The sequence below is a fragment of the Polistes dominula genome, unplaced genomic scaffold (assembly GCF_049000335.1).
Source record: "Polistes dominula isolate Pdom_NZ unplaced genomic scaffold, Pdom_raw_medaka contig_15, whole genome shotgun sequence".
In the NCBI taxonomy this organism is placed as follows: Eukaryota; Metazoa; Arthropoda; class Insecta; order Hymenoptera; family Vespidae; genus Polistes; species Polistes dominula.
Window position 1 is genome coordinate 6,753,333 of NW_028300915.1, and position 118,524 is coordinate 6,871,856.

Consider the following 118,524-nt stretch of genomic DNA (forward strand, 5'->3'; position numbering starts at 1 on the left):
TTTTTCTCCTCATTTTTCTTATTTCTTTTTTTTTTTACTTTCAAAAAGCGTCTTTGAAACATTTGAATTTTAAATACTCTCACATATTTAATTATATATTAATACTAGGGGTGCCCCGGCAACGCGTTGCTGTGGCTAATAAATATATAGATAGATCTGAATCTACGCACATAATATTTGTCTTCTTTTTCTCTTTTTTCTTAATATCGAACCAATTGCGCATGAGCGGTAACATAAGATCACCACTTACTTTACATCATATAATTTTACATTGTCTGAATATAGGCACATAACATTTGTCTTTATTTTCTCTTTTTTCTTAATATCCTTTTAAAGGAAAAATAATTATGGTGGGTCACCCTTATCACTCAGGGGTATAAGAAATATACGAAAAACTATTCTCATACCTACCGAATATACACAAAAAATTTCATATAAATCGGTCAAGTCGTTTCGGAGAATAAGAATAACAAACACTGTGACAGGGGAATTTTATAGAGATAAGATTAATTAATATAAAGAAAATGTAGATAATATATTATAGCTTTTTTCTCGTATTATTAAAAAAAAAAACGATTAAAATTATATTATACTTTCATTTCATTTATCGAAATTGCGACAAATTTGAATTGAAAATAATGTTAGATGTAGCAATTAATTCAGTGCCTTCATATTAAATTCATTGCATAAAAATTGGAATGCTTTTTTCGTTGAGGAATTTTATGAAAATAATGGAGACTGTTTCAAAGTACAATAGATGATACGATTAGTTTATAAATAAATATTAAACTTGTTAAAAAGAGTATGGATTAATTATTACTCTAAATAATATTTAAATGTAAACGGATAAGTGTAAGCTCACTTTTTCGGGAATTTTTAGTTCACGTACATTTAATTAAGCAAAAATCTTTTACCAAGAATCACTAGAGAGATTTCTTTTACCTAACGAATTCTATTTTCTGAAAAAAAAAATATAATTACAGAGAAATAAATCGATAACACACACACACGATAATAAAATAATAATTCAAATTAAGAATTTTTCAAATATTTTATTAAATATCCACCATAAGATATTTAAATGACGCAAGAAGGAATCAAATGTAGACAATTTACAATTAGTTGCAGTATTAACGTTTCGTTTTAAATTACGATGTAGCTCGTTCGTTCGCTCGTCACGCTCACGAATAAAGAAAATTGATGGTGTTAGTCGGTGTAAGCCATTAAAACAGAAAAACGACTTTGAACAACGTTGTACTCGTAAGCGAAGGTCTTGTTTCAAATTCACAGAAATACGTTTCTCTTGATCTCATCGTATTAATTGCGGTTGAAACTTCGACACGTATTTCCATTGGATATTCTCTAACAGAGACAACGTATACAGATAGTAGATATAGATAATATATACACAGTTGTCTTTTATTAATGGTATCATGACATAGATGTTAGTAATTATTATCGTTCACGAAAACGAGACTCTTTTTTATTCAAGGTAAACCGTCGTATTACATTGTGTACCTATTACGTCAATAGATACACACAACCGTATCAATGTGTATAGAAATTTGTCCTATATTTTGTCTACCCATTTTTTCGAAATAAATTTTTGTAACACCCTACGTCTCCTTATGTCTATGATGCATTTATGTATATGTACTATGCAATTTTATTATTGTTCATCATTTTTCACCTCATAGATAATATTGAATAAAAGTGTACTATATCTTATGGGAATTAAAATTCTTACTATCAAATCTTTAATTTGAAACTAATAATAATTCCAAACTACTGTAAAACCTGTTTTTGTGCGGTCCTTTTGTATGCGATTTTATTTTTGTACGATTTTTGTGCGATCTTTTTTTTATGCAATTGTTTTCGTGCGATTTTTATTATGCGGTATATAAATCTCAGCGGCGTTGGCACCAGTTTAATGTTTCCTATCAGTGTACGTATACATGTATGCACAAACCCTGAATACGTGGACTCCTTGACGATAATGGAAACAATCACTGGATCAGGGCATAATCACAAATTTTAAGAAATATTATCTCAAATTAACTCTTAGCTACATTCTGAAAAAACTAGAGAACGATGAATTAGGCCTGACTGAAGTTTGGAAAAAATTCTCAATTTTAAACTGCATAAACCAGCAGCAATTACTGCAGCAATTGGTCAAATAAAATAATACACATTAAATTCGTGCTGGAAAGCGATCTTACCTGAATGAGTAATTAATCGAAATGTAACCGAAAACGTGTCCATGTTATTATCTGAAATTACTGCGCTCGCACATATGGTAAGATCAGCGGAGAGGGCTTTGATACTTTCGGCGAAAATGATCTGGACGAAATAATTGAGGACGAAACTGTCAACGATAGTGACATTATCAATAATTTGATAGATTACAAAGATAGGCAAGAAGAACTGGAATCTATTACAACCGATAAAATATATGAAGGGATCCGGATTTCTAAAATTGGAAACGCATTTTCTTAAAATAGATACTAATTCTTAAAAAAGCTTGAAATTCCCCAAAAAGCTAAGATCATGCATTTCTTGCTATCGTGACGTGTACAAGCAACTGACCAATCGACTGACGTTACAAAAATTGATCACTGACTTTCTGGTGCCAAAATCAATTGAAATCGTACCTTCAAGCGATGAAAGCGATTAAACCAATTCATCACAAGAAAATGCGCGTTTTGGATTACGAGTAGCAGTGAATTATTTAATGTTTATTTTGAAAATTTCTACATGTATACAATGAAAAATTAAGTGTTTTTAAAATATTTCCAGGTCTAATTTACTTATTTAATTTGTTGGAAAGCATTCTCTTCTTTATTTCGTAAATAATTGATGTATTTTCTAAGTGTGACTTTTATATGTGGTCTCTGTCCGCCGCATAAAAAAAATTTTATTTAATATATCGTACAAAGTTGTTTATTATATGTAAGTATTTATAAAATTTCCAAATATTTTTTTGTACGACTTTTTTTATTCGGTCCCTATCCTCCGCACAAAAACAGGTTTTACTGTATTTTTATTAGATTTAAAAGTAAACTTTACAACAAGGTAGAATTTAGGAAGGAATCTGTTTAACAATTAATTCACAGATGAATAAAGATCCGTTTAAAAATTGAGATTACGTCAATGTCAATGATGGGTCTAAACGTTTTAAAAATAAAAATCGATATTACATTAAAGTAACAATGTAATATCTTCGTCGAAGAGAAAGAGGTGACGTATTTAAAACATCATTAATTATATTGATCTAATTGTATTGATTTCTAAAAAGCAATTAAATCAAACGCAATTTATTCGCGCTGATTATAAGTTAAGTATATTCATGAAAATCTACGTTACTTTGATCGTCGATTATAAAATCTCTATAGATAGAATAAAATACAAATATATAAATTGCTCTTGGAATATTTATGTAAGCAATTCCAAATTATCACGGAACACATCTCCTCCGTTTGTGATAGATATTTATCATTAAAATTATATACTTTTCATATAATTATCTTTGATTTAATAATATCCAATCTTGATAAACAATAATTTAAACATAGATTTTGTCTGATGAAAATTTCGATAATCTACAACTAATGGAAAATAGTTTTATTGAAAGTTTTAGTACTCACCGACGACAGCCCGATGACCTTTGACTCTTCTACCGATACCCGGTGATGCCAAACTGAGCCTGTCACTTCTAGTACCCAACAACGGACTTGGACTTCTTCTCGGTGGAGGCTGTTCGACAAAAAGTCCATAGCTGCTGGCAGCACGAATTCCGTTACTACCACTGACGGTACCAACACCCCCTGTCAAGCCCCATTCAGCTACACTGTCGATGGAACTGCTTCTAGGCAGGCACGAACCCGTCGCACTGCACTCTCGTCTGTGTCAATCGAAACGAATTAAAATAAAGAATAGTTACTTTTTTTCTTTTTTTCTTTTTTTACAACCTATCGCTCCAAGTATCTTCTTTCTCTCAGTCCTTTTGTTACATTTTCTTTCCTTCATTCTTTATTATTTTTTCTTTTTAATTTGAAGTAGAACTCGTCGAACACAGCCAATTAATGAATCTTTCAACTTTATAATATTATATAATTTTGTAAGTTTTTCTTTCTCGTCAATTTGCATACGATTTCAAAGAATGTCAAACCTTTATGTTTGAAATTGTTCAAGTTGAAATACCATCAAAATGTGCTAGAATTTTTTTTTTCCTTTGGAATACTAAATTTATATAGGTGAGTATAAAAGTAGAAATTTTATTCTTCTTACAAGCTTGAAAAACGATTAAAAGTTTTCTTTCAATCGACTTTTGTTATTGTATCAATTGCGTTGTTATATAATTTTTTTATCTTAATTTTTTGATAAATTTTTACTGCTACATGAAACCATACGAAATATTTCGTATTTTACATGTATAGTAATCGTAGAGAAAAGCAATTCTTTTGAAATATAGATAAAAAGAAAAAATATTACGCTAACTCTGACTGTAATTAATTAAATTTAATGCGTGAAATATTATCAGATGAAAAATAAATCGACGATGATACCGAATATCTTTGTTTTCATTTTTTGTTTCAATGTTGTGGTCAAAATTATAAAAATGACAATAATAGAGAAAAAATGGATGCATTTTATTCATTTGAGTTCACGAAGAACGTGATGTACTAGGAGCATCATTCACACGCCCAAAACGTAATTAAATTTAATATAAAATAAATATTAAAAACCGAGAAACATTTATTTTTTTATTTCAATAAATATTCATTTTTTGTAATAAAAATAAAGTATTTGTTGTTTGCTCTATTAATTATCTAGGTGATAGTTAAATAACTATTATATTTTCCACTTGCAACTATTGACTATTTTACAATTTTATATAACAATTACAAGATGCTTGAAAATAATTAATGAATAAATAAATTATTAAAAAGAATGTGACATCTTTATTTTCGTCAATTTTGAAAAATTAAATCTTTCATATTAAGAACAGTTATTTCAGTGATTTTATATGAAAAGTAGGTCGACGATAAAGTAGTCAAAATTTTTTATTTGAACAAATATTTTTTATCTCTGAACAAATCTTATTTAAAAATTCTATACCATACACCTACGCTAAACTAACTTCCAATTTGAATTCTTAATAATAAAATATAAAAATATCTGTATTATTTTTTTGTATGAATGGCGATAATTTGCAAATCGTTGCGTATTACACTAAGTTGTTGTTGTGTCTCGCTATACTCACAGTTCGACCGATAGATACAAACTGAGCGTAAGTGGAATGAATCATGCGTCTGAAGACATAATGTAAACATTGCAGAGGACGACGAATACGAAAACGCAAACGAAAGATCATGGGATCATGAAAATAAATAACCACTCACCTCTAAACAACTGTTAGACGACAAAATATACTATTCCCCTTTTTTCGACTTCTAATTATTAATTACAAACACAGAATTATCACTCAACGAATTGTACCACCAGTTCAAATTTATTCTGTATATGTGTTAATACAGAATAAATGGATTATAACGAGCCATCTCGAACGTAAACATAAAAACATAAACTTCATCACGTCAAATATTTCTTCTACGAAACAAAGTCATTAGATCGACCATTTGTTCGTATAAAAAAAACAAGCAGCAAAAAAGATAAAAAGAAAAAACAGGGTGAAAGAAAAATCTACGTCGATTTAGACGGACAAGATGAAGAATAAATATTTCGTCAATTTGCCGAAAAGGAAAAGAAAAAAAAATAAGAAAAGGCAAATAGCGTCATAGGTCTCCGAATAAATGGCTTTCAAATACGCTTCATTTTTTGTTATTTTTATAGATATAAATTATCCTTGCTAAACAGATCTCTCTCTCTTCTCTTTTTTGGTATCTTTTGATTTAATACGATTTTTATATTTTTTTGCTATTTATACCAGATTATAGTATATGTGTATATACATATATGTAGGTAGCTTTGTACCCTAAGCTTTCCTTCGAAAGAATTTAATACTGCTGACGTTGTAGAGACACATAAAATGAGGATGACTCTATGAGAGATATGCTAGACATGTATATTACCAACGCTTTCATATTCTTTCTTAGTTTTTATTTTTTTTACATATTTTCTTTTCCATGATCTTATCAACACGAGAGTTTATCAAAATAGTTGCTAAGCTACTGAAGCAACGTATACCATTATCCTTATGAAAGTCGTCGTTTATAAATTATTATATTAATATGTTCAATGAAATGTTATGATACTCAACATAATGTATTCAAAAAGTTATTATTTAAAATTGAATAAGATTAATAATGTACAACAAGTTTTACAAATATAAACTTTGTTTAAAACGAATATAATTAATAGAAGTATAAACTTAGTTTGGAATGAAGATATAAAAAACTATGTTATTAATTTAATTCTCTTTTAATTTCAATATTTCGTTTCGTTAATAATAAATTTACTGGTAATATAAGTTTCTACATTTTGAAATTGACCTAAATATACGAGTAAAATATTTAATGAAGAGGCTTAAATTATATTATGAAAATATTCGTTAAATAATATCCACATCATTTATAAGTGTATTTATTAAATATTTATTTGTAAAATACCTCTTTTGTTAATCGAAATAATGAAGATGACATTACGTTACGGCTGTTAACACAAATAAAACAAAAATCATTCGAAGAATTCTCTTAACGAAAACACCAACGAATGTGATAATAATCTCTTTGCATAATTATTATTTAATGAAAGAAAAAATACGAAAAAAATTTGTTAAAGGTTTGTTAATTTTGATTGCAAAATACGATTCTTTCTATGGGTACTTTATATGCCAAAAAATAAATATAAAATTACCAAATAATTCATAAAAATCATATCATTTTTTTTTTAATTTAAAATTAGAATAACATCGTCATAAATTTAAACGATTAGCATATAATCCAGACATCTGAAATGGTTATGCTAATTTTGGTAAGTTACATGGTAAGATAGACAAAAAAGATAGACAAACGGTTTCGAAATGTGTCAGTCACGTAGAAACGATTAGAAGCATCGTAACTCGTTTTACTATCGTTCAACTACATCTATTCAAACACGAATATACAATTTTCTTTCTAATTGTCAGGCAAAAAATAACTTTCCTTTATTTTAATCCTTTCTAATTTCTATCTCATTTCTTTAACACGAATAAAGGTTAACGAATATTAATAGAAAGTTCAACGAGATAACAGTTAACGATTGTAAGTAGTATAGGTGTATATTTGAGTAAACTACCCTCAACACGAATTCGAATTGTTATTATTCTTCAATTGTAAATAAAATTATCTTCATTTTTTTCTTCTTCTTCAAATTAAATTTAATTACAAAGTTAAATTAATTCAAAGAAAAAATCTAATTTCAATTATCAATCATAAAAAATCCTCGTCTGTTTCTTTTTTCTTATTTGCCATTTCCATCCTCGTCGTCTCTTCGTCTTCTTCAATTACATCTTTCCTATCTTATCTGTCTGAAGTTACTTTGGAAGGGAATATAATATTGTATTATTGAAAATAAGAAAAAAATTACAATTTTTCTAAATTTTCTCATAGATACGTTTCATATCAGTCTTCGCTATAAAATAACCTTATCAAAGATCATTAATCGAATTAAAGTATTTAGAGATAACAGATTATTTCATCATAAGGATCGATCTTTACATAACTTTTATTACAATATGATTTCTCAAAATCATTCTATATTTTTCCTCGACGTTATATCATGTTTAATGGAACAGGCTTGCGTTATTTTTACGTAATAGTCAAGAAATGTAACGTTCTATCGTTGAAAAAGTAGGACGATATTAAAGAAAATCAACGTCATTAGTTTAACTTTTATCCGACAATTTTATCAAACGAGCTTAAATCACTTCAAATGAAATCTAACGAGCGGAATCAACATTACTCTTATTGCTTTGTTCAAATTTTATATCAACATAGGAAACTATTACAATTAAGATTATTGTGTCGACTTACAAAAAAAAAAATTTTCAATTTTATATAGTTTTACTTTATATATCTTTTAAATTACACTAAAAACGAATTTCTCATTAACGAATTTGCTTACAATTGTGAAGAGAATCGATCATGAATAAGGAATAAGAGAAATTGAAAAGAAAATCATACTGAAATACGATTTGAAACTGAATTTCCATCTTCCTCTGTCTCTCATATACTTCTCTTTCATTTTGATCTTCCTATTGATCTGTCGTTTCTCGTTTATTTCCTCGTATCCATTTTGAAAATTGAACTTCCCGTGAAGTTTCGTGGATCGTTTCGTTAAAATGAATGCTTTCCTCTGTTTCTAAGTTTCCAAATATTTTTTCTACAAAATTATAAACAAAAAAAATAAATATAAAAGATAATGATAACCTAATGAAAGATTTTTTAAAATATTTTTCGTCTCTCATTCTCTCAGCATTTAACAAATGACACGTCAGCTAGATTTTTTTTTCTTTTTATAACACAAAGGCCTGTTAAACCAGTTCAATTTCATTTATCCTAGCTTTTTACTAGCTCTCTTTTTCTCTCTCTCTCTTTCTCTCTCTCTCTCTTTCTGTATCCGCAACCTTTGCATCAATTGTTCGAATTTTCAAGCAAATCCGTCGGATCATCGTGGTGAAAAACATCGTTCCCAACCAGGACAACGGTTTCGATCGATAAATATGGATATATAGAAATTATTTTGATTAAAAGTTAAATTGATGGGTGGGAAGATGAGAAATTTTAGTTGATCGTGAATAATGAAGAATTAGAGCATATAATTTTTTGTTTTTTCCTTTTTTTTTAATTGTAGTAAGAAACAAATTATTGATTTAATATTAAACAAATTAATTAATTCTCTTTAAGAAAATAATTATATTTTTTTATATCAAGTACTTTTCGAGATTGATAATAATTTGAACAATTTGAAAGTTCGGAAAAGTCCAAGTACAGAGATAAGTCATTTTTATGCGGGATTTAGGTCAAGTCTACAAAGGAATAAAAAAAAAGAAAAAAGGACCTTCGAATTCAATGATACGCGATACTCTTCCACCATTCAACCATTTTGAAATATTCTGTCAAAGGCAGCTTATTTTATACGCGTTGCTCTATTGAAAAGAACTATAAATCGAAAAATCGATCATAACTAACAACGCGAGTGAATTCACCAACAAATAATCAAAATTTCTTTGAAACTTTCGAACCCCGATTTTAAACTATTAACAAGCACGAACTACTCATTTAATCGTTCAATTGTGATATACTAACGAACACAATAGATCGATATATTTCTTAAATATTAGCTTACGTGTCACCGGCAGCTCTTATTCCAGATATCATCTTACGGATATCGTAGTTCTCCATGATGAAACGTGCCGGTAAAACGTATTTCGATTATCCGAAGGTATCGACTACCCGAAAAGTTGATATCGTAGCAAAAGCGGTCCATTAGCTCTAGCTAAATCGACGTTTATCTGTAAACGACTATAACGCATGAGAGGAAAAGCCTTACAAAATATATCTCTATTGAAACGAACACGAACATATTGCGAAGAGAGAGAGAGAGAGAGAGAGAGAGAAATGATACGTTTAATAAAGAAAAAAAGAAAAAAGAAATTATTTTCTATCCATATCTATAAAAGGTAACAATTAAATTAATAATTTTTATTTTTTCACATAGCATTCATAAATAAATATCTACTATGAAAATCGAGCCTTATGCGTTTCATGAATTTAATCGTTTTCTCTATATAAACCTGTAAATATTAAAAGCTTTCAATAATAATAATAATATAAAATGAATTAAAACTAATTACTCTAAATCGCCGGTGAAATATCGATTTGTTTGTTATTAATGATCCTGATTAAAGGATCAACATTTATCAAAATTTATTAACGAGGGAATTAAATTGTTTTTTTTGTTTTTTTCTTTGATTTATTCAGAATATTGTCCAGTTTGAAAGTGTGTACTAGACTCTGAATAAAATTAATAATTATATTAAGGAAGTACATATGAACACATTTTGAGATAATTTAATATGTTACTCGCATATATATGCGAATGTCTATATATATATATATATATATATATATATATATATATATAGATATGTGTATGTCATCGTATACCTTTCCCAAGAGAGACGACGTGGAATTTCATCGCTCGGCGTGAAACTCGGCCTTTGATTTAAAAGCCTGACAAGCTTGATCAAAGGTTGCGAACCGCCGATACTAGAGGTGCTCAATCTACCGGTTCTCGTTGAGTGTTCTTTTGGGAATTCTCTGCTTCCAGGACCAGAGTCGGAGACACGACGTTCTAGAATAAACGATCAAGATTTGTTCAGGTTTAAGGTAATCTGAATTTATTGGATAAATGATATAAAATATTTTTAAAGTAAATTTTTTAATGATATTAACCCAATTAAAATTAGTAAAAGCTTATAATGTATAATACAATGTAGTGATTAAAAGTAAACTTTGTTTTCTATCAACGATGCTCCATTTGTTTAAATATCAAAAATACAAATTAATGTTATAACATGAAGTATTCGCGTGAAGCTTCAAATTTATTACATTAACACATTATTTGTCGAATCGTCATTTTAATAACAACTAACTCTAATTAAATTATATCACAATTTAATTTACAATTAGACAATGCAAATTTATCGATGATTACTTATTTTCGTACATAATGTTTATCGTGATGAATAATAAAAAAAAGGATTTCTTTATATCTCGATATACGTATCATTGAAATTAATTAATTATTTTAAAATCATTTACAATTTGATAACATCCTAAAGAGAATTACGTAGAATAAGGGTTTTTAATTTACTGTCCCCGGATAAATATATTCAAAGCTATTAAAACTTAATGAATTGAGATGTAACTTTTGAATGGAAAAGCAACTTTGATTGGATGTTACCTATCGTATCGTCTGTGAATGATATCCTTGGAGTAAGGAGTTTGGTACTGTATGGTGCGGTACTTCCACGTTTTACAGAGATTGCATTATCCGTGGTTGGTGGTGTGATGGATACGCCCGTTGTCGATGCTGAAATCGAACGAATAGGTGGAACGTGCTTACTAAAATTATTACAACTGAATAGTCTTCTAATTATCTCCCGTCAAACTTTCCGAAATCTAAGAATCTTCGAATATATTTTCTTTTTTTCAAATATTTTATATTTTAGATATAAAAAAGATAACGACATTGGTAAAGATACTTCTGAGATAATACAATGACCATTTTTATATGTTTATTTGAAATGTGTTAAATATAGTTTTATAACGAACTACATGGTATATAACATTTCTATATATTCACATAAAGTAAAATTCAAGTTTTCAGTGTAAAAAATAGTGATCGTGAAGATAAACCCGATGAAATGTGATCTAGAAATAATCCTTTAAATCCGAATTCTACTACTGTTACGATTACACATGTCGTTACATATCGTGAATAACATAAAAATGGTTTAACGATCGATTTCGAATTCTATTGAATACTTTGACGGATCGTGATGGTTTTTGATAAAAAAAAAAAAGAAAAAAAAAGAAGAGTGATGTTATACAAAGGTTGAGTGGATCATCATCTGCTTTTTATACCGCGTTGATCCTTTATGATATTGTTATTTAAACATCAATATATATAATAGATTTGATTACTTTTATTGATATTAAATACTTACAATTGTATCGAGCATCAATCTGAGCTTGAAGTATACTTAAGCCTGGTGCGACTATAGCAGGTAAAGTCCTTGATCGTAAAAGAGGAGCCGGCCGACCTCCTGGACCTCTTCCTGCTCTGACATCTGGTTTGCATTCTACAACAGGTACACTGAAGCAAAAAATAACTTTAATTAGTATCCATTGTAATATACGTGTAAAGTTATATAACATTGTGATAATGATATCATTTATTTATACCCTAATATCCGCTATTGCAATAATTCAAAATAAATCATTTAAAGAAATGATATAATTTTTATTCGTAGGTATATATAAAAATTACTTTAAAAAATAAAATTATAATTTATTATAATTAAAACATGTAATCAAATTTACGTTAAACGTAAAAGTTAAATTCAAACGTGATTTAAATATTTCGCATACCTATTATATTACATTCACGGAATTCTGTAATATTAATTAATCTATATATATACGTGAGTATTCTCTATCGCTAGATTTCGACAGCTTTCAGACTGCTCTACATAATTGACTTAATTTACAAAACCATAAGCTGATTATTTAAATACCTATTTAAATGTTTTACTTCTAATTGCGCATTTACGTGATACTAATGAAATATAATACATATATGTATATAATATAATATATTATAAATATGAAAGCACAGATACCTATATCTAAATAAACCTTTCTAAATCTAACAATAAAAGTAGTTCGATAAAGTACATACAGACAATAAAGTTCACGCCTTTCTAAATTATCCGGTAAAAGGAAAATCTTACTTATAGTCCAAAGCAAAATAAAACCTGACAAAGTGATAGGACGAAGTTTTTAAAGAGTAAGAAAAGAGGAAACTGAAAGATGTCATCCAATGGCAATCGAGAACAACGTCTTTAAGCATCGTAGTGTGACGTAGTAGTCGTAGAAGAAAGACAACTAAATTCGCCGGCTGGTAACACCGTGTGGATGAACTCTCGTTTCTTTGAAGAGTGTTTGCCGGGGTCGTAGCATCGACCTGAGAGGAAGAAAGAAAAAGAGAGATAGAAGCTATGAAATAACCGGAACGAGCCATTGTCATGAAAGATAGGACCAATTCGATGGTATTTCTTCGACGGAAATTCATCTACCCAGACGACTTTCCGGTTACTCTCTTTCGACGTTAAGACCAGTAAATGGTAGTACAATTTAAAAGATGAGATTTCTTTTCCTTTCCTCCTTCAATAATTTATTATTCCTTATATGGGAATAAATAATTGTTTAAGGTGAGATAAAAGAGAAAAGAAAAAAGAAAGATCAGGGGGAAAAAAGATATTTAGTATAAAAAAGGGTCATTTGTTTCGTAAAGTATAATATAGAAGATTAATAGTAGAACTAGTATTCATTCAAGGTATATGCACTTTGACAAATACGATGAAACGTGAATTTCTTTTTTTCCTACAATTTACAAGGTATCGTTGTCAAGGGAACAATTTAAATTCTTGAACAAGTAATTCAAGTCACGATAGGCCCCATGATACTATCTGTATTTCACAACAGCTAGTCACTCGAATTTGTGTTTCTCTGGTCACTTATATGTTGTACTATCTTACGAAGAATAAATGTTAAAGGGCTACTAAGTCAGGAAAATTTGGAAAAAACTTTGAAAGAAATAAATTGTTCAAGCGTATCGTGTAATTTTTTTTTTTTTAATTGACAAGGAATATTAACCTTGTTTATATAGATATACTTTATTAATCGTGAATAACGAATCAATAATATTGGATTACAATCGTTAAAATACGATAACGAAGATTCAAATAGCGGAAGAAGAAACTTTATTGAAATTTATTTTGCTCTAAAATTGTTTGGAATCTTTATTGGAGAATTAACGATATGGTGGGATTTGTTGTAAAATAAAAAAAAGTAAAAAGTTAAAAAATGAATATACCTTTTTTCATCGACATATGTATATATATATAAAATCACATTCATCGAGAAATTTAATTAATCGTCAGTCAATTTCTCCTCCGATCCATAGCTGTCCGGTTTCTCTTCGTGTGCTTTATTGTAACGCATCGCTTTAAGTAATCGAGAAAAGTGTTTTACTGGAAATACTAAAAGCTTCTAAGGTTTAAGCATCTCGATGTTCTCATTACGTCAAATATAAAAATAAAAAATAAAAAACAAAAAGAGAGGAAAAAACTGGGAAAGTCCTTTACAAAAAATTAATAAAGTTTGCAAGAATTTCATGTTTGTGAAAAAAAGAAATAAAAATAAAAATGAAATAATAATTTGTGAAGAAAATCATATCGCGTAAATCACTTTTTGTTGCTTTTTCTCTACTACTATACATTTACCTACTATATTGTCTACAATAAAATTTAACGAAAAAAAAGAAAAAACGGAAAACTAGTAAAAAGAAAAAAGGAAGCGAATGCGTATAATTAATCTTTTTTATCGAAGAAATCTTTGGCACGCAAAAATTGAATTTAAGAAAGCAAATTTGCGCATAAGTTTTAACCGTAACATTTAAAAGTCAATAAACTTTGGAGAACAGAGATTGGAGACGTTGCAACAAAATATAACATCATGTTTCTCGTTAATTGTTGTACCTCCTTTTTCTATTCAAGATAGAAAATCGTTAAAGCCATTTACCTTTACCTATAATTTTCTTGTTAATTACAACAAACACTTTGTGTAACTATATTACTTTCATGCCAATTAAGTGAACGAACAATGCATGAGAAAAAAGTTCACTGATTTCGAGAAAAATATTTTATAGTACGATGATAAAAATATATAATTTTATATGCAATGTGAAACGAAAAAAAGTCTGTCCTATGTTTCACAAATACATGATATATACGTGGCAGAATATTTCATTGTACATTCGATAAAATTAACTTTATACTTTCATTATATATATATTTTTTTAGTTATGGGAACCAAACTAAAGTTTACCAGTATAAAATAAAATACGTATTATTTTTATATTCGCAAAAACGAATTCCGTTCAATTTTTGGTTTAATGAATTTTTAATATAACTTGTAATTAATTATTTTTCTAGTTCAACGGATCTGAACAAATTATTTACTTACGTGAAACAAATAGATGAATAATTATTTATATAATATTTATATATATGTAAAATTTGTGGAAAAAAGACTGGACAACCGGACGAACAGGACCGGTACTCGAACCCGGATCTTCCGCTTTCTGGGGGCTGCTCTTATCCATTTGAGTTACCCAGGGCCCACCGACAAATCTCTTTCCACGAATGCTTAATAAGTTTTTGGCATGGAGGCGCTCGTCCCACATATATGTCGGTTTTAAATTTAGTAAAATAATAATAAAAATCATAAATTTTACTCGAAATAACTAGAAGTTTTTGAAAACGTATAAAATGAAATATGAGATTGAAGTTTGATCCGCCTTTCAAATCTGCTTTTCTTTTCACAACAATACTCGCAGTTATCAGTTCTCATCTCTTTCTGTACTTTGAAAACCAATGTTCTGTAAATCTTGCTGTTCTATGGGATCTAATCTACTAATTAAATTTTAATTTTATATTAAATTTAAATTTTAATTACATGGCATCTTGTTAATTCTTATATTATATAGTTAAAGTATATAATTCTGCTTTGTTTCTTTTTCTCTACTACTACTTTAAATATATATATATATATATATATATATATATATATATATATATATATATATATATATATATAGGTAACCCTCCTATAACACGGTAGATAGGTTCCTAGAAAATGCCGTGTTGTTTGAGATCTAAAGCCATGAGCCAAAAACTTTTGTTTTCAGGCCATGGAGATGAAAAGAAATACTTTTCGCAACACTGTATCTTTAAGACGGCAAGCCTCGCCGTGGCTGTAAAAGTACAGTGTTGTACAAAGGTTTTTTGAAAGGAAACCGTGTTATAAGATGCCGTGTTGTAGGAAGGTTCCCGCAATTTATGAATCGTGTTATAGCGAAACCGTGTTATAAGATGCATGTTGTAGGAGGGCTATATGTATATAGTGTATTTCGATTTTCGGTTTTAGTTAATAAAGTTATACGTTAATAGTTCCGACGTCTCGTATGGGAAGTTCAGCTCGTTAGAAATCAAACCGTACGTTAAGGTGATGAGTACGACGTACTAATTTATCACGTTGAGTGCAGCTGTACGGGACGTGCACCGTTCAAGAGGTAATAAGTCACAATCGTGCCCTCGACATGACACCTTATTGTGGGTCACTGAATTTATTTGTCAGAATGAATATTTTTTCAATTGGAACCTGTTCGATTATAATAAGAAATATCGATCGTACATAACATTCTATACGACATGTTTTTCAGCGAAAATATGAATCTTTATGCATACGATTTGTTTTATTTCAAATATATAATTTAACCGTTTTATTATAAATATTTTTCAATATTATTATCGTCAATTTTTATTATATCTTTAATTTGTTAAAGATTCTATACTTATTTTAATATTACGCATAGATATTAGATGTACAATTTATGGAAAATATAAAACACAGTCGTAATGTACAATAATAATGAATAAAAGAAAAAAATATATATCATACGTTCTGTTATTTTGCATCGTATTTTAAACTCAACGCCAAAAGATTAATCACGATTATTTGCGGACGACCAAGATGGAATAGTAAAGAATAGGGGGTATTGTTCCTTAAAGGGCACAATCTACTTTCATTTAAATGCTTCTTGCATTGAATAGCGAAGCCGCGAATAAAATCGATGAAACGATTGGAACGATTGGTTGGTTGGGTTAGGGATAATTTTAGGGTCAAGTACGAGATCGAAAGACAGAAAAAAGAAGAGACGAGGGAAGGAAAAAAAGATAAAAAGAAAAAAAAAGCAGGATAGAGACTGTTCCAATTTCAGAACCCTTTACCTGCTTTTTTCCACTCTTTATCGGACAAATCCTACGTTCTGTCTGGACAATCCTCTTACGGAAGAACAATGATGCGCCTATGCGAGTGTACATACGTTTGACATTCACCACTCGCTTTTAGCTCCATTAAAAGATTTCAAGGTATACCAAATGGGGGCGTAGAGAGGAAGAATGAAAGAGAAAGAAAATAAACAGAGGGAGAAAGATGCATATAAAAATGAGTGAAAAGAATCGAACGTGTCACGCCGTCAGACAGTATCATCCATATATATATATTAAATGAAGCAAAAGAATATGCGAGTGTATTGTCTTGGAAGTTTTGCAGACGACAGTCCTTTATAAAACGTCTATGAAAATCGTTCGAATCATTTTTCCATTCATTTCATTTCCGTTCCATTTGGTACGTTCGAATTTTATCAATTTATTTGTGGTTGAGAAAAAAAATACATGGTCAAAGAAATAGATATACGATTAATTTGAAAATGTTATTTTTGTCGAAATAAATTGGGAACGTGTTTTATTAAAAGAACGTATCAGGAATGTGTTAAGTAAATTATTCCAAGAATATCTTTATTCGATTGATAAAAATAATTTCCATATATACGTCGATAATCGTTAAATATAAAACACATTCTTTTGTGATAACGAAAGGGTAACAATTATCGATAACTATAACATGAGATCTTTTTTTTCTTTTATAAAATATTTTTAAATCGGTAAAACTCATTAAAATTGTACTCGATCGATTTTCGATTCTCGTTGCGTGTTCAAGGACTCGTGGGAATCGACTAGAAATTTTTCGTATATTAGATTAACTAAATCCATTATTTTGATTATATAAAAAAAATTTGATAGTAAATCTATTTGAATTATTTATTTCATTAAAGACAATTCACTATACAAATTATAAATTAAAACACGAAGATGGATAAAAATAAAAGTCAATAAAAATGATCATAAACGAATAATGAATATAATTATTACAATTTTGACATATAATTTAATCGAAACAATGACATTAGAATTAAAGATACGATTCAGATAGAATATAAATAATTTTCATTTAATCTTCATACATCATTCATTCGATTTTCCATTCACTATTTCTTATTATTAAATTCCAAAAACCATTAATAATTAAACATCAGTTGTGATAAGAAAATAAATAATAATAATTTATTTCTTGCAAAAGAGAAAAAAAATAACTGGGATGTTATATCGTGATAGAGCGCATTTGACGTCGAGTAGCAATTAAAGAAACTCAGTAACAAAACGTTCATTAATTAAGACGAGTTTAAATGCCATAAATTTATGAAATTTCTCTAAGAAAAGTTCGTTAATTAACTTACCACTAACACTTTTTTTATATTGCTTTTTAATTTTAATCCTTTTTTTTTCTTTTTTTTACAAATTCTAAGAAAACATGCGAAGCATAAAACGATGTAACAAGTATTTTCGTTTTAAATTTATATCAATATGTTTTACAATGATTTAAATATTTTTTTTTATCTTGTCTCGAGGAAAATGTTTCTTTTAAATGAGTAACAGCACTCATTTGAAAATTGAGTTAATCGACCTTAATTTTCTTCGTTATGATCGCGAAAGCTCTACCGAGCGTTCATACTGTTCGTCACCGCATTTACGAACAATTGCTTTGTTACTGATTGTAACTAACGATCCCGCTCGGATTCACCCATATCTCATATCCATTTCAATTCGTTCATGCTTGCGAAACGACGAATTCAATCGTGGAACGAAAAATATTAGACGAATATTATTTTTAAACTATCTCGTTATCTTCAGAAGGATTTCTTGTAAGAATTTTTTATCAAAGTAACGATCTTTTGTAATAAATGATTTTCAAATTATATTCCAAAAATTCGTTCATTCAAGAAAAAAAAAACGAGAAATTACTAATCCCACCTAACAAGGAAAATCCTTTTTTCAAACTATATTTTTTTTTATTAATTTTGATAGATCAGTTTTTTCTATGAAGAAAATCGGGTTTCCGGGGTTGCGTCAGGTTTCTCTTTTTTTTTTTTTATGAAATAAAAAATAACAACACACACGTGACTAATTGTCGAGAGAAGAAAAGACAAATCGGGAAGCATTGGTCGACCCTTCCTTCGTTGTTCCTTTGTCTTTGTGTCACGAATGACGAATTCCTTTGACTTCCGTCTCCCGATCGAAAAAAGACGAGATCATAAGATAAACGAAAGATCACAAAGCAAAGTTCTCTCCCTATCCTCTATATCTCTCTCCCTTTTTTCTTTCTCCGAAACTCGATCAATAATCCTTCATATTCCTTTATAGTTAAATCTTTCATCCTTCTTATCTTATTAGCTTATTTTTGTTTTATTAACAAAATTTGGCAATTTTCTTAATTATCAATCTTAATTTATTGATATAGTTTTCACTTAAATTATTGTACAAATTTACGATTTGGTCATCAACTTTTGATAAAAGATAAGTAAGTACTACAAAAAAAACTGATGAAAAGATCCAATAAATGCGAAATAATCTTTACCTAATATAAGGTACAAAAGAAAAAGAGAAAGGGAGAGAGAGAAGAAGAAAAAGGAAAAGGGAAGGAAGGTAGAGAGTATATCAGACAAGGTAGCACTTTGTATCAATGCTGAAAACCACGTACTCATTAGCCCAAAGTATCGACTGAAAGTAAAGTGGAAGTGGTAGTAGTAGAATGTTGATATGAATATATGTATTACGTTAATTAAGGTCAGACGGAAATAGAAGACACATCTTTACTATCTTGCTCTCCCTTGTTTTTTTTTTATCCTTCGAACTTTTAGTCAATAGCTAATTCCAATTACAATCAGTTAGATCCTCCACGATTTTGAACCAATTCATTTCATTGAACTTTTATACAGGTGGTATTAATTAATAACCGTTCCGCTGTCCCTCTCGACTTTTCGTAAGAATATTTTCAACAAAAAGAAAAAAAAAACTTGAATTTTATACGCACATATATTATAATTACATTAAAATAATTCTTTTCTTTTTTTTCTTTTTTATTTTCTTTTTTTCTTGTTTACCTTTTCTTTATTCCCTTTTTTGTCTCAATCTCACGAACAACTCATCGTTAACGGATTCTTCCCTGGAGAGAAAGTTAAAAGATGGTCAAACTTTCTATACTCGAGTTGAAATTTAAACCCTCTTTTCTTTTCCTAACACTACCATCACTTTCTCAACGACTATACGTTTGTCTCTATCTTCCTCTTTTTCTGTATCTTTCCTTCTCTTTCCCTTTCATTTTATTTTTCTCTTTCTTGGTTTTTTTCTGTCTTCTTTCGCTTTTCTTGTATCGAAGAAAAGTAGCACAATAAAATTTCTCTTGGAAGGACTGGTACACCCTCAATCCTGGTTTTCTTCCACTTTTAAGATCTCACAAAGATCCCCGTAGCTTTTATCGAAAACGTATGGTAAGGAAAAAGAATGCTTCTAGTGAATTCGTTTTTTGTTAAATTGTTGGTTTTTGAAAAAAAGAAAAAAGGCAAATAGAGTAAAACTCCAGTAATAATCGTTCGTTTTAATATTGTTATAAAATTATTAAAGTTAAATATTAATTATTATTTTCTTATATTGATGAGATTATAATCAAGTATCAGTAAGAGAAAAAAAAGAAACTAAATAGAAAGTATAAATAGATATTATTGCTATTAGTTTTAAATGATTAGAAAAAAAAACATTACAAAATTAAATAATTCATCTTCGTACAAAATTGACGAAATTAAAACGAACGAAGGAATAAAATAAATATATTTTTTTAAGCGGTAATAATGCAAGTTAAAAGAAAGATAAAAGTTGAATATTACTCGTGTCAAATGCACGTTAACAAAAGTATAAAATATCGTTAAAGTATAAAACAAAAAGAGAGATAGAGAGAGAAAAAAGAGAAGAAATTTTCCAAAGTAAAACGTGTTCGACTTTGATCCGATAGAGATCGATGGAAACTATTAACCATGAGAAAGATAGATGCAACTAGAGAACAATAAAATACAATTACCCATAGACAAAGATCTCTTTAATTATAAGATAGTAGCGATCAAAGCGATCTAGAACCGTTTTCATTATTTTCTAATATAAATACAATTATCTTTTAATGAAATGATTATCTAATATTTCTTATCATTTAATCCAAATGACATTTGTTGGTAAAATTTAACCTTTCAATTTTAAAGTTTTATTGTTTTTTATTATTTGTTTAAATAAATATAGTAAATTATATCTGAAATATCAGGCGTAACAATTAATACTCGTTACCTTTTTTAAAAAATGTAGTATTTATTAATAAAGTTATCATATATATATACCATCTATTATCTTTAGAAATAATCTATGATTTCCTATTACTTTGGTTCATTTTTCAGACAACTATCGAATTCCTTGACGAAAAAAATACGACGATTTCGATTCAACGAATTTAATATCAAGACACCTAATATATGTAGGTCAATAGAATAATAATCGATATGCCATTTGTACAATCAAACGATCGGAATTCCATAATATTGTGGCTTGACTAATAAAGAAGAATACAGTGTAATGAAAAAGATAAATCATTCTTGAGAGAAAAAAAGAGAAAGAGAAAGAGAAAGAGAGAGAATTATTTTAAGTTAAGTTAAGTTATTAAAAGAGTAGAAAGTACAAGAGAAATATTTAAGAGAAGTTTTCAATCATAAATAAAAATGTTCCGTTACATCTCATCTTATTTTTGCATTCTTTTATCTGAGAATGAAGGATTATACTAAAAACATAGAAGGAAAAAAGAGAAAGAGAGAAAGAGAAAAAGAGAGAGAAAAAGAGAGAGAGATAGAGAGCTTTATAAAATTTCGACAAGTTGCAATCGATTATGAAGGTCACGAAGCTCAACGTGCATGTTGCTTTTCAATACATAAATCGAGTCACTATGTTACGATACTGGCGACATTCCAGAAACGATAAGAGTCTCTCTTACTTCCTTTCTTTTCCTTCCTCTTCGTATCTTTGTTTCTCCTCTTCTTTTCGAAATGCAAAGTATGCATATGTACGTAACGTCATGTCTCGTATTCCGCCTGTTTCTCTTCTCGAAACATAGTTTTTATCTCGATCAACCTAAGTTTTGAAAAATCATTTTCTTATTCGGTTAATATTGATCAATTTAAAAAAAAAAAAGATTAAAAAAACAAGATTAATTTAAGCGACAATGTTATATTACAAAAGAGAATACTTTACTACAGATTTAAAAAAATGGATTAAAGTCAAAATACATTTAAACGATTTTAATATCTACGATTTTTTTAATAATATAAATAAATGTAATATAATATAAATCATAAAGTTAATCATATTAATTTTTTAACTTTAATCCACTGTCATAATTAACAAATATAAATTATTTCGATCGATATTCTGAAAGTAGTTTAAATATATCGTAGTAATTATTATTATGTCATTTTTATAATCTATTATGATATATATATATTTTTTAATTATTATATACAGATAAAACGACATATTTCTTTTGAAACAAAAAAATCATTCAAGAAACAATCAGTAATAAAGATTGTCCGAAAAATCAACGATTTATACTTAATGATAATATTTAAGTAACCATTTACTTTTCCAATCTATGGAGTGAGAAACATCGAAGAAGCTGGACATGTTCGTTATTTTATCACTCTAACGTGGTGAGAAACTTTGGAAAAGATAAAAAAAAAGCAAATAAAGAAAGAGAGAGAGAAAAAAATCGTCGTATGAAACTTCGAGAATACTTTATTTGATAGCTTAGTATCGAAAGACCCTTCTAGTCTGAAATGTTCTGAACGGATAGGAAGTTCGTCGAGAAAATGAAAGGTCTCTCGAAAACGCAAACACACGTATGAGTTTGTTCACATGAACGTATTGCGTATATATACTCATGCATTTGTAGAGAAGAAACTTTACCGAGTCGAGCAAGGAAAATCCAGCAATAAGCGTCCCTAATAAAAACGATTTTGAAGCCGTTCGATTTTATTGGATGGATAGTGAAAGAACTTTGAAAAGGGCAAGGAACTCGAATAAATAATAATTAGGGGTTCCCATTACAAAATTGGACTTTTAGGATTGTATAGAAAACATATACAAGTATTATTCCGATTGGATATTGATACAAAAAAAAAGAAAAAAGAAAAAATAGCTTTCTTCGAGTATAAACATTTTTAACAGAAACACGTGATTTGACATTATAAGCTTGCAAAAAAGAAAGAAAAAATTTATCTTCTGTGGTAATATTTGTATTTTTGTTTTAATGAAAAAAAAAAGAAATAAACAAGACAAAAAATTATTCAAAAAAATAAATAAGTAAAAATAGAATGGTTATTCGTGTTTGGTTGTAGAAAGAAATCTCTCTGTATTTTTCCATAATTTCATAATTCGTTTACACGAAAATTCTATGAAAAGGAGAAAGACGAAGGTAACACATAGCTGATATTTTGCGCTTGACAGAATAATCCAACGAGCTTAAAAGGATTCAGAAATTCTTTTCCTGGAAATACGAGAAATAAGAAATTTCTCGACATAGGTATATAGTCCTAACTTTCTTCCCATGCTCATTTTCTCGTTCTTCTTCTTTATAGTCGTTATTTTTTTCATTTTTTTTTCTACTCTGTAACTTTCAATTCGTTTTTTAACACTCCATTTCATTAGTAAGATGTATTCGATACCAAAAGGAAAGATTTAAAAAATGACGCTATCCTAACTCCCCAACCCTCCCACTTGCCCGACGAAATAATTTTCAGCACGTTGATTCTTGATCGTTCCAATAGCGGAAAAAGTAGACGTCGCCAGAAGGAATTTTTGCAATTTTCTTATCCACTTGCTGTTAGACACGATTAGATTACTATTGGGAAAATTGGAGACGTCAATCGAAGCTTCTCGTTTTTTCTCATCAAATGTAAGATCTCTCCATTTGTTACAAATATTTTCAAAGATGTCTTTCTTTTTGAAAATTTTTCAATCTCGGAGTAATTGGTAACTATATTCAAATCTACATATATATATATAAACATCTACTACTTTCAAATATTAATCTTCAAAAACGCAAAGTAGAATTCACTAAATATCTAGATCAAGCATTGTTGTTTGGTTCAGTCATATACATATATATAATCTCTTATACATTAAAATAAACTTCGCATCAACGTAGAACTAAAAAAATATATCTACATCATTGCGCTCTATTTAATATTTTACAGTTCTTTTTATGTACGTATTATAATTAAAAAGAAAAAGAAAAAAAACATTTCTGTGGTCCTCTGATTATCAAGGTTACGTGTCGAATAATATAATATACGTTCATCGTAGTTATATATAATTTCAAATAAAAAAAAAACAATATTCGCGCTTAGTTGTTTATCGATGTTACGTAAGCTTTCGCTACAGAGTGTGATATCTCATGGTAGAAAAACTTGGAATCAGAATTGAAAAGTAGGAGAGTCCTCGCTAGAAATCTGACTCGTCGAATAGATTGAAACTTCGATGGTGGTCGACCCCGTACCGTTTCATTAAGCCTACGTGACGAAGTGCCCTCGTGCGAATAAAGCAGTGTAAAAGTGCGACGCGATACGTCAGGGAACTAGGTCACCCGTTAGATACATGCATATATACATACATACGTAGATTTTAAGTCAGCCCACGTATGCATATATTTATGTATATATATATATATATATATATATATATATAGACGTCTCACATTTCGATTCGTTTGCCTTTATTTTTTTTTTTGCATTCTCTCTATGTCAAGGTCAAGTGTACGAACCGAAAAAACATACAATCGAGATTTTTTCTACCGTAAAATTGTTTAATGAATATTAATTAAAAAAAAAAAGAAAACTATATAAAACAAGTCGATTATAATTCACTCCATTAATTTTTCCAAAAATTCCCTACCTCCCCCAATGAAACTAATCAGCAATCTTACGCTCGATTTCCTTCGACAAAGACTTGTTCTACCTTTTTTTTCTTTTCTCTATCAAAAAGAATTTGGTGGTTAAATTTGGTGAAGAAGTGTTAAGAAAAAAAGAAGTTTATTTTTAATGAATTCTTAATCGACGTTGAGATTAATTTTATTACTAAAATATATACTACTCGAATATTTATTATTCTTAAAAGATTATTACGAAATTTAATATTTAAATTTTATCTGCCTTTAATTATCAAGCAGAATCGTTATACAACTTTGAAGGATTTGAAGGATCAATTGAGAGATTAGTACTAAGTGATTAACGAAAACTTATCAAATTTAAAAGCGCTACATAACTATTTGAAAAAGTTTTCACTTTAAGATAACGATCATTATAAGACTATCTAGAGCTACGATTTATTATCTTCTCAAATAACTCGACATGAATTTATCTATATAACCAACTATTCCATCTTTATTTATACGATAAAATCAAAGTTTACAATTGATTCTGTAAATAGGTTGAACTTTTAAAAGACATGTTGTAACATATTTCGTAAAGTTATAAAATCGTAGAAAATTATTTTCGTACAATTTAAAGTAAAATTGATTGATTCCAAGAAAAAAGAATTCACACCATCTTATAATTATTGCAAACGAACCAGAATAACCAAATGTTTCATTAATTTCACAACGACCTTGATCTCCATCAAAAGTTTTTGTTTCCCAGACAATTTATCGTATTAAACCCTTATATAAGATTATTCTCCCCCTTTTTGAACACTTGATGGTTTCTACTTTAATACTTTAGAAAAAAGAACATAACGACTAAAGGTGAAGATAAAGGCCAAAAGATTTCGAAAGAATTTTTGGCAAATGGTGCTGCCAATCTTAATGATTCTTGAAAGTTGTTAACGATGAAATATGAGGACATTTTAAGAAGAATACGATTTCTAAATGTTCTCAGGAAATAATTTATAACTTCGCTTGTTATATAATTAAAGAGTCGTGTAATTTCATTTTACAAAAAATCGATCATTGCATCTATACCAAAAAAATGCAGTTGTACGAGTTTCTAATAATTGAAGTATGAAAAACCTTTCATTTTAATATCTAATATTTCTTTAATATACTGCTAAAAAATACGTTTTTTCATGCAAAAATTTCATACAATATAAGTTTTGCAAAACAAATTAGTAGAAAAATTAAATGTGAAACGTGACAGGAAAGTTAAAATTTTCAGATTATTCATTTTGCTTCGTGATGAATATTTGTGTTTTATGCATTGAAATTGTTACGAACAGGAAATCTATTAAATAGGACAACAAATCGTTTTAAACAATATCGTTGAAAATATTTCCAATTTTTTCGAAAGAGAATATCAATGCGAATCAAACGAGTATATAAAATATATGTTTTCATCAATATTTCATGGAGTTACGGCAATTTGAAACTTAAAAGATCCACAACCACAATTACAGTTACAGTTATAGCTAAAGTTATAACCGTAATTGCAGTCATTACAATTATAACTATAGCTGTAAATATTACTTGTAACTACATCGTGTTACTTTACCATTTAACTGTAACACTAAACTGTAACCCTACAACTGTAACTGTGGTTGTTTTTGTAGCTATGGCAATGGGTTGTGTTATACTGAGCTGTATATTTTGACACACATTATTAAATTTCAATGTGTTATAACTCGATTAAATATCAGTAAAAAAATATAAGCTTCAGCCGTTCCCTCAGTTTATATTGTTATTTTTTATAACTTTTATTTGATTTAAAATATCCATTTCCAATAAAAAGGATATTTTTATTACTTCCATATTTTAAATAACACCGCAATATATATTACGTTTCTTCTCTCAAAATTTAGGAAATTTATTTAAAACATTTGCCTATAAATATATTTCCATTTGCAACATGTAAAAGCATAAGTTTAGAAATAATAAGACATGTATGCGATGCAACAATACGAAGATTACAACTTTGCATTGGCGTTAACGGTCACCACTTCGAACATCTTCTGCAATATAAAAAAACTTTATTTTCTACCACATTTGACCTCGCATGATCTTAAATAATAGCTCGTTAAATTCGTCTCAACATTTGCCGTTCAACATTCGTCTCCTCTATGCTTTCACCCACGCAAAAAACGTTCAAGCCAAAAAATGCCCCTCATCATGCCATGTAAGTTGCGTATAAAAAATTTTTCATATTGTTATAAACAACGACAATATTCTAACTGGACAGAGATATTGCCCCATCCTGTATATATATGTGTGTAATGTGTAATTTATTATATATCGAGATAATATATAAGATATTAAAAACATAAAAATTATTTCGAAGTGATTTGCATAATTTTAATCATTTCTATCTGAAAAATAGTTTCCTTTAAAATATGTGTCAGTTAAAATTTTGTAGATGTTCGAATTTTTTAAGCAGTTCTTTAAAAGATTAACCCTCGTAAAACCTTAGTTTAATCGTAAGCTTTCTTTCAAGTCAACCTTTGTTCATTAAATTCAAAATCCAATGGGAGACCAAAATTCTCTTTGTCGATATAATATAATGACACGAGAGAATGGGATCCTTTGATAAAAACTTCAAAGTAAGACTTTTAAATGGTCGCTTACAAGCGCGTTGAACACGAGGGGATTTCTCGAACTAACATTATCAAGGAGTTGCGTGTTAAGAATAAAAATTTGATATCTTTTTCTTTCTCCAAGGCGTTAACTTATTTTTCCAGGATAATTTTCAAACAAAAAGAGGAGGATGAATCCCAATTACCTGGAAATTGCTTGCTCGAAACTTCTTTCACTTCTTTTTATACTACTGAAAATAAAATTTCTTTTTTATTCCACTTGCGAGTAAAATGATACGAATTATCTTAATTAAATGATACCATATATATGTATTTTGAAAATAATTATATTTAATGATATAACCTATGTAAATAAATTGATTAAACATGGATCTTACAACAAATTCTTATATTTAAAATGAGTAATAAGAGAAATAAGTAATCTTATGTAATGGATCTGAACGATTTTGGTCTAACATTTCGTTCGTTTTATTACTCATTTTACTACTTGTTTTATCTTTGTCACTTTACTCTCCTGACAATGATCTTCAGATCAAAGGTATCCATGTTGTATGTTCACACTGTTACCAAGGTGTTTAACGACGATCGAAGGTACGTTCTACATGAACTTTGTTACGTCAAAGGATAGAAAATGTACGCTTACTATACATATTTCAACCTACAATTTATTGTCATTAAGTACTAATGATATCTATAAATAACAAGATATCACTCATAACAAACTATCTTAAAATACTATTGCATAATAATATTTTATTTATTCTGAATTGACATTAAATGAGGACTAACAAAAATATAAATAAAAGTATATATTTTCCTAATTCATGTTATCGATAAGCAGTCATTTTGATTAATCCAATTATTATATACCATAATTGTCAACATTTCTGGTATTAAAAATCGTGCTTTAAATGAAACTTCATTAACATCTTTGTTCTATTGATTGAAAGCTTTGAGACATTAATTAATATCGATACATAATGTGTCCAATATAGTATGTCTTATTCATAGAGAAGCTTATATAAGTTTAATAACGTATCTAAGTAAACATTAAATATGTAATTACTCATAAAATGAATCAAAGAAATATCAAATAAATAAAATAAGATTATAACAAATGAATTAAATATAAATGTACAATCTTATTATAAAACGTGTTATTTTGCAAAAAATCATTTCCGATTTTCACATGATTCAATAGACACAAAAATGACTAAAATAAATATCAAAGAAAGGTAAAGGAAAATAAGCCAAGTGACACAACTAAAAATCAATTCGCGCTTGTTTGAGTATCATTCGTCAATCCATTTTCTCTTATCATGTATCCACTTCATTAAGCGTGTATTCATTTCTGAATAAACTGTAGATATATAAAAATCAAAAGATCTCCAAATCGTACCCAATCTTTCCAAAGCGATATATACTCGCATCGAAATCGATCTGTATTATAACAAGTTCGATTGAAAAATTTAATTAAAGCCTTAGCCAAAGATCCATAATAAAATTTAATTAATATTTGCATACGATGTTTTATGTCAACAAGAAAAGAAATAGGATATATGATTGAAAGTTTTTTTTTGTTTCCATTCTGATTAGATTTTCTTCACCTAAACTCGATGATCAATATAAAGGGAGACGTCTCTTTTTCCAGCTTTTGTACTCTTTTACGATAACCACGTGATCGCATTTACGACGCCCTTACGACGCCCTTAAGAATAGTGAATTCATCGTAGAAAAATACATATTACCTAGCACAACTACGATTCTGTAAATCATTCCTCCTCGCTTTGAAACATTCAATCGATGGAAGTACCTATATACGCATATATATGTATATGTAGAATATACATATAACATACATAGAACATACGCATAATACATAATGTAATATGTTTGGATAATGAGTACTACTTGGATAGGTTCAACCATCATTCGATTTTAAGAGGATTCGCATCATTTTACAATTTTACTCGCAAATAAATACTCGCTAATAATCACTTTAACACAATGTTAAATTGTTCATCATATTATCGTGCAAATATACGTATATTATACACCTATATCTTAAGAATATACCAATTTAATTCGAAATAAATATCCTTCAATCGTGATAAACTATATGTTTTATTTTCAATCAATAAGATTGATATATTTATTGGAAAAAAAAAAAGAAAAAACTGATAGAAGTCGTCAAAATTTTTCGATCTAACAACGTTGATTAAGTGGACAAAGATAGTAATAACATAACTGAGACTTGAAAGTTTAATAAATTCGATCAATGTAATATATCCAATATCATTTATCGATGTCGACACCTTACCTATATTTATTTAACTTGGAGAAAAAAAAGAATACTAATACATACACACACATAACAAAAAAATAAAAGCTTGGATGATACATCTTTTCGTAATTTACTATACCCGCCTACGATTTTTCAACTACATAGTACGTCGTATTGATCGATCATGAGTATGTATTCAATGAAAAACGTTGGTATAAGAGATTCGCTTGGATTATACACTTGTACTTTGGATCATTTTAACACCAAGAAAGCTTTCATCTATTGCTTTTTTTTCTTTTTTATATATCTGAAACTACTTCAAAGAATATTCTTCGAAATATTTTACCTTTATCTTAATCTTGTAACCTTTAGATTAGGGTTTACTCGTTATATCTATTATGAATTAGGTTCTCGTATGAACCTTCAGAATGAAATGTTCTCGTTGCATCATTAATCTGTCTAGTTTAACACTACGGATAGTTACTCTCATACCAGTTTTCAGTACGTCAATAATTAATCTATTTGTCTTCGTTATTCGCATTGCATCACACAACTCTGATTGAACTGCATCATACTGTAAACCTTTATTGACCCTTTGAGAAATCTTTATCAAACTGTACACATACAATATACAGGATGTTTCATTTGAAATTATAATACATATTTGATTATCTTCAATCCTATTGATTTCATAGAAAAGATTGAAAGAGAAATGTAATATTTCAGAAAAGGTACTTTTAAGATTTTTTAAGATATGGAAATAATAATAACTTTTTCTAATAAATACAAATCGATATTTAAAACCAAACAGAAATTTTGTTGAAAATATCAATACAAATTCCACGAACATTTGTAGAATACTTCTCTTATGTGTATAATATTTTATTGAGTTATGACGCCACGAAGTTTAACAAACTATGTAATCGAAAGAATCTGATTAATTTTCCTATAAACATTTAATAACTAACAAATTCATCAATACATTTCGTTTGTTTGTTTTTTTTTTTCATTTTTATTGATTTATATTTGTTTTCTCTTTATACATTTTCGAAATTGTAATCATTTAAAACAATCATAAAAGAATGTTATTACAATAACTCGTTCTTTCCGCATTTTATTGCGGTCTTGTTTTCAAATGAATCAATAAAGAAAAAATATACACATATATATAAAGTTAATAAATTAAATTAATTAAATAAATTATCTGCAACGCACGAGAAAATTTTATATTTGCCCTTTAATTTTTCCTACGACGATTGATATTGATCGAAAATTTTGATATGTAGAAGACTCTGAAAAAAAAGTAGTTACCCAACGTTGATTTATTAAAATATGAATTGAATATAATTGAAAATTCGAAATATTAAATGGCCTCGAGGATGAAACAAGTTCTATTATCTCAGTCGGTTCGTTAGCAACTTATTTTATTTTATAATCAACTGTGATTTTCTAAAATGTTGAAAATTAGTTCAAGCTTATTAGATAGAAACGAATTATAAACGTTCATTGAATTATAGTTCACGCAATTAATGCTAGAAAGTCGACAATGATAAACGACAGTTATTGCTTATCGTATGCAAAGCATATAACATCGAATAAGCAATTGTAGCTAATAGTAACCAACTATAACTGTAGTTTATCTTAATGATCTATATTTATTCTCCGACATATTATCAGTATTTTTAACGAGTGTCAAACGTTTCAAATAAAAAGTCAATACAATATTTTTTGTTTATACGTTTTCCGAAAAATTACATATTACGCTTGACACACAATTCACGGAATTCTCTGTTCTATGATAAAAAAAATAATTGGAAAATTTCAGTCTTGTCGAATACGATGTCAAAGAAGAAAAAACAAAAAACAAAAAATTAAACCAAAAAAAAGTTCAAATTCGGAGCTAGAAAGGTACGTGCCATTTTACTCGTTAATTGCGACTGCGGACAAATAAACCAGAGGAAAACTTTCTCTAATAAGATCTCCGATAAGTTTCTCAGCTCGTCTGAAAGGGAAGCTTGGTAAATGTTGACTTCCTTTTTTTTTGTTCTCTCATTTGTCCTTACCCTAAGCGTAATTTCATGAGGATTATAAAAGTAATCTATAAGTGAAATTTGTCTTTGCTTTCGATTATAGATTGAAAAAGGATTTTTCTGATAGGTTCTAAGGAAAACGATACAATCGTCCTTGCTATTGAGAGAGAGAGAGAGAGAGAGAGAGGATTATAAGGTCGTTTATATAATAGGAAAATCGATATCTTGGTCGAAGATGCCAAGCCAATACGGATACTGCATAGATAAGAAACGCAACGTTCTAGGAAACATTATGTCAAACGTAAAACATTTAAAATAACGACCCTAGATATTCAATGCTACCGATAATAAATTATTATCACTGACACATATCGTTTTCCACGTAATGAATCTTTTCAGACCAATAACTTGTCTCACATCTGGACATTTAAAAAAAAAAACGAAAAAGAAGTAAAGCTATTTTTTACAGTTTCAAGTTATACAAGAATAAAATACAAGAGCATACTAAAATACGAAATATACATGATCCATTCCTTACCATTATGTATATGTAACTTTAGAGTATTTTAAAGCTTTTTCCTTGTCAACCGAGAACTTGTCGAAGTATTGATACGTAAAGTGCATAGAAATATATATCATATTGTCGAGATCGAAAAGATTGAATATTTTTTAATAAATAACAATTTAACACGTATAGATTTGATAAAGTTAATATTAAGTGACTGAGAATTATTATTAATAGATAAAAAAACGAAAGAAAAGTTTTTTCTTTTTTTTATATATAATTACGTTAATATAAGTTGTACGTTTCTTTTCTATCTGGTATTATAATGAATAATAAGTATTGTAGGGGAGTTTTAAGTATCGAAGAGTAAACATAGATAAGTAGGTAGGCGACGAAAGACTAAAGGGAAAAGGATCCGATGGTCGAAATAAAGAAAGACGATGCGTGGTCTGTTCTTTGTAAGTTGAATAAGTTGTGTGTGTAAGTCTTGAAGGTTCTCGAGCGATATCGGTGATTTGTTTATTGGACCGAGTTGGACGTTGGGAAAATTCGAGAACGGTTCGGAAAATGGTTTATCCCTCAGGGATGCAGTGTGGGGGAAGAAATTCATAAGGAGAGTACAGTCACAGGTCTGCGGGCGTGAAGGAGCGTGGTGAGAACCGAGCGACGAGAGCGAGTAACAAAAGCGATACGATATGAACGATTAGAGAGTGATTAGCGAGTGAATAGCGAATGAGTAGCGAGTTGCGGTAAGATTGCGGATATTCGCAGGTTTCGTGCGTTTTGTGAAGTGGGGAGTGAGTGTGGAAAATTGTGAATTGCAATTGTATACTGATTATACTTGTCGAAATAAAGAATATCTTCTATATCTTAAATGGTACCGGCAACACGGGGAGATTAGATATCCTTAGCCAGATACATAATAATTGATTTCTCTACAGTATTATATATTTTAAATTTTCTTATTCTTATCGTCGCGTGTAATCGTGTACTTTTCCATTACCACGTCTTTGAAGTTAAATGAAAATGTTTCTTCAATGGTCTTAGAAAAAAATGCGAAGTAGTTTTCGGAATCATATATCCAAAGGAAAGACGTGAAAATAGTTTTGACGTCTACGATAAAATATTACAGAGGATTTCACGCTTTCAACGATGAATATTTATGTATCTTTTTTATCACTTTATTTTCCTTAGTTTTTCCTTGATATTCGAATCCCAATGTGATCATGATTTTTTATTACAAGTATTGTCACAGAACAAGAATAAATGTTATATTATTTCTTATGTATTTCAGATCAATCAATGATTTCATATTCTTATATAAATCTATTTTTGTGTGCATTTATAAAAACATGTATTTATTAAACTATCAATCTGTGTTATCGTACAATAATTATTTGTGAAAAATTTACAGAAATCATATAAATTGGCATTGATTTATTATAGTGATATCAAAACGAAATTATTATTTTATTTTATTACTAATCTTAATAATTGATCAATCTTTAAGAAAATTTATATTATTTCCAATTAAATGCAGAACAATAATAAATGATACAATTTATAAATAAAAAATAAAACAATATTTATAATTATAATTAAAAAAATAAAGTGAACACAACAAAATCGATAACATAGAATGCAACATTTTAATTTCAAATTTAAAAACAGTTATTTCATTTTTTCAAATTCGTTTAATTTTAATTACGTTTGGCTTATTATTTCATAGTGTTTACAACATTTATATTGTACAATATTATATTCAAATATGACTTTGGTCACGTAAATTAATTAATTTTTATTTTACTTTCCTAATGAAAAGACAATTTTTCTTTTCTCTCTCTCTCCCTCTATCATATTTTCTCTTTAATTTATAAGAACTATTAAAATGTACAAATTTCGGTTAATTGCAGAAACTCTGACTAGAACGTAGAAATTCTCTGGATCTGTGGACACATCGAATACCATATGTGTACAGACCAGAATGGTGTATCCACAGTATTCAACGAAGCGTGACAGAAACCCAGAGAGCTTATGTATATGTATGCATGTATGTATTTATGTATGTATGTATGTATGTATGTATGTATGTATGTATGTATGTATGTATGTATGTATGTATGTATGTATGTATGTATGTATGTATGTATGTATGTATGTATGTATGTATATGTATCTATATACCTGCCAGTTTCACAGTCTATACATTTTAACACATCTATACATATGCTTGCATACATATGTTGCTCTTCATTCTACATAATGCAACGCATGCGCAATCTTGACTCGTAAAGCTTCGACTGGCTTACTCGTAAGGAAGTGTAACAACCCATCGTTCGTTTCGTAAACATAACTTCAACATACAAATATAAATCGAGCGTATATAGTACATTGATGTAATTTCCTATTTCAAGATATCCCGGACTTTATTTATATTTAAATGTATTCTTTGTTATTTATACATTTTATCCTACCATCAAAATAATGCATCTGGAAATACAATAAAACATGGTGAATTTAACAAAACTAATATATTCTTTTATTTTCATTTACATTTTCTCAATCTTTGTGTGTTTTCTTTCGTATTACCTTTGAATTGATTTCCTTCACATGCGAAATTGCAAATCGATCGGAAGGAAAGTACTCATTGTCAGCGATTTTAAATTCACGCGTGGACCATTAATTCTCAAGAATTTCGAAATCATTTTCAAGATTTTCTTCTTTCCATCACTTTTTCTATTGCTGTTTTGGGGTACTTCAATCTCGGATTGCTAAATTATAAAAAGAGAAAAAGATTTAAACGATTTTACTATTCATTTGCTTTTTAAAGACTCCGTTAATTTTTATTTATTTCCATTTAATTTTAATTTCATTTTTTATTTTGATATCTGATCGATATCAATGAAATAAAGAAAAAACAAAAATATATTTCTTATTAAATACTATAAACTAAAATTGTACTATTTAATAAATAACGATGCATATAATAATAAATAATTATAAACAAAGAAAGCTTTTTATTTCGATTTGCATTTCAACTTTCTCAAATTTGTTCAATATTTTATATTTTACTATCTTAATTAAAGGTTATATATAAAATATAACGATAGAAATGTTATTCTATTTTTCAATTTATAGTTATAATCACATTTTAATAAATATAAAGTCTTACCTTCTACAATTCAAATAGAGTAATCTTTCTTTCTTTCTATTTTAGTTTTTACGATTTCAAAGAGGTCCTTTTCACTACATAATTTACTGTAGAGAGATAAATTATAAGTCTGTAAAAGGAACGAGAAGTCGACGATGAATATTCATTGAAAACGTTATATCCACGCGCAGTTTATACCTTCTTTCTCTTTATTTATGCCTTCCGACATTCTCACATATACACACATATACACATAGTTTTCACAAACCGCCCCCTTAATCCACCTCTTGTCACGTTATCAGATGACCGGAAAATTGTTTACCGTACATCATTTAAATTCTTACGCGACTTAATTGCTCGTCCATTTTCTCCGAGAAATTCGTTGACTACCCCATACCACCATTTAAAAACACACAAATATACGTAAAACGGTATATAAACTATAAAAAAACAAAAATTAGTTTTTTTTTTTAAGAAAAAAAAAGGATACCTTCTACCTGAGATTATTGCATCTGTTATAATGAGAAATATTCTATTAAGTTCTTAATTGAAATGGAAATTGAGAAACAAATAGAAAAATAGAAAAAAAAATATTTGAACTGTTACAAATAACAAAAAAGTTTATAACTACACAATTGCTTTAATGAAATATAATAAAACTTCAATTTTTAGATAAAATTATTGATTACTTCGAAGAATAATATTACTTATTAGATTCGTATGAGAACAAATTGATTAAAAATAACTTTATATTTATCTATCATATATAAAAATTCTTTTGTAGTATATAGTCCCGGTCAAATTAGCCCAAAAAATAGGGGTACCTTTGCATAAATTCACAACAAGCTGAAAATTTACAGGCAAGTAAGGGATACCACTCTAATAAAATCCTGAAAAGTCCCCATTGATCCCGTGTGTGTAAAAAATTTTATTCAAGGTCAAAGTTCGCAAAAATAGGTTTTTTGGATTTTTTGGCCAAACGGTTAGTTTTACGATAAAAATAGTTCAGACTAAAATTGTAAATCAGGTAATTATCTACTAAAATTGTTTTTATACTTTTTTCTCTAAGATTTACCATTTCTTAGAAAAAGCCATTCGAATGTTAGCTGGAGCTGTATTCTCCATAAAATGCATACGTTTCCACGCCACTTATGAGAATAAGACAATAATGATAATCATAATGATAATAATAAAGAAATAAGATAATAAATCATAATAGATCATAATGATTATCGATAAAGGGAACATACCACCAAATAATATTCTTATTACATTTTATTGAGATTTCGAGTTTTTATAGTGAACTAGGGGTACAGCACTATAGAGATGAGTACTCTCATCCGCCATATTTGCTCCTACAGAGAAGACGCTAGCAGAAGCCAGTATAGTTTTGTACAGTAAACACGTTTGTTGACATCAAGCGAGATTGAATTATTTATTGTTAATTGTATTAAATTTCATTAAAAAAATTATTTGATAGTTGATGTTAGTACTTAACCTTTCTATTTTTAACATTAAAAGATAGATTAAACTACAAAATACTATTCAGTGATTGATTTATAAACACGGATAATCTCTCTATTTAGAACGTTTCAGTAATAATTTGGTAAGTAATGTTTCAATATTACTCTGAAAAATAGATAATCTGTTTAAATTATAAAAATACTGGATTTGTTTAGTAATATATATTAAATATATTGAATAACATATTACAAGTAAAAGCTTAATAACTTTTATTTTTATTTTAAAACAGATGAAAAGAATGCCAGGAAGACAACAACAAAAGATCAGTCGCTACTAAAAGCAAAATGGTATTATATTCTTATTTTGAAACATTAATTATTTATGTTTATGTTATATAAATATGTAAATTAATTGTAAATATAAAAATAATAATTGTATCTTTTTTAGAAGTATGAAAGTGGAATAAAATCTTTAACGAAGAGACCATTATGTCTTTGCTTGCTGAAAATCTATCTATATGAAAATCTATAAGGGCCCAAATAGAGAGAATGAATGCAATTTTAAGAGAATATAAATCGTTTTCAGCAGCTTCAGAATATTTAAGCAAATACAATGTTTCATAATCATGAACTTAATTAAACATGGTAAAAATTGTATATATTTTTTAAAAAAAGTAATGAACTGCTCATAGCATAAGTGAGTAGTTAGAATTGTACATTTGAAATAAAATAAATTTGTATCATTTATATGAATATATCTATATTTATTTATTCATTTGTTCCGTTGTAAAAATATTATAAAATTATAAATAATAAAATTAACATCATTATTAACAATGCACAATGTACGATCCGAAAGGATCGTACGGTGATTAGCGGTATTCGAAACTCGCGCGCATCCGCTTCCATCGATTAGGATTCTAGATCGATACTTACTGTGAGCATCGATCAACCACCAGTAACTATCGAAGCGCTTCTCTAGCTACCCCCGCCTCTCGCATCCCCACTTCTCATAGTCCTAGTACGTACGTCCTGCTGGGACAGTACAAAGGGGCATTCTTTCTGTTCTTCACCGGACGCCTACGACTACACATCTTGAGGGATTATAGAGGCTTTAAGAATTCACAAAGGACAACGAAGAGAATCTCCTAATCTTCAAGACTCGTGAAAGTGAGCCCATTCCACATCACAACCCCTAAGGTTGTGATCGCGATATTGGCGGAGTGCGAGAGGTGAGATCTTTTCAATATATATATATTTCACATCGACGGTATTTTCCCTCGTGGTAACACCACGTGGTACCTTCTTATTGTATAATCAAGTATTCATCCAGGGTTTTTATGCCGCAAGGCTTTTCCCTGACGAGCCAATAAAAAAGGCATTGTTTCTTTGGTTGGCTCAATCACGTGTTTTATTTTACACCTTAACCTAACCCTTTATTCTCCACTTCATAGTATAAACCAATTGCCAGAGGACTCTTAGTTGAGGAATTTCGGCCATAACACACAATATATGTGCAGCAAATGCATAAATTAAATGTTTAAAATTCTTCATTTCATAGTCGCAAATCCATACACTTTGGTATGACGTTTGCAGTTCTCATAATAATTTTTCACGCAATACTAACGAACATTGAAAAAATGTTTAATTATTTTGTACTTAACACAGCAACAATTTGGAAAATCAATGTTAATTTTCTCAAATAATACTTTTACTAAATCAAATGTATTTTTCAATATGTTTTCAGAAAGATATCAATAGTTGTCTACGACTATTACACGATTTCAATAAAATTTCTTCTTCATTCATTCACAAATAATTAAAAAAATTGCAAAAAATAACGATAAAACTCACAGATTAGCACTCACTACATATGCTTTTTTAAAACTGTCCGTTCACTCGAGGAGCAAAGATGGCAGATGATAATACTCATCTCTATAGTGCTCTACTAGGGGTGCTTTGCCACGCGTTGCTGTGGCTCACAATTAGTCCGATACACACGTCTTTTTAAGTCAACGAATTACCTTATACCGCCATCTGTGAGAATTTTATCGAACTAACAGAGATAATCATGACTCTTTGTTAATAAACAAATAATTCGCAATAAAATAATATTGCGATTATAAATTGAGATATAAACTATCCTATCTTTCAAGTTGGATGAAACTGCACACAGTGTGCAAAATTTTATTAAAATCGGTTCAGTAGTTTAGGAGTCCATTGCGAACAAACAACGTGACACGTAATTTATATATATTAAGATGTATATATCGTTTGGTTCGAGGAATGAGTAAAATGACTACAAAATTTTTCAACTGATATTTTTTGTGTTTTATATTCGACGAATTATACTGCAAAGAAAAAATCGAAATTAGCATGGAAAACAATCCTATGATAAAATAACAAAAGAGCAAAAAATAAATAAGTGTGTTTTAAGCTGTCCATTTCATTTAAAAATTGTTTGTTTCTTAACAGATGTTCGATTCAAAATAGATTAAATAAAACATAAACGATATTCGACATAGTAGATGTATAAGATAAAAACAAAATAGGAGTATACAATTTCATGAGTATCGTATGAAAAATTGCAGTTCAAATAACACCAAAATTTATTTTAAAATTATAAAAATACCTAATACTTCGAATGTTAAACAATTTTAATAATATTTTATTAAATAAAAATATTCAACTCAAAGTCGTGAAATCACTGGCCAAGAACGTTAAAACAAAATGTATATTAGTTAAACAATCTTAAATATTATTAGAGTACACTACTGTAATAGATTTACTTTAATTGATTGTAATTAATCGAAAAAAAATAAACGTTAAATATAATCTAAAAGCACGAAGTATATGATCTATGTACCGTCCCCTTCGAAATTTACCTTCAGACTGGCACATTGTCCTCTATCAAAATACTTTCATTCAATATTGTTTATATGACTTTCCGAATGTTGCGTGTGTGTGCAACGGTAATAATTTTCCTAATAAAGAGTATTTGAGATTATAACGTTAACATTTTAGTTTTTTCATTCTAATGTAATTATTTAAACGCTCCTGTGTAGTGATAACTTCAAGGGTAAAAATTTGTCTCTTCCGGATGGGAGGGGAAGTTGGGAGAGGGGAAGTCGTGGAGGAAGGGAGGAGTAGAGTAGTAAGAGAGTGGTTGGTAATAGTGGTGAAGGGGAGAGGGACTATTCAAAAGTAACTATAATAGAGAACAACGTGCCAGTCTTAAAGTGAATTTCGAGGAAGACAGTGCATTAAATTTATATTCTGTGATTTAAGACTAAAATATACATTTCCTTCGATTAATTAACAATCAATTAAGATAAATTAAACACAGTACTGTAATCCACTACTATTTACGATTGTTTAATGTAATAGTCCTTGTCCAATGATGATTTTGAATTGAAAATTTTCATCTAATAAAATATTGTCGACATATTCAAAAAAAGTATATTAATAAATATATTATTTGTATTATTTTTACTTTTATAGATATTAAAATAATTCTGATATTAAAAAATATTTAAATAACTATAAAAATAAAGAATCAATTGTTACACATGAAAGTATCAAATATTCCTCCTGTTATACTATAACGTATGGGCGTTTTCTGTATATTATTTTTGCATACAGTATACGACGTTACTGTATTTATTTCAAAACTCGACAACATTCATTAAACTTTCGACAAAATTCTCACGATTTAAGTGTTTTGAAGCGTAGTTATTTTCACAGCAATTTATTGTCTGTTTATTTTAATACACATTGTGATCCACTGATATATTCTATAATTTAGTGTTTCTGTATATGTTCATATCTATATATATATAAATATTAAGAGAGATTATAGAGATCAATTTTTTTATCATTTAAATTTACAATTATATTTCTCTAACAAGAAAATATTTTTATGTAATAAAATTTATATCAATTTGAATGTTTAATAAATAATTCTAAAATATGTTACAGTATAGAAGAATTTTGAAAATTTACATTAAGACAAAAAATTAATTGTTTCAAATTTACAGTGGAAAGGGATACAAAAACTCTTGTGACTCACAGTATATGTGTATAGAGAAAAAGAAGTTAATTACTGATTTCTTCGGCAAATAATTGATTAATTTGCAACTTATGCTGGTAGCTCGTTACATCGGCAAATTTGCTGTAGAAACTTAGCCCTTAGTTCATAATTAAGTGTATCTCACCACATGTAATCGAAATTAGCAAGTTTACTAAGAGTTACCTGCAAATTCGTAACAATTTGAGTTAACAGAGCTAAAAGATCTTCATCAATTCGAGTTGGAAAAGAGAGAGAGAGAAGAGAGTGGAAGATGAGAAAAGGAAACACAAGAACGTATTCTACAGAGAATCGATTATTTGATGTGTATGATGTTCCTATAACTGGATAGATTGCTATGATTTATAGATAATTGCACGATAATTGACAAATTAGTTTTCAAACAAGAATGAACAATGCCAGATGCTTATTCGTTTATTATTTACAATACCCTTACTTTAGATCTGTCTTTAATTAGTTTAAATAAAGGAAAAAAAGAAGTACGTACAATTTTGTAGAAAATTATTTAAATATTTATCGACGTAGGAAATATTGATTAAATGGAACGCTAAACAAAAAAATGTATTCTTTCATAGAGAAAATATGTCTATGAAAACATAAAAAATATAAAAAAATATAAAAATAACAAGTATCCATTTTTGTTGTTCTAGACATTTGTTCTATAAACAAGGAAAAGATTGAATGAAAGATAAATAAAGTTCCGTGGACAATTCACGTAATTAAGAAAATATAAAGAAACACAAAAAAAGAGGAACAGAAAGACAGAGGGGATGGGTGGGGAGGTAGGGAAATGGTTTTAAAGAGAAAAATCATGTGTGCAGATCACACGTGTTAGAAGTGAAACCTTCAAAAAACTAAGTTTCGAGAGAGTGAGACGAATGCACAGTTTCCAGAGTAAGATAATTGTAGGATTTATTTATAATAATATTGTTACCATATATATCAAAGGGCACCGGTATGACTTTTTATTTCGATTGTCGGTTCGTTCGTACCTTATTCTTTTGTCGCCTGTCTACACGCTTATCTCTGTTTATTCTTCTACCCTTCTATCGCTCCTACCTACCAACAGGTTTAGTATCGAAATTATGAATCCACGCTTCGTAGTATGCAGTCGCACACAACACACACACATATACAAAGCTAAGTAGCCAGGAGTGGGGACTACGAATCAAAGAACGAAAATAGGAAAAACTGTATAGCTATATTCTGTCTCATTCTCTCGCAGGCTCAAACCGATATGTTTGTCTCTTTTTCTCTTTTTCCCCACTACATCGTCCGTTTCTTTTTCCTACTACATCATCCGTTTCCTTTCCCCACTAAATCCCGGTTTCGTTTCCCCACTACATTACCGCGTTTCATTTTTTCAAATCACACCCATTCTAAGGAAGTATTCACTTCAAAAAGTGAGTAAATGAGAAAAAATAATTGCTAATTCAAATAAAACGTAAAGAAATGAGAGAAACTCGATATGGAATTCAAGTTTATAGCACGTCGTTTACGTTAATAAACTCTTACGAGCGTAACAAGAATTGCTCCATCAGGAACGAGCTAAGCTGCATTGAATTTATCGTGCATTCCATAGTACTTGAATTCTTTTTTTTTTCTTTATTTTTTATCTATATATATATATATATCTTCCCCTCTCTCACTCTTTCTCTTTCTCTTCTTTCTTTTTTATCTTTTTCTGCTAAAAAGGTGAATTCCCAAAGGCAAAACTCCAGTATAAAATAAAATGTCTTCGTACGAATTTTCTTTTCTCTCTCGGTTCGTCGATTTTAACACAATTCGACCCGATTCGGATTTGAGACACCGAAGCGAGTAGACGTGTCACGCGCGAGTTAGAACGCGAGTGTAAACAAACCGTGATTATAGTGAATGGTTCAAGGTATTAATTTAAAGTTCCACTGTAAAATTTAACTGCTATCTTATAAGTGAATAAATAACGCATTCAAACTGCTTTTGCAGTTTGAAATGCAAGAACAATCCAACAACATGGCTTCTGACAACAGGGGTCAATTATATAAAACTGCACTACAAAAAAATACAGCATCATACGCCAATGTTACCTCTCAATACACCAGTCCAAAGAAAGAACAAGCAATAATACTTGACTCAATCGAAGGTTTTTCTAATGATGATTATATTGATGGTTTAGAGAATATTATAAATCCTCTGGAAATACGCTACATTTCTAAAATATCTGGCGCTCGTGTATGTATATTTCTATCCAGTGAAGCTTTAGTTGATACTCTTATAAATAAAACTGTGCAAGTTAAAAACATGAAATTAAAAGTAAGACCGTTAATTGAAAAAAATAAAAGAGTAGTAATATCTAACGTTAATCCAGTCATTCCGAATTCAGTGTTACTTGAAGAACTTAAACATGCAGGCATCAATCCAGTATCAAACATACATAGCTTAAGAGCAGGATTAATAAAACCAGGCAGGGCACACATTCTTTCCTTTAGACGACAATGTTACATAAGAGAAGAAGAAGAAAGTTTATTACCAGAGTCGCTTCAAATCAGCTTTGACAACGTTACGTATTGGATTTTCTTAAGCACAGATACAACACATTGTTTTCTTTGTAAACAAAGCGGCCATATAGCTAAGACGTGTAATAAATACACTGAAGACGTAAGTTTGAATACGAATAACAACAACGATACGTTAACAGCAGATAACTTAACGGACACTTTGAAACCAAATAAACTTGTAAACACATTGAAAAGGCCACCTTCTTCTACTGTATCAGAAGTAACTACAGAAAATCAAGTATTGTATGAAACAGCTAAAAAACTCTTAGAGAAACCATCTGAGGAATGGTGCTTACCTAAGCCTAAGTCCAAAAAAACAAAAATAGTTCATGATAATTCGAATGACTCTCAGTCAGATATGTCAGATGTGGAAAGTAATATAAATCATCAAGAGGCACTTTTACCAGCAAAATTAGCACTGGAAAATTCAAGAGAAAAATGTATTATTCCCTTTACAGAATTTGAAGAATTTTTCGCTGCTTCATATGGCGTTCATGACGTTATAGACTTAGCTAAAAAGTACACTGAAAACTCAAGACGCTTAGCTGATATGATTGATAAAATTTATCCTCACGTTATACATCGAAGTGCTAAATCAAGGCTTAGTAGAATTAAAAAAACTTTTAAGAATGTAAGTGCTGCCTTATACAATTTTAATACTTATTAAAATGGCTAAGTTGTGTGATAAAAATTTAAAAATACTATACTGGAACTGTCACTCTATTTCTGAAAAAGAAGAAGAAGTACGTCACTTGCTAACTGACTTAGACATTCTAATATGTGTCGAAACATGGCTCACCAAAAACATCGAATTTCCTGGATTTAGAACATTCCAAAAAAATAGGCTACATTCAAGAGGAGGAGGTATTCTAATTTTAGTACGCAAAAACCTGATATGCTATGAAATTAAAAATTTAAGAGTGCCGGACATAAGTGTTGAATTAATGGGAATAAGTATTCAAAATGTTAAACCTGCCATTGATATATTTGCGTGTTATAGAGCCCCAGGTGGAATCTTATCTGAGTCACAGTGGGATACGGTTATTAATAATATAGATAATACTAAATTTACTCTCTTCGCGGGAGATTTTAATTCACACCATACAATCTGGAATTGTCCAAAAAATGATTCTAATGGTGAAAATTTACTAGAAAGTATTAATAAATCTAATCTTTTATTACACAATACAGATACTATAACATACATTCGCGAACCAATTAACTATACATCCAATTTAGACCTCATTTTTTCTAGTATTAATCTAGCTGATAAATTACATGTACAGGTCAAAGATGAAACTTGTGGCTCCGATCACTTTCCTGTTAATATAGACGTAAATATTCAAAAATCGGTTTATAATAAAAGAAGTTTCAGACTTAAATCTATGAAAACTAATTGGACCCTATTTCTAGAAGTATTGGAATTAAATTATGTAAAATTATTTACTGTAGAGTATGAAAGCTCTAACGCAAGCTCAAAATATTCAATTCTCACTGATTTAATAGTTAATGCACTTCAAAAAAGCACTCCAGAGAAAAAACTTGTCAATAATAATATACACAGAAATCCTGTTTCTTGGTGGGATCCAGAGTGTGAAAAAGCCTTAAGACTCAGAAAAGCTTCTTTTAAAAAATGGCGGTTTTCCAAAAGTATGAATGATCTTATAGATTATAAAAAGAACTGTGCTATTGTAAGACGTTTATTCAAAACAAAACGTAGAGAAAATTATAAAAAATTTGCAGAAAAAATCAATATACATACTAGTCAAAGCTACGTTTGGAATACCTGTAAAATAATGAAAAATAAATACACAAGAATAAGGCCTTGTCACACAACAGAAAACCATCAAACCGATGATTGTTTATTAGGCACAGCCCTAAATAAAATTAGTCCATCTTGGTGCCATACTGATCCTAATTTTTTACCAAATTGTGAAAAGAATGAAATGCTTAGTAAATCATTTAATTTCTCAGAATTTAATATTGCCTTAGATAGTAGAAACATACATTCTAGTCCGGGTATGGATGGAATAGACTACGAAGTGCTAAAAAAACTACCTGTTAAATATAAACTTATCCTATTAGACATATTCAATGAAATGTATAGTACTAATAACTACCCTGTTTCTTGGACAGACGTATATGTACATTTTGTCAAAAAACCAGATGGTACAAGCATGAGACCAATAAGTCTAACGCAGTGTCTATGTAAACTCTTTGAAACGTTAATAAAAAATCGTTTGCAATGGTGGGTTGAGAAAAAAAATTCTTCCAAAAAGCCAAATCGGATTTAGAAAAGGGCAATCAACATCAGATAATCTATTAAGTCTAGCCCTTCAGGTAGAAGAATCATTTATTAACAAAAAAGACACTTTAGCTGCTTTTCTTGATGTCAGTGGAGCATTTGACAATGTCAACATTGAAATTCTATTACTTAAAATCGCACAAATAGGCTGTCCACAAGAATTGACTAAATTTATAAAATTTATTACATTCGAAAGATCAATATACACTGATAAAACAGGTAATAAAGCTAGAAAAGTTTATAAAGGAGTGCCTCAAGGTGGTGTGCTTAGTCCCCTACTATACTGTATATATGTTTCTAACGTTATTGATAGGATTCCAAAAAGTGTAAAGATATCACAATTTGCAGATGACATTGCACTTTACTGCAATAGAGGTTCTTTTGAAACAAGTAAAAGACTGCTTGAAAAAGCGTTAAAACAAATGTTCGAAAATCTTTGTGAACTGGGGCTCTCTTTAAACGAGTCAAAAACAATTTTTATACATTTTAACAATCGCAACATTAAGCCTGGCGAAACTAAAATAAATATTAACAATACGATCATAAAATCTAGTAACCACGCACGATTTCTTGGAGTTTTATTTGACTATAAATTAACATTTAAAGAACATGTAAATAAAGTATTGAACAAATGTACAAAAGCAATAAATATCATTAAATTCTTGCGAGGTACTAAATGGGGTGCAGATCCTGAAACTCTAATTATTATGTATAAAAGTTTTGTACGATCAATCATTGATTACGCTAGCTTTGTCTACTTTCCCATACAAAAAACTCAAATAGAGAAACTAGAAAAATTACAATATATGGCTATAAGACTAGCCTTAGGATACAGAATCAGCACCCCAACTAATATTCTTATCTCCGAATCAAAACTAACCTTTATACAAGAACGTACTATATATTTATGCAATAGTTACTTGTACAAGATTGCCTCAAATACTAGTTTAAACATATATGAAAATGTTTTTGATTTTAAAAAACAGATAGAATGTAAGGAACATTTGTTTGTAAATAATAAACGTATTTTTGTGAATTGCATAAAAAATATCAATCAAGTAGACTCTCTTATATTCAAAAGCGATTACTATATCTGTTACAAGCATGCATATGATATAATAATAGGTGATATAAATATCGATTTCGAATTTGGTAAAAAATTAAAAAGTTCTAATGATCCTAACTTGCTGGTGGACGAACTTACTAAAGATAGAAATACGTATGCAATATATACTGATGGGAGTAAATCAGAAAATTCTAACTCTGTTGGTAGCGCTTGCATCTGTCCGAAATTAAATATAAGTATTCTGACTAGCTCCAACAAACATGCTTCAATATTTACTGCTGAATGCATAGCCTTATCGAATGCAATCGACATTACTTTGAATCGTCCACACTGTAACTTTTTAATTTTTACTGATTCTTTAAGCACTTTAGTTTCATTAAAAAATTGTAAAAATAGTGTACATACAAACCCTTATATATACGAAATCAAAAAGAAAATCCTTGCATCAAACAAAAAGCGCAATGAAAATTGTAAAATTAAGCTTGTCTGGGTACCGTCCCATATAGGTATCAAAGGTAATGAAGAAGCTGATGCTAAAGCTAAATTAGTATCTGGAAAACCCTTCTCAACTCATGTTAAAATTCCGTATACTGACTTCAAAGAACTAGCAAAAAAAGCTTTTACGGCCACTAATAACATAATTATTGAAGAAGGTCGTACAAAAGGTTCTGAATTCTTCCAAAAGTATCATAACACTAAAGCTAAACTTTGGTTCAAAAATAAAAAATTACCACGTAAATTTATAGCTACAATTAACAGATGTAGATCTGGCCATTATAGTTTAAATGCATCGTTAATAAAAATCAATGTCACTAATGATCCGTCTTGTAATTGCGGTTACCAACAACAAACTCTTGACCACATACTTTGGCAGTGTCCTCTGTATGAGGAACAACGAAAAAAGTTTAAAAAGAGGCTTCACAAAGTCAAACTAGCCCAACCTCTAGCATCTTTTGTTTTGCTCCATTCTCCTACAAGGTATATTTGTAATAGTTTCTGTAATTACCTCGAAGACTGTAATCTTAACTTGTAGGCATGCGATTATAAAGTAATGTATTTGTATATCTTCTTTTTTCAATAAACTACACAAAATAATCTCTCTTAGAGATTAAAATTGTTTATATAAAAAAAAAAAAAAACACAATTCGACCCCATCTTTTCGTCTGAAGTTGTCCCTTTTTGAAGAGCAAGAAATTTACAATGTTTTCGTTTCTTTTTTTTTCTTTTTTTCTTTTTTTTTCTTTTTTATCAAAAACGAAAATGAAAAAAAAAGAATAAAATGTTTGTAACATAATAGAACTAGATTTAAAATTACTATCAGCTTTGTCTTTAAAATGTTATCGTATTTTGGTCACTTCGTTTTAAAAAGTAGTTTTCTTTTTTTTTTTTCACTTTTCCGATAGACATCAACGATACAAGAAAAAAAGTAGTACAAAAAAATCGTAAGTGACAATCACTCTCGTTATTTACGAAGATACTCTTTTACAAGGATACTTTATCATTGTTCACGTGACAAGGTTGTAAAACGAAGACAACTTAAAAGAAAGAAATAAACGCAAGAAGAAATAGTGCTAGACTTTTTCATGGGAAAAAGAAAATAAAACTCATCTTCGAAAATGAATTTTATACGACTATAAGTCAAAATGACCGATGACACAGAACTATGTTTTTCATACTAATCTGATTAAAAGATAAAAATTTTAAATTTGTGCATATGAATGGTGGAATATTTTTATCCACTATTATGTTAGACGTAAAAAATTTTACTACTTTTAAGATCGGATTAATTTACTCTCACGTTCGTAGTTATTTAAATGTAAATGCATATCGTGATTTATCATAAAATGTTTAAATTATTTTCATACATTTTATAAAATATAATAAAATACATATTATCAAGTTTATATTCAAAAATTAAAGATTTGATTTTGATTTACGTGAAATTAAATTTGAGGTTAAAAGGTTCTGTTATATTTCAGTATGTTATAATTGCATAGTAATCAATATAAAACTCTAACGTGTCGTTAAACATTCATTTCTTTTTTCTTGTCGAATTCTACAAATCCGAAAAGAAATATTTAATGAAATATTATTTGTAGATATATGTTAATACTTCTTAAGCCTAATGAAATAAGTTAGAAATTGTGGAAAACAAGTGGAGTGGGGTAGAAACTCTTCATTAAAATAACCAAACTACGTATACGAGAACGATTGAGATAGGATTAAACGGAACGAGTGTTCCAAATTTAATATCGTATAATGAACTGTATTACGTAGAGAAAAAAAAGTAGTCAAGCTGGTACTCAACATGACCGGCTTTCTCGGTTTAATAATACCGCTGATATCTGTATCGAGATAGAAATTAATTACAACGAATATAGCTTGATCCGTATATGTAGGTATTATTAAAAAATTCGAGAACTTGGGAAGATTCTCAGAGAGAACAAAAAAATATACAAAAATTGCTTCTGTTTCAACGAAATTAACCGTCTAAAATAAGTTAACCGTTCTAATGCTATTTTTAATCATATTATCAATTTATGAATATTCGTCTATTTTTCGACGATCTGTTCAATCCTGATAAATATTTTCCAAACGATAATAAGTCACAAACAGTACCGATTAAACGATTTCAAACAAAAAAAAAAAATATAAGGGGTGCAACGATCGCAACTATCTAAACGTATTTAGGTTACGTTGAGAAGAAGAAAAGAAGAAAAAGAAGAAAAAGAGGAAGAAGAAAAAAGAAATAGAATTGAGAAGAAAAATGGTTGAGAAAAAGCTAAACGAGAGTACTAAAAAGAGAAAAAAGATATAACGAAAAATAAAAATAAAGAAAAGATATTAAAAAACCAAAAAAAGAAAAAAAAAGAAAAATTTTCTAACAAGAATTCTCTTCGGCCGTCGAAGTCGCTAAAAGCTACGTGACCTATTCATCCCAGATGCACAATTTGCGAAGTTGGATTCAAAATGAACGACACACGTACGAACCTTACCCAGGATTATCGTTATCGAGATTCATCTCAGGTATTTTGCCAGAGGCAAGCGAAGCCAACTATCGAATTTTCGCAACAGGAAACCTCAGAGGCTATAATCGAAAATTATTTTGCGGCTGGCAACGTTAATTCGATTATAAACTAATGCGGCGAATCGGCCTACCAAATTAGCTCACCTAATCTATTCTAATTCTAATTCTTCTTATTCTTCTTATTCTTCTTCATCATCTTCTTCTCTTTCTTTTATTTCTTCTTTGACTTCCTCTTACTTGCATCGACTAACTTCGTTGAAAAGAATGAAATTAACCAGACTTTCTTACTCTATATTTTCACGTCTTCTCTATATTAGATCTAATTAAATCGTCTTCCATTTCTTGTCGGCTTTTCCGACTTTTCCTCTAAGAGAATCTTCTTTTACTTTGCACATTAGGATAATTATTACCGATGGATAATTAAATTAGTAATATTTATTCTTTATAATCTTAAAAAAAAAGTAAGAAAAAAACAACTTTCCTGAAAATAGTACAGAAAGTAAATTATCTCATATCAATAAACTTGGAAATAAAGTTTTTCTTCAAAATCATTTCAAGTCATTAATTAAAAATCTATCGCGATATACAAAAACAACAATCCAATTTTTTCTCCGAATTTCTTTCTCGTTTCTCTTTTTATTTTTATAAATAAAAATGGATATTAAAAATATGCTAAAATAAAGTGATTTAATTGAAATGAAGCTTTTCGAGGATGACCCTTATTATTATTAGATTAAACGAGAACCATCCGGTCGATTTTCTTTCAATTCTGGTAACATATCCCCGATAATAAGTGTGTGTTTCTGCATACATTCGCCAGTTTAATGAATATTCGGAACAAGGATTATAGATTAATAATATATCGAAGTGAAAGCATCTTTCGGAAATACGAAACTGTTTGCTATTGGTCGAATAACAAAGGCTTTCCAAATCTTCTTTAACATCGTACCGTTGTAAAACGTATTCAAACGTATTGAACAAATAAACAAAATTAAATTCCTAATTTTATGTTCATTTTTCCTTCCTTATTTTCAATAAGAAATTATTATTTAATATATATATATATATTTTTTTTTCAATATAAACATAAAAATGTCAATGTATAAATAATCAACCTTTTTTCCTTTCGTTGTTGCTTCTTCTTCTTGAAGGCCTTTTTAACTCTTAAAAGTAGAAAAGCGGCGCGATCGATGGTCAGGCCCGGTGGGGCCTTGTCGCCGCTCGACATCCTGCGTCCCAATCCTCCTAAAACCTGCAACAAATTATTGTGTTCATTAAATAAACTTTATATATCTCGTTTGCTGTGAAAATTTTAAAATAAAAAGTTTTAACTGTGAATACATGTTAAGCTGCTTTTTTTCTCTTTCTGTTAATGTTTCAAAAGCGTTAAAAAGTTTGTCATTGCGAGCTAGTTAAAATGCATTGTTAAATGAGATTAAATCATATTGGAATATGTGTTAATACATTTAAAATACATCTAAACATAAACACCGAATATATATCATAGTAGATTTTAATAATCATTTAGAAATATTCGTTGCATAGTGAAATTCGTCCTGTTGAAACCGAATCAGGTACACATTTAGTTGACAAATTTTTTAACTTATTTTTCTCTATAACAATTTTATATAATATATAAATTTTATTCTACATTTTATTCGCTGACTTATTTAGTTTTCATATTATACCATCAGTTACACACACAGGACATTTTGTTTGTATATATACACATAATATAATAACATTAATAACATATTTTTATAAAAGTTTTTAAAGAACATATTCATAGCCTTGAGACAAACATTTGTTTACCTAATTATAGGCTTTGTTTACGATAGAAAAAGAAAGGGAAAGAGAGACGAACTCATATGATAAATTCCCATTTCGTTTGTTTTTCGTCACACCCACATACTCGTGACGATAATGAAACAATGGCGGCTCGCACACTTCCACAAATTATGTGTTCATTGGCTTCCGGCTTTCTATGTTATTAGCAAAAAAAAAAAAGAAAAAAAAATTCGTTTTTTTCCCTCAAAAAATTCTTTTGTGAAATATTTTGCTGCTTTTTTCCAATACTTTTTTTTTTATACGCATATATACGTGTATATGTACATAAACGTGTATATGTATGTGTATATACATACATATGTAAATACATATATATATATATATATATATACAGTTAACTACAAACCGAGAAATTAAACATCCAGTAAACAGGTCATACGAGGAATTTCGAGATTACGTACATTAATCCATCTAACTGGAAGCTTGCAATCGATATTAGTGATCTACCCATTTGCAAATGCTAATGTGTTTCAATGTGAACGAATAAAAGATCGACAGATTCGATTCAATATCATATCACATACTTTCGACAAATTCCTACACAATGTTACGCGATGATGCTATAATCCAATTTCAACAGAGATCGAGATGTAAGACATTTTTAAAAAGAAAATAACATTTTAAATCTATTTTGAGATGCAGAAATTTTAAGAATAAAATCAGATTCGTCATTTCTTCAAATAATACAACTTTGTCGAGTAAAAAAAATTAGATTAAGAAAAACCAACTGTTAAGTAAAAATTAGAATATATCAATATAATGTATTAATAATAAACAATAAGAGAAAGCAAAAAATAAATAAATACTGAGTTAAAAGTAGAACGTCTCGAATTTGTGTTCACTTCATTCTATGTCCACCAATGATATATGTATGTGTCTATGAATGTATGAGACAGATAAACTAGAGATGACACAAGAAAATAAGTCGCCAGGAGTCTGATTGTAAGTAACTGTGTTATAAATTGTGTCGCGAACTGTGTAACATAACACACACGTACGTGTATTTACGAATGTTATATGAATTGTACATATATGGATAAATATCAAACGAAAAGTTTATCTTCGTGAAAAAAAAATACACGAAGAGATATTCCCTACTGAAATTGACGTAGTAATACTTTTTAAGAATATTAATAATCTATTTTTCACCTAAATACGAATGCACGTTTATTTTAAAAATATTGATGAAAAGTTAATAGAATATTTCTCGCCTCTGTATTGATGTTTCTGGAATGAACGTCCGTATATTTTGCTCTTAACTTTTTCTACTCTAAGCAAGAGAGAGAAAAAGAGAGAGAGAGAGAGAATGGAGATAAAACGTGAATAAATCACAATGCATTATCGAGATCATTTGGCCACGGAACACCGACTATGATCGATGTTGTGACCCTTTTTACTTTAAATCAAACATTTCTACAAGACATGTAGACAACTCGTTCTATTAATTTCGAATAAAAAAAAATCGTTTATTATGCCTCCAATTTTTTGTCGTAAAATCAAAAACACCGATTTATTGTCAATCAACAAATGTGTGTCTTTTATTAAATGTAATTAATTAAATCATTAGAATTTCATGTGAAAATGTACTGCTTCTAGGTACTTATGATATTTGAAAATCAAGATCAAATAATGAATCAGAAGTCTGTCCGGAAATTCGATTTGACGGTATAGTGAACAAACGTGAAACGAAAATAAAACTGAATAGAGAAAATCTCGTTTCGATGGGAACGCATAGACGAAAGCGGGAGTCATTTTAGTTGATACAGATAAACCGTAGAAAAAGTGTCGTATAAAAAAGAAATAAGAATAAAAAGTTATTATTTCTTTTATTTATACTTAATCTAACCGAATCTAACTTAAATATAATTCTAACACTCCGTGTAACTTTAATGTTTTACAAAATCGTACAAAATATACCCCTATTTTTTTCTACACAACCTAATGTTTTAAAAAATTATACAATATATATTCTTGCTTTTTTTTAGAGCACCTTTAATGTTTTACAAAGTCATACAAAATACATCCTTCCTTTTTTCTACACCATCGATAATAATATGAATAATCATAAATAATTATAAACATACAACATGTAATATGCAAATAAAAATTCAACTTATACAACACGTATATATACGTATATATATTAGGAGTACAAATAAGTTTCCGCCGTGTTTTGTCGAAAAAATAATATTTATTGTGAAAGAACGGTAGTTTAAATTTAATCGTAGTATTGTCCATCACTAGCAACTACTTTTTCCCATCTTTCAGGCAGCGTTCGGATTCCATGTCTGAAAAACTCCTTATCTTTTGAGGCTATCCACGAATCAACCCAATTTTTGGTATCTTCATATGATGTGAATCGTTGCTCCGACAGAGCATGTGCCATTGACCGGAACAGATGATAGTCGGACGGCGCAATGTCTGGTGAATACGGCGGGTGGGGTAGTACTTCACAATCAAGTGTTTCCAAATAGTTTTTCACCGGAACCGCTACATGCGTACGAACATTATCATGTAGAAGAATAATTTTGTCGTGTCTGGAGTAGTATTGAGGGCGTTTTTCCTTCAGAGCTCGGCTCAATCTCATCAATTGTATTCGGTAGAGAGTTCCAGTGATTGTTTCGCTTGGATTAAGCAAATCGTAATACACCACATCCAGCTGATCCCACCAAATACACAGCATAAGTTTTTTCCATGAATATTCGGTTTTGTTGTGGATGTTGACGCGTGGCCAGGTAGTCCCCATGATTTTCTTCTTTTTGGATTATCATAATGTATCCACTTTTCATCACCAGTGACGATTCAATGTAAAAAAACCTTTTTTTTTGTGCCTAGCTAGCAGCATTTCACTCATGCATAATCGGCGTTCAACATCTCTCAGCTTTAATTCGTATGGATACCTTGTTTATGAATCATTCCTAACGATTTTAAACGATGTGAGACTGCTTGCTGAGTGACTTCTAAAGTAAGTGCAAGTTCCTTTTGTGTTTGAGACGAATCTTCCTCCAATAATTCTACCAATTTTGCATCTTCGTAAATTTTTGGCCTTCCACTGCGATCTTTGTCTTTTACGTCAAAATCACCGTTTTTAAACTTTTGAAACCACTCACGACATGTTCTCTCATTTAAGGCAGCTTCATTATATGCTTCTACGAGCAATCGATGCGCCTCAGCTACAGATTTTTTTAAATTAAAGAAGTAAATTAAAAGTTCCCGCAAATGACGCTTATTTGGCTCAAATTTAGACATTATTGGATAAAAAAAATATATGATGCTAATATGAAGTTAATTATATGATAGGGTTATGTTGCTCTTGAATGAGCAACCTAATTTTCAAGCCGGTTATCATCTGCGAATTCTAACGTAAGACTCGTGCCATGCCATTTCTCTCAAAACGGCAGAAACTTATTTGTACTCCTAATATATATGTAAATGTATTTAGTTTTATTTACGAAGTTTATAAATCTTGTAACATAGAATGATTCACGCATTCTAAAATAGAAACGTAACTTATCTTGAATAATATAAAAAGAAAACAACAGAATATTCTTTTTTTCTTTTTCTTTTGTTTCTCTTCTCTTCCAATAGGCTAACAAACTATAGATAAAAAAATAAAAATAAAAAAAAAAACAAGAAACTATAAATCCACCCTTTGAAAATATTCGCATCGAACTTCGTAATATGTATTTAGTAAATTTTCAGGAAAAAATACAAAGATATTTACTTACTTTCTTTCTAATTCTCTCTCATAATCTATTATTCTCTCGAAAAGATAATCGAACGTCGGGCAGAGGATCGATCGATCGGTAAGGGTGTATCGTGAGAGCTATCGCATATACATCGCTTGAAAATAATATTTCTTTGCCGCGTGGCGTGTACAAACCAGGATCGATAAAACTGCGGTTGTTACATTTTCACCTACATACGCTCATATATTCGCTCATTCCTATGTAGCATGTGTTTACGCGTGGTGTAGAGCAATAAACAGAAACAGCATTGGTCGATGGTCCTGTCCCCTTTTTCTCTCTTTCTGTTCCACACTCACTCTGTTTCTGTCTTTCTCTCGTTAGCCACCATTCAACAGTATATTGAAATTACCTTCAACTGATTGAAACTTCATTGAAACTCTGACAAATTGCGGCAAAGTTCCATGTACCTCCTTCAACCTCCCCTTTCTTTCCCTCCCTAACTCTCTCTCTATCTCTATCTTTCTCTCTCACTCATTCTTACCAAATTATAATAATTCTCGTACGAGACAAAAGTTTGGAGAAATAAAAGAAAATGAATTGCAACCTCAAACATTAAGACTCTTATTCGTCTCTTACTATCTCTCTCTTTCTCTCAAACTATTCACATCCTATATAACCTTCTAAACTTTTTCACGTATCTACAAGTATACTAAAACGAGGACACACCTCATTTCTATGTAATTTCTATCTTGAAGTACGACATATTCTGAAACTTATCTAATGCAACCGGACTCACAGTATATAAACATACATTATATGATGAAAACACATATTTCAGTAATTTACAAAAATTAATTTTCCTTTTACAAGTTGAATTCTCATAAAGTGGTAACAAAGTGTAGTATTATAAACTTTTTGAACATTTATAATATTTATAACAAGTAAATTTAATATATATACGTATATTATACTGAAATAATACCAGTGTATAAATATTTTTACTCAAAGGGACAATATTTATATAATGTTTTGAAATGTTATCCTTTGTTGTATTTTTCACGAGTATAAGTATTTAAAGTAAATGTCATATTTGTTTTTTTTCGTAATCTGTGTATGTATGCATAAACATTGTTTCACTTATCATAACTTTTACGATACTACAAAGTTTTTATTTTAGTAATCCAGTCGATACTATAATGTCCAATATTTTTCGAATGTCACGCAATATTTAAAAATATTCTTTTAATACTTTTATGTTATTCGTAAAAAAATTTATTTTCCATTTCACCTAAACGTATTATTCATATTTCTTCTCTTTCGCCTTTTCACTATAATCATATATATCTTTCAATTATTTTTATTATCTCTTTTAGAAAAGATAGAAAGCAGGGATTGAAAATAATTATTATATCATATACACTTTTCAAAAAGTTATGAGAACGGATAAAATGTTATAACTGTTATGGATGTATCGAATCTTTATAACTGATAATATATTAGTTCCATATCAGTTTTAATAAATCTAAATCGAAACCAGAACTCATATGGACGAAAACTTTTATATCAAGAACAGTTTTTACATTCCGTTGATACTCATAACTGTTTAACAATTAGAACTAATATATAACAATTTGAAAGAGCTTTTTTTACCCATTTCCATCTTTGAAAAAAGTCATGTACTTCAATATTATCATTTGCAAATATTCTGGTAAAATGAAATTCGTATTACTGAGCAATCGTCTGACCAAAGCAACCTGTCTCTCTCTCTCTCTCTCTTTCTTTCATTCTTTATGTCAATCCTTCTCTCACATTTTCATTAAATGAGTACGTATATATACACACAATTGTTTGACGAAGCATTATGTTTCTCCAATGTAGCCAAGTACAGATATTTAATTTTCAATCTACACATATTTATCTATCGAATGAATCAATTTTCGAAAATATCGATTAATTTAAGTGTTTACAATGCTGACATTTTCCTTCTCCCAATTTTTTTTCTTTTTTCAAACTTCATAAGAAAATATAAAATATTGAATATTTGCATATTGTGCGACACTGGCAATGAGATGCAATTTGGAAATATCCGATTCGATAAAAAATACACACAGCATAGTTGCATCGTTTATTTTCATTTCCGCAGTTTATTTCATTTCTGCAGAGCATTCCGTTGAATTCATTTTTAATATTCCGGCTTCGACATTTTTCCGCTTGAATAGTTGCAACAACTTACTTAGTTTTAACTTTTAAAGATAAAGCCATATTTGCGTGCTCATTTGTTCAATTCAATTATTTTTTTAACTTTCTAAGTTAGTACGTGAGAAGTTGCTCGTGAAAAATGTTAAGAATTTTAATTGATGCAGAAGCGATATGACAAACTTGGAAAATGTTTGAAATGCTTTAACGTTTGACGGAATTGCATGCTCATCAATTTTAAACTCTCTAATCCGATGATGCGTTATATTTGCAGCTCGTTCTAAATATCGAACATAATTGCACAAACGATTAAAACGGGGTTTTTTTTAATAACCTGCAATCGTATTAATAATACGGACCAATTAGTTCTTTTATGATTACAATAGTTTCAACGACGTTTTTTCATTCATATTCATGATAAAAAATAAAAATAGCAATAAAAAATGAGTGTCTATTCTCAAAAGTTTGTGCATAATGAAATATCTAACTTTACCAGCGACAATAAATTTATAAATTAACATTATTTTACAAAACTCTTTTAAATCATGCAGCTAGTAACCATCCCCTTACTTTCGAAAGTTTTACAATGAATTCGTAAGAAGCATCCTGAGATATATATACATATACATACTACTTTTTCAACATTTGTAGGTAATTTTTAAGTATTCTCATCGATATTCTATCCGCGACGACTAAATAATATTTATATAAGGCAAAAGAATACAAAATAAAAGAAATTATAATATTTAAAATGTTATAAGTACGTGAGATATTTCAAAATTTTCTATAATATTATAATATCGATATTATATAATATTATCAATGGATACTATAGACATTATATTATACATATTCATTCAATAGATCACGTATAAATACAATATAATATTACATATCGAAAATGTTATATAGAAATTGATAATATATTATATATTAATTATTATTCAAATATATTAAATTAAAAGACAATATAAGAGTCATACTAAGTACTTCATAATTCTTTTATTACATCTTTATATATTTTCATAACAAGAAAGTAACTCTTAATACTCTTTAAATTCTTAGAATTATATTCTCTTTATTCAGAGAAAATATAAAACGTAAGGAAGATTTTTCATAACGTATGCTTATTACGTTTTATGATATCCCGTGAATATTTTTTTTTATTAGTAGGAAATTTTTAATGAATTACGAGATAATCATATCTCTAACGATAACCGACGGCTTTCACAAATATTGACAGGTCGGAAATAAATGAAGTTTTGCTCGTTAAAATTCGTACATAAATTAATTGGTTTTCTAAATAAATAAATAGTTACATATGTAAAAAGGAAAAAAGACAAGAAAGAAAAATAAAATAAAAGAAATCAAATCTTTTATATTAACAATTATTTTCCGCAAATTTACAGAACAATTCTCTAATCTAAATACAAATTCTAAATCAAAATCTTATATCAAATTTTGAAAGGATTTTGTTTTCGCAGTAAAGTTTATTTTGAAATATTTATTTCTATTATAAATCATAAGGTTAAATAATAGCAACTTCCTACATTCTAAGTTAGAAAATAGTAAACGAGATAACGAAAAGAGGATTTAACTTGAGTGGAATTAAACCACGTGCTTTAAAACAAATCTTTATACCTAAAAGTTAATTTCTTCAACTATTACTTATCATCGTTATATTTCTACTTCAATTAGTTTAACACATTGTAAAGAAATTTCCGATTAAAGAGATATTATTTTTTCAAGCCTGTAAATATTATAATCTACGCGTAGGGGTGCATTATTTACTTTGACTAATTTGAATTTAATCAAGTGAAATAATTTCAAGAGAAAATAATTTCAAGAGAAAATAATTCATTTAGAATGAAACATCCCACATATTCTATTTCAAATATGACGTATTCGAAGGTATAAAAACTTTTCATATCGAACCTTAATAAATTTTCAATTTATGTTCGACTCAACAGGTTTATAGACTTCGAATCACGCGTTTCGGATATAGATTTGAAATACCATGTGCGTCGTAAACCAAACGTAGAGTTTGTGTCGTTTTAAACTACGTCGCTACAAATTTATGCGACTAGAAAGATATAAAGAGAAAGAGAAAGAGAGAGAGAGAAATTAACTGGGTCATTAGTTCAAAAATACGATTACCAAATATGTAGATAAGCGTACAAATACATAAACGAGAGAAGTTTAAGGATACTGATATGTAGATAGGGACATTTTTATAGAGAAAAATAAAAAGGGAAAAAAGAATAAAACAAATGGAAAAAATGCTTCTTTACTTAGGTAGAAAAAAAAGGCAGGGAATAAAAGTCGACAATAGAAAGAAAAATGCTATGACTTCTCCCTTCGAAATAAATTTTGTCTTTTCTTTTCTGCTTGTCGGAACACACACACACACAAACAGATGTTCTTATTACCTCGAAAAGAGGTAGAATACCTTGCTGACTTATAATTACGATTACGAAAAGAGAAAGAGAATAGAAATATAAGGGATACTATTAAGGTCTCGTGACAAACTGAAAGAGAGGGAGATTGTCTCAAAGAAGTTCAGCAAACATTCGTCAACGTTAAAGACTTCTATCTTTTTCTCGTCTACGCTTTCCGACAACAGAAAGAAGAAGAAGAAAAGAGTAAAGAAGAAGGTCGAAGAGTCTAAGGATTAAGGGCGAACGAACGACTGATGTAAACAAAGTCTGATTTACGGGGATTTGCGGGACTCGGTCTTCTGGAAAATCCAATGTGCGAACCTCGTGTCCCCATTAAATTCATTTCACGGGCAAACAAGTACGATTAGTACAGAAAATTGCAATGAAGTGTAAATAAGAAAATGCAAAGTATCGCGAGAAGAGAAAAAAAATCATGGGCAATAAATCAAAGATACTGTAATCGTTAATCTAATATGTAATACAATTTTCGAAAGAGATATATTTTTCATATTCCATACATCTATGTTTTGCGTGTGTGCATGTATATATGTATGTAGGGGAGTTTTAAGTGTAGCAGATGTAGACAAAAAACTAGTATTCAGTCCTTTCTTTATATCTTATTTTTTGGAAAGGAAAACTATATTCAGACTAAAAGAAAAGATCAGGTAGGCCATAAAACCATAAACGAACCTTAAGGATTATCAGGATATATTGGTGCAATAAAAAGACCATGTGTGCAGTGTCAGGACCCTTTGAAAAATTTCAGATACCTGTGTAAACATATAGTCCAGTCAAAATAGCCCTGAAATCGGGTTTTTGAGCTATACGGCTGAAAAAATATGAAAATTATCAGAAAAATGCGTACAATACTGTGGGCAAAGTAAAAAAGTTCTCAACCACCGGGAAAGGGGTGAAAAAAATTAAAAACTACCCCAAAATACGATTTTTGGATTATATGTTGAAAATATCAAAAAAAGTTTCAAATAAAAGTTGTAGAGCATAAAATTTTAGGCCTATCTATATCAGACCATTTTTCCCCTAAAACGCACCCTTTCACCCCTACGACGGTTCAAAGTACTCAAAAAATGAAAATTCAATAAAAAATATAAAAATTGGACTTTTTAAAATTTTTTTTTTTAATTATCTTTAAAAAACTACAAAGAACAATCGTAGGGAAACAAAAAATTTTTTTTTTCATCCCTTCTATTAAAAATCAAGGGGTGAAAACGGTTTTTGCTCGATATTTCGCTTAAAACGGGTTATTTAAAAAAATTTTCTTTTTTATATGAATTTTTAATTTATTTTTTAAATTTTGGTGTTGAATTTATATTTATAAATATTTACCTGTAGGAAATATCCCAATTTAAAGACAGGTAATTACTCCCTTAGTCCTACGCCTTTGTAGAAAGAAACAGAAAATGAAGCTATCCTGCTCTTACTCATTGTGACGTAGGTCGCCATGGCACGCATGCGCAGACTCTTAACTTCCATGCGTGCAAGAGAGATAGACAACCTATTGTTAGCTTCGTCCAAATGTAAACAGTATAACGCGATGAAACCCTTTTTCTTAAATATATTCTCTTTTTCTTCTATATTCTCTATAGCTCGAGAGTCTCGCGCGCATCTGTGACAGCATGATAGATTTTTGAAAATATTTCAAAAAGTCAGCGAGATAAAGCGATTTTGTATTAATTATGTTTTGTAGACAATTTTATTTGCTACAAAAAAAGTTAAGTACTAAAATATATTATCTTACTCACTTTTCGAGATATATTAAAAAAATTAAAAAACTATTCCCACCTTTCCTTACATTTTTGAAAATATCTCAAAAAGTAAGCGAGATAAAACGATTTTGTATTAATTATGTTTTGTAGACAATTTTATTTGCTACAAAAAAAGTTAAGTACTAAAATATATTATCTTCCTCACTTTTCGAGATATATTAAAAAAATTAAAAAACTATTCCCACCTTTCCTTACATTTTTGAAAATATCTCAAAAAGTAAGCGAGATAAAGCGATTTTGTATTAATTATGTTTTGTAGACAATTTTATTTGCTACAAAAAAGGTTTAGTACTAAAATATATTATCTTCCTCACTTTTCGAGATATATTAAAAAAATTAAAAAACTATTCCCACCTTTTCTTACATTTTTGAAAATATCTCAAAAAGTAAGCGAGATAAAGCGATTTTGTATTAATTATGTTTTGTAGACAATTTTATTTGCTACAAAAAAGGTTCAGTACTAAAATATTTTATCTTCCTCACTTTTCGAGATATATTAAAAAAATTAAAAAACTATTCCCACCTTTTCTTACATTTTTGAAAATATCTCAAAAAGTAAGCGAGATAAAGCGATTTTGTATTAATTATGTTTTGTAGACAATTTTATTTGCTACAAAAAAGGTTCAGTACTAAAATATTTTATTTTCCTCACTTTTCGAGATATATTAAAAAAATATGATTACTCTCTTACCTGATACTTTTTATTAAGTTTCACCACTGACAAGGACAGCGCAAGGTCTTGCCCTCTCGGATTTTGTTCAAATTTTGCAGGATGATAGATTTTGCTTACCTTTTTACGAATATATATGGTTATAGGAGCCACTACTCAATTATTTTTGAGATATTTGCAATTAAAAATGCTAATGATGCTATCTAGTGTTTAAATTTATTTCTGAAGTAAGCAATGGTATGTAATAGGTTTAGGATATTGACAACGATTCGGCGATTAGTTCCAATAGTAGCCGAGTCTTCAAGGGTTCGAATCTTGGGAGGTAAATTTTTTTTTTTTTTCAATTTTTATATGTAAAGATACATAATAGAGTTTAAATAAGTTGAAAATGAAATGTCTTAAATGACTAGAAACCTTATAAGAGTTTTTTTTTTTATTAGCATTTGTATATGTTCTCAATTCTCACTATTTTCAAAATAAATATCAATGATTTTGAAAAAATACTAAAATATCGAGACAAATTAATTTTTTTTCGGAATCAGAAGTATGTGTTCTTCGGCATCGATATGTAGGCAGGGTACATTCAGATTCTCACGTAGGGCTGAATCACTGGGGATTCAGCCTTGGGAATCCCCCATCTTATTCTCACTTGGGAAATGCTTTTATTGTTTTGTAATAAATATTATTCTGTACATATGGGGCATTCCACGCCAAATCGGACGGTTTTAAAAATTTTTATTTTTGATTTCCGCCATTTTTTGGTATCTTTTAGTACCCACTGAAAAACCCTTCCTCCTAAATTGTGGCATTTTTTGATCTGCCGTTCCAAAGATATCGAATTTTCAAAAAGCAGCTCTTTCTGTGGTTTTTAGCCCGTACCTTTTTTAAAACTCATCCAAATGAAAATTACCATTCGACATAAAAGTTTTGTTTTTCAATGTACTTTTCGAAAAAAAATTCAAAAAAATTATTTAAAGTGTCTTAATACGTAATTTTCGATTTTTAAACTTTAAATTGCATTTTTTAAAGTGAGTGCATATTTAGATTTTCTTCATAATTTTTAAAGCAAACCTACTAATTTTACGTTTTAGGCCGGTCTGGCCGTGGGCCTTCGATAACTACTATTTTTTTTTCAAGTTTTAAAATTTAAAAAAAAAATTTTTTATTACATTTTAATAAATTTTATCATTTATTTCTCTCTATTAATGTATTTTAAAACACTTTACATATTTTTTTTTATTATAACAAGCGTAGGAAAGTCTTAATTACTGATTAAGATTAATAATTTACAAAAATAAGAAAAGTCTTGATATATTTTCCTGATTTTTTGAGAAATTTTAGCAGTCTAATCATTGATATTTATTTTGAAAATAGTGAGAATTGAGAACATATACAAATGCTAATAAAAAAAAAAACTCTTATAAGGTTTCTAGTCATTTAAGACATTTCATTTTCAACTTATTTAAACTCTATTATGTATCTTTACATATAAAAATAGAAAAAAAAAAAATTTTACCTCTCAAGATTCGAACCCTAAAAACACTCGGCCACTATTGGAACGAATCGCCGAATCGTTGTCAATATCCTAAACCTATTACATACCATTGCTTACTTCAGAAATAAATTTAAACACTAGATAGCATCATAAGCATTTTTAATTGCAAATATCTCAAAAATAATTGAGTAGTGGCTCCTATAACCATATATATTCGTAAAAAAGTAAGCAAAATCTATCATCCTGCAAAATTTGAACAAAATCCGAGAGGGCAAGACCTTGCGCTGTCCTTGTCAGTGGTGAAACTTAATAAAAAGTATCAGGTAAGAGAGTAATCATATTTTTTTAATATATCTCGAAAAGTGAGGAAGATAAAATATTTTAGTACTGAACCTTTTTTGTAGCAAATAAAATTGTCTACAAAACATAATTAATACAAAATCGCTTTATCTCGCTTACTTTTTGAGATATTTTCAAAAATGTAAGGAAAGGTGGGAATAGTTTTCTAATTTTTTTAATATATCTCGAAAAGTGAGGAAGATAATATATTTTAGTACTTAACTTTTTTTGTAGCAAATAAAATTGTCTACAAAACATAATTAATACAAAATCGCTTTATCTCGCTTACTTTTTGAAATATTTTCAAAAATTTATCATGCTGTCACAGATGCGCGCGAGACTCTCGAGCTATAGAGAATATAGAAGAAAAAGAGAATATATTTAAGAAAAAAGGTTTCATCGCGTTATACTGTTTACATTTGGACGAAGCTAACAATAGGTTGTCTATCTCTCTTGCACGCATGGAAGTTAAGAGTCTGCGCATGCGTGCCATGGCGACCTACGTCACAATGAGTAAGAGCAGGATAGCTTCATTTTCTGTTTCTTTCTACAAAGGCGTAGGACTAAGGGAGTAATTACCTGTCTTTAAATTGGGATATTTCCTACAGGTAAATATTTATAAATATAAATTCAACACCAAAATTTAAAAAATAAATTAAAAATTCATATAAAAAAGAAAATTTTTTTAAATAACCCGTTTTAAGCGAAATATCGAGCAAAAACCGTTTTCACCCCTTGATTTTTAATAGAAGGGATGAAAAAAAAAATTTTTTGTTTCCCTACGATTGTTCTTTGTAGTTTTTTAAAGATAATTAAAAAAAAAAAATTTTAAAAAGTCCAATTTTTATATTTTTTATTGAATTTTCATTTTTTGAGTACTTTGAACCGTCGTAGGGGTGAAAGGGTGCGTTTTAGGGGAAAAATGGTCTGATATAGATAGGCCTAAAATTTTATGCTCTACAACTTTTATTTAAAACGTTTTTTGATATTTTCAACATATAATCCAAAAATCGTATTTTGGGGTAGTTTTTAATTTTTTTCACCCCTTTCCCGGTGGTTGAGAACTTTTTTACTTTGCCCACAGTATTGTACGCATTTTTCTGATAATTTCCATATTTTTTCAGCCGTATAGCTCAAAAACCCGATTTCAGGGCTATTTTGACTGGACTAATATGCGATACCATAAAAAGGGTAACATTCCGATGTGCTAGATTAAGTTTCTGTATGCATAGTTCCCACTACCGAAAACCATAGGCTGTACCTGTCGGTGGACTATGGGGTGGATCTTTATGCTATTGGTCAATACGATTCGTAAGCTCCTTCCCTCTCAAAAGAGGTGCATGTGAAGAAGCAAGCAGTCTCAGTCGTAGAAGTAGAGCAGTAGTCACAGCAGTCATAGTCGTAGCCGTAGTTAGACATCAGTTGTAACAGTCGCAGTTGTCAGTCGTTATCAGTTGTAAGAATACAGTCGCTCATCTAAGTTGTAACCGTAAGATTGTGAAACTATTATTGTACTTTTTCTAATACCTGTTTTAAATAAATCTTATTAGTAGGATTAAACTGGGTGTATGTTCACCACGCACCTCTCACCCTAAATAAATTTACCTACATGTATATTTGTGTAATAGAAACTGATTAAAGATCCTAACGAATAAACATTCTGTACCCTTTTCAGTCTCAGACGCAAAAATATTCTCTATCTTTTTAAAGGATTCTCTAAGGACTCGTTCGAATTTAAATTGAACAAATTTTCAGCCAAGATAAATTCAGCCATGACTTACACGATCTATACATGGAATACTTTTAAGATCTGAGCAAGTTTATTAAATTACGTAAAAAATCGTGGTGACATGAAAATTTGTTCTTAAAATTTCATAGAAAGGTAAAGATTCTTTTTATATCGATGTCATGTTAATATCATTATGTGAATGTAATAATGATGGAATCAAAATTGTTATCATACCTGGATTGTGTGCGAAAATAATTTGAACATCGAGAATTAAAAATGAAGTTATAAAAAGGATCTTGATTTTTCTCGCAAATTAAAAATATTCAATTAAAAACGTAATACACACGTGAATATGTAATTTTCTTCGCAATATATTTCTTTTTACCCAGTGTTTCGCGTCAAAATAATCAGTGAGCAATTTTTGTTGGACAAATTCTAACATAAATTTTTCTTTAAAATGTGCAATACATATTCTTATAAAAGAAAATGTGTGAATAAAAAATTTTAAATTGAGATTTTAAAATGTTTATCTAATTTTAGAGCGAGTATTCAGACATATTCATTGTGCAATACTGTCATATAATTTTGCGAACTAACACTCAAAGATCTAATTCGCATCAAAATAGACTATCTCTCCTCAGAAGTTTAGACTTTATGTAACAGCAGCGACAAGTGTTCATATGCATGTATTTATCTGTATATATATAATATCATTATTATATATATACAAATATCATTACTGTTTCATATATTACGAAGTTATTTCATTTTGTCTGAAATTAAAACGTCGACGTATTTCTTGACATTTCACCATAATATTATGGAGAAAAAAAATGCAAAGAAATATAAGATAAATAATATTCAATAATTTAAAATATATATACACATATATCAGTTGTATTGTAATTAATATTCAATATTATGTGAATATTGTTATTAAATATTATTATTCACAATGAACACACACACACACACATTATCATTTCATGAGATCATGATCACGAAAGGAATGTCACGTACTTGACAATGTCTTCGAAGGTATCGTATTACGTCCTCGACCACTATGACTGAAACTATTCAGGACAACTGTTTCATCGACCGCCATATCGGAACACGGTGAAAATTGACGGAATCCTCAACGTGAGAGGACATTCAATAGTAAAGGATGATGAATCGATAATGCATGACGTCTTCTGCATTTTGATATGCTCATCTTTATCTCTCTATGATGATTCATCTTTTTATGTAATAAGTATCTATATTACTTCTAATCAGATTTTCACGAAAGTTAGTCCATTTATTCTCACAATTAAATGAAAACAATTAAATAAACTCTCATTACAAAAAAGTATTCAATGTTATTTTACAATTTGACAATTATCAAAGAAAATCGAACTTGATCGATTTCTTGACCCAAAAAGACTTCGAAAGTTATTCCAAAAAAAAAAAACTCCAATTTATCTTATACCTCTTTCCGTCTTAACTTTGTTATACTATCTTTGGAAATAGAGTTTATCGAAAAGTTTTTTCGACGTAATGACTTTAAAAGAAATAATATGATATTCCTGTGGAAATGGATTGAACTTGTCATCAACGAAACTTGTATGCTTTAGGAACATGATCTAAAAATATTTCAACTCTTGTTATTGACAAAACACAAACTTCTCATACTTTTGAGAAATTTTCACTATTACATATTCTTCTGGCTTATCTTTCTTATTTAATAGTTCTTTTTTATAAAAGAAAACACTAGATTTCTTTTAAATTATAAATATCTTACACGATAATAAATATTTAATTAAATATACTGAAAAGACTGTGTGTATGGGCGTTTTCAAATTTTCATTTTGAAGCTACTTATCGAAAAGTTTTTCACATTTATTGTACCAGACATTAAAGAAATTGACTTTCCATCATAAAAATAAAGATCTATCAAATATCTTGTTTCCTATATTCACTAAGTTTCTTCCATCGTCCATTTTTAATACTATTTCTTATTTTCCTTTTCTTCATTTTCTTGTCTTTCAATTAAAATCTATCCGTTTTTTAACCATCTTTTAACGTTATTCATTCTATCGATATTTATATGTATGTCAAATAAATAAATATGATGTACTTTTATATTTACACAATCCATGATAACAAGGTTCAGAGAATTGCAAAGTGCGACAAAATTTTCAATTTGTTAAAAGCACGGATAAACAAAAAATTTATGATATCGGTTTCGGTTTGATTTTTGAAACAATTATGAGAACCAACAAAAAATGTTCTAATTTTGTTAAATCCTTCGTTTCTGTATTGGTTACAATTTGGTTTGACATAGAATCAATATATGATAGAATCGAAAAGTAACTTTTATAAAACCGACATGGGACTGATAGAGTATTGGTTTTTAAAAAACTGGAAATAAAATTAATATGAACGAGAATCAATTAATTAACAGAATTTGTACAATTTTTTCTAGTGCTTATAAAAGTTTCAGTCATAATCAGTATACGTACAACAATTTGAAACTTTTATTCTCGAAACCATTTCAATTTTTGGTTTAAAGTAAAAAATGCTTTAAATTCAGAATCTTTTCCATGATTATCGATTGATGTGTTGTATTCAACATGACCTTATCCTTTTCCAAAATGCTTTCGAAAATAAGAAAAGAAACTTTGATGGCATTGAAAAATATGAAATTTGGAAGACTCAACGGAAATTGAATTTTGGACATTCGCAATGACCGTTCGTATAGAATACAAAGTAAACGTAGAACGATACTGTTAAAAAATATTTGTTGATCGTTTCGAGATGATATATGGAATTAAAGGAGTGAAACGAATGAGGTAGATGAAATAATATGCTCATACTACTGAAACTTACGCCAAAAAACTTAATCACCCCCGACCGCTAAAATATTATAATAAATTTATTCATTGTATAATATATTATAGATTTATTGATAAATTAAAAAAAGAAAAAAATAATAAATGAAATTCACGTATATTTATTGTTTATTATCGAAACATATTATATACTATACTTATCTACAAATTAAAGTTAACTCATTTCTAAATATTTAAATATATTATACTTTATAATATAATTATTTTTCTATCCTCTATGTGATTCTTACTACGTTTAATACGAATTTCATAAAATGAACGATTAACGGAATGACTATCTACAGACAGCGAAATTATATGCTTGTACTACTGACAGTTCTATTGAAAGTCCCGAGAGAAATTTAATAGGTATAAACTTGGAATCGTCAAGACGCTTGCACGCAATATGAACGCATACAAAGCTGTAGAAAACGTAAACGTGACGAATGGTCGAACAAGTTTATGACACCATGGTGTTGTCGATGAAAAGTGTGTGCTATAACTCTGCTAATAAACCGACGTCATTCGTCCCTTAATAAACAATTCGAGTTTCCAAATCACGTAATGTTATTTCCGTATATGTGTGCTCGCACGCACATGTATATATATAGATTCAAACGAGTAGACATTAAATAAATTCAATAATACATGGCTACGTCCTTTGCTTGGAAAACTTGGTCAAAAGAGTATTAATACACTTCAAGACATCCGAAGTTTAGGTTCCTTAAATTAATAATACATTACTGGTCTTGCATTCATTATACTAAATAATCTTCGTATATTTTGATAAGTATGAGAAAGCATGTGGGCGCTAAGAAAGATCAAAAATGACGTAAGTGAAACTGAAATGGAATATATATATATATGTATTATATATTAAATTCTATTCATTAATTAAAACGAATTCATTATTCTACTGTATAAATATGTGCATAAAAAATAACCCTTTCTGTTTCTAAATCTGAAACATAATATATACAATTTCGTTTTATTTCATTCAGTTTTATAGCTAGATAAAGAATTTCATATGATAGAAAGTAAATAAGTATGATTAAAACGCTAAAAACCAGAGATATTATTAAATGTTATTCTTGAAAAGTAACGTTAATGTGATGGATAAATCATTCATGACAGATTTGAAAATATAAGCAACTGGAATAAATCCATGAAAGTATTTACTGAAGTAGATACTCCTCTCGAGCATCGAATATTTTATCGTCTTCTCTTTTTTCCTCCTCTCTTATAAAAGAATGCAAAAAAAAAAAAAATACGCGTTTTAGTCTTGTTTCAAAGCTATTAGTCCAAGGTGGATATTCAATGTAGGTTTTTACTTCTTAAATGAAAATAAGTATTGCTTTTAAATGACAAACAAGAAGTAAAGAGATGGACCTTTATAGAAAAATACTAAAATAAAGTTTTATTCCTTTTCACTTGCACGTGTTATTCGAAGTAAATCTTTATTTCGAAGTATCTATGTTCACTTTAGTCCGTTCATCATATTAAAATATTTTTTAGTATATTTTATCTCGGATCGTTCAAAGAAATTTTTTATTTTCAAATGGTTTCTTTTTAAATGAACGATAAATTAATTAAACTGTTAGAAAATTTGTTACAATTGCTTTTATTAAATTATGAAAGTTTTAATTACTTTGTTTCATGTAACAACAATAACAACAACAACAAAATCTTTGATATACGTAATAATGAAAACAAAAAAAATTATTTAGAATAGAATTTGAAATATATTATATTTGATGTTTACTCACAAAAAAAGCTTTATGAAAATACTAACATCCTATTTATATTATATTACGTTTACCAAATAAAAAATGAACTTCGTTTATTAGCTATGAAACCGAACGAAAAATGACGTGACTTCCTTTAAAAGTAGGTTCGAAGAAAAATAACGTAGGATAATCGATCGTGTGTATTTTCTTATAATTAAGCCGAGAAAGAAGGAAATATAATGAATTTATCTAGAAAATAATAATATAATTCGATAACTATGATGAATACAAAACGTTTCATAAACGCTTATCTGAAAATTTTATTTGGTTTTAGGATACACATTTAAGTAAATAGATCGAGGAAATTTTTCAAAACCGAGATTATCATCGAATCGTTCATTTTTGTCATTAATTATACAAAGTACTCACAACGTTTCTCTTTTTTTCTCCGTAGAAAAAGAAATAAAAAAAAGGCAAAGAAGAGATAGCCGTAGGAAAGGCAAAAACCGAAATCCTAAAACAAAGTGCTGGCGTAACGCCAGACTGAAGGATGGATGCATACCTTTATTCGACGGCGAGCTTTTTCCACTGACACATACCAACTGTAGTATCGAAAATTCACCATAATGATTCACAATGAAAGCGAATATACAGAAGTGATATCAAACCAAAAGAGCTCGAATAAAATGTGTGAAGGAAGTGAATTATAAATACATTCTAATACCTAGCACGACATTTTAAAACATATTTGGAATATTAAGTTGTTTCATAATTTTTTTTAGTATTTTTTGAAGTGAAAACTCCTTTAGAATTGGGAGTTATTTGAAAAAAATGAAACGCTGGTTCAGGCAATGAAACGGTAGATGGCGAGGCAACGGAGCCTGTTACAGATAGGCAACGGAGCGACGGGCCGCTATGCAAGGGCCACGATATTTAGTAAGAAGAGAAATAGAGACAAACATATAGGATTGAGCCTGCGAGAGAATGAGACAGAGTATAGCTATATAGTTTTTCCTATTCTCGGTCTCCTCTTTATGCTCTGCTTCGTAGTTATCGCTCCTAGTTGTATATTGTGTGTTTGTGTGCGACTGCATACTACGAAGCGTGAACACATATTATTTCGATACTCGAAATGTTTGTAGGTAGGAGCGATAGAAGCGTAGAAGAATAAACAGAGATAAGCACGTAGGTATGCGACAAAAGAATAAGGTCCAAACGAACCGACGATCGAAATAAAGAAAGAAGGTGTGAAGTCTGTCTTTGTAAGTTGTACAAGTGTGTAAGTCTGTGTGAGCTGGAAGGTATATATATACGTGTCATTTCTTTTTTATTTTTCTATTCTATTTTTCTATTTTTCTATTTCTATTTAAAAATGTTTCTATTTTATTGAAAAATTTGTATTAAATTCTTTATTTCGCAAATATTATAATAAATAATTATGAAATACATAGAATATATAATAATTGTATTGTCTGAAATATTTAAAAAAAAGAAGGATTACTAGATACATCCGAGAAAAAGCATTAGAGAACACTGTAGGATACATTAGGAGCAGCTGACAAATTCCATTCAGAAGCAAGTAAATTACTGTCACATTTTTATTTTGATTCAATGCATTTTTTAGATTTTTCGTTGTTTAGGTCTTTATTTAGACGAGAGTATTTAAAAAAAAAAGTTTGTGGTCCAAAGAATAAAAACGAGATATGTTATAAATAATAAAGGTCTCGAAGTGTGGCAGGCTATAGAGTTGAAAAAAAATTTCTAGAGAATATCTCTATTAGATCTCTCATTGCATTTTATCAGAACCTTCGTTCAGTCCATCAGTATTTTCCATATATTTTTCGTAATGTCTTTATTTCGTCTATCCTAAAATGTTTGTTATAGAGTGCAAGAATGTAGATGAAAACGGGAAATTGAAAAGCATACTAACAAAAAAAATTTTATACCTGAGTTTCAAAAAAAGGATTATTTATATTTTATTAATTTCTGACGAATTATATTTCCTTTGATAAACATCCTACGATTTTGGTGTCTATTTATAACTATCGCATTCAACATTCCATTTTTATTGCTTGAATTTGGAAAAGTGCACTTTTTATCAGCTATTCCACACAGAGACCATACCGGTGACCTTTATTATATATGGTAATAATATTATAATAAATAAATCCTACAATTATCTTACTCTTGAAACTGTGCATTCGTCTCATTCTCTCGAAACTTAGATTTTTGAAGGTTTCACTTCTAACACGTGTGATCTGCACACATGTTCTTTTTTTTTTAAGGAACAATGAACGAAATAAGGATTTCAGAAAAAAAAGAAACATGCAAGTGTATTTACATATTAATATTCGATTTTAAAATTGTTGCAATTATTCAAATTAAAGAACGTGCAATTAAGTTCACATTCGTTAGTATAAAGGAACAGGGTCTCTTTCTCACCCTTCATTTCTCTCTTACTTTCCGTAGTTTAATAATTGAGGTTATTTTAATTAATCGTTGCAAACCGTTGTATTTAATTGAACGCCGCTTTTAGGTATTAAAACCGAAATAGCCTATTCGCTGCAATTTGCAATCAGAGATAATTGCACTTTTGTTCTCTTTTTCTTTCTGTTACTCTTGTCGTCCTCTCGTTTGCAAAAGACACCACTAGCAACTACTTTCGTACTATTCCTACGATACGCAAATAAACCTCGGTTAACAGACGAATCTTGATTCAAACGGAATATCGTTCCCTTAATAATTGTCACAGCTTTGAGCTTTCGTGCTTTTAAAATCAAATTTCGATTGAATCATGATCGCACAATTGTAACGTAGATATTGGATCGTAAAAACTATCGTAGAATTTCTAAAATATATTTTTCTTGTTAGTTCGAAATTTTAGAACCTTTTTTATGAAAAATTTTAAACGAGATGTAAAAGTGAAAAAAATAAAATTTTAAACCTACAAAATCGATATTTTCATTTTTCTTCTCTATTTTTTCTTTTTCCTTTTTTTCCCCTTTTTTTTATTAAAAAATCGATGCCGTATTATTACAAGACTTCATTTTTTACATATAAAATTGGAATAAATGAGTAGAAAATTTTCAAACGTTCAAAGAATCCTCGGCTTATGGGGGAAGGAGTAGACAGGAAACCCGATGAAGTGCAATCTTGAGAAACTCCATTAGCGCGTCTCGACCGCGAATTCGATCGATATCGTACGAATAAAATCAATTCTTCGCCGATTATCGGGCAAGCAAGAAACAACCGAGAAACTGTTAAAGTTAAAAGAAATAGAAAAATAAACGCCTACCACTCCATAATAAATCGATAAATTTTTACACTAATATAAGACATCTAAAATCGATAATGCGCCAATAAATTTATAAATCGAAGACTTGCGTTTGAAATCTTGTTTAAAATAATAAATAAAACGACAGAAAGAAAATATTCAAGAAGAAATAGAGACGAATGTTGACGATAAACGCGAACAAATTTGAAAAGAATTAGAATAATAATATTAATAATAAAATGTTTAAATGTTCAAACGAAATGTTCAATTATCATCGACCAATTGAAATATTGCAAAACGTTAGATTTCGAGAGACATTTTACAAGATAAAAAATGTATCAAATAATAATCCGTTAAACAATGCTAAGAAAGATGAAAAGTAATTTAAACGTTAAAATAGGAACAATTGTCAAGATAATAGTAGAAGTAAAATAGAATCGTCAATTCAATCTCACAACAATAAGTTTAAAAACAATGCGACTTTACGATGATAGTTTCCTTCCGCGTTTATAGAACAGGCCACAAAATTCAAATGAATTTCTTAGACAACTCTCACCGTCTCCAAAGCACCCTACTATTCATCGTTTTCGTAATACAATAAATCATCTCAGGATGAAACGTCGTCGTACAACGACTGTATAACATTGTTGAAAAATCTACCTCTCGAAAAGCCATTTTTTCACTGAAAGAAACATTAACAAAATATGTTTGGGAAGTCATTTCGAATTATGTCTTCCAAACAAAAATAGAACGAAGAAGATTTATTACAGGAAACTACGAAATATTACTGACAAACCAAATAAATCGTTTTTTTTTAGGACAGGGAAAGCTTGAAAGTTCTTCTTCCTGTAATTCTGATTCACATTTTTTGGTAACATCGTTAAAAGATAGAAAAAGATATTTCCATTCTCTTCATCTTTTTTTTTTTATTTCAAAAAAAATGACGACGACACGATATACCACTTTTAAATAATTCATACGATCTCTCCCTTTTTAACATTCCTTCTTTAAAAGAAGTGAAGGAAGGAGGGGTGGAGGTTGAATGAGGAAAAATGGATGAAGAGAGATTCCACACAGGGGAAACCGAACATTGTAGCATGAGTTTAATCATGAAGAACGAACTCATGGGTTCGTATCACGAATATCTCTAACTTCATTATCGAATCCTCTCGTAGGAGATGTATTTAAAAAAAAAATTATTCATCTTTCTTCTTTGTTGAATTTTTTTCCCACGTGAGAAGAAAAAAAGATACAAAAATCGTACTTTATGTTTTAGCGGGATAACAAAATATCAAAATTCAATCCATTTCATCGGTAACTGATTTCTAAAAAGTTATTGTAAATAGAATTTGGAACGAAACAACAAAAATAATCAAATCATAATCGCGTTGACAATGTAGATATTAATTCGATGCCCTAAGTGAATACTAAATTTATTTATAAAAGTCATCGAATTAATAGATTTAATTCGATTCTAATAGATTCAATAATATAATAATAAATATTTCAAATGTTTAATCACGGAAAAAATACGAAATAATATACAATCAAATAAACGATTAATCACGATTATATATTACATTTATAATTTATTTTTTATATTTTTCACAACTATCACTAAAAAAATAAGAAAAACTAGATAAACATAAAATAACAAGATTGTATGATTGACCAAATTGTTCAGTATCATTAATATAACATTATAAGAATATATATGTATATTAAGCGATTATCGAAAATTGGCAAAATTATTTATAACCAACGATAAGGAATTTCTTGGAATACGCACTTAAGAGGGATAGCAATTGGTGCGTACTCCAGCCGTCATCGGCAAAATTTGCGGAGTCCATCTATTTTACCGAGCAGACTAAAAATGCTTTCAAGTCGACTTCGAGCTAAGTTTGCTAAGTCACTACCGATATGCGATAATACTTATATACATGTACACACGCACACTAACACTTTAAATAAATTTCTATATATAACCCACAGATGAAGCACGTCGGTTCAGCTTTTATGAGATATTCTTTCCGCGAATCAACGTCACCACCGTTTTCCTTCTCTATATTTTAACATCTTTTTTTTTTACAATACGAGGCTTCGCACACACCACGTACCAATATGTACATAAACTTCTTATTCATAAAACATATATATATGCACATAAACAAAACACACACATAAATGGCTTTCATTTTAATCAAGTGTAATTCGATAAAAGCACCAAAAAATAAACGATTTATCAGTAAACAAAGTAAAGAGATCTTCTGTTAATAATTTATCTTCTTGCAGGAAGGGAAAGCCGATAAGAATGGCGACGCCAAAAAGTAATATCGAATAGATCCCTAGTAGTACTATGCGAAGAGTAAACAAGTTTTTGTTTCCTTTTTCTTTTCAATTTTTCTTTTTTCCAAACAAATAATGTTCGTTTATGTTGAAAAGTCATTTTTAATGAAGAAATAGAATCTTTTTTCAAGTAGGTAAACTTATTTTTCACATTTTATCTGCCCTACGTTATTTTCACGTTATTCTATCCGACGGGGCAATTTCTTATATCCTTTTGATCCTAAGTTTTCTCCTGTTATTATCAAAGATAGTAATTTGTGATCCTGCGTTGATATTATATCATAATAAAAAATTAAAAAACAGAAAAAATAAAAAAAAACAAATTGAGTCATAATATAAGAGACATCGAAAAAATTTCATATAAATTAATCGTATTAATTATGTTCAAAATCATAATAATTGTTTGATATATGACCAATTAAGAAGACAAGATATTGTATTACGAGTACATGTATTAGACCCTTGTCAAGACGTCTCTTTATCGATCTTAATTATTACCTTTCGTATCTTTTCCGGTAATCGGTCATGATAAATGACAATTAGCGAGTTCATCAAATCAATTTACCTACATATCAACAAGAAATTACAAAAATTCTCAAAAGACTGAATGTGCTAACAAGGTTAGATTTGTCATACTAAAAAACGATTCAAAAAAAAAAATTTAATCTCCTATTCTATGAGAAATGATGTGTCACTTTGGTGTTACACAAAGAAATGAAAACTTCATTTTCGATTTCACAGTCCTACGAACAAGATATTCATTTCAAAATCAACTTTCTTGGAATATTATTATATGTAGAACTTCTGTACTCTCAGTCTTTAGACTTTTGAAATTAATTACAAGATACCTACTAATGTAAGATGAGAAATTTCATCCTTATTGCTAATCCTTAAGGAGAAAGGGAAAAAGAAAGAGAGAGAGAGAGGGACAGCAAATGAATCCTTTCGTTATTGGTCGTAGTAGTACTGCAGTAATTAGTGAGGATCCCTAAAGCGCGCGGCAAAATTGTCAAATTACAGATTTGTATAGCTTTGTTCTTCAAATTCAATAAATTTAGAATTACAAGGTGTATAACAGCTTGTGCTCAGGAAGCATAATCGAAGGGAAGGATAGAGTTCAACTTAAACATCCATGTAGAAATATGAGAAATTAGAATATTCTACAATGGCAGTCACTTTGCATTCAAGAAAATGTTAACGAATGAACCATGAGATTTCACAGATCAGGCGTCAACCTTGTAAAAATATCTTGAGGGATATAATTCAACCAACTCCACCTACCGACTCAACGACAAAAACCGACAATCACTACCAATATTCACGAAATTCTTAAAAGAGTATTGTCTCGAGTTTATTTGCGAGACATGTATCGATTTATACAAACACCAATCGATGATCCTCTGTTAAAGTAGTCTGTTTGGAAACATATCCTCGCTTGCCTAGCGTCGAGCTCTTTTTCCATCCACTTTTGAATCCTTTCTCTTTTTTTCTTATCACTTTTCGCAGTAAAATATAGCAAAAAAAATTAAAAACAAGAGAAAATGAAGAAACACATAAAATACAGACCATCAGTATCGTCCAAGTGAGCGACTAAGGTGTTCGTCTTGCATCTTTCAATAGAACTTCAAAAAAATACGATCTTCGTCGGCCACTCCGATATTTTATTTTCTTTCTTCTATCACTATGTCTTTTCTTGTTTCGTTTTCTTTATTTACGACAAATAGAAACATTCGCACGAAAAAAAAAACTAAAGCAAGATGTTATTTTGAATTTTTCCCCCGAAAAAAAAAATTAAAATTAAAAATAAAAGGAAGTCTTTTGGGTGAATTAATAGAGAAAAAAAAAGAGAGAACGAGAGAAAGAGAGAGAAAGGGAGAAACAAAGAAAAAGAAAGGGAGTGAAAAAAAAGATAAAGAACGTCCCTTATCGTCGTCCTTCTATTCGTTTATCGTTGTCCTTGTCGTAGTTGTGCGCGTGTGAATCGCACGTCGCGACGTCTGACCACCGACTGTTCGCTGCAACGCGTCGTAATGTCGGAGCGACGCCCGAAGACGTCCGAGGACAACCGACGGCGGCAATGCGCCGCACCCCGCGTAAACAACCCTCAAAGCGAAAGCAACCAACCCTTCGTTGTATCGCTCAGAGATGACCGCTCTTCGTTTCTCCTCCTCTTTTCCTTCTTCTTCTTCTTCTGTTCTTCTTCTTCTCCTTTTTCTCTTTTTTCTTTTTTTTTCTTTTTTCTATCTCTACTCGCGGTATCGCTCTTTAACCCTTAGGCTATGAAACTATATATACATATATATACTTATCTATACTCCTTTACAGCATGACTGATTCATCCAAGTCAGCTTTGGACCGGAAATAGATTTCTTCTTTTCAAAGACAAAGCCGAACTTTCAAGGACATGCTGTTATGCTATTACAGTCGGACACAATATATCTAAGTATCTATGCATAGATATATCTTAAAAATAATGTTATTTCCTTTCTCACGATCTTGTGCGATTGTACTTTGATTATGATAAATTTCGGGGAATAGTAATCTTTTGAAAATGAAAGATAAAGAAAAATGATTGCTCCAAAAAAAAAAAAGAAAAGAAAAAAAATAACGGATTGTTAGATTATTACTCTCTCTTTTGTATAATTTATCTAGTAATAAATTAATGTTAGATAAGTTGCTATTATTAATTTGTGTAGGATTTGACCTCGTTACCTTAAAAATGATTTTCTTGATAAACTTTACGTCATCGTTAGTAATTGTCACATCTCTTAAAATGGTACTAATGGATTTGAAAAGATGTTAGGATACATTTGATTCTTGGAATATACAAACACGTCGAGCTGTTTAATGCAGCACAACACGTTATTGATAATTAACTCGTTTAAATAAAGAATCCTTGAAAAAACGACCGAACAGTCTCGATGGATGGTAGGGCGTGGCTTTTGCAACGCGATAATACTCGCGTTCGATCGCCTAGGAAAGAAGCCAGCAGGAAATAAGCCGGTTCAATCGGCCTCCTTTACCACACCCATCTTACGGCTGTCCGATCCTCTTCCGATCGATCGTTCATTTCATCCTTTCATATTTCTCTATAACTACAAAAATTTATGAATACAGTATGTTTTACGAGATAAAACTTCAAAGTAAAATACGAATATACGGTTGGTCGTAATATTGGAGATAACCATAAGTAAAACTTTTTGATTACTGTCAAATTTATTTATCTAAATATAAAACCATTCTCGCAACTGACCAAAGCAATTGAAATATTTCATTCGATCGTTCCCATTATCGCAACCTATTTTGTTCGAACCTATAACTTATGTTTGAAAATTACAGATAAACAATACCGAAAGATTCTGCAAGCAATTCTATCGAAAGTTCAAGTTCGTTCGGTCTCTCGTTTCGGAAGCTCAGTAAACGTTTAGTCGTGATACTCGATCACGTTGTCTTTGATGTAAAATTTCAAGGTCGTTACAATGAACGTCAAATGTCATGATAAATACAGTAACTATCCTCTATAACCGACTCTATCCGTTAGCAAAGTGAAATTAATAAAGTCCGTTAGCACGCTTGAGAGAGAACTCAAGTTGGTTGAAGTAGTAAAGACACACTGATAGTGCGACCGTTAAGTGAAACGGATTTATAATCGTCGTACCACGTAAACGAGATAATAAAACTTACCAACGAAAAAAGGATCTAGAAAATTCTAGATAATAAAAAGATAATATTACTGTCGAGTCTTTGCGAATAAGGAAATAAAAAAAAATTAAAAAAAAGAAAATTATAGCGAAATAAATAAAAAAATAATTAAAAAGAAGGAAAGAAAAACTAGCTGACTTTTTTTAGAACGAAAATGAAAGATGAAAAAAAACTCATGTTTCGTAAAATCTTGTTAATTATGACATCTGTATAATGCTAATGAAACCTAATTATGAAAAATTTCAAAAACAGAAAAGTATGTATTAAATGAAAGATAGCATTCATTAAACTATAAAACGAAATCGAAAAACGATGATATTATGTAGCAATGGAAATACCTGTGTACTTGATTCTCCGCAATGCGACGAAAATCGACTGGTCGTTGAACGATGCCATCGACCCCTAATTCGATAGGTAACTATAATGCCTAATACTATATACATATATTCAATAGGTAACTATATACCTAATACTGTATACATACATACACACATACGTACATATATATATATATATATATATATATATATATATATACACTTTAAAGAAACTAAATTGTTTTGCTGAAAGTAGAGTAAAGTAGCATAAAATATGACTTTTTTTCAAAAGAGGAAAGAAGAGAAATGAAAGAAGGAAGAAAAATACAAAATAAAAGATAAAACACAAATAGAAAGATGAAAGACAAACGAGAAAAGTAGGAGAGCAAAATATGTGTCTATTACTAACGCCTTGACTCTACTACAACATAGTTTCTCTTAAAAACGAACGAGCAGAAATACATTAATATACATGAATGCGAATGAATGGAATGCTTATAACGCAGCAAGCGTAGCATTAAGGAAAACAAGTGAAAAGAAGAGATCAGATGTAGTAGCCGACTGTAAGCGTTAGAAGCTAACATTTTGTGTGTACTTACTATATACTTTGTATAATAGTAAATATGTACGTTGGAAAAACAGCCAAGGATAAACACACTTTTGTAAAACGATACATTGTATTTTGCACGTTAAATTATTTATAGAATCTAATATTTGAATATTATAAAGAATAAAATAAAAATATGATAATTTTTATTAGAACATAAAAATTGATAAAAATGTAGAAGATGGAAAATAAGGAACTAAGAGGTATAAATAAATAGCATGAAATAGGTACAAACTTCCTGAACAATTCATTCTATGTCGGTATATCCTACTAGCTCTTTTCTCTTTCTTTCAACAAATGGTATAATGCACGTTGATGCAACGAAGTAATCAAAACGTACCACCAGTTTATACATTACTTTACTGCAAATGAGTCAACTCTATGCATCGTACCTTTGGCATTCATATTGTATATCCTACGAGTCTTCGTTTAATTATAGCTGATGCGTGAGAAATGTCTCCAAACGAATGCAAGCTAGTTGTGTGCCGAGCCAGACACCTCTTTGATATTTTCAAATGGTTAACGTGACTGCGCTTGTGTAATGAAATTTCGTTTCGTATTATAAAATTTTCAAAATATGAACATTATACAGTTTTCGAAAAACGAATTACTGTACTCGTCAAAACGTTTACAAATTAAATATTAAAAACGAACGATTAAATTTTGCATATATATTACTAGCAAAAAATTTGGAATCATTTGCTAATTTCCGTAAAAATCGAATATGCCGATTAATTTTGAAATGATTTTGCTGAATTTTGTTTTAAGAAATTTTTTGCATTTTCTTATGTCCATAATACTCTTGTATAATTGCTACACCCAGTTTAAAAGACAATACTCAAAATGAACTTTCCTTTTGAAACATCTTTACCAACTTCTACAAGAAGCATGGAAAGACATTTAATTAGAAATACTTGAAAAACTAATTTCTAGAATCCAAAATATGTCAGACTTAACAATTAAAATCATTTTTTGATGAAAAAGCAATTTGAAGAAAAATAGTAATTCTTTGATAAAAACATAATACAAGTATATGTAAACGATATTACTGTGATGAATTATTTTGAGAAATAAATCCAACTCGGTTACCTTAAAGACGTTCATGTTTTTCTTGTAAATATCCTGTTCCTCTGAATTTACATAGTAATTCCAAACTTGTGGCCGGTAGCGTGTGCATTACATAGACATATCCATTTGTTAACGAGACATGCGTGTGTTATGTCAAGTCACTTGAAGACACTTATCGATATAATATAACGTATTATGGATACGTTAGCTGCATGCTTCATATATTATACTTCTAACGATAGCTACTGGTATTCTAATAATACATGTAAGTACTATGCGTATATTATATTTCAGATATTGTATTCCTTAGCTTAATGAAACGTATTTTGTCGTAAATTAATACTAATTTAAGAATAAATTAATATGCTAATTTGGTAGCAATGAAATTATTATCGAGCAAATTTCATCGATTTTTAAACGACTGTGAAAAACAAAACCAATATTCTTGATTCCTTTCTTAATTTCTTTTTTTCTCTTTATCTTTCTATCTTTATCGATCAATTCTTTTCAAGAAAAACATCATTGTCGGCTAATCGCATTGAATAACCAACTAGGACGAACAGATATCTCATTTTAAGAACTTTGTCGTCATTGTCATCGTCATCGTCGACATCTTTGTCTTCGTTTCTTAGGTTTCCGAGTAAAAATACTTTTTCTCGTTAAATATCTTAGTTATCACCGACTACAACGATAATTCCTTCACAGAACGATAAAAAAATATTTACACCCTTAATTCACGCTTCTCATATTCTGAACGACTATCGGAAGATATTAATGACAAAAAAAAGTAAAAGGAATAATTTAATTTCCTAGTTAATAGAAGAAGAAAAGAAAAAAGAAATTATATACGCAAATTCGTTAACGATTAAGTAATAAAAAATAAACGAATAAAAAAGTCAAATGCAAATTATTCAATCAGTTTAAATTGTCTACGTTCTTTCTATTCTTTTCGAAATTATTTTAAAATTATTCCATCAAATAATAAAACGCATATAACAATTTGTTAATTGTTAATTTCTCTCTACTAATATAAAAACAAGTATGACTATATTACTTACTTATTTACCTTCGTCTTCTTTCAAGCGTTGTCTTTTTCTCCTTGTTTCCCGCTTCTTTTCTTTGCTTCGTATATCTTTCCTTTCTTCTTGCCATTTTCTCGGCTATTGAGTTACTAGAAAAAAATAATGATTACTATCGGGGATGCTAAAAAGAGAGAAAAGTTAGTCAATATTATTCTGTGGCACCGATACTTTTATTTTTTTATTACTAAACGAGATAAAAAAAAACCTAATATAAGAATCACCTAGTTCGGATGTCCAAAAATTCGTTCGTTAATAAAAATGTAATGTAGTCGAGTAAGATGATAATGAATATAACAGTGAATATAATTATAATAATGACATAGTAAATAGCAAAAAAAACGAGACAAATACCATAGATAGATATTTTTATTAACGCAAAAAGTATTTTTCACCACTCCGTGTGAAAACGCTGTGCAAACTCCGCTGTGCAAAACGAAGTTGCCGCTTTTCGCCTACGTCGAGGAGAAAAAAAGTATACACACCATGGGCAATATGGGCAAGGTATGTAATATACTATTCTACGCTCTCGTTCGTTACAATCTACTTTTATCCTAAGTTTTTTTTTATTACTCATTAATTTTTAAATGTACGTATATTTATATTTATATTTATATTTATATTTATATTTATATTTATATTTATATTTATATTTATATTTATATTTATATTTATATAGTTAAAAAACAAAGACTATTTATACACTTTTTTTTACATTTTTAATACCTAATATTCTAATAACTGTCCATTTATTTAGATAATTTGATAACCCTAAAAACAATTTAATTAACAAGTTATATTATTTATTTATATTAATACCAACATAAATCTTGAATTGGCTATGTAAGAAAGTGTAAATTGTTTAAAACTATTACTTTATTAAAACAATAACCATTACTGTGGAATGCGTGGTAAATACTGACGGCAAATTTATATTTACTAACGAGTATACTTTTCTCTCAACAGATGGCATTGCAATGCAGTATAAATGAAATTATTTTACGAACATAAAAAGATCAAAAAATAACCTTTATAAATATATTTTCACAGTGTTTAATGAAATCTTAGTATAAAATGATGGACATTTTAAACATGTATTAAAATAAAATGATACAATAAATTATATTGTACAAGAAAATTCAATGTTTTCAGAATGATACCATATGATGTCGGTCGTGGCAATATTCGTCGTCATTTCACGTTCTACAATGACTAGGCAAATTGATCGAGAAACCACAGGTTTAGAGAAACGTATTATTTCTTTTATTATTCACATTGGAACGTGAAAATTTGAACGTTTCAAATGGCTATGGATGGAAAACGATCTATAAAGATGGTACGTCGGCAACTATCACACGTGAGCAAATTATCTATCATTATTACCGATCATGTATATTTTGGTAATTGGACACATTCTGATTGAATAGTACAAAAAATATGTTTACAATAATATTTTGTAAAAAGTTCATTTTCAAATTACAATAAAAAATTAACAAATATTATTGTTTCTAAAGTAGATGAAATATGAATGTAAACTTTGTTAGATTACTGTTTATTGAATGTAATTTTTATATTAATATTTTATGAATGTAATTTTATTATTTAATTTCTTTATTAATCTTGTTTATTGCATAATTGTTCTTTTATATATGTATATACACAGGATCCCCTTTCACCTGGTCCATGTTTGGATATTAGTGATGATGAACTTGTTACGATATCTGTTAGAGATTTGAATAGACAGTTGAAACTGCGTGGATTGTCTAGAGAAGAGATAGTACGAATGAAGCAGAGGAGAAGAACTTTAAAAAATAGAGGTTATGCAGCTAGTTGTCGTATTAAACGTATAGAGCAAAAAGATGAGCTTGAATCAGAAAAAACTCAGGAATATCGTGACATGGAAGCAATGCAGGAGGACAATAATCGCATGAAAGAAGAAATAGAATCTTGGCATTCAAAGTATCTAGCACTAAAAAAGTTCGCTATCGAAAAGAAAATTCCTATTCCATCTGAATTAGAAATGATATAAATCGTAAACGGTAATAAGCAATATATATATAAGTATACATAACTATTTTTGTAAATATATATTATCCTCTTAGTAATAAAAAATGAATAATATATTAATATAAAATTATATACTCATCATAATGATGGCTAATAAATAATACAAAGTTTTATTTTTAGGACAATTTTGAAATGTTTATGCGGCTGTTATAATAAAGACAATTATTTATAAAATTTATTTTCTATCCAATTTTTTCAAGTATTACAAATAATTATTAATATTTATGTTATTTATATATGTTACATTATTTATATCTCTGACATATGTACTTTTTTTAGTACATTTTGTATATCAACAATTCAATAACACTTTTATTAACTTTGAATATAAAATTGTTAGAGTAAAAGTTGAACAATTATTATGACTCTTAACGTTTAAGTATATTTACTTAAATAAATATTTCATATATTCTCTTTCTCTGTAATACATAATAAAAATATTAATTTACTAACTACATCGACATTAATTGAATTACCTAATAATCTATATTTTTGTTTAATTGTTGTACTATTTGGAAATGTAAAATCTTCTGGAAAACACATTAATCTAGACACTTCTTTTGGTGTGAAGTATCTTAACTTTAAAGATAAAAAGAGTTTTAATTGATCTTCTGAATATTTTTCATATTTGGTAGACTCGGTAAGGCTTTTTTGTACTGTTTCTTCAGAAAATGGGCAATACACAGAACCCGTACCTTCAACGTAATGTCCATAAGCTTTTGTAAAACAACAAGAGCCACAATTTTCTGCTGTTCTTATATCTAAAAGTGTAGCTCGTTTTTGTAAAACATTTTTAGGAATCAAGTATAATTCTTCTTCACAATCTTCTAAAATATGTTTTAATTTATAACAAATAACACCAAATTCTATATTGTCGACATATTCTTTCTCTATGAGTAACTGATGTTTACTTCGTGGAAGAAGCGTTATTAATCTTTGGGACAGACTATAATCTAATATAGAGTCATCGAAACAAAACTTTAAACCTTTTTTCTTCGCAAGCAAATAATACCTATGCCTGGTATTTGGAATACCAAATTGTGTCGGACTTAAAATTAATTCTTTATAATTAAAGTAGCAATTTTTAAGGCACTTCAGTAACTCTATTCTTGTCTCAGAGTTTTCAAATCCCTTCACATTTTCCAATAATATATATTTCAAAGATGAAATCCGTGGTATAATTTGTAAAAGATGAAACAGTGAACACGATCTCTTATCTAATTTGTCTTTTTGTAATCCTACTCTAGTAAATGGTTGACAAGGAGGACTCATAAGTATCATATCTATATTTAATTTCATAAATTCTTCTTCGCTTATAGATTCAATGTTGCGGTTCATGAGTAAGACTTCTGGAAAATTATGTTTATATACATTATTGGCAACAGGATTTATATCCACTGCACCAATAACATTTCCAGCTACTCCACTTTCTAAAAAATAACATGATAATTAAAACCTTTATCAAATATTAAATCTACTCAAATGTTGTAATGTATCTTTTAGGTTAATGCATGTATTTGATATATATAAAACTTAAATTAAATGTACCTCGAAAGGCATAATGCATTCCGCCAATACCGCTATATAATTCCAATATTCGCATTATAAATGATTCAAAACAATATTTTCTTTAAAAAAAGAAACATTATATGTACTTAAAAAAATAATACACATTCATTATAGTATAATTTAGAAGGTAGAGGTAAGGAATAACATCTCTTATGGGAGAAAATGTGAAAAAGTGTCCAGCGTTTTCTGAAAATATTTGTTCAAAAACTTTCCAGAATGGCGCTGGTGTAGGTACTTGGTATGTATGAATGTAGCAATTGTAAACGAATTGAAGTATGCCGAGTTAAAAAATTTAATATTATTGGCGACTAAAATAGTTAATAATTGAAAATTTCAACAAATTGCGTAGTACAAAATAATGTAGTAAATATAACCTTAAAGAATTATTATGAGAAAACTTAAATTATTATCATAAACTCAAGACCTATGATTTTTTAAAATTTGTAATATTTAATTTATTATTGAAAATGTTTATATTACGTCATGTTTTTTATTGTTGTTAATTTATATTGTTTATTACGTGTTAAGTCTGTCTTTTGACTGCTTTCGCATATCGAAATATGCTAATTTACAGAGATAAATTATTTTTTATAGCGAATAACAATGTTTTAATACATCAATTGATTAAATGTTTCTATGATTTATTCTAAAAATTTATTAGATGCAAAAATTGATTGCTTATAGAAGAACATTTTTTTATTATCGTTTTGCTCTTGATGAACTTTTGTACTTTAATTTTAAACATGTGGCGTCTCGCACCTGCTCGGTGCTGACACCCCATGGTTGACTATCCGTAGCTCCGATGTCTTGCACCAGGACGGTGCCGACATCTCGCGGCTGCCATCGCCAGGTTCGACAGACGTATCCAAAAACTACTAGAGGTGCGCGCGTCTAGCAGCGATACTTTCTGCCTCGGCTTTATAACCAAACCATGATGTAGAGGCGGCCGATTGGTCAGAACTCGCGGCGTAATTGCACCTGGGAATCTGATTGGTCGGGCCTAGTGACGAACATCCCGGATCATCTCCTCGCTCCTCGGAGATCATCGATCCAACGGATTTCTCGATAGGAGTTCAATTTTATTCGCCAAGCTTATCAGTCGACTGCGCTTGCACGCTCTTCCGTATCAATTTATCGTTCTGTATCTCGTCGTGCGTGTGTATATAAATTCTGTATATAATCCTGTATATAAATTCTGTACATAAATTCTGTATATTGTTGAATAAAATGTGTTCCGAGAGATCGCAAATAAAAAAGGTGAAATCCCTTGTTGTGCTCGGCTTCCTCATTGGCTGTTACGGTGGTCAGTAACTAGCCATTCGGCCCGCGGACATTGGTTTTCCCACATTGGTGACCCCGACGTGATCTCCGGAACCAGTTCGACCACGTTTTTTTTTCGCGCTTCTCTTCGCTCGCTCGGTTTCGCCTCTGGTCAGCCATCTTCTCTTGCCTGGTTTCATCCTGTTTAACGGCCATTTTCAAGTCGAGGTCTTGTCTTCGGCAGCCATTTTGTTTTTGGTCCCTTTCGCACCACGGTCGTAAGTACGCTCCTTGACTCGCTTTTCTTACTTCGTGTGTGCTTTTCTTTTCGAAAGATGCCGACCAGGCGAGCCGAAGCCGAGCAGCACGCTACCGGCGGCCAGCCGGATGCGGCTGCGGCGAGAAGTTCGCCCGCGCAAGACTTTGCTTGTCAACGAGTTCCAGTACTAGCTCCTGCACCGGTCACGGCGCCGACCGTTGCACCAGCCTTCACCACCGGGCTTTAAACTGATTGCACCGCTGTCTCAGTCCGCCCGCATCGCCTCTTCGGTGAACGCTCAGCGTCGGCCGAGTCTACTTCCGACCGCCTGGTTCAACTGAGTCATCCGGCTGTTTTCCAGCCTTGGTCCAGCTTCTCCTTCTCGGACAGACTTCGGGCAACGGATGACTTTCGTCGTCCCAACACCTTCTCCACTCTGGTTCTTCAGGAGGCTTACTTCCGCATCCTGTCAACCGTCGAGAAACTCCAGAAGGCGCCCGACGCAGCCTCTCTGCAGCCGCGGAGATTGCCATCCTATCGCCATCGGTACCACTTCGTCTCGCCACCGACGTGTCCAGTTTGGCCGTCGTCGCTGCGTGGCTGCAGCTGGTCGACAAAGGAAACGGCGATCTGTTGGTTTCTTCTCCCAGACGCTGCCATCATCACAGGCTTGCTACGATACTTTCGTTCGGAGGCTCTTAGCCGTCTTCCGGGCTGTGCATCACTCCAGGCGAATCCGCAAGGGACATCCGTTCACAGGGTTGACGGATCATCGGTCGCTGATTCACGCAGCTCGCCAACCCGCGGATAAGGCCTCACCTCGACAGTAACGGCGACTCGCTTCTCTACTGCAATGTGACTTGTTCGTTTCAGTATGTCTTCGGTGCAGTTAGCCTCGTCGCCGACGCCCTCGCATGGACTATGAAGGAAGCTCCCGTCCCAGGCCGGCCAGCGGCGACTTCAGTCTGCATCTCTGTCAGCCTACTTTCTGCTCTCGGTCGAGGACCGTCGCGGATGCACAAGCTCGCGACAACGAGCTCTCCATCGCTCGCAGTATCCACCTCCCTCAACATCCAACGCCTCATCCTTGGGGGAATCAAGGTGGCCTGCGATTCACACGGCGGTCGAGTCCGGCCTTACCTGCCTCGCTCTCTTCGCACCGCCGTCCTTGAGGCCACCCACGGACGCTTAGACACCGGCGTACCTGGGCTCTTTTTCGACGATTTCACGACTGTCGCATCTCCTAGCTCGCAGCACCGGAGCGGTCGCTGCATACCTCGTCTCCAATTCTTACGGTATCGCAGTAGCGGTCCTTGCAGTATCGCAGTCTTCGCCTTCTCGGCCTCCGGCTGCATCCGGATCCCTGCCCGTAGTGCCAGCGGCGCCTGCTGCGACAGGACTCGTCGTCGTCTCATCGCCATCCTCTACAGCCTTCGCCACGCAGTCACTCTACGTCACCTCCGACTTTGAACCGCCTGACCAGGGACTTCGACTCAGCTTCTCCGCAAGTCTAATTCCGTCCGCCTTCGGCGTCCGGTCCAGAGGGGGGAGTACTGTGGCGTCTCGCACCTGCTCGGTGCTGACACCCCATGGTTGACTATCCGTAGCTCCGATGTCTTGCACCAGGACGGTGCCGACATCTCGCGGCTGCCATCGCCAGGTTCGACAGACGTATCCAAAAACTACTAGAGGTGCGCGCGTCTAGCAGCGATACTTTCTGCCTCGGCTTTATAACCAAACCATGATGTAGAGGCGGCCGATTGGTCAGAACTCGCGGCGTAATTGCACCTGGGAATCTGATTGGTCGGGCCTAGTGACGAACATCCCGGATCATCTCCTCGCTCCTCGGAGATCATCGATCCAACGGATTTCTCGATAGGAGTTCAATTTTATTCGCCAAGCTTATCAGTCGACTGCGCTTGCACGCTCTTCCGTATCAATTTATCGTTCTGTATCTCGTCGTGCGTGTGTATATAAATTCTGTATATAATCCTGTATATAAATTCTGTACATAAATTCTGTATATTGTTGAATAAAATGTGTTCCGAGAGATCGCAAATAAAAAAGGTGAAATCCCTTGTTGTGCTCGGCTTCCTCATTGGCTGTTACGGTGGTCAGTAACTAGCCATTCGGCCCGCGGACATTGGTTTTCCCACAAACACATTCATTTATTTATTTCTTTATTTTTATTTACTTATGTATTTTGTATAACATATGATTTTTTTTCTTATTAATATATTTATTTTTTTTTTAATATTCACTAAGTAGATGTTAAAAAATCATTATATGTTGTTTCCTACTTTATGAGGATTTTAAAAAGCACGCTATTACTTAGCGGAAGTTTTTCTTTTCTTGTTTATTTCTCAATCCTACTTTAATAATATTTGGCGCTTTCTTTAAAATTTACCATGATGCTAATGTGGCGCCACCTGAATTGGTTGGATTTCGACGGACACTTTTCATATACAGAGATGTTCCTCCTTACCTCTACCCTCCATAATAAATATAAATAATACACGAATTGATTTAAATGTACATAATCTCATATTGAAAAGTGCAACAAGGTAGCTATGATTTGATTGGTTGCCTATTTACCCGTCCTGATGATAAATTTTTAAATATAAGTTTATACTTACATTATTAATAAAAAGGATATTATGATTATATGCAAATTACAAAACATGTTATTCATAGATGTTAATATAAATAATAAGAATACATTATCAAGTTCATAATTAACAATAAGATTATCATGATAAATGAAAATAAGGATTGTAATTATAAAAGAATACTATCATTAAAAATATCGATATCGCTGGCTAAAAAACATTAAAATCTTTACTCTTAAAGTTTGATTCGACACTTAAAACTGTTTATCAGCCCGATATAAAAATATCGAAACAAAGTTTCTATTATTGAACATATTAGGCACAATTCTTAATCGATTTTGATGAGTAAGATTTGATGAAAGACGAAAGTTCAAACGTTTGTACGATTAATTGGAATTTTTAAAAAAAGCTTTATTTTCTATGAAAAAAATTACTTCAAAAAATATCATTTTATCGAAAATAGTTACTATTTTTTAATAGATTTATGGTCGATCAAAATTGTATCGGCCATGCATCTTATTTAATGCATAAATGAGATATTTAAAAGTATGAGAGTAAGTACTTACACTAATACTGTAGCCCTCTCAAGCTTATTCACCGATGTTATATACGAATGGTGGGGACGTCACTTCTTTGTGCACTTCTAGTTCAAATTTTATCCACTTGTCGTTGCAGTTACACATGCCTTACCTTAGATAAAAAGTAAGGTCCTAAGAACAGCCTTAAAGAGATAACCTGACTTGAAATGTACTGCATACATACAACATGTCAGTTCATAGTTCGTAGTTTAACAAAGTATTGCGTAGAGATATGAAAATTTATCGTATATAATCGAACATTGTTATAATTTATAAAATGCGTAAATTCAAAAAGTACGTGGTTATATGTGACGATATATAAAGTGAGATTTTTTTAAATAATTAGATCAAAATATATTGCGAAAGAGAAACTTTTATATAGATAATAACCTTTACTTTTTAACCAATGTGTACTATGTATTGTGATATTTCTTTGAAATAATCCGTGTGTTTAGATGTGTTTTTAACGCATATATGAAATCATTAAATCTCACATAAATTGCTTAAATGACATGGAGTAATAATTACAAACAAATTTAATTGAACTAAAGTCAAAAAAATGAATACATTGTGAAACATACCTAATTAAGTTTATATTTTACGTATCAAAATGTTTCGAAGTCGTAGTTGGTTTGGAGGGGGACTTTGGAAGCCAAAAAATCCACATTCTCTAGAGCACCTTAAGTATGTAAATCATTTTAATCATTTTTAATTACAATTTAAAGTATTATTTTATGTTTAGGTACCTGTACAATGTTCTATCAAAGAATCAAACAGTATCTGAACATAATAGAGGTTTATTAGTTGAAACTCTTCGCTCAATAGCTGAGATTTTAATATGGGGTGACCAGAATGACAGTAGCGTCTTTGAGTAAGTGATATCACTCATTATTTAACTCCTTGCACTATGATTTAGCACGCAGAGTTTCATGTCATATTTGGTGCTATATTTCTTGCTTATTACGTTTAGACTATAAAGCGTATCATGAGTCTTACATATTGTTATAACGTAAGGAGTTAATCCAATATTCTGTTCAATTTTATAAATTGAATAGAAATATGAATATTAATTTTTACATTTTATATATAGCTTCTTTCTGGAGAAGAATATGCTTTCTTTTTTCTTGCGTATCATGAAGCAGAAATGTGGAAGCTACGTATGTGTTCAATTACTTCAGACGCTCAATATATTATTTGAAAATATACGCAATGAAACATCTTTGTGTAAGTCATTTTTAATATAAACTATTTTAATAATTTACTCGATTTTTATCATCTATCTTATCTTTATATAAAATTTGTAGACTACCTGTTAAGTAATAACCATGTAAATAGTATTATTGTTCACAAATTTGACTTCAGCGATGAGGAGGTAATGGCATATTACATCAGTTTCTTAAAAACGTTGAGCTTGAAGTTAAATACCCATACCATCCATTTCTTCTATAATGAGGTAAACGAGGTACACGTAATAAGCCTCTATGTTCTTATTTCATTTCTCATCTAATATCATATATTTTTATTTAATTTTTGTATTATTATTTTAAAGAATTAATTTAAGTATAATTTAAAACCAATGCTTATGTGTGTATATATATATAATGTATACTTTTCTTTTGTTATTTTGCACAATTCAAATGGCATTTATTACACAAACACTATCTTTTGTATATGAGAATGTTTTGTAATTTAACATTTTCATTAGCATACCAATGATTTTCCACTATATACGGAAGCCATTAAGTTTTTCAATCATTCTGAGGGTATGGTTCGTATAGCAGTAAGAACTCTGACTTTAAATGTATATCGCGTGGAAGATGCATCTATGTTGGCATTTATAAGAGATCGCACAGCAGCACCTTATTTCAGTAATCTTGTATGGTTTATTGGTAATCATATTATAGAATTGGATACATGTGTCCGAAATGATGCAGAGTAAGTTCTATAGTAATATTTTATATTTTCATATATACATATATAGAAAGTAATAATGCTGCAATGAATGAATAGAATAAAGAAAATATACATGTTTTATTATTTGTTATAGTCATCAAAGTCAAAATAGATTATCAGATTTGGTAGCAGAACACTTGGATCATTTGCATTATTTAAATGATATACTTTGCTTAAATATACCAGATCTTAACAAGGTACTCTCGGAACATCTGTTGCATAAATTACTAGTTCCGCTCTATGTATATTCTTTAATGAAGCGAAAAGATCTTTGTCAAAATCAGGTAAACTATATAATATGCAATATTTTACATTCATCAATAGATATTTAATATTAATAACTTTTCAATTGTTAGGATGAACGAAAATATGTCAGCGTTGTTGTGGCATTATTCTTACTTTCCCAAGTTTTTTTAATTGTTTCTCACGGACCTCTTGTATATACTTTAGCAGCTGTAATACTCAAATCTGATTTGAGCACGATTCAGATAGGAGTAAGCAAAGTGATTGAAACATTTAGCGAAATATCATCAAATAAATCAATAGAATTTTCACAGCCAAAAGAAACATTAGAAAAATCTTTAGAAAATCTAAATGAATCATTAACCATATTAGAAAGTCTTAATGAAAATGATAATAATGTAGAATCTACGAGTAAGACTAGAGAAATTATGGATGAAAAAATACAAGATTTAAGTAAACCTAGTACATCACGTGCTCATGTGTTTTCCTGCGATAATACACATATTAAGAGCTCTAAACAATTAGATATAAACATTCCTGAAGAACTAGGAGGTATAAAACATTTGAATGTAACCGATGAAGAAAAAGAACGTTTGGCATTAGAGAGTCCATTAACACAGAGTCAAATACAACATAATGCTCTGGAATTATTATCACAGAAACCGTTTTTAGAAACTATATTGAATTCTTTATTTTGTACAGAAAATGATTATGCTGCGTTATTTGGATTGTGTTTACTTTATGCATTAGCTAATAATCAGGTAATAAATATATAAATATAAAAGTTTCACATAATAAATGTGAATCTTATGTAGTAATTTAATAATTTTATTTATAAGGGTATAAATCATGAAACACTGGATTTAGTTTTATCTCCTTCACAGAATGTAGAAACAAAGAATTGGTATAATGATATATTAATAGATAGATTAATTCACATAATCACTTTAAGCTGTCAGACAAGTAAGTCGTACAATCAAATACAATTATCATTTAAAATGGACTTTTATATTTTTACGATTATATTAATTGATACAAATATTTTTATTGTTAGATGCTAAAGTGAGACTTGTAACTTTGGAATTAACAATCAAATTATTGACACATTTAGTTTTATCAGAAGGACAGAGTCTTTTAAAAGATTCACATTTAGCAGCAATCGAAACAGCAAGAGAACAAAGTACAGCACTTTTGAGGAACTTCTACAAGGTGTGTAATTAAACATAGATATATTACAATTATACAATTATTGAAATATTTTCTTAAAATTTATTAGAGTGAAGAGATATTCTTAGATATGTTTGAAGACGAATATAACGAAATTCAAAAACGACCTTTAAATGTTGAATGGTTAATGATGGACAGTAATATTTTATTACCTCCTACGGGTACCCCAATGACTGGTATTGAATTTAGCAAACGATTACCATGTGGTGAAGTAAGTATTCTATTAAATTGGAAATTTAGAAAAAAATATCTATGATCATACTATATTTTAATTACATGTATATAGGTGGAAAGAGCACGTCGTGCAATTAGAGTATTTTTCTTAATCCGAGAATTATCTTTAACTGTTAATATGGAAGAAGAAACACAGTTACCCTTAACAAATCCAGATAATTGTGTAAAACTTACCAACGTACTTGATCTAAGTAAAAGTTATTTCCTTTCTTTGAAAAACTTAGTATCTAAATGTAAAATAAATGATTGTAGCATATAATAATTAAAAAGAATCTTTATAGAATGAATATTGTTAAATAATTAAAATATATTTTTATAATTCATAAACATGTTTTAATTCTAATAACTGTTACAGATAACAGTGACTTAATAGCATGTACAGTTGTATGGAAAGATGGACAAAAAATCCATTGGTTTTTGGTCATTGATGTTACACAATTAATTCTAGTTGAACCTGACACTACCAAACTTGGGTGGGGTGTAGCAAAAATAGTAGGCTTTTTACAGGATATTGAGGTGACGGGTGACAATGATGATTCTAGATGTTTACATTTAACCATATACAAACCTCTAAGAAATAGCACAGGCAACAGAGTTCCATTACTATCAGCTAAATTTATCTTCGATGATCACATTAGATGTATGGCTGCAAAACAAAGGTATTATATAAAATACTTAGCATCTTAATGTCTACATATGAAACCTATTACAAAATTCTTTTATGATATAGGCTAACCAAAGGTAGAATAAAAGCACGACAGAGAAAGATAAATCAAATTGCTAGATTACTGGGCATGCCAACAAGTATACCGCATTCGTCTACACCACCAAACTTTGCTTTACGTAATATGCGACACGACCGTAAGAATATTACGTTATCATTAAATTTGATTATTTGAAATATCGTTATTTTTAATATTTATAATTTTAGGATATGGACGTGGACAAAGGCAGAAGGATCAACCAAGACCAATGTTTACGGTAAATAAAGTTCCAGGATTCGCGGCACAAATGCGCAGAGAACATGTTCTTAAACCTGTTCTTGGTCTTCCGTCATCTAGTTTTAAGCGTGTTGATAATAACTCTAATGAGAAGATTCATGAAAATGGTTTACGATCTAGAGATAGTTCTCCAAAAATGCCACGCCCGCGTAGTGAAGAAATACCTCTTGAGGATATGCGTAATCGTAAAACATCTTTGACGTCTAATGGAGCGAGTGCATCTCACATATGTTTAGAGAAGAAAGATAGTTGTAATTCTGGTAGTTCATCTAATAGTGAACCTACATCTATAACTAGAAAACGTTCTGAAGAAACATCGTTTACTTCTCCTCAAACTCAAGAGGTCAAACCACGTAGAAAGGGTCAAGTAGAGACTGTATGATTATATAAGAATAGAATTATTTTTAAAAAGTGGAAAAGGGAAAATTTTTGTTAGGGAATTGATGAAATAAGAAAAATGTATATACATTTTTGAAATAGAAACAAAGTCCTCTATCAATTTAACGTGTAACTATTTATATGTCGTTTGAATTTTTTAAAACTATGTTTTTTCACAATATTTGTTAACTAATATTACAGGTAATTATTACTGCCTTTCTCTGTATAATTACATACTTTGTCATTTGCAATTACGAAATGATCACTTGTATACAAAATAGTACATTCGCGTTAAATTTTAATAAATGTTTAACACATTGTGATAAATTTTTCCTTTAGATAATTACATATTTTGTAGATACTTTTTATTCTTTATACAAATATTATATCTGTTGTCTTTTAAATGTAGACATTAATTCATTAGTACACAAATTGTTGAGTAATGTTTCTTACAATGATTTAATGTATATATGTTTTATTATTTAGGATAAAAGTAATTTAAATTATTTAAAATATTATTTATGTATTAAACATGTTTTACATTCAATATTTATATGGCTTCTTCGATAATTAACATATTATGTGTTTTGCACAACAAACAAATTATTCATTCAATGCATAACACTTATCTTAGATATTTACTTTTTAATGCAATAATATTATATTCGCTTTTAAAACAATGTGAGAAATTTTAGTACTTGCTAACATTATTATTGTAATTTATTTTTTTCCCTACAGGTTTAAGATTACATCTATTGTCAACGTGTGTATAGTGCCATTTTTTTTTGTAAATTATATTAAATTTGGTATTTAAAACAAAAATCGAATATTGTAAATAAACATATTTAAGAACGATATTAGAATGATATTTTATAATTTCCAAGTTATCTTTAAGAAACTATAAATCCTGTTAAATGCATTTGTAATAATGATATAATCTAATGTTCATTTAGACTTTTAGTCAAAAGAAATAAGTTCTGCTGTTTCAGGCTTTGTTTCTTCCTTTGCTTGAACGTTTTCTACTACTGATGGAGCTGAATTTTGAGGAAATGTAAATTGTTGGCCTTGAGTAGCAGGAATTTGCGTCATTCCTTGCATATTTAAATTAGGTCCAGCAGGACCTTGTAAAGATTGATTTGCTGGAACCATTCCAGTACTACCTCCAGCAGAAACTTGCATAGTTGTTCTCTGAGATGGAATAATAGTTGAAACATGCTGTGGTACTGGAGCTCCTTGCGGAATAGGTATACCAATAGGTTGTGGTCCAATTTGTTGTGGAAGTACAACTTGACCAGGTGGACCGTGTGTCGTTGGAGCTACTTGTCTTGGTGGTGCAGGTATATTATTAGGTGGTACTGATTGAGACATACCTATCTGATTTGGTAAAGCCGACATTTGTGAACTATGAGGTCCTTGTTGTGGCATATGGCTTGGTGGTACTTGTGTCACTGGAATATGACTAGCAGTACCTTGTTGAGCAGGACCTATCTGATGACCAGTTGGTTGCTGAAGTTGCGTTATAGGATTTGTTACTTGAGGAATCTGTAATAAAAAAGGTGATAACAAGACAATTACATAATTCTTTTTCATTTATTTAAGAAACGTGAAATTATTGTTTATATACTTACCATTCCAGTATTTGTAATTACAACTCTACCTACATTGTCTCGTGATTGAACTGTTGAATCAGTTGCAGCTGATTCTGGGTTAGTTATTGTACCCATTAAATGTGGAGGTAGAGAACCCATTGGCGGCATGTAACCTTGAATAGGATATTGCCCCATTGAATGCTGCCCGTACATGTAAACACCCTGATCTGTTGGAGACATAGGATTATAATTTGATCCAGGACCTTGATATTGCATCTGACGAACTGGAGACCCTTGAGAATGACCCATATATCCTGGCATACCTTGATAACCACCTAAAAAAAAAGGAAAAATTAATAAAAAATATATTGAAGAACGTAACTAAAAAAATAAATCAAGTAATTCTAATTCTAATAAAGTAAATAATTTAAAAAAATTTACTCATGATATATTGCTGTTTTTGTTGTTCTTGTCTCATTTGCATTTCCCTTTCTTGTTCTTGGATTTTTTGTAAAGCTAATTGTCGTTGATATTGCAAATAATCTTGTTTCTTTTTTCGCATAATTGCTAATTTCATTGCCATTAACATCTGCCGTTGCCTTTCCGCTTCCTCTGCTTGTCTACGCAATTTTTCTCTATGTTCATCTCGTAAAGCATCTAATGCAGCTCTAGCATCTTTAATTTGTGTTAACTTATCCTGCAGTCCTTCATAATATACTCTACTATCATCTTGTTCTTGAATATATGTCAATAGTCTATTGAAGCAAAATTATAAATTAATTCTAAATAATAACAGGTATATATTTGAAGTCTTTAAAAGTTCATATTATTTGTATAATACCTTGAATGCATACGAGTAATATTGAGAAATAAATTTTGCACCGAACTGTCAGAAGTAATAGGTCTTCCTCTAGAAGAATTACTTTTCATTCTATTTACAAAAATTTCAACTTGAGATCTTAAAGCATTGACAAACTCTTCCATTTCTATATCAACTTCTCCATTTTGCTGTTTAACGATAACAACTTTCTGAGGCATCGGACTACTTATATTAGGCGCAGAAGGACTTGTTACATCCGTTCTCGCACTATGCTCTTCTATTGCTGTTTGTCTTTGCTCCCAGTATCTTCGATTTAAATATTTTGCTAGTTCAGGATCAATTTCATCCTCATCTTGAATTCGAGATGGACTTGGTCCCTATAGAATAAAAATATCGAATAAAATTATTAATATAACAGTTATACTATATGTAATCCAATAACTATGATTACATGAGACAAAAACTAACAGGGGATGGAGGAGGTGAATATGTTGTTCTAGATACAGAAATAGTGTTAGACTTCAAAGCATTTGTCGCGCGTTTCTTTTCTCTCTCCTTTTGTTCTGCTTCACTTTGACTTAAAGCTATAGCCAACTGTAAATCTTCTTCTTCTCGAATTTCATCCTCCGTTTTTCTAGGAGGAACCTTAAATAATATTTACATGTTAGTTCAAATAAAATATTGGGCTATTCATTTTTCTTTACCTGTTGTTGTTGAGCCAAGGAACTGCTCAAATATTCAGCTGGTAAATCAGTTTCTTTTGAATGGGTAGTAGAAGGTCTAAATAAATAAAATATTTATTAGATTACACAAATAATATAATATATATATATATATATATTGAGAAAGAAAAATTGTACTTACTTATTAACTTGTTCATAGCATGCTTCACATACTCTTACTTCTTTTTCAAATCCAATTTTAGGTAATGTAGAAACTTTGTTCGAGCACTGAGCACAAAATACTTGACCACATGCTCTACAGTGGTGTTTTCGTTGAAGAATGCCAAATGCTACACGACAGCGATGACAAACATCACCATCTGTCCACTCAGGAGCAGTATCAGCCGTAAACATTGCTTCGCTTTCTTTTAAAGGAGGAAACTTATGACCTTCATTTTTCATAATATTTAATGTGTCCTAAAAACGTAATAAACATACAATAATTAATATTCAATATACCATAAATATTATAAAAAATTGTATCTTACCTGTACTGCTCTATATTTAAGATTATTTCGAAATGCAAATGCCAAAGCTTGTATTAATTCTAATATTTTTTGCCTAACGTGTTCATGAGTTGATGTTTTTACTAATTCTTTAAGTTGTTCCATATATTGTTTAGTACCAATTTCATCTTGGATGCGAGATCCACAATTTTTAATGCAAGACTCTAATACCTGTCCAATGATACGTGATGCAATATTAATAGAAATTTTTAATAATAAATGATATAATAAATATATTTCAAAGGTTTAAACTTACTAGCAGAGCATACGAAGCTACATGTGGATTAGGATTGGTTAATTTTTTTTTATAGCAGCAAGTGCTTGCTTTGGTCTGTAAATAAAATAGAATACTAAATACTTTTAATAAGATAATGATATTTACAGTTAATACAATATGGCCGTATTAATAGTAAAATAAACTACGGAGAAAGACAATTGGTTTATCATTAGTCAAGAATGTATGACTAATCTAAGTTCAAATTATACATATGATGGAAATATATATATATATATATATATATATATATATATATATATATATATATATATGCATATACTTATACACTTGCTAAATATTAAAATTCATACAGGTTAACATTAATTTATATTAAGAATATTGAAAAGTGTAAGATTGACTCACTGAACGTCATTTTGACGTATGAGGTCGCAAATTTGTAGAATAGTGGGCCAATCAGGTTCGAGTTGAAATTGACTCGTGGCCTTATCTATAGTGTTAAATAATAAAAAGATAATTATAAACGAACGGTGTCCGACATTTTGTGAGTATTAATGGAACAAAAAAAGTGGAATTTACCCAATAATTTGTCGAAATTTGTAGCACGAAACATAATGCACTTTCTAAAAGATTTATTTTCCTTCGTCTAAGCTAAATTTCGTGTTATTATTTTTCAATATTAACTTTGTTACAAATTATACAGCAGTTATACAGAGTTTTAATAATAACTTCGCTTTTAAACACTTTTTTTTTCACGGTTTTTTCAGTATATGAGGATCCCAAAGCTTAATGTAAAAGATTGCCTACGACTTTAATTTTGCACCGAGAAAGTCAGGAGGCGCAGTGATACATCTATGTGATTTTCATGTCTGTGTAGAGTAATTTTGCGCCATCTACTTGTGCAGATATTGCTTTGAAATTGTAGACAATATTCTCCATGCAGTTAAGGACATTGCAACATTTAAAATAAGTACGTATTTTTATACTTATCTTTTAAAGAATTACATCTAAGGAAAATAAGATACACATTACATCAAAAAACACACATTTTATTTGTGGTAATTACGTAGAGATCGAATATAAACACACGAACATCATGTATACATATTTAATCAAATATTTGTATACTATACGTCTACATTACTTATAATGACAACTTGAATTAGAGATATGAAAATATAAATATATACAAAGTAAATATAAAAATTAATGAAAATGTTAAATTTTGTTCGTCGATAAGCTTTTTTCTACATTTTAAATATACAAATTCAGTCACTTTTTCAAAATATTATTCTCGTTTCAAGAATATATAGATCACTCTTTAAATGAAAACATTCCCTAGAAATTTTTTTGCGAATTTTTATCGTTGTTGATTAAATTAATTAAACCAGCTTAATAAATATACGTATGATTAGCTATGCTATTAAATACAGTCATGTATTGCATACAAGTCCCGCAACCAAAACCCCATTTATCATTTATGATCTCTTGTCGAAAATATTCGACACAGTCGTCAGTAAAGATTGTACGCCACAATGATTTGAGTTATGATCGATGATAATTATGAATGGTTTTATCTAACTAAATTAATTAAGCTATATGAAACCGATTATAATTACAATATATTATCAGTTTCAGTGTAGAAATTGGAACGAACATAAATCGTTTCAAGATGGCTACCGAAGATCTATCGAATGTTTATCACGATCTTTGGCAGCCATGTTGACGAAGTCGAATTAATTGACTCATTCACTTTTACATGCAAGATTTGTAGAATATTTTCTCGTGACAAGTTTCGCATGTAACCTGAGGGATTCATACTGTTCTTGGAAACTTACAAAGGAAGTTTATCATTAGCTAATGGTTTAAAAAAGACGCAATGCTCTTGCAGAAAGATTGACATCTTCAACTGGTAATTGCCATCGACTGTCCCAGAAATCATTCTTCCTAAATGCTAAATGTGTGCACATAGGTAAACGAGTAGCACGTTCACATCTTCTGGAAACCGACCAGTAAATGAAATTCACAGGACACTTGTAAAAATATCCTTGCAAGTTATTTCTGCTATCCCGTTTGCATTTATAAAATGTATTGCTGCAACCCTGCCGATATGGATAATGTCCAACGTCAGGACATAAAGGTTGTGATGAGACTTTTACCTAAAAAAGAGTGTGTTGAATTAATAATTTATTATTAAAACAATTTACTTATTTCACTTCATAATTTTTATACGTACTGGTGTTATAGAATTTTCTTCCAACTTTCTATAGAATCTAGCATTAGCACGAAGACCGGTACAACCTTGACTGACTTCATTTTCAGGGAGACATTGAATCTTGTGCTCGTCAAAAACTGTATTTTCGGGGCAACTTAAAACGAGAACCTTGATCTCCATATTACCTTCATTGGTACATTGGTAAAACAAATTGCAATATCGTGGATGTCTACGGAATCCTGTGGGACAAACAAGAGTTATCTGTTCGTCAGTTAAATTTCCAATGGGGCAAGGTGTCACCATCGAAGGTTCTGTAGTTACAGAAGTCGATTCATTTGATTCGGTTGTAGATTCTTCTCGTTTCTCTGTAGTCGATTCTTGAGATTCTATAGTCGATTGCTCTTGAAATTCTGTAGTGGATTGTTCTTGAGATTCTGTGGTAGATTGTTGTTGGGATTCTGTTGTAGACTGCTCTTGAGATTCAGTTGTTGACTGTTGTTGAGATTCTGTAGTAAATTGTTCTGTTGTTGATTCAGAACTCATAAACGATTCTTCTGTTGATTCTGTCGTTGGTTCAGTAGAACTTGCTGTTGATTCTATCGTTTGTTCAGTTGTACTTGTTGATTCTGTTGTTTGTTCAGTGGAACTTGTTGTTGATTCTGTCATTTGTTCAGTGGAACTTGTTGTTGATTCTGTCGTTTGTTCAGTAGAACTTGCTGTTGATTCTGTCGTTTGTTCAGTTGTACTTGTTGATTCTGTTGTTTGTTCAGTGGAACTTGTTGTTGATTCTGTCATTTGTTCAGTGGAACTTGTTGTTGATTCTGTCGTTTGTTCAGTGGAACTTGTTGTTGATTCTGTTAACCCTTCGATTGTAGTTGAAGTAAATGATTCAGTGCTAGACGTAGATGTAATTTCCGCGGAAGACGTTGTTTGTTCCGATGATATCGATGTTGTTTCTGTTGAAGTTCCTGTTGTAGATTCTTCCATGGATGTCGTAATTTCCGTTGACATTTCAGTAGAGGTTTGTGTTGTTAAACTCTCAGTCGATGAAGATTCTTGTGTTGCTTCTGATGTCGTAGATTGTGCGGGAGTATCATTACCAGATGGATTTGTTGACGAAGTACAATCTCTCACTGGATAAACTGATTCCGGATAATTACATACGCTTATACTAGGATCGAATATAGTACCCGGTGGGCAATTAAAGTGATAGACGTTAAATCCCTTTCCATTGTCAACGCAACGATAAAATTTGTCACAATACATTGGATGTGGATAAAATCCTTCTTCGTTACAAACTATTGTTTGATTAATTTTGGATGTCGTACAAGGAGGTACTCCTTGTTTATCACTATCGGATGATTCTGTGGTTGTTTCAGAAGGTGAAACTAACGAATCAGACGGGGAAGATGAAATAGAATATGGTGGTTCGGAAGACGATGAACTTTCAGTAGTTGATCCTGCAGGTAACTGCATATTTTCAGACTTAGTAGTTGAAGTTGCTGGCAAATAGGTTGAAGAGGGATTCATTGTCGCTTGTCCAGGCTTTTCATTAATAATTGATGTTGTCTCACTAGAACCAGTAGTAGAAAGAGAACTTTCTCCTGAACCTACTATTTCGTTATTATCTATCATACAGGAACTGACTTGCCCAATATGATTACATGTTTGTATACTTTGGTCCCAAGCTGTACCTGGACCGCATTTAAATTCGTATTTTTCAAATCCAGATTGATGACTGATACATCGATAAAATTTCCGGCAATCATTTGGATTTGGGTAAAAACCTTCTGTAGTACAATCCGACATGCTTAATTGTCCAGTATTTGATGGAGTAGTACTTGTTTGCTGTGATGCAGTTGCAGGTTGATCAACGTTATTTAATTGCGTAGTACTGACAGGAGGTAAATATGAGGCTGACGTAACTTGTGATGTTAATTCGGGGGAATTAGAAGTCATTTGTGTACTAGTAATTATTCCAGAAGTTGAGGGCGGTAAATAAGATGTAGATATCATAGTTATTGGAGTCATAGACGATGCCTCATTACTAATAGTAGTTGACATTGTAGTGGAAGCGACTAGTTGCGGTATTGTATTTTGCACAGGTTCGCCAGTACTTACTTGGGACTGTTCGCTTGTACTCGGACGACTAGTAGAATCTATTTCGTTAATTGAAGAGTCGGGCGTTGTCATGTCGAAACTGCCACTTTTACAGTCTGGTACATTGTATTCATGATTGCAGCTTTGTATTCTCGAATCCCAAACAGTTCCAACACCACAATCGAAATCATATTTCATGAATTTGTTGCCATCTTTTGCACATCGATAAAATTTACGACAATTCTGAGGGTCAGAGAAGAATCCTTCTTTGTTACATAAAGTTGTAGTATCTGACATAGTAGGAGTATCGAACATGCCAAGGTTTTCAGAAGTTTCTGAAGAATCAGTTGCGCCAGACGTATTTTGATCATTAGAAGTATTAGTCGTTACAACAGTTTCAGTAGTACTAGAAGTGCCAGGATCACTAGGTGAGCTAGGTGTTTTTGATGTTTCTTGTTCTTCTGGTCTCGTAGTAATCGAAGTTGTAACTGTATTTACTATAGTTGTTTCTGGAGGTAGATACGAAACAGATGTACTAGCAAGCGTTGTGCCTTGAATAGGTCTACTTGTATTTATTTCAGATTGTTCATCGGGGCTTGGGAAATTAGAAGAATTTATTTCGTTTATAGAAGAATCAGGTGTTGTCATTTCAACGTCGAGCCCACTTCTACAATTTGGTACGTTGTAAGCATGATTACAACTTTGAATATTGGAATCCCAGACAGTTCCTACACCACATTCAAAATCATATTTTATAAATGTGTTGCCTTCTTTTACACATCGATAGAATTTATGACAATTACGAGAATCAGGGAAAAATCCTTCTTCATTACATGAACTTGAAAAGTTTGATATAACAGAAGAATCAGTAGTGCTTAGGATACCAGAAGTTCCTGTAGTATGTGAAGTTCCAGATGTCCCTGAACTACCAGGAGAGCCAAAAGATCCAGGATATCCAGGTGACCCGGGATAGCCTTGTGAGCCAAGAGAGCCCGGAAATCCAGGAGAGCCAGGAGAACCCGGGGTTTCAGGAGAGTCAGGAGAGCCTGGGGATCCTGGATATCCAGGAGAGCCGGGAGTTCCAGGAGATCCGGGAAAGGCAGGATATCCAGAGGATCCTGAAGTACTAGGAGAACCAGGAGATCCTGAAGAGCCCGGGGATCCAGGGTAGCCTTGTGATCCTGGAGTGCCTGGGGATCCAGGAGAGCCATGAGATCCTGGAGAGCCCGCGGATCCAGGATAGCCTTGTGATCCTGGAGTGCCTGGGGATCCAGGAGAGCCAGGAGATCCTGGAGAGCCCGCGGATCCAGGATAGCCTTGTGATCCTGGAGTGCCTGGGGATCCAGGAGATCCAGCAGATCCAGGAGAGCCTGGGGATCCTGGATATTCCGGTGATCCAGGAAAGCCAGAAGTTCCGGGAGGGACGAGTGTTGTTGGAATTTTTGTGGTTTCTGGTTCCTCTGGTTTAGTAGTTATTGATGGTTTAACAGTATCTGTTACAGGTATTTCCGGTGGAAGATAAGATGCTAATGTACTTTCGGAGGATGTGCTTACTTCAGACTGTTCGCTTGTGCTCGGAGAACTAGATGAATCTATTTCGTTTAAAGAAGTATCAGGCATGGTTATACCACTACTACAATTCGGAACGTTATACTCATGATTACAACTTTGTATTGTGAAATCCCAAACTGTTCCGATACCGCACATAAAATCATATTTGATTAAAGCATTGCCATCTTTCACACATCTGTAGAATTTACGGCAATCATTATGATAAGGGAAGAATCCTTCTTTTTTACATAAATTTGAAGTACTTGATATACTAGACGTTTCAGTAGTGTCAGATGTGCTTGGTAACCAAATAGTATCTGTGTTTAAAGAAGATTCCGAAGTTACTGGTGTGCCAGAAGAATCAGGGAAGCTCGAAGACCCAGGTGTTTCAGGAAAGCTCGATGAACCAGGATATCCAGGAGAACCTGAAGAACTAGCAGATCCCGGATATTCAGGAGAGCCAGGTGATGCGGGAGTGCCCGGTGATCCAGGAGTGCCAGGTGATCCAGGAGTGCCAGGTGATCCAGGAGAACCCGGAGATCCAGCAGATCCTGAAGATCCTGGATATCCAGGTGAGCCTGGTAATCCAGGAGTGCCCGGTAATCCAGGAGTTCCCGGAGATCCCGGAGTGCTCGGAGATCCAGGAGATCCCGGAGATCCAGGAGAACCAATAGATCCTGGATATCCAGGAGTGCCCGGTGATCCAGGAGAGCCCGGAGATCCAGCAGATCCTGGAGATCCTGGATAACCAGGTAAGCCTGATAATCCAGGAGTGCCCGGTGATCCAGGAGTGCCCGGTGATCCTGAAGTGCCCGGTGATCCAGGAGAACCCGGAGATCCAGGAGTTCCCGAGGATCCCGGAGTGCCCGGTGATCCAGAAGTGCCCGGTGATCCAGGAGTTCCCGAAGATCCCGGAGTGCCAGGAGATCCAGCAGATCCTGGAGATCCTGGATATCCAGGAGTGCCCGGTGATCCAGCAGATCCTGGAGATCCTGGATATCCAGGAGTGCCAGGTGATCCAGAAGTGCCCGGTAATCCAGGAGTTCCCGAAGATCCCGGAGTGCCCGGAGATCCAGCAGATCCTGGAGATCCTGCAGATCCTGGAGATCCTGGATATCCAGGAGTGCCCGGTGATCCAGGAGAGCCCGAAGATCCTGCAGATCCTGGAGATCCTGGATATCCAGGTGTGCCTGGAAATCCAGGAGTACCCGGTGATCCAGGAGTACCCGGTGATCCAGGAGTGCCCGGTGATCCAGAAGTGCCCGGTGATCCAGGAGTTCCCGAAGATCCCGGAGTGCCCGGAGATCCAGGAGATCCTGGAGATCCTGGAGATCCTGGATATCCAGGTGAGCCTGGTAATTCAAGAGTACCCGGTGATCCAGGAGTGCCCGGTGATCCAGGAGTTCCCGAAGATCCCGGAGTGCCCGGAGATCCAGCAGATCCTGGAGATCCTGGATATCCAGGAGTGCCCGGTGATCCAGAAGTGCCCGGTGATCCAGGAGTTCCCGAAGATTCCGGAGTGCCCGGAGATCCAGCAGATCCTGGAGATCCTGGATATCCAGGAGTGCCCGGTGATCCAGGAGAGCCCAAAGATCCTGCAGATCCTGGAGATCCTGGATATCCAGGTGAGCCTGGAAATCCAGGAGTACCCGGTGATCCAGGGGTGCCTGGTGATCCAGAAGTGCCCGGTGATCCGGAAGTGCCCGGTGATCCGGAAGTGCCCGGTGATCCAGGAGAGCCCGGAGATCCAGCAGATCCTGGAGATCCTGGATATCCAGGTGGGCCTGGAAATCCAGGAGTTCCCGGTGATCCAGGAGTGCCTGGTGATCCAGGAGAACCCGGAGTTCCAGGAGAACCCGGAGATCCAGCAGATCCTGGAGATCCTGGATATCCAGGTGAGCCTGGTAATTCAGGAGTGCCCGGTGATCCAGGAGTTCCCGGTGATCCAGAAGTGCCCGGTGATCCGGAAGTGCCCGGTGATCCAGGAGAACCCGGCGATCCAGCAGATCCAGGGGTTTCAGGAGAACCAGCAGATCCTGAAGGTCCTGGGTATCCAGGTGAGGCTGGTGATCCAGGAGTGCCCGGAGATCCAGGAGTTCCTGGTAATTCAGGAGAACCCGGAGATCCAAGAGAACTAGATCCTTGAGATCCTGAAGAACCTACAGATTCAGGAGATCCAGGTGAGTTCGGGGATCCAGAAGAGCCGTACGTGGTAAGTTTACCTTCATACTTACAACTTGGTACGTTATAATCGTGATTACAACTTTGAATACTGGTATCCCAAGCAGTGCCCACGCTACATACGAATTCATACTTTATGAATGTATTCCCATCTTTTACACATCTAAAGAACTGTCTGCAATTATGAGGGTCAGGGAAGAATCCTTCCTCGTTACATGATCCTGACATACTCTGACCACCAGAATTTTCAGCAGCGCTAGATATTCCCGAAGTTTCTGAATTTTCAGGCGTTCCGTGCATTTCAGAAGATTCAGGATATCCAGGTGATCCAGAAGATCCCGGAAAACCCGCTGATCCTGGAGATCCTGGATATCCAGGTGAGCCAGATGATCCAGCAGAGCCCGGGTATCCAGAAGATCCAGCAGATCCTGGAGATCCTGGATATCCAGGTGAGCCTGTTAATCCAGGAGTGCCCGGTGATCCAGGAGTGCCCGGTGATCCGGAAGTGCCCGGTGATCCAGGAGAACCCGGAGATTCAGCAGATCCTGGAGATCCCGGTGATCCAGGAGTACCCAGTGATCCAGGAGTTCCCGGAGATCCAGGAGTTCCTGGAGATCCCGGTGATCCAGGAGTGCCCGGAGATCCAGGAGTGCCTGGAGATCCAGGAGATCCTGGAGATCCCGGTGATCCAGGAGTACCCAGTGATCCAGGAGTTCCCGGAGATCCCGGTGATCCAGGAGTACCCGGAGATCCAGGAGTTCCCGGAGATCCAGGAGTGCCCGTTGTTCCAAGAGAGCCCGGTGATCCAGCAGATCCTGGAGATCCTGGATATCCAGGTGAGCCTGGTAATCCAGGAGTGCCCGGTGATCCAGGAGTTCCCGGAGATCCAGGAGTGCTCGGAGATCCAGGAGTTCCTGGAGATCCCGGTGATCCAGGAGTTCCCGGAGATCCAGGCGAGCCCGGAGATCCAGCAGATCCTGGAGATCCTGGATATCCAGGTGAGCCTGGTAATTCAGGAGTGCCCGGTGATCCGGAAGTGCCCGGTGATCCAGCAGATCCTGGAGATCCTGGATATCCAGGTGAGCCTGGTAATCCAGGAGTGCCCGGTGATCCAGGAGTTCCCGATGATCCAGGAGTACCTGGTAATCCAGGAGTGCCCGGAGATCCAGGAGATCCTGGATATCCAGGCGAGCCGGGATATCCTGTGGTTCCTGGATTTCCTGAAATTCCGGGAGTACCTGCTGTTCCTACATCACCATTCCAGCTTCCTCCGTTGCTGCCTGTTTCACCATTCCATTGTCCTTCATTGTTTCCTGTATCTCCATTCCATTGTCCACCATTATCTCCTATATCGCTATTCCATTGTCCGTTATCGTTATTTTCATCTTGTAATCCTTGTCGACAGTCATCTCTTGAAACTGCCGAAGCATAATTACACGCTTCTATCTTTGGATCCCAAACAGTTCCTACTCCGCAAATAAATTCATATTTTCGTAATACTCCATTGCCTTCATTTACACATCTATAAAATTTTTTACAGTCTTGTGGATCTGATAAAAATCCATCTGTAGTACATTGTACTTTTTGTTTGTCAGTCATGTCGTTTTGATTCGATCCAGATGTTGTCGTTGGTCGAATAGTTGTTGATAATTCGGTACTTATTTCTGTTCTTTTTGTGGTCGTTAAAACTTCGGTAGTTGTAGTAGGCTGTGTTGTAGTTATTGTTATCGATAAATTAGTTCCAATTGTTGTTTTCATTGTTGTCGTAAATGGAGAATAAGATGGATATGAATCTGTACTGGGATTTTGAATACCAGAAACAATTTCATTCTCAAATCCACCACATTCTGGTCGTCCACTGTCATTTGGATTTGTACATATGTCTCCTTTTTCTTTGGAGAATACTGTGCCAGTTCCACATTTGAACTTGAACGTCGTCAAAGGGCTACCATTACCCCAATCAACACATCTATAGTAAACATTGCAGTCATGTGGATCAGGATGATAACCTTCTTCTCTACAGGTGAAAGGAGTATTACTTTGTCTGTACTGATCTTCATAAATTTCATAGTGTTCTGAAACAAAATACTTGCATTATTTGATTATTTCAAATTTTATAGAATTTTTCAAATATCCTCAATGTTTTATCTTTTCATACAAATAATTTTTCATTAAAACAATTCGATTATTTATAATCCTAAATCCTTAGAACTTTGACATTTACTTTTCGTTTAATTTTCTTTTTTCTGAAAAAGTTTAATAAAAGAACAGAACTATGATTATCTCTTGAAAGTTTTACTGAGAACTCAGGATCTATGTTCTGCGGAAATAGATTAGATAGAATCGACACGGCACGTTGGCACCTTTCTTGTATCCAGTAGCTAAGGCATGCTGGATGCAATGCGTATTTTTCGCGTCTTCACCATACATCCAAGGTTGTGCGTCTCGGATGGAACCAGTTTGACGGCAAGAGAAACAACAACAACAGTGGCGATCAAGACGAGTAAAAGCAGAAATAGTAGGCAACTCGCTTGCGTTCAGCACCCATCTCACGTGTAACCCATCCAGGGCCGTAATTGGACATAGGTACTCAACGAGCGAGTCTTCTTCTTCGTAATAGCGAAATAAGAACCCTTAATGTTGGTCCAGTGATTAAAGGTTTATGCCGAAATCCTTAATTTAAATTCATTGAAGTTCGGACAATATTTTAACGCCTCGTTTAAAACAATTTGCATTCACAAAGAAGAAGGCTCGGTATTTTGCATTCTCTCTAAAGCGTTAAATTTATAAAATAATAAGTTGGCACGGTAATAGTTATAATAATTCCCAAAGATAGATTTGTGAATCGACTATAATCTCCCTAAATGATTTCTATTTAAAAAGATATATATTAATGATATGTTTGATGTCTTACCTGCTCCTACAAATGTTGTTAGAATCAAAGCTATCAAAATATGTAGAATTTGCCGTTTCGTCCACATTTTTCTGATTCAATCGAGCCTAAAACAAAAAGATTAAGAAATTAGTTACCTTTTTTGAATGAATATGCTGTTAAGCGGAAAGGTTCGAACGTGACATGTTAGTTATTCGTTTGGTCGACTTTTTTTCTAGAACGCTAGGTAAAAATTTCCTTAAAATAAGAATTTTACATAAAGAACTCTAGCGATAAGCATAAATACAGTTACTTCTACGTTTCGATTGGCAAGTCTCCAAGAAAAAAAAAGCTTCTCTCATGCGTTAAACGACATTGCCAGTCGAAGGATTGTAACTGTTGACTTGCGTGACCTTGTAAGTTGCCAGAATAATTCACTCGCATATCATCGACCATGCTACTGATAGGCTGAATCACGATTCGAAGTATCGAAGTGGTTAATTCCAGTGAATGATTTCGTGCCTCGTATTTTGAAATGTACGCGTTGGGCCGCGTGCGCGATCGTCAAATAACTATTTGAATAAATCATTGACATTATCTTTGTATGTACAGTTATATAAATGCCTATTGGACCTATTCGTGCTGATTTCTAGATACTCCTACTTAATAAAAATCATAAATTTGAAAATAAATGATCCTTCGCACGGAAAGATCCTGTTTGAATACTGTAAAGATATTGCTCGACGATCTTCGAAGATTGAATTTCGTTTTAGCTAGTTGGTTAAATGTTATTCGCCTGATCGAAATATCATCAATTCAAATTTACAAGAAAACTTTTTACTGCTTTGCCCCGAGGCAAATCTCAACGAGATCCGATCACGTTCTTAACGATCTTTCGATCTCGTTAATGAGCATTTCTCCGAAATTCCTGCTGCGATCGGCAGGAGCACGTACCTTTAGCAAGCACGAATTTTATTCTGATGCAAGTATCAACGGCGATATCGTGCAAGTGGACTTCGAGTCCGCAATTCTTGTTGTTTATCGAGATGGAAGTTACAGGAGAATGGTTCACCACCCCCGTATTTCCTTCTTGATTCACGATCTGCATCGGTACATCGGAAGAAATGAGAAGAGACATGCCACATGCAACGATTATCTAAACATTCCTTTTGAACTATTTGAAAACTATTTTGTCTTTTATATTTTTTATTCATACATACAATAAATACATATAATAAATCATATAATGCACGCTTATTTTAAATAAAAAACATATTAATATACAGAAATAATATATATGTATATATATATTTCTTTTTATATTACATCATTTTAATTTGCCAATTATTAAATGTAAATTTTGTTACTTCATGAAAAGTGGTATTAATTGATTATAATTGTTCATAGAAACGAGCTTTTATTATTTGAACTACTTCAAGATTAAAGCTATAAAATTTCGATTAGTGATAGGAATGGAGTGAGGGGAGGAGAAAGAAGCTCGCGTGTCTTGGAAGAAAATATAGCGATCAGAGAGAATCCCTGGGGTCTTTTTCTCTTCTTGTTGAGGTGTATATCGGTCCAAGTGAAATTAACTACGACATGTCGGTTTGCGGTTCCGAATCCGTAGGATGTAATTTGTTCTCCGTCTCCCTAGGTTGCCGCCAATGCGACTAGTTGCCGCGGGAGATGCAACAGAGAGTGCATTCGATCTACTACCATAAATACGCTCGACTATACTAGTGAAGAAACGAGATAAATCTTAGCAGTATCTTTCTTAACATTGCAACAATCGTTATCTACGATATTGCCTGTACTGTAATACAAAATGATTCTTTAAGTGAAAATACACTCATATATTTTTTAACGAACGAGTATCAAGTTTTATGTACAATATTTTCTTCTAATTTGATATTGAAAAAAAAATATACAAAAGTATAAAAAAAATATCTTTTACTGAAGGAAGAAAATGATTCAAGACTTAATTGTGTTGCGGTATAATATAATTTTCATTGTAAAATCATTAAAAAATTCACTTGATTTAATTAACATATTAGATTACGAAATGTTCTTCTCTTTTTTTTTTTTAATATCTCATTTGTCTCTTTAGAAATCGGATGTAACTTAATCGTAAGAGTATAAAACCGGTTTTAATTTCACACTGTCGCTTGCATTCTTTGCCACTTTCGCGAGCATTTCTTGAATAAAGTCTTTCATAAAATTACATTTGTTATTTGGCACAGAATTTATTCTTAACGTAACCGTGACATTGGAAAGTGGTAATAGTATCTAGTAAACCGGTTCTAGATTCTATGTGTGCATATACATATAGATTCTAATTCCTATAACGTCTTCTTTTCTTTCTTTTCAGCTTTACTTTCTTATGTAATAGAGAGAACGCAAGGCGCTACTGTATAGATAGAATATTTAGAGATTATTGTTTTCCATCTATGGTATGCAGGAAAATGATTGCATCTATATATCTATGTAAACAACAGAAATCGAATAAATGAGGACCTAAATATCCTCTTTAAATTTTTCTTCTCTATCGCAATGTCCATTCTATTTAATCATCTTTAAATCCTACGATAATAGAAAAATATCTAACAAGTACAATTATATATTATATAAACAAATATTTTCCGATTTTTTAACGTTTTATAAAAAAGAAAAAAATTAAATTAATAAGAAGCTTTTATTTTTATTATATAATTCAGTATATATATATAAAGCTATTCCAAATTTTCTAAGGTGTCATAAAAAATAAAATAAATTAGAAGCTTTAAGGAAGTGTCTTACTTGGATTGGTCTTATTAACTAAAGTGTTCGTGAAGAAGATCGATATATCAATCGAGGGTACAAAGAACAAGGGTGGAACGACCGTGATAGGACCGTGCAATACGAGAAAGAGAGTGAAAGAGGAGCCGGTTAAAAGAACTCGAAAAAAAGAAGACCGTGCAACCTCGTTCTCTCTTCTGATTCTACCTTAAGATTGGGATGAAGGAACGAACTCAGAGATTGTGAGAGCACGCTGACGTAATCCAAGAATGCAAATTCAACGGTGTTTCCTGTAACATACTCGTGTTAGAGAGAAAGAGATAGAAGAATCCAAGGTTTCAACGATATTGCTATCGGCTCGGAGGTTCAATGTCAATGCTAATTCGCAAACTACTTTTACTTCGTTTGACGATTCTATTCGAGGGTCGAAAATAAGGTATTTCTTCTTTTTCCCCTTTACAATCTTGTCAACATCCTTTTACCTATACGAATTCTTTTCTTTTTTGCCTAACATGTTATGATAGAAAATAATGCAATACTTTAGAACGAAAAGTTATGAAATAAGATCGAAAAAACATTATTATGAACAATGGCATAACTTAAGAGAATGCGGATTTATGTTTTCTTGAAGTAGGTATTCTAGTGAAAAGATTAATAAAACGATCGTTAAAGTATTAAATGTCATTAAATCATTTTTATCGTTAATTTTATACAGGAGTTTTGAATATTTGTTATTTTTTTTTTGGAATATCTAACCTTCTTGAAATGAAAATAACCAATCGTGAATACAGGTTTAGCCAGTTGTCTAGTTGTGAGTCAATGACACCAGTTGCAACGACGATTGCAAATTACCATTCGCGACTACTGGATTGAACGTAAAAGGGGTCTGACGAGTGTTCAACTATCTTATTTTTAAATCCATCATATCCTTACATTGTCGTTGTATTTAGGATCGTAAGGATCGTCACTACTATAACTTGATTATTTTATTCGTGATTTTATAAAATCGAGTTTTCGAATATTCGGATTTAAATACAATAAAGAAAAAATGTAGATATTGCGCATTCTCTTTGCAGAGAACAATGCACGTTACCGCATAGTAGGAAGATTCTTTTTGGGGTTATTTACGAGATCGTGTCCGTGAATTGAGAGTATAATTCGCCTGGGATAATCTCGATTTGTATTCAAGAAACGGAAATCGTATGAACGGGTCTGCGGTTTTCGCGACGCAAAATGTTTCATTCAAGAGTGGGATGGTGCTTCACCCAAATCGCACGGCTCCTCGTGCGAATGTGGGTCGGTATTATAATGATACGTCTTTTTCAATTCGTTTCCATGATAATACGATCTGTCTTGATGGTATATCTCTAGCGGTATCTTTAATAATTCAATGCTAACATAAGCTAAATAAGAATTTTTATGATGAATGAACATTTTCTCTCGTCTTTTTTTATTTGATAAAGATAAAATAAAATAATAATAATAGGTATTAAACTGTAGAAAATTTATGAACATGGTGATATTGGATAAGCAAAAGTATGAAACCGAGGATCGTACTTCATGATTCTTTGAGCAAGTAATGACAAGTCATGAAGGCATTACACGACTTATTTATAAACCGATTCAGACAGGTCTACCACCTGCCGTTGCGATCGAAAGAACCTGAAGTGGTCTCGAAACGTCTCAAGGACGACATGCTTCTCGCATCTCAACTCTTCTCATGCAATTTACTCGGCCGAGCAACGAGTCTTTTCTATTTTTGTTCCTCGTTATTCGATTTTCCATAGAAACCTTCGTTTTTCTGAACACTTTGGAAAGATTCCACGGATGCATTGTACGGAAGAATGAAATGAAAGAATTTCTTTTCTTTTTAAATAATAATGATTGTTACTTAATTACTTAGTTCCTGTTTTATCAATGTTTATTATCGTATCGATTGAGGATAATTTTCATTCTTACGAATAAATTAGAAAGAGAAAGAAAGTGATATAGGAAACATGCGGAAGAAACGATGGTAAAGATTTCGAATGACCTTAGAAGTCAATTTTTCTTTTTTTCTTCTTTTTTTCGAAATTCACTTCTCTAGGAAGTAATATTTTTATTCTTGTATTCTTTTTTCTTTTCCTTCGAAAGATACAAAAATGGTAATACGTATATACATTATTTGCAACGGTGCTGCAAGCATCGTTTTACCTCACAATTATTATCGATAATTGTATACTTCTCGGTTGCTCGTAACCCATGATTTACTACTTTCGTGAACCTTCCAAAAGGGAGTTTGTTATGCCGGAAGGAAAGAAGAAATTCGGCATGTACCGGACCACGATTATCACAATGATTTAATTAATGTCATACGATCCTTCATCATGCTTTTTATAAACGAAGTCGTTGACTCAAACAAAACAAAAATAAAAAAAAGATTCGTAAGTACTATCATTTTTGAAACGATTATATCTCCTTCCCCTTCGGAGTCTTCCTAACTTTTTAGTTCATTTTCATTTGACCAAGCAAGGATAATATTATAATTCGTTGCTAAAGGAACGTTATGAACGGATTGCTCACATGATAAAAGAATTTTTCTAATCTTCTAAGCCACCAATGTCAGTCACCATCACTGGAAGCAAATTTAAATGCCTTCTTCGGTACGTGCATACAGGTAGATATTTATTCACATTTTTTTCATAAATCGAAACATCGAGGTCGGTGCTCGATTATTTTTATAATCATTTTTACGAAGGAAAGTTCCATATACGAGTTACTTTGATTTCACGATAATAATCGCAGGTGAGAAGACTTGTATTTCACTCGTCGACAAGTTTTGATATTAGTTAGATGGAGAGAAAAAAGAAAATAAGGCGATAAATTTTAGTTAGATATGATAAGAAATAGAAGGAAAAAAAGTTTTTATCTTCAATATGCTCGGCCTCGAATTACATGCAATTATTGGAATCCACCACGTACTGATGCTAAAAATCTATACTATGCTTGATCGAATACGTTTCAGGAAATCTCCATTTATAGGCAGCTGCATCGACCTGTCCGCTTTAACGACATTCCCGACGAATGAAAATGGGAAAGCATTCGTGAAAAATTGAAATGTTCTTCTACGAATGTGGACAACTTGTGTACAACGAAAACAACCGAAACCGGTTTTGGGTTACGATCGTATGGAAATATTATTCGATATCGTATACCGTTATTTTATATTATTTATACAATCTCTCGATAGAATTCGATAAAAAAATATACATTCATCAAATACGAATTCAAAAAAATTACATTTAACTTTGATCAATATTGAATAAAAATATTTTCTATTATTTTTACAATTTTTATTATAAGTTTATAAAATTAATAATGTGATCAAATTTTTTTAAATTAAAATTAACCAAATATTTGAATTGAATTAATAAGTATTTGAAAGAGTATCGATCAACCTAATGTTAGGTATTAGATCCTCGATAGTAAATTCTTGAATCGACACGATCAAATTTACTTGGATCGTAGATCGAGTTTATGTTAGCCGCAGTGAAACGTGTAAAAATATAAAAGAAAAAATATAAATTGTTGAAGAGAAACTCAATCAATTGATTCGTTTTTTTTTAATCAGTATAAATATGTACAGAAGGTCTGATCGAAATTGCAATCGATTGAAGATAGGGGTGCAAAAGTATATAAGAGTATGTAGAATCGAGCTTTGGCTCGCGTTTATAATCTAATTGAGATCTATCGAGACTACCTGATGCTACATGACGATGCGAATCTACGAGTCTTATGGATTGTATTTCATGCAATGCAACTCGGTGCAGTGAACCTGAGATTGTTATGATGGCATGTACGTTGCCATAAGCGCAGCCTTGCCGTTGAAAGTAGCAAGGTCGTTTCTTCTCCCTCTCCATACTTTTCATCCACTACTCTTTATATCGTGATATGTTTCTTCTGCTCTTGTTGACAGTGGCGTCAGATTGAAACTAACTTCTCGAAAGAACCTGAAATACGTATTTATGATCTAATTTATTTTTCTCTTTCCTCCCCTTTTATTCGATACCTAGAAATAATTTCAATCACAGTTCGACGACCTCAAGATTCAAATAACCTACGATATAAAATGATATTGAACTGCGACGATTGTTACATTATTTGTTATAAATTTTTAACATATACGTGCGGATCAGACGATTATTGCGATATCAACGAACAATATAAATTGATAGATAAATACTATATATTATAAAAAGATATTCTTATGAAAATATTTAATGAGTTTAATGTAAATGTATCGTAAGATCTTTGATTTTTCGAAACAATCTAATCGTCCAAGTATTATATTTTTGAAAATAGTAACTTGGCATCATTGCGAAGAGGTACCTATATATCTACATTAGTTCACCTATTAATTTTTCTAAAAGAAAAGTCAATGTCCCGTCCAAGCATATTTACTTTCTCAGCGGATCGCAATTAAAGGGATACTTGCAAATTGCATGCCCTCGTGAGCCCTCTTTCTACTCTCTCACCACCATCGTTACAACAACCACCAGCAACAGACGAATTGACGTTTTCCTTTTTCCAAGTCCTTTTTATTTTCTTGTAATTTTGTTGTTGGTCTTTTTAGTTTTCAAGTTCTCTTCCACCACAATCATGCTACGCCGCATTAACCATAGATTCATCATACGCGTCTCTCCGTACAGGTAGGTCTCACCGCACCAACCGGTGAGGGTTCAAGGATCTTTCTTGTTCCTTCTTCTTCTTC

General features: G+C 31.2%; 7 protein-coding genes and 1 long non-coding RNA gene across 9 annotated transcripts; 3 read left to right on the top strand and 5 right to left on the bottom strand.

Moving 5' to 3' along the window:
• Positions 1–342: 342 nt before the first annotated feature.
• On the bottom strand, positions 343–78,082 carry LOC149033209 (uncharacterized). The gene is made up of 7 exons (XM_089170275.1): positions 77,624–78,082; positions 50,768–50,904; positions 11,735–11,883; positions 10,969–11,097; positions 10,170–10,356; positions 3,645–3,901; positions 343–1,362 (listed from the first exon to the last, which is right to left on the bottom strand). The coding sequence occupies exons 1-7, from the start codon at positions 77,624–77,626 to the stop codon at positions 1,310–1,312; spliced, it is 915 nt and encodes a 304-aa protein (XP_089026401.1). The 5' UTR covers positions 77,627–78,082; the 3' UTR covers positions 343–1,309.
• LOC149033210 (uncharacterized) lies at positions 34,059–34,779 on the bottom strand. Its single transcript, XR_016175947.1, has 2 exons — positions 34,605–34,779; positions 34,059–34,505 (listed from the first exon to the last, which is right to left on the bottom strand). It is a non-coding gene; the product is annotated as an uncharacterized LOC149033210 (long non-coding RNA).
• LOC149033211 (uncharacterized) lies at positions 42,511–43,920 on the top strand. Its single transcript, XM_089170110.1, has 2 exons — positions 42,511–42,601; positions 42,682–43,920. The coding sequence occupies exon 2, from the start codon at positions 42,688–42,690 to the stop codon at positions 43,918–43,920; it is 1,233 nt and encodes a 410-aa protein (XP_089026236.1). The 5' UTR covers positions 42,511–42,601; positions 42,682–42,687.
• Positions 78,083–83,814: 5,732 nt separating the features above from the next.
• Positions 83,815–85,075, top strand: maf-S (MAF bZIP transcription factor K). Of its 2 annotated transcripts, none has more exons than XM_015331838.2 (3): positions 83,815–84,187; positions 84,494–84,869; positions 85,018–85,075. In XM_015331838.2, exons 1-2 carry the CDS (start codon positions 84,134–84,136, stop codon positions 84,857–84,859), a joined length of 420 nt encoding a protein of 139 aa, XP_015187324.1. In that variant the 5' UTR covers positions 83,815–84,133; the 3' UTR covers positions 84,860–84,869; positions 85,018–85,075. The 2 variants fall into 2 exon arrangements, with proteins under 2 accessions (XP_015187324.1, XP_015187331.1); XM_015331845.2 differs by having other exon boundaries at positions 83,815–84,166.
• Mt2 (tRNA (cytosine(38)-C(5))-methyltransferase) lies at positions 85,051–87,188 on the bottom strand. The gene is made up of 2 exons (XM_015331826.2): positions 86,446–87,188; positions 85,051–86,327 (listed from the first exon to the last, which is right to left on the bottom strand). Exons 1-2 carry the CDS (start codon positions 86,498–86,500, stop codon positions 85,300–85,302), a joined length of 1,083 nt encoding a protein of 360 aa, XP_015187312.1. The 5' UTR covers positions 86,501–87,188; the 3' UTR covers positions 85,051–85,299.
• Positions 87,189–91,282: 4,094 nt separating this feature from the next.
• Positions 91,283–97,065, top strand: ema (C-type lectin domain containing ema). The gene is made up of 14 exons (XM_015328226.2): positions 91,283–91,856; positions 91,915–92,043; positions 92,263–92,396; positions 92,477–92,634; positions 92,878–93,107; positions 93,220–93,409; positions 93,482–94,129; positions 94,208–94,331; positions 94,423–94,577; positions 94,645–94,806; positions 94,882–95,020; positions 95,185–95,488; positions 95,560–95,690; positions 95,761–97,065. The coding sequence occupies exons 1-14, from the start codon at positions 91,783–91,785 to the stop codon at positions 96,210–96,212; spliced, it is 3,030 nt and encodes a 1,009-aa protein (XP_015183712.2). The 5' UTR covers positions 91,283–91,782; the 3' UTR covers positions 96,213–97,065.
• On the bottom strand, positions 96,295–100,885 carry Hrs (Hepatocyte growth factor regulated tyrosine kinase substrate). Its single transcript, XM_015328266.2, is given in 12 exon segments — positions 96,295–97,750; positions 97,837–98,132; positions 98,239–98,552; positions 98,639–98,994; positions 99,086–99,262; positions 99,322–99,397; positions 99,482–99,756; positions 99,828–100,016; positions 100,102–100,154; positions 100,157–100,176; positions 100,486–100,570; positions 100,660–100,885. Coding segments are annotated over 12 exon segments (2,460 nt in total). The 5' UTR covers positions 100,694–100,885; the 3' UTR covers positions 96,295–97,165.
• Positions 100,886–101,113: 228 nt separating this feature from the next.
• LOC107069015 (uncharacterized) lies at positions 101,114–111,108 on the bottom strand. Its single transcript, XM_089170283.1, has 3 exons — positions 111,042–111,108; positions 102,317–110,202; positions 101,114–102,239 (listed from the first exon to the last, which is right to left on the bottom strand). The coding sequence occupies exons 1-3, from the start codon at positions 111,106–111,108 to the stop codon at positions 101,946–101,948; spliced, it is 8,247 nt and encodes a 2,748-aa protein (XP_089026409.1). The 3' UTR covers positions 101,114–101,945.
• Positions 111,109–118,524: the final 7,416 nt, after the last annotated feature.

Bases quoted from the DNA above. Each gene is read 5' to 3' on its own strand.
- ema (XM_015328226.2), top strand. From the start codon at position 91,783: ATGTTTCGAAGTCGTAGTTGGTTTGGAGGGGGACTTTGGAAGCCAAAA. The intron at 91,857-91,914 runs GTATGTAAATCA...TTTTATGTTTAG, and splicing joins CATTCTCTAGAGCACCTTAA to GTACCTGTACAATGTTCTAT. The intron at 95,691-95,760 runs GTAAGAATATTA...TTATAATTTTAG, and splicing joins ACGTAATATGCGACACGACC to GATATGGACGTGGACAAAGG.
- LOC149033211 (XM_089170110.1), top strand. From the start codon at position 42,688: ATGCAAGAACAATCCAACAACATGGCTTCTGACAACAGGGGTCAATTA.
- Mt2 (XM_015331826.2), bottom strand. From the start codon at position 86,500: ATGCGAATATTGGAATTATATAGCGGTATTGGCGGAATGCATTATGCC. The intron at 86,328-86,445 runs GTACATTTAATT...GTTATTTTTTAG, and splicing joins AATGCATTATGCCTTTCGAG to AAAGTGGAGTAGCTGGAAAT.
- maf-S (XM_015331838.2), top strand. From the start codon at position 84,134: ATGGCTATGGATGGAAAACGATCTATAAAGATGGTACGTCGGCAACTA. The intron at 84,188-84,493 runs GTGAGCAAATTA...GTATATACACAG, and splicing joins TACGTCGGCAACTATCACAC to GATCCCCTTTCACCTGGTCC.
- LOC107069015 (XM_089170283.1), bottom strand. From the start codon at position 111,108: ATGTGGACGAAACGGCAAATTCTACATATTTTGATAGCTTTGATTCTA. The intron at 110,203-111,041 runs GTAAGACATCAA...ATTTTGTTTCAG, and splicing joins AACAACATTTGTAGGAGCAG to AACACTATGAAATTTATGAA. The intron at 102,240-102,316 runs GTACGTATAAAA...ACTCTTTTTTAG, and splicing joins AAGAAAATTCTATAACACCA to GTAAAAGTCTCATCACAACC.
- LOC149033209 (XM_089170275.1), bottom strand. The intron at 10,357-10,968 runs GTAACATCCAAT...CGTTTATTCTAG, and splicing joins ATTCACAGACGATACGATAG to AACGTCGTGTCTCCGACTCT. The intron at 3,902-10,169 runs GTATACGATGAC...CGATTGACACAG, and splicing joins CGTCGTCTCTCTTGGGAAAG to ACGAGAGTGCAGTGCGACGG.